This window comes from Drosophila erecta, unplaced genomic scaffold (genome assembly GCF_003286155.1).
Source record: "Drosophila erecta strain 14021-0224.00,06,07 unplaced genomic scaffold, DereRS2 tig00000021-arrow-pilon, whole genome shotgun sequence".
Taxonomy (NCBI): domain Eukaryota; kingdom Metazoa; phylum Arthropoda; class Insecta; order Diptera; family Drosophilidae; genus Drosophila; species Drosophila erecta.
The window spans coordinates 24,440,159-24,584,337 of NW_020825198.1; the positions used below are offsets into that span (position 1 = coordinate 24,440,159).

The 144,179-nt window shown below is 38.6% G+C and overlaps 2 protein-coding genes and 5 long non-coding RNA genes across 8 annotated transcripts; 3 read left to right on the top strand and 4 right to left on the bottom strand.

Moving 5' to 3' along the window:
* Nucleotides 1-44,260: 44,260 nt before the first annotated feature.
* On the bottom strand, nt 44,261-84,803 carry LOC26526708 (poly [ADP-ribose] polymerase). Of its 2 annotated transcripts, XM_026976387.1 has the most exons (6): nt 84,448-84,803; nt 71,314-71,455; nt 70,925-71,258; nt 58,736-59,272; nt 54,094-54,663; nt 44,261-45,590 (listed from the first exon to the last, which is right to left on the bottom strand). In XM_026976387.1, exons 1-6 carry the CDS (start codon nt 84,559-84,561, stop codon nt 44,300-44,302), a joined length of 2,988 nt encoding a protein of 995 aa, XP_026832188.1. In that variant the 5' UTR covers nt 84,562-84,803; the 3' UTR covers nt 44,261-44,299. The 2 variants fall into 2 exon arrangements, with proteins under 2 accessions (XP_026832188.1, XP_026832189.1); XM_026976388.1 differs by lacking the exons at nt 70,925-71,258; nt 84,448-84,803 and having other exon boundaries at nt 44,300-45,590; nt 71,314-71,389.
* Nucleotides 83,493-83,724, bottom strand: LOC113563859. The gene is made up of 2 exons (XR_003407635.1): nt 83,654-83,724; nt 83,493-83,599 (listed from the first exon to the last, which is right to left on the bottom strand). It is a non-coding gene; the product is annotated as an uncharacterized LOC113563859 (long non-coding RNA).
* Nucleotides 84,804-88,142: 3,339 nt separating the features above from the next.
* LOC113563860 lies at nt 88,143-89,604 on the top strand. The gene is made up of 2 exons (XR_003407636.1): nt 88,143-88,404; nt 89,522-89,604. It is a non-coding gene; the product is annotated as an uncharacterized LOC113563860 (long non-coding RNA).
* Nucleotides 89,605-90,541: 937 nt separating this feature from the next.
* On the bottom strand, nt 90,542-90,773 carry LOC113563857. Its single transcript, XR_003407632.1, has 2 exons — nt 90,703-90,773; nt 90,542-90,648 (listed from the first exon to the last, which is right to left on the bottom strand). It is a non-coding gene; the product is annotated as an uncharacterized LOC113563857 (long non-coding RNA).
* Nucleotides 90,774-90,945: 172 nt separating this feature from the next.
* On the bottom strand, nt 90,946-91,782 carry LOC113563858. Its single transcript, XR_003407634.1, has 2 exons — nt 91,497-91,782; nt 90,946-91,314 (listed from the first exon to the last, which is right to left on the bottom strand). It is a non-coding gene; the product is annotated as an uncharacterized LOC113563858 (long non-coding RNA).
* A 3,110-nt stretch (nt 91,783-94,892) lies between these two features.
* On the top strand, nt 94,893-100,641 carry LOC113563861. Its single transcript, XR_003407637.1, has 2 exons — nt 94,893-95,161; nt 100,091-100,641. It is a non-coding gene; the product is annotated as an uncharacterized LOC113563861 (long non-coding RNA).
* Nucleotides 100,642-118,220: 17,579 nt separating this feature from the next.
* On the top strand, nt 118,221-120,063 carry LOC26527068 (MICOS complex subunit Mic10). Its single transcript, XM_015158904.2, has 2 exons — nt 118,221-118,441; nt 119,871-120,063. The coding sequence occupies exons 1-2, from the start codon at nt 118,360-118,362 to the stop codon at nt 120,005-120,007; spliced, it is 219 nt and encodes a 72-aa protein (XP_015014390.1). The 5' UTR covers nt 118,221-118,359; the 3' UTR covers nt 120,008-120,063.
* Nucleotides 120,064-144,179: the final 24,116 nt, after the last annotated feature.

The window sequence follows — 144,179 nt, forward strand, 5'->3', positions numbered from 1 at the left end:
CCACCCCAACAACGAGTTCCAGAGGCAATAATACGCGGAAAACTGACGGACCCTAAAAAGACTCATCAAGCTGTCAAAAAGGAGATGCTTCCTGAAACTATGCGATTCAGCCGAGCAGGACTCATATAAAATAATCATAAAAAAGATTAGTCAAGCGAAACCCCTGAAAGCCGGAGACGCCACCCACATGACGGCGATCGTGGAACAACTGTTCCCAGTAGTGCCCTTGGCTCCGCAAGCTGCAGTCGCGGCTCCAGCAGACGCATCCGAATTGATATTCACACAGGATGAAATTCGCAAGGTAGCCAGTGATATGCCATCGGGAAAAGCACCAGGGCCAGATTGAATCCCAGACATCGTCATTAAGCTAGGCATGAACGAGTACCCGGAAGCATTCGCAAATGTTTTTAACCAGTGCCTCACAGAAGGCCTTTTCCAAAAGCGCTGGAAAAGGCAGAAGCTGGTACTGCTTCCCAAGCCAAACAAGCCTCCCGAGAGTCCATCTTCATATAGGCCGATATGCCTGATTGACCACTTGGGCAAAGCTTTCGAGCGATGCCTTAGCAATAGACTGCACGTTGCCATCTCCGCTGCAGGGGATCTTTCGCCAATGCAGTTTGGCTTCAGGAAGGCGAGATCTACCGTGGAAGGCGAGATCTACGGTGAAAGAGATCGCCTCGAAGGCGGTGCAAGGGACTAGGTGGCAAGGAGGCAGTAAGGAGTACTGTCTAGTGGTAACACTAGACATCTGAAATGCATTCAACTCGGCAAAATGGGACGTCACCATAGGAGCTTTACGGATCCCAGGCGTACCGGATGCATTGGTGGACATTCTTAAGTCCTACTTCAGCGACCGAGTACTAGTCTACGACACAGACGGGGGGACACGTGAGCACAGGGTAACCTGCGGAATCCCACAAGGCTGAGTACTCGGGCCACTGCTGTGGAATGCAATGTACGACGGGGTGCTGAGGTTACCACTGCCAGGAAGAACCAAGGTGATCGGCTTCGCGGACGATATTGTAGTAGTAGTGACAAAAACAGTTCGAGAAGCCGAGGGCCATGGTAATGCATCTATTTGCACCATAGTGAAGTGGCTTTCATCGGTCGGTCTAAATATTGCAGACCACAAAACGGAGGCCGTGCTGATATCCAGCCGTAAGGAGGTTGAGACAGCCACTATCCAAATCGGTGGCGCCACCATCACGTCGGCAAGAGCCGACCAACTTACCCACCTAATTACCCGCCTTAATTTCCCAATTAAAACTACTAATTTACAAGTTCACACCATTAACGGTGCAATAACCCTAAAAGAAATCATAATTTTCAAACCAAGTATGCTTTGCCCCATTAAACAAGTTTTTTATATTCATAATTTTTCTGAAAATTATGATATGATATTAGGTACAGGCTTCCTAAAAGACGCCAACGCCCAAATAAATTTTGGCGAAACAAGCGTAGATTTAAGCGACAACAATTTCTTAATGGACATACCAGAACGAGGTAGCCTAGAAGACAACCTCGACTGTTTGAGTGGTTTACAGCCATCACAATCCACTGATTATGTAGCCACAAATTATGCAACAGGAAACGAAATGAGGGAATCAAATGAATTCAGGCTTGACCATCTAAATAGAGAAGAGTCAAATGCCCTTACAAAAATTCTTCACGAATTTAGGGACATACAATACAAAGAAGGTGAAAATTTTACCTTCACAAGTACTGTAAAACATGTCATCATAGCTAAACATGAAGACCCCATCTATAGGAAACCTTATAAATACCCCAAGGCTACGACAATGAAGTCGAGGTACAAATCGAGGAAATGATTCAACAAAGCATTGTTCGGAGACTCACCCTACTCTTCACCTATCTGGATAGTACCGAAAAAAGCGATGCTTCCGGTGAAACAAAGTTTAGGTTAGTAATCGACTATCGCAAACTAATCGAAATTACTATTGATGATTCCTGTCATTGGATGAAATACTAGATAAGCTAGGTAGGTCTCAATATTTCACTACCATAGATTTAGCAAAAGGTTTTCATCAAATCCAAATGGACATTACGAGTACACTCGAATGCCATTTGGACTGAAGAATGCACCTGCAACATTTCAACGTTGTATTAACAATCTATTAGATGACCTAATTTACAAAGATTGTTTAGTTTACATAGACGATATAATAGTTTTTTTCCACTTCATTGGAAGAACACTTGTTATCTCTACGTAAAGTATTTGCTAAATTACAAGAAGCCAATCTAAAGTTAAAAACTTGACAAATGTGAATTTATGAAAAGAGAAACAGAGTTCTTAGGTCACATTGTAACTACTGAAGGCATAAAGCCCAACCCAAATAAAATAGAAGCCATACAAAAATTCCATTACCTAAAACTAATAAAGAAATAAAATCATTTTTAGGACTTTGCGGTTTCTACCGTAAATTTATCCCTAACTTTGCAAAAATTGCTAAACCCATAACACAAAAACTAAAAAAAGGTTCCGTTATAAATTCTAAAGATACCAATTATATATCAGCCTTCGAAATATTAAAATTTTTAATTGTGTCCGAACCAATATTAATTTACCCAAATTTCGAAAAAACATTCTCATTAACCACAGATGCAAGCAATGCCGCTCTAGGTGCTGTATTATCGCATGATCATAAAGCTGTTTATTTCGCTAGCCGTACTCTCAATGAACATGAACTTAATTATTCAGCAATAGAAAAAGAACTTTTAGCTATTGTCTGGGCCACTAAATACTTCAGGTCCTAACTTTTTGGTCGTAAATTTCAGATCCTTAGTGATCAGCAACCTTTAGTTTGGCTCGATAATATCAAGGAACCAAACATGAAACTTCAAAGATGGAAAATCAGACTAAATGACTTTTATTACCATATAAAATATGTACCAGGCAAAGAAAACCATGTCGCCTATGCACTTTCTCGTGTAAAAGTAGAAAACTTCTACGGCGAATCTCCCAATTCAGCTGCTACCGTACATAGTAGCCATGACGATAACCAAAATTACATTTCCTTTACGGAAAGACCAATAATAGGCAAATAGAATTTGTCAAAGACGACAATAACAATACAGAAAAAAGAAAATATTTTCATAAAACAAAACTAAAAATCCATTATAAAGAAATTAATAAAAGAATAATAAGAAAATAAAAATAAGAAAGGAAAAATATTACTACCCAGACTATCAAAAGTTAATACAGAACATTATCATCGAATGTGAAGTATGTAACATGTGCAAAACAGAACATAGACATTAAATTAAATTACGAGTTGACACCAGAAATTTTCAATTCTAGAGAAAAATATGTTATCGATTTTTATTTAATCGATAATAAAACATTCCAGTCATGTATTGACGTTTATTCCAAATATGCCGCCTTAATTGAAGTCAGCTCTAGGGATTAGCTCGAAGCAAAAAGAGCTCTACTTAAAACTTTTAATGAAATGGGAAAACCATCCGAAATAAAAGCCTATAAAGATTTAGCATTTTTGTGTGCTGCATTACATTTATGGCTAAAGTCCGAAAATGTGAACATTAACGTCACAACAAGTAAAAATGGAATTTCTGACATTGAGAGATTTCATAAAACTGTCAACGAAAAGTTAAGAATTATAATTACTAAGTCAAACCCAGAGAATAAAATAACAAAATTTGAAACCCTACTTTATGTTTATAACCATAAACTTAATTATAATACAACAGGTAAATCACCAAAAGATATTTTTATACATGCAGGAGAAAACTAATAAAATTAAATGAAAATAGACATAGTTATGAAGTAGACACTAGATATAGACAAGCACCATTAGTAAAATCTAAGACAACAAACCCATATAAAAAGACAGGAGGAATTACCCAGATAAATGACAAACATTACGAAGAGAAAACCAGGGGCAGGAAAATAACCCATTATAAATCAAAATATAAAAAGAAAAAGAATATGAATGAAACTAAATATAATGATAATTCCAGCACAACCCAAAACGACCAAGGCAATCCAACAAAATTACACATTTTTGATGATCCTTTACTATTTTCTATTATGGTTTATCCAACATATCCAAGGACAAGTCTTGAGTTAACCTAATTCAAGCCTAAAATGGCTACCTTATATTTAATACTGGATCAATACATTTTCCAATCAATTATGAGTACTACTGCTTATCTGTAAATATTACAAAAATAGAACAAACGTATGATAACTTAATAAAACAATCAGAAGCATATGAATCATTATCCCAAGTTCGATATTTAGTATAGAAATTAAAAGGAGAAATGAATGGCATGAGAATAGCAAAGCGCAGGAAACGCGGCTTAGCTAATTTTATGGGCACAATTTATAAATACCTTTTTGGAAACTTAGATCAAGCAGATAAAGAAGAGCTAGAATATAAAATTCAAAATTTGTCCGAAAACAGCGTCCAAGCTAATGAACTCAACGAAGTTATAAAAACAGTAAATTTTTTTGTGTAATGTTTTTATTTAGTGATTTAAAATCTGTCCTAGTGAACAATATTTAAATGTTTTGGGGGGGGGACATTAACATAAGGGGAGTACCTAGGATGTACTTGTGTAGGGGTTAATGTTGGGTTAGGTCAAGAGGGTGCGTTTTCAGCAGACGTCTACGGGATTGGCTGTTGTCCAGAACTTTGTTAGCCAGGTGGTTGGGGTAGTTGTCCAGTCTTCTTGCGTATCTCTCGCTGTGGCGATAGGTCTCGTCTTTCACCCATGGAATCCCGAGCTCTTCATGGATGATGGAGTTCTCATGGTCTCAAGCATCTGTTAGTTTATCAAGCTTGTTCTGGTTATCTAATAAAATCTTCATGTTTTCTTCTAATTTTTCTCTGTTATCTTCATCCATTATACCAAATAAAATATGGTACAATGAACCCATAAATTCTAACGGAGCACGTTTGCTTCTGGATCTAGACTGCATCATAAACAATTTATTGTTTTCTTCAAGTTCCACTAACTGACCGTGCATATTATCTAAAACCAAACTACATTGCTCTTCAAAGCTATGTAGCCTTTCGCAGACCTTTCCTTTTGTAATCATTTTAAAATGTGGATCCATTTTATAATAGATCACCAAATCCCAAGAAGTACTCACAATCTCCACATCTCCTATAGAATCTAAATAATTATATATGGCTGAAGTCTTATTTATCCTGTCTATGGAATATCTTGGTGTTATATAATTAGGTAACGCGCTGGAAAATTGGCAGCTCAATACAAACAACAACATTGCCATGATAATTCCGATTTTGGACATTCCCCGTGTTTTCGGCTCAGGCCTCATTATTTTAAACAGATTTTCTTCCTTGCAAGGGACACATTTTAGCAATGGGTCTTGTGATAAATCCTTCATGCTTTAGCCACACTGACCTTATCATCATTCCCTTTATGGACTTTTTCTACTTTTCCTAAAGGCCATCTTGCTGGATGACAATTCTCATCTTTTTATAAAACTATTTGCCCCTCTTCTATATTAGGAAATTCTCTTCTCCTTTTATTCCTCGCTGGAGTGTATGCAAATATTCATTTTTCCATTTTACCCAGAAACCTTTCCTCATTTTTTGGATAAGTCTCCACCTATCCAAATTTCCGATTCTTTGATCCTCCATTCGACTATTTCTAAGGGCGGTCTTCCAAACATAAAATGACATGGCTAAATGTATGGCTTTGGTGGCTATACAAACAAATACGGCAACGTATCCCTTAAATGTTTTTTGTCCGCGATTTTCCGAACACTTAACAAAATAAGGACCTGCAGAATCTAATCCCGTATCCCGTAATCCCGTAACTCGATATTTTGGTAAATTTCCCATTATTTGCTTAGCTGTATTTTGTCTATATCTTGCACACTTGACGCATTCTCTTAAATACTTCTTCAACGAATTTCTTAACCCAAACATCCAATACTTTCTTTGAATACAATTACGCATAAGGTTTATTATCAAGTAAGATATATGACATTTATCTAAAATAATTGGATGTTTATGTTCGAATTCTGCATCGGAGTCTTGTAGTCTTCCTCCTACTCTGAGGAGTCCATCCTTATCCAGAAACGGATTCAGTGACAATATTCTGTTAGTTGTACTGATTTCTTTGTTGTTTTGCAAATACTTCATCTCTTGACTGAATTGAAGTTTTTGTTGCTTTTTTATGACTATTCTTTCAGCTAACTTTAATTCTTTTACCTGAAGGTAGGAAGGATACGATTTATTTTGTGTTTTTATTTTAATAAATCTGATTGTGTAGGCTATAATACGTATTAATTTTTGAAAGCAGGAATACCTCTCGCTAGCCATTTTGGACCTTTCCTCCAAAGATCACAGTGTTTCAATTGTTTTGAATCAATTCCCCTAGATGCTAAATCAGCTCGGTTTTCTTCAGATCTTACATGATTCCATTCAGTGTTGGCTAGTTTTCGAATGTCATCTGTTCGTCTGATAAATTTAACCTTACTTTTGCCACTCTTGATCCATGCTAAAGTGATAGTGTAATCACTTCAAGCATAAATTTCTACCTTACTGGTTGGATCAGTAGGGCTAACTAATGAGCGGCACACAGTTCTAGTTTAGGGATAGTTTTTCTATTTTTTATAGGATTGAATCTACTTTTGCTATCTATTATAGTTAAAGCATCTACTTTAGCATACACTACTGCAGCATATGCTTTTTCTGAGGCATCAGCAAATCCATGTAGCTGAATACTTATGCCATTTCTAGAATTATTCCATCTTTGGATTCGAATATTTTCTAATTATAATACATTTTCTTTATATGCTTTCCAGTATTTCAAATCTTCTGCTGCTAATTCCTGATCCCATTCACTTTTGCTTATCCAAAGTTTTTGAATGAAAAGCTTTCCTAAAATAGTCACGGTAGCCAACCATCCTAAGGGATCATATATTTTAGATAATATCGATAGTACCATCCTTTTGTTTGTCAATTTGGATGACCCGCAACTTACTTTAAACTTAAATAATTCCTTTTGTGGTTCCCATTGAAGTCCAAGAGTTTTAACACTCTCATTTTCAATAAGAATAGGTTGGCAAATATCTCCCTTCCGCTTTTTTTGCTCTTTATTCAATGCTTTATAAAAAGTGTTACAGTGATCGGATTTAGTTCAAATATGCGCCGTTTTGTTCGATAATCTGTTTCCATCTAGACGGCAACTTCATAATACCGCCCTCGTAGAAACCCCCCTCCTTATTTGCGAAGAACTCGGACAGCCACTTTTCACAAGCCTCTTTTGAGTTCAACTTTACACCACCAAGGGCATTCGCCATGGACAGAAACAGGTGGTAATCACTTGGCGCTATGTCCGGGCTATATGGTGGATGCGATAAAACCACCCATCCGAGCTCCCGTAGCTTCTGACGACTCATCAACGAAGTGTGTGGTCTGGCGTTGTCCTGGTGGAACACTACACCCTTCCTGTTGGCTAATTTTGGACGCTTCTGGTCGATCGCCTGCTTCAAGCGGTCCAGTTGTTCGCAGTAGATGGTAGAACCAAGCGTCTGGCCATATGGGAGCAGCTCATAGTGGATGATTCCCTTCCAATCCCACCAAACACACAGCAAATCCTTCCTGGCCGTCAATCCCGGCTTGGACACTGTTTGGGACGATTCACCGGCCTTCGACCACGACCGTTTTCGCTTGATATTGTCGTATGTGATCCATTTTTCGTCGCCAGTCACCATGCGCTTCAAGAATGGGTCGAGTTCGTTCCGTTTCAGCAGCATATCGCAGGCGTTGATTCGGTCCAGAAGGTTTTTTTGCGTCAAATCATGCGGCACCCAAACATCAAGCTTTTTTTTGTATCCAGCCTTCTGCAGATGGTTTAAAATGATTTGGTGACTAACTCCCATCTCCTGGGCGATGTCACGAGATGCCACATGCCGGTCTAACTCGATGTATTCCATAATTTGATCGGTATTTGTCGTCACAGGTCTTCCGCCGGCTGGCTTATCCATGGCGTCTTTTTCGAAGTGATAGAGTACCATACCCAAAACACCATTAATCTCACGGAAAGTTTCTCTGGCGGATTTGCCTTTAACGAAGGAAAACTTTAAAATAGCGCGAATTTCGGCGTTAGTGAACTCCATGTTTACACGTCTATAACTGTTGAACGCAATATTCAAACTAATCATGCATAGCATCGTTTTGTAGGTTATGTCAAGACCTTTCAAATTATGTATAGTATTGCCAGATCTGTAGCGCTTTGTACATAGCCGCGAAATTCAAAAGACAAAAAGGCGGAAGGGAGATATTTGCCAACCTATTCTTATTGAAAATGAGAGTGTTAAAACTCTTGGACTTCAATGGGAACCACAAAAGGAATTATTTAAGTTTAAAGTAAGTTGCGGGTCATCCAAATTGACAAACAAAAGGATGGTACTATCGATATTATCTAAAATAAAAAATATAACTAATACTAAGAACCTTGTTATCCCCAGTATCCTCTACTGTTGATATTATTTCTGAATTATTAGATATCCATTTTCTTAAATGTTGTCCTACTTTTTGTAATTCGTTTGAAATTAGTTGGACAACATTTTTGCCGTCTTCTACAGAATCGGCTCCAGTAATTAGGTCGCCCATGTAAAAATCGTTCCTTATTATTTCACTTATATTTTTATTTTGACATTTATCTGCTATGTCCACCAGAACCCTAGTAGCTAAGTATGGTGCAGATGCCGTACCATAAGTGACTGTTGTTAGTTTATAATTTTTTCTTCTGGAGAATTTCTCCATAAAATATATTGATATTTTTGCTGAAGCATCAAAAACTACTCTCAGCTTGATCGTCAGGCTTGAACCTCTGATAACATCCTGGCGTGGTAAAAAATACTTACCATCATTAGTTACTTTGACCATGTGTCCTAACTCGATATATTCTTTCATAAATTTAAAATAATCAGCATTAAGTTTTTTATTATTTTTTAATTTCTTCTCCAAATTTAAAAAATGAGCCATAGCTTGCCTCTTTGAATTTGCTAAGGTGATATCTTGTTTAAATGGGATAGATACAACGTATCGCCCATCTGCGTCTTTTGTTGTTGTTTTAATGAAATTATCTTCGCATAATTCCGATTCCGTTATTTTTTTCGTTTTCCTCAACTTCCCAATAGCGATCTAAATCTTTTAATTCTATAGTTGTAGCTACAATAGTTTCCTTTCCTTTGGATTTTTTACATGCAGAAACTATCCACCCTAAATCAGTTTTTTGACCAAGGAGACCGTCTATTTTTATAACTCCATTCTGCAGAATGTGAGTATATAAATTATTAAGATCCTGGTGGCCGCCGGAGGATCCCTCGCTGCGGTCTCCAATGATTTGCCGGTTGGCTGATGGTGTCCCTCGTGTAGGGAAGGGGGTGATAAATCCACTCGGCGATTTACGACGATTACGTTGGGAAGGTGACTGCCTTCCGTAATGCAACTGGCCTAGGGACTCAGATTGCTATGATCAAATATAAAATTAACGACAGAATGCCGGAGTTGTTGGTTCTTGAGCGATGGCTCTTTATTTTAAGAGTGTCCAAAACGAACTACTTAAAGCTAACAAAGGAAAAAGCTTCATAGCGGCCTCTGCCAAAGTGCAGAGCTTTGCCGGCTATGCTCGAGCTTCCGGCCAAATGCTTGGTCAGCAATTTGACCGGTGCTGGTCAGCGGACGATCAGTCCGGTTAACTTAGTTAACTACTCTCCCCTCAAGATTGAGGCCGTCCTCGGCCGACCCTATTTTGGCGAGTACTTCCTTAAGTTGGGCTGTGGATTTCTTGACCCTAATGGCTCGTTGGCAGGTTAGGCCGTTGCAGATGAGAGCGCAGAAAATTGCTCCTGCAATTAGCGCTATCTGACTTAGTCGGTATCCGTCGACGTCTTGTTCGAATTTCCTGATTTGCTCCAAATTCTTTTCACTCAAGCGGTGAAGGTATGGGAGGCTCAGGATCTCGTGTTTCATCGAGATATTAAGGACAGGAGAGTTAGCTACTCCCGGTGCCCTCTTCTGGACCATGTCGTGGTTTGTGAAGACGGTCTCATTGACCATGGCACTCACAATGAATGTTATTAGGTGCGTACCTTTAACGTGGATGGTTGTTCCATTATCCACACGCACGAGTGCTGGTCTATCATTGATGATAATAATTCCTTCATCGACGTAGGTGATAGGATGTAGGTCGCTCTGCTGCGTGTCGCAATGTGCCATGCCTCCAGCGTGGAGTTCTTGGGCACACGAGCTCACCGAAGATAACTGGCAAAACGTCGCCCCGGGTGATCTGGAGCAGTTCTTCACGGTACGGATTTCTCCATTGCATTCTGCCACCATATTGTTATCTAACCTCAACATTGTATCATGGTGGGCCTCTGGGAAGACGGTGATCTTGTTACAGGCCATGACAATCTTGGGGAATTTTATAATGAAATGCAAAACGTTAAGGGATTGTAAAACTTTTACGGACGCAACGGACAGAATTTCCCTTATGGGGGTGTTGGTGGGCTCCTCGCCCCAAACATTCGCCAAATCTGCATGGTCCAGGAAGACTGGACTAACTACGTTTATTTTTGCGAGTGTGCAAAAGGTTCTGAAGTTCCATGACAATGATTCTATTGCGTGTTAATAGCATTTCGTAAAGATGGCCTGTATCAATTTGCTTATTTTTGGAAATCTTTAAGAGTTGATTGACAGTGTCGGTAAGTTCGTTAATTCGAACTTGTGTTTTAGTATTAATTTCAATTTGCCTATTGTGTGCATCAATTAGTCTTGCTTCGGTGAACTTTATATTCTCAAAGTCTTCGGCGTCAGGTGTCCCTGCGACAACCTTCAACGCAGTTCCCAAGAAGTCTAGGCTCCTGGCCACTCTGTGATGGACGCTCAACGAGTCGAGCATGTCACGAAGGTGAGCAATGTCAATGCTCAGGAGCTTCTTCATATGGGATTCGGGGAACATATCAACCATCGTCAATCACTCGCCTATACTCGGAGAGGTTAGCAGAGTGTCTAACGTAGGCATATTCCTCCCATACTAAGACTTGGCCGTCGATGACGGGAATATAATTTGCGTGGGTGTAATCTGTGACGTGGGCCGATGCCACCGCCAAGAGACAAGGTAGAAGCGTTGGAAACGACCTGTAATATGTGTGGTTGATTAATAAATATACAGAATGGAGTTGCCCACCACCAATAGACGAATAAGCGGAAGTAAAGTAAACGTTAAAAAATTAGGCCGAGTGGCTATGAGAAACGAAAAATATTGAAAACCTATGCCAAGTGGCTATGAATGACAAATAAAAAACTTATGCCAAGTGGCTATAGGTGAAAAACAAAAGAAATAAAAAACCTATGCCAAGTGGCTATAAATGAAAAGAATGAAAATAAAAAGAAACTCCGGGGGAAACCGCAACTGGGCTCTGTTCGGGTTACTTGAGGTTGTCTTTGTGGACCACCCTCCCTTTAATTAGGACTGTGGTCCCCAAGTCTGCCTCGATAGTTCTCTCCTCGCATAAGGGAGTGAGTTTGTTGCCTAGTCGTCTGTTTGACTTTACTAGGACTTTATCGCCGATCTGAAAGACTCTGTTCCGCCGAGAGGCGTTTTCTCGGTTTCTAGTCAAATTTTGGGCGTTTTTGATTTTTTTCCTGGAATCACTTTGTGGATCGTCCGGATCTGCCCGCATGACCTCGGCCGGTTTCTTGTTAATGACAGAGTGGATGGACTTGTTATATCTGGCTGTGGCTAGCAAGATCAACACCACCGTGTCATTTATGCCTTTATCGATTTTTAGGCATCTAGCGAGCTCGACCAACGTGCTGTGGAAGCGTTCCATCCGTCCGTTGGAGACGCTATGGAGGGGCGGTGCATTCGAGATGCTGACGCCGAAATGGTTTTCCAGCATGGCCACTATTGTGTGCGATTTCAATGATGGTTCATTGTCGCAGTATATGGCTTTGGCTTTGGGGAAAACATTCATAAGTTGTAGCAGGGGTGGTTTTAGATCCTCTATGGTTCTAGACTGGATCGGCTGCACCATGGCGAATTTCGAAAACTTGTCTACACAGGTGAGGAAGTATTTCCTATCCGTTGAGAAAATATCGATGTGCAATATTTCTCCTACGTGGCCCGGGATTGGTGTTTCACCGAGCTCCTGTTTCTTTGGATGCCTATCATATTTCGCCTTGGAGCAGGTTTTGAAATTGGCAGCTATCTCGCTCGCCAATTTAGTCATCTTGGGGAAGTAGTACTCGGAGAGTACCTGCTTCACATTCTCTTGGGCCGACCTGTGAGCTCTGTTGTGCTCTGCGGTGAGGATTTCTTTCCTCTCTTCAACCGCGAAAATGTCGGTGACCCTTTTTTTGCAATACCAGAATTTTGTGGCCGGAAATTGTCGGACCACCTCATCCTGGATTTGTGCCAACGTGTGAAGATCACAGTGGAAGGCATTCACACCATTAGGGATAATGGTGTTGGCAAGTTCCTCTGGCAAAGTCTGTTTGCACGAGAAGTTAATTGAGTGACGCCTCTTATTTCCAAATAGTATAAAAGTGCGTTTCCAAGGGGAGCGCGCCTCTTCTAAAATTATTTGGTTCTGGAAGCAATTTACGGGTTTGTCCGTAGACTCAATCGTGTATGTGAGCGAGAGCTCACTGTGCGCTGTGGCCGCGCACGACTCAGGTTCCTGGTTTTCAACAACGTTGAGTTGTTGCCTCGAGAGGGCATCTGCAACGAGATTATTTTTTCCGGGCTTGTAAAACATTCTTGCGCCAGACTCATCGATGCGTGCTTTCCACCTCTTAATCTTGGCGTTCGGATTGGATTCCGATACCGCAAACGTCAAAGATTGGTGGTCGGTAAAGATGTTTATTTCTTTGACCGCATACAGGTAGTGTCGCAATTTGGCTAGCGCCCAGACTATGGCTAATAGCTCCCTTTCATTGGTAGCGTAGTTAAGCTCTCTGTCACACAATGTCCTAGAGATCATTGTAATGGGGCGTCCCTCTTGGGACAGCACTGCGCCAATGCCGTAGGCCGAAGCGTCTGTCGTTAGATCAAACGCTTTTTTGTAATCAGGGTATCTAAGGATGACGTCCTCAGACGCCAGAATGTTGCGAAGTTTCTCGAAGGCACGTTGCTGCGCTTCGGAAAATTATACTTTGATACCCCTGGACCTGTGTCGGCTAACACTCCCGTTCTCGCCCTTCAGTATGTCTGAAATGGGCCTTGCTATTGATGCGAAATCTTTGATGAAGCATCGATAATAGCTGGCTAAGCCCAAGAATGACCTCACCTCAAATACATTTTTGGGTTCTGGAAATTCCTTTATGGCCTTAACCTTTTCTGAATCAGTCGCCGCGCCATTGTTGGTGACGATGAAGCTCACGCTTTTCTTAAAGAAGCGTGACTTTTCCGCAGATACTCTCATGTTAGCATCGTACAGGCCCTTCAGAACCCAATCTACGTGCTTGACATGGGCATTTTCATCTTCTGAGAAGATGATGACATCATCAACGTAAACGTAGCAGAACTTGCCAATCTGCTCTCGCAAAATATCGTCAATTGTCCTCTGGAAGATGCTTGCAGCATTTCTGAGTCCGAATGGTAATCTTCGGAACTCATACTTCCCTCCGTTTACTGAGAATGATGTTTTCTCACGGTCGCGTTCGCCGAGCGTGATTTGGTGATAGCCAGACTTCAGATCGAGTGTCGTGAAGTACTTGGCCTTGCCGAGATTCCCCAATATCATTGAGATATTTGGCATGGGGTATCTGTCTGGTACAGTCCTCTCGTTCAGTTTGCGGAAGTCCAGTACCAAACGCATTTTTTTGTTGCCAGCTTCGTCGGTGCCCTTTTTGTCTACGACCCATATTGGGTTATTGTAGGGGGACTTCGACTTTTGGATTATGCCATTTTTCAGCAGCTCTTGAATCTCGCCGTTGACGAAGTCAGCTGCTCCCATGGGATATGGGTATAATTTGGCATAAATGGGCTCCTTGTCAACCGTCCGGATGGTTGCTACCACCGACGTATTGTAAGGAAGAGCCTCATTAGGATTAGCAAAAGCTTTTTTCCTATTCCCGAACATTTTCAAAAATGCATTCTTGATTAAGGGCGGTGCATCCGAGCAATCTACGTTGGTAAAATTGACATCGGGGCAAGTGTGAAAGTCAATCTGCTCTGTTTCGGAGCCCCATTTGAGGTGGCCGGAATCTAGGCAAAGCGACGCGCCGGCCTGTTTTAATAGGTCTAGGCCAATGATCGCGTCGAAGGAGGTCAAATCTGGTAGTAAGAAAAAGGTAGCTTTAATGTTAAAAATAGACACAAAACATTTTTGTGATTGTAGTCACACCATGAATCGAATGGATTGCAAATGGGGACTCTACCGGGCGGACGCCTTTCAACCCCTTAAATGGTCGGATGAAATTTTTTGACGCACCCGTGTCAACTAGCAGTTTCATGTCAATCCCCGCTACTCTTCGTCTGATGACGGGTAGCAAGGACTTTCCCCTAAAAAATTGATGACATCTGAGTCATACTCTAAGATGGCATCATCGTCGACTTTAACCGCTGCACCGGAGGCTGCGGTGACATAAGCCTTGTCGGGATCATTCGAGGCCTGGGCCACATGGTTGATCCTTTGCCTTTTAGGTGGGACCGAGCGGCCAGATGTGGCCGGCTTCGATTTTGGGAAAGCCAAAGCCGGCGTGTTCCCTCGAGCCATTCGGTCGCTACGTGGAGCGGAGTGCACCTGTGTTCTATGTTGTTGCGGGTTCCTCCCGGCACTTCCCTGCGGCCCGGTTTGTGTGGGGGCCTGCTGGCGCTCCTGCACTTTGGGATACTGCCTGCGATCCCTATTTTCTTGGCTCTGTGCAAACGAAGTTGCGAAGGTATACCGCTCGTGGTTGGATTCCACTTCTTGCGCCAAGGCGAGGGCTGACGGCATGTCTTTTGGCTTTGCCGCGAACAGCACATCTGTGAGGTTGCGCCTGAGTCCCGAGACGAAAACTCTCAAAGCATCATCCCGGAACTTCTCACATAGAATCGCCGCTGCCGACGCTTCATAGGACATGGTTACCTTGTTGGTCAGCAAGGTGAGTTTTTTCTCAACCTCGTCATAATACTGAAGGAGTGTTAGGCTTCCCTGTCTGAGGGTGCCTAGTTCCTGTTCGATCACATGTATTGGGCGTTTGTCGCTGTATGTGAAATCGAGACGACTTATGATCGCATCGAAATTCAGTACGGTCCCAAAGGACGAAAGAACTGCATCGGCAGGGCCTTTAATTTTGCTCCTGATGATGACCACAGCCTGATAGTGTCGCGAACTATCCTCGTATTGTTTAAACATATGGTAAGCGGCATTTGCCGCTTGCCGCCAGGAGACGTATGTCTCCTGTGTCCCCATAAAGTCTGGAAGACATTTAACGGCATCCAATGTTTCGCTACAATTGACCTGTCCAGTGATAACTACTGGTTTGTAAACTTTAATCTTGGGAGTTTCAGTCTGCACCGGGGCAGTCCGTATGGCCGCGACCTGGCCGGCAAGCTCCTGAATTATATTACGCAATTCAGTCTCCCTGCGTTGACTGTCATTGACCTGATCTTGTAACGCTTTTATGAGGGTCTTAATTTGTTCCGTTTCGAGCGACATTTTATATGCAACAAATGCGTTAACTGGGGTATTTTTACGTACACATTTTTCTTTAGAATCGTCGCCTTCTGACTCTGAGTCGCTACCGAATGGTTTAGAATTCCTATACCGTAGGAATGAATTGCTCATGAGAAGCTGAGTATATAAACATTCAAGTCGTCTTGCCCATAGGGAGCACTAGTAAGGCGAGGGGACGCGGGGGCTGAGTCGGCGTTTAATAACATTGGCCGAGGGCTCGTTGAGCGGAGCCGTAGGTTCGTCCAGCAACGATAAGGTGAGGGGCTTGCGGGGAGCTTGCATCCGCGAAGCCAAACAAATACATAAATGACAAACAAATCGTAACAGCAAAGACAAAGAGATATATAAAAGGCAAAAAATTTCCACAGCAATGCATGCGCTGCTGTATCGGGTGTCGGGGCAACGATAGGAGGGCCCGAGACGGCTGTGGGGAGGGAACTCAAGTTCAAGTGGAACGACAGTGTCCAGACATATGCGGAAGTGGAACGAAATAATGCACACAATGTAAATTGTAAGTCAATAAATATCTGCGACAGTGTCAAAGAATAATTTAATCCGCACAGTCAATCAAAATTTAAAATTCCGTGTTTAAATTTCGTTACATTAATATAATTTAAATTCACAACACATACAAAGGTTAGGATTGTCATGGAAATACAGATTATTGTTTAGTGCACAAATATTTTTTTAAAACTTTATTTAAATGCAGCTGGGGTTTGGAGATAGGCGCTCACTTACATAATCTGTGTTTTGTGTGTGTTTAGTGGGTTTCCGTGGTTAGGCGCCAATTATTAAGATCCTGGTGGCCGCCGGAAGATCCCTCGCTGCGGTCTCCAATGATTTGCCTGTTGGCTGATGGTGTCCCTCGTGCAGGGAAGGGGGTGATAAATCCACTTGGAGATTTACGACGATTACGTTGGGAAGGTGACTGCCTTCCGTAATGCAACTGGCCTAGGGACTCAGATTGCTATGATCAAATATAAAATTAACGACAGAATGCCGGAGTTGTTGGTTCTTGAGCGATGGCTCTTTATTTTAAGAGTGTCCAAAACGAACTGCTTAAAGCTAACAAAGGAAAAAGCTTCATAGCGGCCTCTGCCAAAGTGCAGAGCTTTGCCGGCTATGCTCGAGCTTCCGGCCAAATGCTTGGTCATCAATTTGACCGGTGCTGGTCAGCGGACGATCAGTCCGGTTAACTTAGTTAACTTATACGTCTGCTCCAACGATTAGATCAATACGACCAGGTTTATTAAAATCGGGGTCGGCTAATTTAAAACTTTTCTATTTTTTCTGATCAACTGGAAAGTGCTTCCAGTCAGCACAATTAATGAGTTTTGGAAAAATGAGGGCTTCAATTTCCAAATTTTTTGGAGGATTTTTTATTGAAATTATAGTTTTGTGGTTGGAGATGCACGTTCCTGTGGAAGATACTCCACTTATTTCCGTATGTGAACGAAATTTTTTTTAATTTTAGAATCTGTGTAGACTCTTTTGAAATGATGGTGCTTTGAGAACCGTTATCAATCAAAGCTCTTAATTTTTGAAAACCTCCATTTCCTGACTTTACTTGAATCAAAGCCCTGGCTAACAAGGCTTACCCTGTTGTTCTACACGTATTCACTTTTTCTGGATTATTACCTGTAAGGTGAAGTAACGTGTGGTGAGGTTTCCGACAAATCGAACAGAGTTGCTCGCTTGTACATTTTTTATTAAACGGTTGCTTCAGACGTCTTAGGCAAATCCGATTTTTTCTTACCCAGTCAGACCGTTCTGCCGGATTCATTATTTTAAATTTATGGCATTGAATTAAATAATGCCCCGGTAGTTTACAATATACACAATTATCACTATAATTTTTGTGAATGTTCGTGTTAATAATTTTCTTTACAGGGTTAACTTCATGTGAAAATGAAGATATTGAATTTAGCCTTTGCTCTAAAAAGTCAATAACATCTCTTTTCTTCTTTGACATGGCTTTCAAAGAAGTAGAGCGACTCTTTATTAAATTTTCGAAGTATTATGTGAGCAAAAATTGTATCCACATCTTCCGATAATTGTGTCTTTAATTTTATGATATATTTAGACTCATTAATTGTGTCAATAAATGTTTTTATTTGTTTATTTGACTCCAAATTTAAACTTGGCATATCCATAAACCTATTCATATGTTCAGAGAAAATGTGTCTTTTATTTTCATACCGCTTGGTTAAAAATTCCCAGGTGGCTTCATAATTTTCCCCAGAGCCAAGCAATAAATAAGTTACCACATTCCTGGCTTCTCCTTTTAATGCTGATTTGAGGTAATTAAAATTGAGAGAAGGACTGAGATCCTCTCTCGTATGAATGAGTTCTGTGAAGAGCTAAATATTTAAAATATAGTTAAAATATTTTGCTTGTCAAACTCAAGTTCACTAATTTCATCCTCAAATATCGAACTTTCAAAATAGATATGGTTAAATATTTTATTCTATTCTATTTTGTTTTTTCTTATTTGAAGGAAATCTAGACTATTATCTATTAGTTTTGACGTCTCTTCTAGATATATTCTAAATTGCCCAACATTTCTACAGAATGCCTGCTCTACTTTCGACGGGTTGTCACTCGACTTACCCTGCGGCATACCCTGTGTCTCCTGAATACCCATTTTCTTAGGATTTGCTTTAGGGACTGGGTTATCTACGGAACTACCTTTTTTCTTTTCATATTTTATCTTTATCTGTGTCAACGCCATCATTATTACATCATACTGCTTGTTGTTAAAATATTCATGATCGACAATGCCGATCTTTAGTAAATTGCTATGATTAGCAACGAATAATTTTTGCAGTTCTTCTAATTTAAAAAATTCTTCCTCACTTAAAGTTGGTTTTATTTCCAACTTTCTTATTTCCAAAATAATTTCGCACTGCTTTTTTAGACACTCTATCGTTTTTTCTGACATCATAATGATCTTTTTTTTTTATAATATTAAAGTAAAATTAAAAAAAATGTTTAGCTTATCTTTTGGCGATGGTGACTTGCTACCGTCAGCTGCAAGATTAACTCTTAAAGGAGCTGGCCTTTCTTTGAGTCCCTTACCATTGAGGGGGAAACTGCAAAGTCGAAGTTTATATTTTTTCGAAGGCTCGATTGACCAAAATGTAAAGAGGCTGCAACATAAGCAAACGTCTACATTTGTTGAGTTGATATTTCAAACTGAATTTTATTTCTCTAAATCCTGCTTAGGTAGCTAATATAAAATTTACATGTTTTAATCTTATCTCTAACTAGACCAACGCAGTGCCCATTTGTTCCCCAAACATGGGAACGGATTGTAAGTGCGGGAATTTTCCACTGCACGCATTCCTTATCTACATGAAAATGCGATACGACCGCTTGCATCGTTGTTTAAACGATGAACCCACGCAGGAGTTCGTGTTATTTTTATTATATCTCTAATGCTCAAGAGTTGTTTATTTTTAAATATAGGCAGACCCATGTTTGACAATACATGTGCTGCAGCGGTCCAATCGTTTCACGTACACTATATATATACATAAAATATCATATGTATATCCGTGTTCATGTGTGAACAGTGCATCTCCTTGGTGAGTGTCTTGATGCCGCATCAATGTTGCTTGGAGTGGAAAGAGGGCGATTTGGGTTCAGGGAGGACAGCATCCAGAATGTGAACTTGGGGGCATCTGTATGTTTCCCAGTGAGTCATCTGGGCTTCTCCTTTCTGAGGACGGTTATGTTAAGGATAATTTTTATTGCGCTGAGGTCAGATAGCAGCTTGTTGAAGGTGGAGCATGCTAATCTGGCGTACCCTATGCCTTTGGAGATGGCGAAGTCCAGCAGGTCGACCACCAGTGGAGTAGCAATCTAGTCTTTTGTTCTGCATAAATTTGTGGAGCGTTCTGCTTTTGGGGTTGATGGAGCGGGACCCCCACCCCAAACACTCCTGGTGGTGCTTCGCGAGGACTTCCTGGAGGAAGTCTTCCTACCCACCAGCGGAGGCGAAGTATCCCGTCATACATGGCGTTCCATAGAAGCGGTCCAAGAACAGATCCTTGTGGGACTCCGCCAGTGACCTGATGCGTGAATACTCCTGCAGTCGTCTCGCAGAGTAGGACCCGACCCGAGAAATAGCAGCGCACTATTCGAGTTAGGTAGGCTGGTACCCCGAAGCCGATTAGTGCGTCTAAGATCCGGTCCCATCGCGCTGTGTTGAAGGCGTTCCTGATGTCCAGGGTGACCATAAGGCAGTATTCTTTGGTACCCCCTTTCCATCTGGGCCCTTCAATTGCCTGTGCTGCAACTTCGACCACTCTGTTGACAGCATCAAACGTGGACCGCGCTTTCCTAAATCCAAACTGGGACTGTGAGAGGTCACCCGCGTCTGAGGTGGCCCTCTCTAGTCGAACGCACATAATTTTTTCCAAGACTTTGCCAGTTCCGTCGATGAGGCATATCGGCCGGCACGATGACGGCTCCTCGGGTGGCTTTCCTGGTTTTGGGAGGAGCAGCAGCTTTTGGATCTTCCACCGGTAAACACCTTCGCAAAAGCGGCTGGCTGGAGGGAGAGAGCTAGCCGAAGCGCCCTGTTAGGAATGCCGTCGGACCCGGGGGCCTTGCCGTCCTTAAGTAGCTTCACCAACTCCAAGATCTCCTCGCTGCTGACCGTGGCGTCTGCTTCTCCGTGTCCGTCTGCGGCCGTGTCGGCGGGGGATAGCCTGTCCATCCTTGGAAACAGATGTTCCACTACGCTGCGGAGCTTCCCTGGGTCCAGGGGCGTGGGAGTCGTCGTGTATATCCTCTTGACCACCACTTTGTAGGCACTTTTTCATGGGTCCCTATCGGCTGAGTCGCATAGGTTGAGGAAGCATATCCGCTTGCTCTCCCGTATGGCTTTCTTAAGTGTTTTTCTACGGATTCTATACTCAGCTTGGCGATCGGCAAATGTCTCCAAGCCTCTGGAGCGTTGGTAGCATTGTCTGGCGAGGAGGCAGCCACGCCGAGAGTTCCCTATCTCCTGGTTCCACCAGTAGACCAGGGTCCTGTTATGGGACCGGCTTGATTTCATGCTGGCGTCGCACGCGTCTGCCGTTAGCTCTTCGAAATCTCCACTCACCAGCGGAACAAACAGGTTTCGGAATGTCTGCATTGCCAGGGAAACGCTTTGTACATATTCCTGGCTTCAGTTGCTGGCTGTGTTTGGGGCCTGGCACACGTTGGGACCGGCATACTTATAAGGAACCGTATGAAGCACCACTTTTATAAAGAGTTTGCTGAAAATCATCAGGCCACATCTATCAACATACAACTGGACGGCAACACTTATCTCACACTAGCGGCCGTATAAGGGAAGTCCTACATACTGGTCATCAGACCTCAATAAGCTGCCTGACTTCATCGATTTCGCAGTTACGAAAATGATTTCTCGCAGCTTGGTTAGAACTGAATGTCTGCCAGATCTGTCCCTCGCGTGTACTAATTCACCTTCGCCGGTACGGATGAAACATAAAACCCCCTTACAGATTAATTTCACACAAAACAAATTGGCTCAGATATAAAAGAAATATATAAGTTCACACATCTGATATAGAGAGCTGCACAGGTATACTGGAATCCATTCTTACGACAGCAGCTCGTACAGCAACACCTAAAATCACAAACGTAACATTTAATCCAAATAAGACTATAAAGTACAAATCGAGCATCGTCCACTAAAAACGACGCTTGCGTAGAGAATGGCAACGTTCCAGATCTCCATCTGCAAAACAAAAGCTAAAAATAGCCACACGGAATCTGGCCAACGCTCTGAAACAAGAGGAGGAACACGCAACAAGCACAAAAGAGCCAACTCTTCACACATCGACTGAAACCGTTTTGCCGATAAAGAATTCTTCAGGCGGCTGGGCGCATAGTGATGCAGACAGAGCCTCCACTAGTACATTCGTGTTAACGCCCTCATCCATAAACTGTCACCAGCAACATACTCCTCACAGTATGTTGTCTTATAACTCCCTTCAAATCGAGGTGCCGGAGAGTTGCCTAGCAACTTCGAAGAAGGCTGGAATATAGGAGTCAAGGGCAACCAGGTCGAACGGGAAATAATGGACCTTGGAGCCGAGCAAAGCGGAGAGAATTTGGAGAGAATTTGCGGAATTTGGACAAGCAGAAAGAACTAACCGTGAACTAACGGGACCTGGGTTGGACCTTCTACCCAAGCGGGCCGTGCGCAAAAGGGGGAAATAACGGGATCCCCGCGGCCTATAAAAGGAACTGCGCGGGCGCAGCTGGAGACAGTCAGATAAACACGCGTAATTCATACGTGCAAGAGGATAATCGGGCAGAGTACGGGCGCAGTCCCAGCGCGACCGCGCGACAGACTGAGGACACCGCAGGACAACGAAGGGCGCCGGCAGCGCACAGGAACCTAGCACGGTCAGAACGGTCAGTGGAGTCATTGGTCGGTCAAGGTGGTCCGGACTCACGGACGATTATTTTATTACGAAATGTTACACATCACTTTTCGAACTTTAACTTGACTCTTTTTTTTTCTTTTTACAAACCCACGTTTTTCTTGAAGATAATAAAAACTTTTTTTCGCAGACTCCACTGCTGATCATTGCGACGGCCAAAAGAGAAAAGAACTCCATGCGGGAGTAAGTGCCTCTCGAGCAGTGAAAAGCTACCATGCAACTTAAAACTCTAATTGGAGCTTTGCCGTGATTAGAGTTGCATAGATCGGCTGACAATGACTCCGAATTATCGATATAGTAACCGTTTTCAAATTGTGTTATCTTTTCTCGAAAATTCAAATTCATCGTTTATTTTGGAGTTAAAAGTCTTTCAACAAAATTGTTTTTTTTTTTTTTCTTTTTTTATGCGATTGGAAGGGCTGTACTCGGCTGTACTCCACAAGCTATTTATAAGTTGTTCAGGTCGGGAAATGGCAATGGAAAAAAAGAAGCCCTGATATTTCGCTAAAATGTAACAGGTTATCATTGTTTGATTTCTTTGGCATGATAAGTACCAAGTTCTTGTCCCTGTAGGTCTTCTAAAACATAAAAAGAACTCCCAAGCTTCGCTTTTACGCGTGACTTTAACCATTGTGGACTTAACTTGGCATTTATTTGTTTAGAAAAATTACTGTGAGAGAATTTGATTTGATTTGATTGAGATGAAGTCAATCAATGAAGTCAACCGAGCATTGAAAACAGACGATTTAAATTGAACTACATTGTCACTTATAATACAGCGCGGTACTCCATATGTAAAAAATATATTATATGATTTTGCAGACATTCTTTTATAGGGGTCGTCTTAAATTTTTTCAATAGGCACAGCAATGAAATTTTGAAAGGTGATCAACCACTATGAGCAAACCAATATATCCTCGTTTTCTTCTCGGATAGGGACCTAAAATATCTACATATAAACGTTCCAATGGCCTGTCAGATATGGCTGGCTTACCCATAGGAGGCTTTAAGGATTGATTTGGGGCCTTAGTGGATTTACACACATCACAAGCGCGAACATACGAGCGCACCTGTGACACCATGCCTGGCCAATAAAAGTTACGCCGTATAAGCTCCAAAGTCTTAGTCCTGCCACCATGGGCGGTCACTACTGACTCGTGAGCCCGACGAATGGCACTTTCTGTTAATCCTTTGGTTATCCATAACTTCTATGCCTGCTGCATACCTAAATCTGTGCCATCTTCATGTTTAGTTCGAATATATAAATATTTACCCAATACGTTTATAACTGGATAATTTTCTTCCGAAGTTTCTGATTCATTTCGCATTCGTACATAATTTTCTGCATCAAAACATGCAGAGTCTAGATCAATTTCTGGATCAATCAGCTCAATGGTTGACACCTTTTCTAAGTGCATTCTTGAAAGGGCTTCTGGCACTATATTTTCGCTCTCCTACGGCTTATAGAGAACCTATAGCCCTGCAAACGCATAGACCATCTAGCCAACCTGCCTTTAAGATTCGGCTGTCGCATAAGCCATAGTAAACTAGCATGGTCTGTTATGAGCTCAAATTCTTGGAGCTCCAAATAACACCTAAACTTTTCAATTGCCAACACAGCCGCCAAGCACTCACGTTCGGTAACGCTATAATTGCGTTGTACCGTGTTTAATTTTTTGGACATAAATGTCACTGGGCGTTCAACATTATCATGAGAAAGCTGCACTAACACAGCACTCACCCCACAATCGCTTGCATCGCAATGTACGAAGAATTAGGATACCATCCAACCAGGCCTAAAAAGCTTCTCACTTGTTTGATCGTCTTAGTGGATGGCCATGTTTTTATAGCCTCGACTCGTCGTGCATCTAAACAAAGGCGTACCTTGCCTGGCTTAATAACGAGCCTCATCGGAGAGCTCCAAGAACTCTTCGATGGCTCAATGACGCCTTCTGAATCTAAATGCACCTCTAAGTAGATAAGTTTCTCTACAGCGGGAGAAACGGGATAAAAACGCTGTTTTTATTGGCTTAGCGTCACCGACGTCAATATCATGGCTTAAAAGGGATGTTTTTCACAATCCCTGTTCTTTATAGTTAGGAAATAAATTAGTTACGCTCTCTAATCGCTTCTCTTGAGATGAAGGAAGTGGAATTTTTTTTAGATTAGTATCAGTACTATCTACCATTGGATTATCAGTACTATTTAGAAGTATCAATGCTGGATATTACACCAGGTGCCAACTGAAAAATTCTCCAAAAATCTATCCCTAAGATGACGCGCTTGTTTATTGATGGAATAACATAAAAATCGGGACGTTTTGTTAGCTACATCCGTGCTAATAAAACCAGTTATTTGGTGGCTGCTTACATTGCTGTTTTTACACGTGATGAGATTTTTTTAAAACTTGGACAGGATGACCAATCTTGGGCAGCCAAGTCTGCTCCCAAACAACTTATATTGGCTCCTTTGTCTAATAAGCCAATTTCTTCTAGACCTAAAAAGGTAATAGAAGCATAAAGACGACCATCTGTCTGGGTGTCTAGAACCGAAGATACAAGCAGTTTACGCGCGCATTTAATCCTATGCCAGAAATTTCGCATACGAAGAATTTTCCGTTTTGTAACACAATCAAGGGTAGTTACTTTGCTCTGATCTGGTTATAATGAGCTAATCTCTCATGATATGGTTTTATTTGACGTAGTAAACGAATGTCCGAGTGTGAATATGGAGATGCCTGTTTTAAAAGTACAGGCATCTGCCGTGGGCAATCTGATTCTTCAGATTGATATTCATTTGCAGATTCTACTTTTGGGCCATTAGCCTGCCGTCTACGAATGAGCTTGGAGTTTCTTGAGTTCTTGGAGTTTCCGCTCTCTTAAGGCATGTTGCGGTTTATAGAAATCATTTGCTCCGCAACTATAGCAAAAGATTCTTCGTTCTACGAGGCACATGTCCCATGCGTGTCGTGGCTGATCGCAGTTCCGGCAGACCATAGGTCTTTTGGATAGTTGCAAAGCCTCTACAGATACAGACTCCGACTCTGAGGCCGACTGTAAGGACTCTTCAGTCTCCACAGGAGAAACGGCTCTTTTAATGACCCTCGGTGGAAAATTGACCTTGCTGGATTGCTTTAACCCCGCATCTTCTAGCAGCATTTCACGTTTCTGGACCAGTTGTCGCAGATGAGCCACAGAATGAATGGAGATGTATAGTAATACTTGTCTTAGCTCTGGAATTAAATTTCTTTGTAGGTGCTGAACAAGTCTGTACTCGTCTGAAGGAATAGTTAGTCGAGAAACGATTGTCATAATGTCCTCATAAAACGAGTCAAAGGGCTCTCCCTCTTTCTGCTTTCGTGCACGAATTTCTTCCATAAGGACATAATCGTCTTTATGGTCCTGATACTGATTTTTTAGTGCTGCACAAAAATCTTCCCATAATACGTCAGGGATCTCTTTACGGTATCTCCAAAACCATTCTCTTGCTTTACTTGTCAAGGGAACATGTAATTTTTTGCATACAATAGCAAAATCCCCTTTTAGGCTATCTATGGTCAATGCTCTTACTCTGTATAAAAACTCCTGAACTGTAGGACCATTAACTCTTCCGTCATATTTTATATGGATTGTACCAAATAAAAATGGATGCATCAGGACAAAGAAAGCACAGAATGGTAATCGATTATAGAAAATTGAACATGGTTGCCATTCCAGACAGATACCCCATACAGGAAATAAACAACGTACTTGCACAACTAGGACAGAATAAGTTTTTCTCCGTCATTGACCTCAAAAGCGGCTTTCATCAAATTCCACTAAGGAAATCCTATATCGAAAAAACGGCTCTCAGTTAACCAGGGAAAGTATGAGTTTACCAGACTACCGTTTGCCCTCAAAAATGCCCCATCAATTTTTCAACGGACGTTGGACGATATCCTTAGAGAACATTTAGAGATTAGGTGTTCCGTATACATAGATGACATCATCATCTTTAGCAAAAATTAGGAAAACCATCTAAAAGACATCAAGTTAATATTTAACATTTTTTATTTAAAAAGGAAATATGCGAGTTCAGCTTGACAAATGCGAATTCTTTAAATAAGAAGTTGAATTCTTAGGGTTTTTAGTGGTCGATACTGGAAAAAAAAATAATCCCGAAAAAGTCAGGGCCATCGTAGAATTTCCCGAGCCAAAGACCCTCAGGGATCTTTTTAGGACTGTCAGGGTTTTACCGTCTCTTCATCAAAGATTTTGCGAAAATCGCAAAGCCCCTTACAGGCCTTTTAAGAGGGGAAGAGGGCCGAGGACGTATTTCAAAAAAATCCTCAAGCAGAACGCTAATCTACCTCGACGAAAACGCTAGGGAAGCATCCAATAAGCTTAAACAAAATCTCGCTTCCAAAGAAGTCATTCTTGTTTATCTAGATTATAGTAAAGAATTCCATGGGTGGTCATGCTTCAGATTATGCCATAGGAACCGTATTAGCTCAGGAGGACAAACCAATAATGTTTATTTCTAGAACCTTAAATAAGGCAGAAGAAAGTAACGAACCAAACAAGAAAGAAATGCTGGCCATAATTTGGTCAATACAAGCTCCTCCGAATTTTTTGTATGGTCCAACCAATGTAAAGATATTCACAGATCATGAGTCTCTTATCCAAAAAGCAGTAACGACCAAATGAAAAGATGGAAAGCAATTTTAAAAGAATACACCCACGAACTTTTGCACAAAACTGGCGAGGCAAACGTGGTTGCCGATGCATTGAGTAGACCTCCCTTGCAAACGCATGGACAACTAAATACAATGACAGATACCGTGCACAGTAGTTTCAGCTCTCCCGAAAGACTTATACCTATGGCAAAAGAAACAATACATTTTTTTAAAAATCAAATACGGCTATCTTTGGGATAAAAAATCCCACATCCGCTTCTAAGAGGAAGGCTAAATCCGTCTGTACCGACGAGAAAACATCAAGAAATTTATCCACTTTTTAATAATTACAAAACCAGATTCTCTAATAAAATAGTTAAAGACCTGACAGACGAAAATGACCAAGAAAACGCAATTACATCGGAACATAGGAGCAACCGCAACAGCAGCGAAAACATACAGCAGCTGTTAGAAAAAGTATATTTTCTACAAATGAGGGCTATAATCATGAAAATAACGAAGGAATGTCAGACCTGCAAAGAATAAAAATACGAAAGACACCCAATTAAGCTAGACCTACAAAGCACACCAATGCCACAATACCCAGGGCAAATTATTTACGTCGACTTTTACCTCACATGTAAACAAGTGGTCCTCACAGCAATATATAAATTTTCTAAATTCGCACATTGTCAATTCCCGAGCAACCCAAGACATTAAGCAACCCTGGAAAGAAACATTATTAAACTTCGGTATTCCAGAAATAGTGATAATAGATAACGAAAAATCCCTTATATCAGGTCCCATTATGCGGATGCTGCAAGACCAGTTCAATATAAAGGTCTATAAAGCACTACCCTACAACAGTTCAGACAACGGTGAGATAGAACGCTTTCTCTTCATTCAACTCTTACAGAAATTATTAGATGCCAAAAGTCCGAGAAATTGGATAGTTCATTAGAGAAGGTTCAAGGGGTCGTTCTTTAGAAAGATCAGTCGTCAAGTATAATTATTCAATACACTCAACCACATACAGGAAACCGGTCTATTTATTCTTTGGCAGAAAAGTATCACTTGACTCCAGACGGAAAGACAGAATATTTCGGAGAAAATCCAATTCACGCAGGATAAAGATTTTTTTACCATAATAAAAGTAGAGATCAGATAAAAAAATATTATCCTGGACAAGAGATATTCGTACAAAACAATAAAAGAGTAGGCACCAAGTTGTCAGTCAGATACAAAAAAGACATTGTCAAGGAAAACATAAACACTACAGTACTAGCAGAAAGCGGGAAATTATGTATATTAAATAAAATAGAAATATAAATTATTAAATATAAATTATTTATAAAAAACTCATTTGAAATTAAACTCCCTCATTTACAGAGCCCTTCTCACTGTGTGTGCTGTGGACGTACACATAGCGTAGTACACTAATTCGGACATTGTGACACTGACTACAGGACTAGCCAAGGCTCAAACAGGGATCTTTAGATTGATCCATATTATTGACATAGGGGAATAAGAAAATACCATTGATAAAATTAATCACAGAGTCTTAGTAAAATTAAAAACTTACGACCCAATTCTACCCTTCATAACAGAGGATATCAGGATTGCTTAAAACCTAATCAACAGCTTGAAAGTCAGGAGTATAAGGAAAAGAAAATATCTAATAGGTAGTGCTTGGAAATGGCTGTCTGGATCCCCAGATAGCAGAGATTTGGAAATAATTCAAGAAAAAATAAATGTAGCTCTAACTAACAACAATAACCAGGTTGTTCTTAATACTGACAAAATAAATAAAACCACTCTGCCCAATAAGCGTAAAATATGGAGACACTCAAAAGGGATACTAGCCTACATTAATGTTTCAAATTAAAATGCTTAAAGAGGAAATTCTTAATCTCGATCAGGCCATACAATTGGCAAAAGCAGACATTAGCAATCCTCAAATCCTAGGAGACCAGGAGATCAATTAAGTTTAAAGAATATTAGATACAAGAAGTAAGATCAACTTGCATAGCAAGTAACAGACCAATGTTACTCTTTATTGTAAAAACCCCTGTAACCGATATCAAGCTATGCGAAGAAATTCTAATTAAACCAATAAAAATTGGGCTATATGTCAATAAAATAGAAAACAAAAATGTAATTAGATTTTACCACAATAGAAAGTCTTCACCAACAAGTACACCGTACACCATCAACCTATGCCGGCAATCCTCCAAACCGAGATGACAATTAAAAATCTAGAAGAGAAACTATCACTAGAATTGGTCAAGGAACTTAATGTCAATAATACTTAAACCGTAGAGCTGCTAGAGACGACCTCCCACGCAGCCGATATTCTGATGAGCTGCGTCATAATCACAGGAATCGTCGTAATATTGTCGTATTTTGATTAAGAAGGTTACAAACTTCCATATCAACCGAACCACCAAAATGACAAAGAGATCAACGACCACAACGAGTGGGGACACTCGATTTTAAAGGTGGAGGAGTTAACACCAAAAGAATTTGGAACCACAAACAGCGAAAGCTTGTACACGCATCCGGCCTTGCAGTTGCAATAACCAAAAGATGTAAGATCAGCGTCTGGAGGGCTTCCCGTGGGAGTGCTGACGGCAGCCAACAGCACCGACGCAGGCAGAGGTAGCGACGGAGTTGACACCGACGCAGGCAGAGCCAGTCCGTCGCTGGGGCAGAAATATCACCCAAACTTGTAATTCAGATTTAGTTCCAATTTTTGTGCAAATAAATCCGGACCTCTGGTCCCAATAACATTCTTTTAAAATAAATAAATAATCTTTTATTTAACTTGTACAACGAATTTCCTAACAAGGAAATCAGTCTTGGGTAATTCTTCGCATCGACCATCGCTACCAAGTGACACTTTTTTGGTGGCGGCAAGAATTGTTCTCTTTCCGCTCGTGTAAAATTGAGAGCATATAAATCTAAAAATATAATTAACTTGCTTGTGTGAGTGAAAACAGTAAGGAATAAAGTGTGCATGTGTGCGTAGTTCTGTTAGAAGACGATTTTCAGTCCGAAATCAATTTTGATCTAAGAAACGAATTTGTTAATTGTTTTGGTCAATTTCGTTGTAATATGATCTAATAAAAAATTATTTAAAAATTGATGCCGTAACTATTATTTTTTTTAAGAATTTTTTTTTATATTCGTTAGGTAAAATCGCTCGAATTAGCTACCGTTTACAACTGAACTTATATATTAACTTTTATTGAATATAAATACGGATATATTATAAAACTTTGGAAAAATATAAGCAAACGATGAGATCGATGAGAAGATTTTTCAGCTTTAAGCAAACGGATTAAGAGAAACTAAAAGAATAAGCAATACATTTGGCGCGCCTTTTTATCCATCCAAAATTACGAGGTTTTAAAAAATATCAAATTAGAATATAACAAAAACATTCGACAAAATAATATTTTTATTTCAAATACTGAAATTGGTCATTTACATAAGTATGCATATTTTTTTACTTGTATACTAGAAATTTGTACTAATAAATATACTAAATAGTTAAAAAACTACTACTTTTATTTATAGTAAAAAAAAAGAAGAAAAACCTGTCTATTGCAAAATTGAATTCTCGAGGCAGGACCAGCGCACAAGTCGGCTGTCGCTTATGCGTACAAGAGAGCTGCTGGCTCTAGAGCGCTCTCTCTCTGACTCTGAACAAAAATTCGAGAGAGCCTGGAGCCAGCTCTAGAGACAGCGAGAAAATATCGTGTGCAAAAAAATCGTATGGCGTTATTCTTCTATTCTATTCTTATTATTCTAGCGTCTTTGCCTTTACTCTACGAGTAACGGGTATAAAAATATAACCAATTAGCATAGCCACCAGCGAATATTGTGTGCTCAAGAGGGGGCAGCGACGGTCCTCAATTACACGGATAAGTGCCGTCAGCAAAGGTTGATGGTTCTTTGGGCACGTTGAGAATTTCGTTAAATGTTTCCTGAAGATTATCGATCAGCTTTAACCTCACATGAAGAACGGACTCGTAACACAAAATTTATGGTGAGCTCGACGAACTAAACGATTCACTCTATATGCAGTCGCTTTGTGCCTTATAAATGTCATCCTGTTTGCATCAGCGGTAATGTTTCCAGACTTCAGCAGCCATTACAGCAAATTTATTTTTGGTATTGGTTTTATCGGGAAGCTGAGCGCAAAGAAAAAAAGCGGCAGCCGTTCGTTACTTGGCTTCGTACCCGCCCAAAATGACTACTAACTTATCTATTGCAATTTTCTTAATTACCGGGAACTACTTTTAATTTGGCCTGCATTTCACTTTTTTTGTATGTTGCAGATAAATATTTTAATTATATTCGAAGTTTAAAAAGTTTTGAATGATTTGGTAATTCTTATGCACAAATCAAAAAATGTAAGGATAATAGGCCTTTTATTATTTATTATTTTTAAGAACAAGTCGACGATTTATCACGTAGCGATTTTCAAATTAATGCATTTTATTTTAATTGGTTACATCGATAATTGGCATCGATGCGCGTATCTTAATTGCAGAGCGAAGTCAAATGTGCAAACGCTAGTACAAGAGAGAGAGAGAGAGAAAGAGAGAGAGAAAGAGAGAGAGAGCATAGATGACAAAAGATATTATTCCACAGACAAGGTTAGTTCCTTTTTTTCAAATAGCCAAAAAAATATCATACAATAGATTAATTTTGAAAAAAAAAAATTAAATCACAAGAATGCCGCTTTCTATAGAGACCCTAAAAATGCTAAAAAGAAATGCGAATTCTATCCCTTTAAATGAAATTAATTATACCCGTTACAAGAGTAAAAGGGTATACTAGATTCGTTGAAAATATTGTAACAGGTATTGTAACAAGTATATAAAAAGTTGATAAGGTTTTTTTTCCATTTTTTATCAGCCTTGTAAGTTTTGATTTGCCAACTACATGTTAAAAAATTATTTAATATTTAAAATTTTTTTTTTTTTTGTTTTCTACCAATATTCCGAAAATCATTATTTTCCAGAAATACAATATTTCGTTCGCACTAGCTGAATAATTGGTATCTGATAGTCGGTGAACTCGACTTTAGTTTCAATTTAATGATCAGCAAAAGGGCTGAGACATTCGCATACCCTATTTTCTAAGCTTTACCTAATGGGCGTAACGGATTTTGCCAACGCAAAAGTTAAGAAGTTTCTAGCATATTGCACCTTACAATTCTAGCATCAGAAGACGTAGACTCTAGCATACCCCGATTTAAACAATCCTTATTTATCTAACAACGGATGCTTCCGCTCATGACTTAGGGCTGTGTTCTCACAAGCAAATCGTCCGGGACCAAGAAGTACATTTCGCCACCATTGAGCGGGATCTTCCAGCCTTTTTATTGATACTTAAGAATTAGGGAAATTAATTGTACAGGGTTATTAAATATTTATACTGACCATCAGCCTATAACATACGCAGTATCCGATAAAAATATGAATGCCCTAATAAAGCGTTGGGAATTTTTTATTGATTAAGAAAACATTTTCTAAAAACTAGACAAACAAAAGACATATGAAATATACACCTAATACAAGACCAAGCAAATTCAATAAACGGCAGTATATACGATTAATAAAAGTTATATTTGTCCAAAAGGATTTTAATGTTATAATTATCCAAAGAAATTACAAATTAGTATTTCATCAATTAAGTGGAAAATACTAAAGTTGATGAATATCAACGGGAAAATAGTTGTTTATTTACATATTCTTAATATACTAACTATACTAATATTCATTAATTAGTGAAAAATAGTTATATAAGTTAACTAAAATTAACGTCGCTATGTCGAGCGCATGAAATACGACGTCGACGGCATTCTGCGATGTAAGCATTATGCCGGACGTCGTTACGTAGCTGGCAAACTTTGTTTATTTGCATGGCCGCTACGAATATGAAACCGCAACAATGTGTTTCGTTTTCATCTTAGCTCCTAATTTGAATTTCTGTATTCGTAGTTTTAGTTTGATTTCGTCCTCCAACGCCACAGCTCCGCTTGGCTTGTGAAATAAAGAATTAATATAAAGTCCTTGTCTTTTATTGTCGCGGCCCCGCCCGACACCCAGACTCGAATAGCCGCGCGCGATTACGCCGGCCTAAAATACTTAATTGGCGCCTAACCAGTGGTAATTACACCACGACTCGAAAATAAAAAAGAACAGATCTAAAACAAAGTGATCAAGTGAGCAGTCTACGGCCACACAGTGACAATACTAAAAGCTTAAAGTACTTGCGAGAAAAAGTGTGCCGTGTTCTCAGTGGTTGCGCAAAGCAACAAGAACCGTTCAACGATTGCTGACCTAAGCCACTATAGGCAGCGACAGTGACACCAACCTCTTCAATTGTCATAATTGACTGAGGTGCGCAATAGCGCTACTCAAAGTACATCGTTCACCGAAGCCGCTGGAGCTCTTAGGGCAGCGACCTATCGCCAGATCAGCGCGCAAGCTATCTGGACAGCAGAGACGGCGGCGCGGGAGGCAGTGACAGCACAACAACAGAACACCACACTACACCATACAACCCAAAAAATGTAAGTGTGCACCTTTTAAGCTTTTCTTTTAAGCTGTTTTTAAATCTGCAAACTATATATGAAAGTAGTCTTTTGCCCAAAAGTTTTAACACGCGCAACGATTCATGAGAGTAATGGTGAATTAACTTGACGAGAGGCAGTTGGCCTTTGGCTGCAATGATAATTTAAATAAAAACACATTTATTGAAAGCAGCGTATCAAATGCACGCGCGCAAATATTTATTTTCCGTCTGGCATTGTCTCGTTCGTTTTGTTTTGTCGTTCAACGTAATACGATTCGTGGAACTTTGCAACTTCGTTGCCTCTGTCTTCAAGCGTTGTGTTCGAGGTTTCGTTGTTTATATTCGAAGCATATGACTTCACAATTCCGTCGCTATAGAACCCCCCGCCGTCGGTCTAGTGATTCGGACTCTGATTGCGATAATCTTATTCGTCTTCCAGCGCCAAGACATTCAGTTTTAGCGCCCCCCACTCCAGAAAATATGGATCCAGACCAATTGAAAAGCGTAATACAGGCAGCTGTCACCGCTGCCTTAGCTCAGCAAGCCGCTGCAAATAAGGCCCTACTTGATAGAGTCAACGCAATGTCTCCGCAGTTGTCGGCAGCTCATGTTACGCTGCCAGAGGTGCAAGCCTTTGCACCCATAGAAATAAGCAATGATATGCGCTGCGAGAAGACATTGGATGCGGTCAAATGCTTGCCCGAGTTTTCGGGCGCACATGAATCGTACGTTTCATGGAGACAGGCGGCCCTCGCAGCCTACCATATTTTTAGGCCATACAACGGCACCTCACGCCACTACCAGGCAGTTATAATTATAAGAAATAAAATCAGGGGGGCCGCGGATGTTGTTCTGGTCTCTTTTGGCACAATACTTAATACGACTTCACATACAGCGACAAACGTCCAGTTCATGTAATCGAGCAGGAGTTGGGCACGCTGAGACAAGGCAGCATGTCTCTACTGCAGTATTACGACGAAGTCGGCAAAAAACTGACATTGTTGACCAATAAAGTCAACATGTCATACGAGCCGGCCCTAGCAAAGGGCCTCGAAGATGCCCGCGAAGTTCCGCGAAGATGCACTACGCGTGTTTGTTTCGGGACTCAAGCGTAGTCGCTTTCTCGGCAAAGCCAAGGGACTTGCCGACGGCTCTGGCGCTCGCGCAAGAGGTAGAATCGAACCATGAAAGATATGCGTTCGCTGCTAGCTTCGCGAGGAGCGTAGAGGAAAAGGAACACAAGGCAAGTGCCCAGCAGCGAGCCAAGCCACCCCAGCAGGCGGAAGCGTAAACAAGTGGGTCAAAAAACCCACATTTTAGTAGGCAGCACAAGCAGCAAGGCCAATCCGGCCAGCGAAATGCCGAGCAGCAAAATCGCGCCAGTGCTTCAGAACCAATGGAGGTGGACCCTTCGCTGTCAAGGTTTAGACGGCCAACCCAGGCCTCCGCTGGCATCAGCAAGCGGTCGGCCATGTCCGATCGCACTAACGATAGGAACAAGCAGCAAAGGGTCAATCATGTAACCCAAGACGCTGGTCAGGGGCAGAACTCGTACGCCGAAGCCGCCAGCGGCGCTGTGGCACAAATCGAGGACGATGCTGGAAGCGATTCGGACGCCCTCAATTTTTTAGGGGAAGATCCCTGCTACCCGTCATCAGACGAAGAGTAGCAGGGCTAGATATGAGCTTCTTAATCGATACCGGAACGTCCAAGAATTACATTAGACCGCATAAGTGCTTGCGTGGCGTTCGTCCGGTTAACTGGCAATTCAGCATGCGTCACACAAAAATGCTTTGTTGCGTTGTTCAACGTGAAAGCAACGTTCTTCATTCTACCAGACTTGTCAACCTTTGGTCTAGATTTGTTAGCTCAGGCTGGGGCGTCACTCTGTTTGGCCTCCAGTCAGCTCAAATGGGCTGATGTCAACTTCACCGATATGGATTGCTCAGACGCGCCCGCTTCAGTGCGGGAGTCTTTTCGGAAATTGTTAAACACCAGAAAAAAAGCCTTTGCAGACCCAAACGAATCACTGCCATACAATACTTCGGTCGTTGCTACCATCAGAACAGTGAGCGAAGAGCCCATATATGCCAAGCTGTACCCATATCTCATGGGCGTAGCAGACTTCGTCAATAAGGAGATCCAAGATCTTCTAAGAAACGACTTAATTCAAAAATCGGCATCCCCCTACAACAACCCCATATGGGTAGTAGATAAGAAGGGCACCGATGAGGCAGGCAACCGCAACATCGAACTATCCCCGACAAATGCCCCATGCCGAATATATCGATGATACTAAGCAACTTGGGCAAAGCCCACTATTTTTCGACCCTGGATCTCAAATCCGGATATCATCAGGTTGTGCTAGCGGAACGTGATCGCGAAAAAACTTCTTTCTCCGTGAAAATATGAGCTCAAGAGACTATCGTTCGGCCTCAGGAACGCAGCCAGCATCTTCCAGCGAACAATCGATGATATCTTACGGGAACAAATAGGCAAATTTTGCTATGTTTATGTAGATGACGTGATCATCTTCTCGCAAGACGAGGAGACTCACATTAAACATGTAGAGTGGGTGTTAAAGAGCCTACAAGAAGTGAATATGAAGGTATCGGTCGAGAAATCGCGTTTTCTTGGGTTCATAGTCACCAGTAACGGTGCAACAACGGACCCAGAAAAAGTCAAGGCCATAAAAGAATTCCCGGAGCCCAAGACAATATTTGAAGTCAGGTCGTTTCTGGGACTCGCGAGCTACTATAGATGTTTCATTAAGAACTTCGCTGCTATAGCAAGGCCCATTTCGAACATATTAAAGGGCGAAAATGGAACGGTTAGTAGGCACAGATCAAGGAACATTCAGGTGCGTTTCTCTGAGTCCCAGCGAGAGGCGTTTCAAAAGCTGCGCAATATATTGGCATCAGAAGATGTCATGCTCAGCTACCCTGACTATAAGAAGCCATTTGATCTAACGACAGATGCTTCAGCCTACGGTATAGGTGCGGTTTTGTCCCAAGAGGGCCGCCCTATAACAATGATTTCAAGAACGCTTAAAGACAGTGAAGCCAACTACGCGACTAACGAGCGGGAGTTATTGGCCATCATTTGGGCCCTGGCTAAACTGCGGCATTACTTGTATGGAGTGAAAGATATAAACATCTGCACTGACCATCAGCCTTTAACATTTTCTGTGTCGAAATCAAACCCGAACGCCAAAATTAAGAGGTGGAAGGCCCGCATAGACGAGTTCAATGCTCGACTGTTCTACAAGCCCGGTAAAGAGAACCTGGTAGCGGACGCCTTGTCCAGGCAGCAGCTTAATGTGCTGGAACAAGAAGAGCCCGAATCTTGTGCAGCAACGACTCACAGCGAGATATCTCTCACCCACACAATCGAGTCGACAGACAAGCCGTTGAACTGCTTCCAGAACCAGATAATACTGGAGGAAGAACGTTGCCCGTCTAAGAATACCTTTATTCTGTTCGGGAATAAAAGGCGCCACATAGTCAACTTCGTCTGCAGGGAGTCTTTATTAGACGAACTGGTAGACATAATCGTCCCAAGGGGCGTAAACGCTTTCTATTGCGATTTATACACGCTCGCAATGATACAGGATGAGATAGTGCGGAGGTTCCCAGCCATGAAGTTCTGGCATTGCAGGAACCGCGTCGTGGACGTACTCAGAGTTGAAGAAAGAAGGAAAATCTTAACTGCTGAACACAATAGGGCGCACAGAGCAGCGCAGGAAAATGTAAAGCAGGTATTGTCGGAACATTATTTTCCCAAAATGGCTAAGCTGGCCAACGAGATCGTGCAGAATTGCAGAACTTGTGCGAGGGCCAGGTGTGACAGGCACCCAAAGAAACAGGAACTCGGTCAAACGCCGATACCGTCACACACAGGGGAGATGTTGCATATAGACATTTTCTTTACTGACAAAAAGTTTTTCCTCACTTGCGTCGACAAGTTTTCTAAATTTGCCGTCGTACAACCCATCGCCTCGAGAACGATTGAGGACCTGAAGACAGCGCTGCTTCAGCTCATGAACTTTTTCCCAAGGGCAAAGACCATTTATTGCGACAACGAACCATCGTTGAAATCACAAACGATCGTGTCCATGCTTTGTAACAACTTTGGTGTTAACATTACAAACGCACCACCACTGCACAGTACCTCGAACGGGCAGGTGGAGCGTTTCCACAGCACGTTGCTGGAGCTATCCAGATGCATAAAGATAGACAAGGGCATGAGTGATACGGTCGAAATAGTAATTTTGGCCACTACCCAATATAATAAGTCGATTCACTCGGTCGTCAACAGGAGACCGGCTGGCATCACCCTAACACACCCTGATGAGCCACAGGTAGAGATCCACAATAGGATCCAGAAAGCTCAAACCGCGCTAATGGCCAGAGAAAACGCTTCGCGGCAGAATAGGGTATTCGACGTTGGCGAAAAGGTGTTGGTAAAATCCAACCGAAGACTCGGCAACAAGCTCACACCATTGTGCGAGGAGAAAGCTGTAGATGCGGACATGGGGACAACGGTCCTTATTGGGGGGAGGGTGGTCCATAAGGACAATCTAAAATGATGCGCTCGGTAGCGAGGTCCACGTACCGCTTAATTTTAAATTTTTTAGCCACTCGGCGCAGTTTTAGTAGTTCTAAGCCTAGCGCCATCCACGCGCATTATATTCTTAAGCATTTTACGTTATTGGTGTTGGGTTCCCCCTTGCCTAAAAAACAGAAAAATCAATCATTTAAACTTTCACCCACAGGACCAATCTTATCCGTCTCGTATATCTGTCATTGGCATCGGCACACATCACCAATTATTCGCGCGCCAAGTACATTCCCTTAGTCGACGGCCAGATCTTGGTGTGGGAATATTCTGCCTATGTGAGGCACTCCGCGAATCTTTCGGAGTACGCACGTGTGGTAGAAGAGACGTTCGGCTTGCTCGGCCAATTTCCGCAATCACTCAGCACAGACTCAAAAATCCAGAGGCAAATCAATAGACTAAATGCCACCGTCAACTTAACAGCAAAAGAGTCGCAAATTGACACCGGTCATTTGTATGAAACATTGCTCGCGAGAAATAGAATGCTCATGATGGAGCTTCAAAATTTAATGTTGGCCGTGACACTTGCAAAAATGAACATTGTTAGACCAAATATTCTCGATCACGCTGATTTAAAATCAGTTTGGCTGAAGGAGCCCACCAACACCCCCATAGGGGATCTCATGTCCGTATCGCCCGTAAAGGTTCTGCAATCCAGTAACGCATTACACTTTATAATTAAATTTCCGGTAATTAAGTTCGCCTGTAAGAAAATTACTATTTTCCCTGTCAGTCACGAAGGAGCCATGCTACGATTAGACGATGGCGTTATCGCAGAGTGCAACAACGAGATTTGCACCGTTAAAGCTTGCACTGCATCAACCAGCACCACCTTCTGCCAGCTATCATCAGGCAGCTCATGCGCAGAGAACTTCATGCCGGAGGCGCGGCGCACTGCGAAATCCAACCCAGCAGCCTGGACCCCATCACCTATGTAGATGAGGGAATCGTCATCATCAATGACAGGGCCGCCAGGGTGCAAGTGGACAACGGCACTGAAATCTGGGTGCATGGTACGCACCTTTTTACCTTCGCCCGACGTGCCGTCATTAACGGAACCCTGTACGTTAACCAGAACGGAGTCCAGAAAGGAGTCCAGAACGGCGTCCAGAACAGAGTACCCGGGGTAGCAAAATTCCCTCTGCTGAATGTCACCTCCCACCAAAGCGTGCTCAGTCTTCCGTACCTTCATCGCCTAAATGAACGTAACTTAGAGACAATCCGGAGGTTCAGAGAAGAGGTCGACGCCGAACGCCCCAGCGAGGGGCACTAATCGTGGCAGCATTATGTTGCCTCCTATTATGCGTTGCCATTGTGGGCTGGCGTGCCCAGAAGGCCAGGAGATCCGCCAGACGATTGAACGTGGCGATCACCGAGTTAAGGTCGGCCGAGGGCGGCCTCCATCTTGAGGGGGGAGTAGTTAACTAAAGTTAACGTCGCTCTGTCGAGCGCATGAAATACGACGACGACGGCATTCTGCAATGTAAGCATTATGCCGGACGTCGTTACGTAGCTGGCAAACTTTGTTTATTTGCATGGCCGCTACGAATATGAAACCGCAACAATGTGTTTCGTTTTCATCTTAGCTCCTAATTTGAATGTCTGTATTCGTAGTCATAAGTCTCGACATACTGTAGCAGTCTGTGAACAAGAACAGAAACTAACTTATAAATAATACTAAAATGGCGTTAACTGCGGAAAATCTTTCTCAATTGCTTCGGCAAATACGCCAAGTACCAAAAATCCGATAGTCAGCCATGACTTAATTTAAATTCACCTATAAACCTACAAACATTAATCAAATCAAAAACACTCACCCCAACCAACGATTCATTCGCCCCTTTTTTCCATTAACAAATCCCACACACAGAACCAAAACACTAACATAAGCAATCAAACCCCTTTTAAACAAACTCCTCCGACCAGACAACAGCAATTTGATCAGAACGGAAATTTATACAACGAATTCAGAACAGACTTACTTCAGGATCGTCAAAACGACACCCGAAACTACTATCAGTCCCTTCAACAACCAAGAGTGCCGAGTAAGCGTTTTAAAGAAGGCAGCGGACAATCACGTATGCAGACAGATGAAATTCATCACCAGTACGAATTAGATTACGATAACGAAACTAAACACTACATTAATAACGACGAACGGTTCCACGAAGATCAATTACAAAAAACTCAAACAGAAATGTTTACAGATCAGCAATATCAAGCTGAAAATTTTCCATTACCAGCCTGGGATCCCACCAATACATAGAGATCATGAGCTCAAAGCATATAACTGTCCGAAGTATGACAGGCTATTCTAAATTTAATAAAAATGTAGACCTTCCAGCCAACGGTCTTTTTCAACAAATACATAAATTTTATTCATTCATTTTCACCTTATGACATTCTATAAGGCAGAAAAATACTAATTGAAAATAACAGTCTAATTGACTACTTTAGGAAGGAAACAATAATTAACGAAAAATGATTCATTCACAAAGAACTAGATCCATGTGATGGGAACTCTTCAAAAAATTGTAATGCACTTTTACAAGAAAACAACTTTACATCAGAAATAAACTATGCTATGGACAACAACATAGACTCAGAACACACATACAGACTAGAACATTTAAATAGTGAGGAAAAGCACAGACTTATAAATTTATTAAAAGAGTTCAGTGACATTCAATATTGCAAAAATGAAAACCTTACATTCACAAATTATACTTGTTTTCATTATATAAGGTTGTCAAATATTCCGCCTTTTTGTCTTTTGAATTTTGCGGCTATGTACAAAGCGCTACAGAGCTCGTATCTGTCAATACTATACATAATTTGAAAGGTCTTGACATAACCTACAAAACTACACTATGCATGATTAGTTTGGATATTGCGTTCAACAGTTATAGACGTGTAAACATGGAGTTCACTAACGCTGAAATTCGCGCTATTTTAAAGTTTTCCTTCGTTAAAGGCAAATCCGCTAGAGAAACGTTCCGTGAGATTAATGGTGTTTTGGGGGATACTCTATCACTTCGAACCGCGGAGGAATGGTTTCGACGATTCAGAGCCGGTGAAAACGACACCATGGATAAGCCAGCCGGCGGAAGATCTGTGACGACAAATACCGATCAAATCATGGAATACATCGAGTTAGACCGGCATGTGGCATCTCGTGACATCGCCCAGGATATGGGAGTTAGTCACCAAACCATTTTAAACCATCTGCAGAAGGCTGGATACAAAAAAAAGCTTGATGTTTGGGTGCCGCATGATTTGACGCAAAAAAACCTTCTGGACCGAATCAACGCCTGCAATATCAAGCGAAAACGGTCGTGGTCGAAGGCCGGTGAATCGTCCCAAGCAGTGGCCAAGCCGGGATTGACGGCCAGGAAGGTTTTGCTGTGTGTTTGGTGGGATTGGAAGGGAATCATCCACTATGAGCTGCTCCCATATGGCCAGACGCTTAATTCTACCATCTACTGCGAACAACTGGACCGCTTGAAGCAGGCGATCGACCAGAAGCGTCCAGAATTGGCCAACAGGAAGGGTGTAGTGTTCCACCAGGACAACGCCAGACAACACACTTCGTTGATGACTCGTCAGAAGCTACGGGAGCTCAGATGGGAGGTTTTATCGCATCCACCATATAGCCCGGACATAGCGCCAAGTGATTACCACCTGTTCCTGTCCATGGTGTAAAGTTGAACTCAAAAGAGCCTTGTGAAAAGTGGCTGTCCGAGTACTTCGCAAATAAGGAGGGGGGCTTCTACGAGGGAGGTATTATGAAGTTGCCGTCTAGATGGAAACAGATTATCGAACAAAACGGCGCATATTTGAACTAAATCCGATCACTGTAACACTTTTTATAAAGCATTGAAAAAAGAGCAAAAAAAGCGAAAGGGAGGTATTTGACATGATATGATATAAAAACCGTTCACGAAAACCCAGTTTTCAAAAGACCATACTCGTATACGTTTGCCTACGAAGCAGAAGTAAATAAGCAAATTGAGGAAATTTTAAAACAAGGTATTATACGCGAAAGTGACTCCCCTTACTGCAGTCCATTATGGATTGTACCCAAAAAGATAGATGCCTCTGGCAAACCGAAATTCAGGTTGGTCGTGGACTATCGAAATCTCAAAGAAATAACAAAAAATGATCAATTTCCGATTCCTAATATGGACGAAATACTAGGCAAATTAGAAATATGCCAGTATTTTACTACGATTGACTTAGCAAAGGGCTTTCACCAAATCGAAATGGACCCTAAGTCTTTACCAAAAACGGCGTTTTCGACCAAACATGGTCACTATGAGTACACTCGCATGCCATTTGGCTTAAAAAATGCTCCGGCAACCTTCCAACGATGCATGAATTACCTCCTAAACGACCTCATTAACAAGCATTGCCTTGTTTATTTAGATTATGTGATCATCTATTCAATATCTCTGAACGAACACCTAGACGCACTAAGAAAGGGTTTTGAGAAACTTAAAGAGGCCGATCTTAAACTCCAATTGGACAAATGCGAATTTTTAAAAAAGCAAACAAATTTCTTAGGTCATATTATAAGTTCAGAAGGCATACGACCTAATAAAGAGAAAGTTAAAGCAATCGAAAAATTTTCTCTCCCAAAGATACCAAAAGAAATTAAATCTTTCTTAGGCTTATGCGGATATTACCGTAAGTTCATTCCAGATTTTGCAAAGATTGCAAAACCTCTGACAATATTTCTAAGAAAAGGAGCAAAAATAGACATAAGAAGCGAAGAATACAATAAATCATTTGAAAAATTGAAAACACTCATAATGAACGACCCAATTTTGATTTTAAGTCACTACTGACGCTAGCAATTTCGCCATAGGAGCCGTGTTATCGCAAGACAATAAACCAGTAAGCTTTGCAAGCAGAACATTAAATGATCATGAACAAAATTATACCACTATTGAAAAAGAACTACTAGCAATCGTTTGGGCAACCAAATATTTACGCCCATATCTATATGCAGTCCCCTTTGAGATTTTGAGCGATCACAAACCACTTGTTTGGCTAAATAATAGTAAAGAACCTAACATGAAACTACAACGTTGACGAATTAGACTTAGTGAATATAATTTCAAAATCAAATATTTAGAAGGTAAACTTAACCATGTAGCAGACGCTTTATCTCTCGTCAAAATTAAAGAAAACACGGTAGACGAAGAAGAAAATATTTCAACAGCAGCAACAATACACAGTTCATCAGAAAGCAACGAAACCTACATTGAAATTATAGAAAAACTAATAAACTATTTTGCAAGACAAATAGAATTTATTAAAGATACCGTAGAGCAAGTAGAGACAACGAAATACTTTTCCAAAACAAAACTGGCCATCAAATACACTAACATGACCCTGACAAAGGCAACAGATATCCTCATTAAATACTTCTTAAATAATAACAGTGTTATTTACCTGGAAAACGATAAAGACTTTTTAGTTTTTCAAAAGCATATCGAGAAACCATTAAAAAAATAACGTGAAAATTCTGAAAAGTATCATAATGTTAAAAGACATAAAATCTTATCCTGAATTTAAAGAATTCATTATTACTCAACATTCTAAATTTTTACACCCTGGTACTGAGAAAATGATACGATTATTTAAAGAAACTCACTATTTTCCCGATTATAATAAACTAATTCAAGACATTATCAATGATTACGAAAATCTGTAACCTTGCAAACACAGAACATGGACCAACAAAACTTGCTTTCGAAATAACTCCAGACAAATAACCCACGAGAAATTTATGTTATTGATTTTTATGCCATTGACAACGAACAGTATTTATCTTGTATATACGTATATTCAAAATTCACTTCACTTATTAAAACAAACAGTAGAGATTGGTTAGAGGCAAAACGAGCCCTTACTAGAATTTGTAACGACATGGGAAAACCAAAGGAAATTAAAGCAGACAAAGACTCCGCGTTTATAAGCACAACATTTAATAGTATAATCAAACAATGTCAAGAATTTTAAAACGTTACACAAATTAAATATTTAACCGAGAAAATGGAAAGAGAAATGAATGGCATATGCATCTGTAATCGAAACAAACGAGGTTAACTTTGTAGGTTCCACATTAAAATATAAAGCTAAGTAGAACTTAAAAGGCTTATGTTAATCCTTTGTAAAAGGTTTGCTGGGCCGAAAGAATACATTTGAAAGTTAGTTCATCATAATAAAAATTTTATTAAAATTATTCTCACTTAAACTATTTTAAGCCAATTAATATATATACTTGAATTCCATACGAAACAAATATTGAATATTGACCTGCGCAACGTCATATACTATATACTCGTTATATAATAACGAAGACTTAAAATGGTCGTCGGTAATGGTTTCTCCATAAGGAATTTCAACCCCATCACTTCTTATATAGCTCTTAGTAGGATCTGGCATTGTGCGACCACGACCGAAACAACTATGTTTATTATTTGATAGTTTATTAATATATTTTGCTGAGGTGCATTCTATCATATCTCCTAAGGCAACTTCAGATAGAAGCATTAATCCAGTAGAGTTTTGTTGACTTGTGCAACAATAATTTGCAGATTTTGAAACCATATCAGCAAAATAAATTCCTTTTCCGAACATATAACCTGTTGGGGGCGCTTCTGGGGGAGCAATTTTTAAACCATGGGATAATATACCAACAAAATTAGTTAAACGAGATCCATGCCATAACAATTTTCGGTTATGTAGCTTCTTGAATGGTTTAAAACGCCTTGCTTCTCCTTGGCGAGATACTTTAAATACATCAACAATTTCTAGATCATAAGATTTGTGGGTTGGTGCGTGAGTATTTTTTACGTACTTGTTAAGAATTGAAAATTCTTCACTATTTTTGTCTAGGGGCACCAACTGAGTTTTTATTTGTGCGTAATGTTTATCTAACTGATTACAAGTATCAGATCCATCTTCGCTTTCGATTAAACTGTACGCAACCTCTATCTCAGCTAATGAATCAAGCATTTGTCGCAAATCTTCAATTTGTTGATGTGTTTCAATTAATGTTGGTGATTGAACACCAAAATTATGGGGAATTAACGTATAAAACCTATTTGTTGCATCAATAAGTTTTGCAGTATTGGAACCGCATTCTAATACATTAAAAATTTCGGTCACTACTCTGTAAGCAGATTGAATTTGATGGGCACTTAGCTTCCCCAGCGGCATTTTATCCATGTCAATATGGAATTCCATCAATGTTTTCTTCATTGAGTCAACATCAAAAATCAGCTTCATTAAATTTTGCACAGAAATCTCTAAATTGGAGTTTATAAAATGGCAATTGGGATTTACCAACTTTTGGTCGTCACCATACTGAATTTCGATTGGGTACATTCGACCAGTAATTTTTACGAAGTTATCTCGTTGCTCGTATTGGTTTCCAGTTTTATCTGTATATACTTCTTTGAATTTTCTTATCGCAGATTCGCTTGTATCGAATTCTTCAAGTTTTGAGCTTCCAATATTTGTTCCGATTCGGCCCCATGAACGAAAAATCCAATATCTGTAATAAAGATAAATAAGTTAATTTATTAGTAAAAAAAATAATTTTAAGAATTTTTTTAAGCTTTTAAAAGTAAACTGGATAATACAAAAAATATTTAGTTTAGTTAAAAATACTAAAGAACCGATTAAAATTCTTGCATTCCTTTACTTATGCTGTATTGCTGTTATATTTTCAAAGTTTTTATTCCCCAGCTAGGAAGCACTAAGAAGCCGAATAGGGATCGGATCCATAGTACATTTGTAGGTAGAAAAACTACACCGATTGATAGGAAATGGTTTTAAATTATTAATGTCTGAAAGCTGTTGTCGAATAAGCTGTTATATTGCCATTTAGAATATGACGACGATTTATGTAGTGATTTTTGAATGAATGTAGTCTATTACAGTATTATAGTATTATATTAGGATCGAAAAACTTGCACAGCTGAGGTGCCGTTAAGCATAATTGTTTTTTTGAAGTTGGCATGTTTATAATAAATAAATTGAAGATCTGCTAAGCCAACTGAATTTAAAAGTTTATCAGAGTTAGATATCACTGTATCAGAGTAAGATACTTTATTTTACAATTAAAATTTAATATAAATAAATGTACCTTTCCGTTTAACGTAAATAAATATACCTTATTTGTAGGGACATAAAGAAAGATTATTTTCCCACTCTCTAAACCGGAAAACGCCTTACGCCCAGCATTTGAAATACTTTTAAAAGCATCTGCTTCTGTAGTGATGGCACCTGATACATCGTCGGAATGCTATCGTTGTTTACAAAAACCGGACTTTTGTAACATAAATATTTATTTTCCTGCCGTTGACTGGTTCTTTTTAGGCTCAAAGAAGCAGCCAGCTGCTATCCTTAAACTGTTTTATGAAATATTAAACTCTTTCTTCGAAATTTTGTGTCATCAACTTCTGCATCAAGCCTGAAAAACCCCTGAAACACTAAAAACAGGCTAGTCGAGTACTCAAAATACTTAAATTCACGTTCCATATTTCTGAAACAAAACTCTGAATATTATTAAATTTATCTTAATCGTTGTAGAAGTGCCTTTTTATGAAAATCCCAATTAATTAATGCCTTTTTTTAATTTAAAGGGATCGTCCGAATTTCCTCCCTGCCTTCATTTCGACAATACATCTGCCTCAAATGAATATGGTACATATCTACATGGTATATTTGTTCAGTCACTTACACATCCTTTAGCTAAACTCAGTGCAATTCCACAGTTCTTCGAACTTTTAATTACCTCTCAGGTACAATAACCGAAAGATGCAAGATCAGCATCTGGAGGGCTTCCCGTGGGAGCGCTGACGGCAGCCAACAGCACCGGCGCAGGAAGAGGTAGCGACGGAGTTGGCACCGACGAAGGCAGAGTCAGCGACTGAGCTGGGGCAAAAATACCAACCAAACTTGTAATTAAGATTTAGTTCCAATTTTTGTGCAAATAAATCCGGATTTCTGGTCCGAATAACATTCTTTTAAAAAAAATAAATTATCTTTAATTTAACTGGCGCCCAACAAAAAAAAGCCGTAAGTGCAACCCTTAGGCTGCTCTGGTTACGGTACGCGAAATCGCAAAAGCAAAATACCTATAAGAGCACCCCAAAAGCTGCCCTGGCCCGCGAACTTGGAAAAAAAAACAACAAATCTGTAAGAGCACCCAATTGGCTGCCAATATCACCGTGGGACGGATCCTGCAAAGAAAGCACTCACTTACATCGGCCTGAAGGCTGTCGCCGCAGACGACTGGACGGGAGTGTTACGAAAGTACCCTAGTAGCCCCCAGGAGCAAAAAGGAAGAATACCAAAAACCGGCCCAGGATGTATTTTATACTGTAAGTTAATTAAGGGAAAAAATTAAAAGGAAAAAATAAGAATACACGAGAAATACCTCGAAATTATAAAACATACAATTGTTTTAACAAAAATTACATTAAAAAAAATATATATATATTTGAAAAACATACGAAATCTATAAGAAAAATACTTCGAAAATATAAAATAATACTTAATACTAACACAAGCCCCGAAGTACACCAAGCCCTTAACGTAGCCAATATGCAAGATCAAATTCATGAAATAGTGGAGGCAATTTTGACCCAAAAATTAATCTCAGACACTGCACCACTACTTGATCAGGCAGTCAATATCAAGAATGGTAATATGAGTGAATTAGACCGAATCCCAAATATAGTTAATTGTTTAAGGGAATTTTCTGGGCAAGCAGGAGAATTTAATTCATGGAGAAAAAGCGCAGAGAGAATATTGCAGGTATTACGGAATTCTTAACGTTATCAGGAACAAAATTGTAGGCAACGCAGACTCACTCCTGGAGTCTTACAACACCCCACTAAATTGGACAGCTATCACAAAATGTTTGACAGCACACTACGCAGATAAGCGGGAAGTGACAACACTAGAATACCTAATGAAATCGCTGGTGCAAGGAAATCAAACCACAGCAGATTTCCACCAGCAAGTTTATACCACCTATCCCTTATTTTGAATAAAATTACTTGCATGGAAATGGGAAAAGAATCAAGAGATCTCTTTGTCCCTACAGGGACAAGGCACTTGACACCTTCATTAGGGGCCTGAACGGCAACTTACCGTTTGGCCTCAAAAATGCCCCATCAATTTTTCAACGGACGCTGGACGATATCCTTAGAGAACATTTAGAGATTAGGTGTTCCGTATACATAGATGACATCATCATCTTTAGCAAAAATTAGGAAAACCATCTAAAAGACATCAAGTTAATATTTAACATTTTTTATTTAAAAAGGAAATATGCGAGTTCAGCTTGACAAATGCGAATTCTTTAAATAAGAAGTTGAATTCTTAGGGTTTTTAGTGGTCGATACTGGAAAAAAAAATAATCCCGAAAAAGTCAGGGCCATCGTAGAATTTCCCGAGCCAAAGACCCTCAGGGATCTTTTTAGGACTGTCAGGGTTTTACCGTCTCTTCATCAAAGATTTTGCGAAAATCGCAAAGCCCCTTACAGGCCTTTTAAGAGGGGAAGAGGGCCGAGGACGTATTTCAAAAAAATCCTCAAGCAGAACGCTAATCTACCTCGACGAAAACGCTAGGGAAGCATCCAATAAGCTTAAACAAAATCTCGCTTCCAAAGAAGTCATTCTTGTTTATCTAGATTATAGTAAAGAATTCCATGGGTGGTCATGCTTCAGATTATGCCATAGGAACCGTATTAGCTCAGGAGGACAAACCAATAATGTTTATTTCTAGAACCTTAAATAAGGCAGAAGAAAGTAACGAACCAAACAAGAAAGAAATGCTGGCCATAATTTGGTCAATACAAGCTCCTCCGAATTTTTTGTATGGTCCAACCAATGTAAAGATATTCACAGATCATGAGTCTCTTATCCAAAAAGCAGTAACGACCAAATGAAAAGATGGAAAGCAATTTTAAAAGAATACACCCACGAACTTTTGCACAAAACTGGCGAGGCAAACGTGGTTGCCGATGCATTGAGTAGACCTCCCTTGCAAACGCATGGACAACTAAATACAATGACAGATACCGTGCACAGTAGTTTCAGCTCTCCCGAAAGACTTATACCTATGGCAAAAGAAACAATACATTTTTTTAAAAATCAAATACGGCTATCTTTGGGATAAAAAATCCCACATCCGCTTCTAAGAGGAAGGCTAAATCCGTCTGTACCGACGAGAAAACATCAAGAAATTTATCCACTTTTTAATAATTACAAAACCAGATTCTCTAATAAAATAGTTAAAGACCTGACAGACGAAAATGACCAAGAAAACGCAATTACATCGGAACATAGGAGCAACCGCAACAGCAGCGAAAACATACAGCAGCTGTTAGAAAAAGTATATTTTCTACAAATGAGGGCTATAATCATGAAAATAACGAAGGAATGTCAGACCTGCAAAGAATAAAAATACGAAAGACACCCAATTAAGCTAGACCTACAAAGCACACCAATGCCACAATACCCAGGGCAAATTATTTACGTCGACTTTTACCTCACATGTAAACAAGTGGTCCTCACAGCAATATATAAATTTTCTAAATTCGCACATTGTCAATTCCCGAGCAACCCAAGACATTAAGCAACCCTGGAAAGAAACATTATTAAACTTCGGTATTCCAGAAATAGTGATAATAGATAACGAAAAATCCCTTATATCAGGTCCCATTATGCGGATGCTGCAAGACCAGTTCAATATAAAGGTCTATAAAGCACTACCCTACAACAGTTCAGACAACGGTGAGATAGAACGCTTTCTATTCATTCAACTCTTACAGAAATTATTAGATGCCAAAAGGCCGAGAAATTGGATAGTTCATTAGAGAAGGTTCAAGGGGTCGTTCTTTAGAAAGATCAGTCGTCAAGTATAATTATTCAATACACTCAACCACATACAGGAAACCGGTCTATTTATTCTTTGGCAGAAAAGTATCACTTGACTCCAGACGGAAAGACAGAATATTTCGGAGAAAATCCAATTCACGCAGGATAAAGATTTTTTTACCATAATAAAAGTAGAGATCAGATAAAAAAATATTATCCTGGACAAGAGATATTCGTACAAAACAATAAAAGAGTAGGCACCAAGTTGTCAGTCAGATACAAAAAAGACATTGTCAAGGAAAACATAAACACTACAGTACTAGCAGAAAGCGGGAAATTATGTATATTAAATAAAATAGAAATATAAATTATTAAATATAAATTATTTATAAAAAACTCATTTGAAATTAAACTCCCTCATTTACAGAGCCCTTCTCACTGTGTGTGCTGTGGACGTACACATAGCGTAGTACACTAATTCGGACATTGTGACACTGACTACAGGACTAGCCAAGGCTCAAACAGGGATCTTTAGATTGATCCATATTATTGACATAGGGGAATAAGAAAATACCATTGATAAAATTAATCACAGAGTCTTAGTAAAATTAAAAACTTACGACCCAATTCTACCCTTCATAACAGAGGATATCAGGATTGCTTAAAACCTAATCAACAGCTTGAAAGTCAGGAGTATAAGGAAAAGAAAATATCTAATAGGTAGTGCTTGGAAATGGCTGTCTGGATCCCCAGATAGCAGAGATTTGGAAATAATTCAAGAAAAAATAAATGTAGCTCTAACTAACAACAATAACCAGGTTGTTCTTAATACTGACAAAATAAATAAAACCACTCTGCCCAATAAGCGTAAAATATGGAGACACTCAAAAGGGATACTAGCCTACATTAATGTTTCAAATTAAAATGCTTAAAGAGGAAATTCTTAATCTCGATCAGGCCATACAATTGGCAAAAGCAGACATTAGCAATCCTCAAATCCTAGGAGACCAGGAGATCAATTAAGTTTAAAGAATATTAGATACAAGAAGTAAGATCAACTTGCATAGCAAGTAACAGACCAATGTTACTCTTTATTGTAAAAACCCCTGTAACCGATATCAAGCTATGCGAAGAAATTCTAATTAAACCAATAAAAATTGGGCTATATGTCAATAAAATAGAAAACAAAAATGTAATTAGATTTTACCACAATAGAAAGTCTTCACCAACAAGTACACCGTACACCATCAACCTATGCCGGCAATCCTCCAAACCGAGATGACAATTAAAAATCTAGAAGAGAAACTATCACTAGAATTGGTCAAGGAACTTAATGTCAATAATACTTAAACCGTAGAGCTGCTAGAGACGACCTCCCACGCAGCCGATATTCTGATGAGCTGCGTCATAATCACAGGAATCGTCGTAATATTGTCGTATTTTGATTAAGAAGGTTACAAACTTCCATATCAACCGAACCACCAAAATGACAAAGAGATCAACGACCACAACGAGTGGGGACACTCGATTTTAAAGGTGGAGGAGTTAACACCAAAAGAATTTGGAACCACAAACAGCGAAAGCTTGTACACGCATCCGGCCTTGCAGTTGCAATAACCAAAAGATGTAAGATCAGCGTCTGGAGGGCTTCCCGTGGGAGTGCTGACGGCAGCCAACAGCACCGACGCAGGCAGAGGTAGCGACGGAGTTGACACCGACGCAGGCAGAGCCAGTCCGTCGCTGGGGCAGAAATATCACCCAAACTTGTAATTCAGATTTAGTTCCAATTTTTGTGCAAATAAATCCGGACCTCTGGTCCCAATAACATTCTTTTAAAATAAATAAATAATCTTTTATTTAACTTGTACAACGAATTTCCTAACAAGGAAATCAGTCTTGGGTAATTCTTCGCATCGACCATCGCTACCAAGTGACACTTTTTTGGTGGCGGCAAGAATTGTTCTCTTTCCGCTCGTGTAAAATTGAGAGCATATAAATCTAAAAATATAATTAACTTGCTTGTGTGAGTGAAAACAGTAAGGAATAAAGTGTGCATGTGTGCGTAGTTCTGTTAGAAGACGATTTTCAGTCCGAAATCAATTTTGATCTAAGAAACGAATTTGTTAATTGTTTTGGTCAATTTCGTTGTAATATGATCTAATAAAAAATTATTTAAAAATTGATGCCGTAACTATTATTTTTTTTAAGAATTTTTTTTTATATTCGTTAGGTAAAATCGCTCGAATTAGCTACCGTTTACAACTGAACTTATATATTAACTTTTATTGAATATAAATACGGATATATTATAAAACTTTGGAAAAATATAAGCAAACGATGAGATCGATGAGAAGATTTGTCAGCTTTAAGCAAACGGATTAAGAGAAACTAAAAGAATAAGCAATACATTTGGCGCGCCTTTTTATCCATCCAAAATTACGAGGTTTTTAAAAATATCAAATTAGAATATAACAAAAACATTCAACAAAATAATATTTTTATTTTAAATACTGAAATTGGTCATTTACATAAGTATGCATATTTTTTTACTTGTATACTAGAAATTTGTACTAATAAATATACTAAATAGTTAAAAAACTACTACTTTTATTTATAGTAAAAAAAAAGAAGAAAAACCTGTCTATTGCAAAATTGAATTCTCGAGGCAGGACCAGCGCACAAGTCGGCTGTCGCTTATGCGTACAAGAGAGCTGCTGGCTCTAGAGCGCTCTCTCTCTGACTCTGAACAAAAATTCGAGAGAGCCTGGAGCCAGCTCTAGAGACAGCACGAAAATATCGTGTGCAAAAAAATCGTATGGCGTTATTCTTCTATTCTATTCTTATTATTCTAGCGTCTTTGCCTTTACTCTACGAGTATCGAGTATATAACCAATTAGCATAGCCACCAGCGAATATTGTGTGCTCAAGAGGGGGCAGCGACGGTCCTCAATTACACGGATAAGTGCCGTCAGCAAAGGTTGATGGTTCTTTCGGCACGTTGAGAATTTCGTTAAATGTTTCCTGAAGATTATCGATCAGCTTTAACCTCACATGAAGAACGGACTCGTAACACAAAATGTATGGTGAGCTCGACGAACTAAACGATTCACTCTATATGCAGTCGCTTTGTGCCTTATAAATGTCATCCTGTTTGCATCAGCGGTAATGTTTCCAGACTTCAGCAGCCATTACAGCAAACCGGTATTTGGTTTTATCGGGAAGCTGAGCGCAAAGAAAAAAAGCGGCAGCCGTTCGTTACTTGGCTTCGTACCCGCCCAAAATGACTACTAACTTATCTATTGCAATTTTCTTAATTACCGGGAACTACTTTTAATTTGGCCTGCATTTAACTTCTTTTGTATGTTGCAGATAAATATTTTAATTATATTCGAAGTTTAAACAGTTTTGAATGATTTGGTAATTTTTATGCACAAATCAAAAAATGTAAAGATAATAGGCCTTTTATTACTTAATATTTTTAAGAACAAGTAGACGTTTTATCACGTAGCGATTTTCAAATTAATTTTATTTTAATTGGTTACATCGATAATTAGCATCGATGCGCATATCTTTATTGCAGAGCGAACAGCAGAACGCGAAGCCAAATGTGCAAACGCTAGTACAAGAGAGAGAGAGAGAGGTATTATTGCACAGACGAGTTTACGTTGTTGCAAATTGTGTGTTTACAATAAATAAATCTAAGAACTTCAACACCCGACAATCCATTTTACTTCCTTTTTTCAAATTACCTAAAAACTTTTATAGAATTGAAAAATTTTGAAAAAATTAAAGCGCAAGAAAGCGGCACAGAACCATACAATATGCTACAAAAATGCAAATTCTTTCCCTTTAAACCTTAATTATTACCGTTACAAGACTAAAAGGGTATACCAGATTCGTTGAAAATTATGTAACTGGTAGAAGGAAGTGTTTCCGACCATATATAAAGTATATAAATTGTTGATCAGGATTTTTTTTTCCATTTTCTTATTAGTCTTGTAAATTTCTATATATCACACATTCATTTTTTTAAGCCAATTAATATTACTTGAGAGCTTGCTTATGTAACCTGTACGACGAAAGCGAACTTAATTTAATCATAGTGAAACTTCTAGGTTTTTTTTGGAAAAATACACAAGTGATTTTGAAATGAAAATACTTACTTTTCCGTTTTATCCGCTTTTAAAATTTGCAATTTGTAGTACGAGTTTTTATTTCGCTGAATGTCAGTCAAGCCAAGCACAATATTGTATTTATTTTTTTCCTCCACGTACACATGGGCGATGTCCTCGAGCCCACTGTCCGGATCAACAGCTAGGCCATCTTTTACTTTAAATGTCCGTGATTCTGGCATGGATTTTGTATATATACTTTTTGACTTTAAACTTTTTGTTCTTTCCTTTGGAATTCTAGATTTTGGATCTGTTCCCCAACTACAAATACTTGTGCTATTTATATAATTAATGGCTCCTTCTTTATCAGCTTCAACAAAATCTAAAAATTCAATGGGTACAACATGTATTCCGAGCTCCTCTGCTGACTTCATACGTATAGATTTTTTTTGTATTTCTAATTCTGTTGATATTATTGCTATCGTGTTTTCCGATATTTTAAGTTCAAATATTCCGCCCAATTTTTCTATTCGCCTTCTTAGCTCTTTGTGCTTGTCCTTCAAGCCTATAATCGAAAACTTTAAATTGCTTAATGGGGGACTTATACGATGTATTTTTGGCCTGAAATGAAAAGGAAGAAAAATATTAATTATACAAAACAATATACAACAAAATAAAACAATATAAATAAATGGTTAAATTAGTAAAAGAATAAATGAAAAGGGTGAATCTCTTAAAGCTATTGTACTATAAGTAAAAGACCGCTCAGAAGTAAAATTTAAAAAAAAAACCTTATAATTTGCCGCCTTCAAAACCGAAAAATAATAAGATTTGAATGCGAAAGTAATACAATTATGTTGTTATGTGTATCTAAGCAGTCATAACTTTCATCCATAATTGCCAAACTATTTTTTTTTCTTAGAACATGGGACATTCAGTGTTACAATGTTTTTTTCTTTCAACCTTAAATTGACCGAGGTTTTAATCATTATTGACTGAGCCTGGTTTGTGGGGCTTAAAATGTATAACTTGGAAATACTAATATTAGATACCTCGGAAGAATAATAAAGAAAATACCGAAATTTTTTGAAAAAGTTATAGGTTCCTTGAAGTATGTGAACAAGCCAGTATAAAAGGAATAAGCAGTATCCTGCCTTGGAAGCTGTAACTACCAAACATCGTTTTTTTTTTTGGGAACATAAGCACATATTCATCGTTGAATGCGAGTGTAGCTAGTGTACTAAAAATGTATTAGAATGGGTTTAGAAAAGAGTAGAAACTGAAATCTATAAAACAAAAGCGATCATAAAAGAACCAATACCAAAAACCTTAAAATAACTACGTTGTTTTTAAGCATGACAGGCTATGCTGTTCATGAAGGACTATGTAAACATTCAAAAACCTTTAACCATTCTCTTAAGACTTCAAATAAAACAAGAGAGAATGCTATAGCCGAGTTCCCCGACTATCAGATACCCGTTATTCGGCTAGTGGAAGTATAAACGAGAAATTTCAACATTATTTTTGAACATGGGCACAACTTAGCGATTAAAATAATAGGAAATAAAAGATAATATTTTGTTAAGTGTGGGCGTGACAGTCATGGGCGGTTTGTGGGCCTAAGAGTGGGCGTGGAAAAAACTTTTGTGGCAAATCGAAAGAAATTAAAAAAAAGAAAGAAATATCAAAACAATTTTAAAATTTTGCGGTTTGTGGTCGTTACAGTGGGCGTGGCAACATAATTTAAAAAACTTGAGCTGCGTCTATGTCTCTGGAATCTGCATGCTTTATCTCAACTTTCTAGCTCTTATAGTTCCCGATCTCGACGTTCAGACGGACGGACAGACAGACGGACACACGGACCAGTTTGACTCGGCTATTGATCCTGATTAAGAATATATATACTTTTCAACAAATCTAGTATACCATTTTACGATATATTTAATTTAAGAACATAACAAAAAACCAGTGGCAGTTTTGGGCGGTTTGTGTGCATGGCGACATTTCGATATAAACTTGCGCTGCAAATTTTCTCAATTTTCGAGCCACTTTCGCATCGAGGCGCCGTGCACACTAGTGTAACGGCTGAGATTCGTACGAGCACCGCAGACCCGGAGTACACCAAAAATTATCTCTACCCTAGCAACATGAGAGGGGAAGAGGATAAACCAATTTAAGGACTTTTGCGGGATAGAATAATGAGCCCATCAAAAAGCCCGTAAATTTCCCCGGATTTGGCTTGTTCAGAAAAAACCTTCATCGAACGGAGAAAACCAATACAACATGGTAATTGACTTTAAGCTTTTAATCGCCATCACTAGAGCACACACCCTATTACCACCCTTGACCGGACATAATCATTTTATCCGATTTTCATGTCAGAAGTAAACATTTCTATCACCTCATTTTCTACGCTAAACGGAAAAATACGAGTTTCTTCATTTTCCATGTGGTTCATATGTTTCAGCGATTATGAAAGCCACTGTCCAACCCGTATTGTCTTCGACAAAGAAAAAACCAAACTCCACTCGTCATCTGAGCTATTGATTTTTTAAAACCTTTCGATCTAAATACTGATGCGTCAAACTTCGCCATCGGAGAAGTTCTCGCTCAAGTAGAAACTAATAAGGACCGACCAATCGCGTGCTTCTCTAGTTCGTTAAATCGAACAGAAGAAAGTTACGCCACAAATGATAAGGAAATGCCAGTGATAGTTTGGGTTTCGGACAATCTCCGATCATATCTAGATACATATATGGTCCGGCATCTACCAAAACTTACACCGATCATCAGCCCTTAACGGTTGCTTTAGGGCATAGAACTTTAACGCCAATTAACGTTGGAAATCTCATATCAAAGAGTACAATTGCGTGTTGATTTATAAGCCGGAAAGTTCAATACAGTGGGTCTCAACGTATCTCAACCACCTATCCACAATACATTTCGGCCTTCAGGAATCTACAAACTTAATAACCTATGTTGAAACTCCAATTATCAGTATACGTGTGAAAACCCACATGTTGGGTATGTATGATACACAATCCAATTTATCGCTCGTTCTCGCCCCATATTATCGCTTCGCTTCTCGCGCGTACTCTGCCGTCAGCCTTACCTGTAAATTTCATAAGTTCGATAGACACCAGCGTTACAGCCGACCCCAAATTCCATTTACCCCTGTGCGATATTACACATTAATATGTTTTCAGATAGGAAACAAATACATATATATTATATCTATTATAAGTTGCAATGATACATTTTCAAAATTTGACTAGGGGGTTATTATGTCCCACAGTCCTGAATTATTTTCGAACTCGAATTGTACTTTAGCCACTCAGAAAAGCGAGGTCAACGGTCAGGTTGAAAAATTCCATTGCAACATCATGGAAGTATACCGCTGTATAAGAAGCACTATCCAACATTCAAAAATACGGAACTTTTCCCAAAAATTGCGAATATAATTTAAAAATTAAATACAATTTTTCCAAAAGTGTGGCCGTGACCGTTTTGGCCGGCTTGTAGCGTTAGCTTGGACGTTCGCTGCGTCTATGTATGTCTCTGGAAGCTGCATGCTTAATTTCAACATTCTAGCTTTTGTAGTTCCTGACAAGACGGACAGACGGACATGGCCAGTTGGCTTTATATAATCGGAAACGCTTCCTTCTGCCTGTTACCTACTTTTCAACGAACTTAGTATACCCTTTTACTCTATGAGTAACGGGAGAGAGAATGCTATCTTTGATATATATTTGGGTATATTTAACCATTGTTCCACCACTGCATAGCACTGTCTGGAGGACCAATAGCGTGTTCAAACTGGGCATCCTCATCGACCTAGGAAGAATACACCAAGCCATCGACCAGATAGCCAGCGAGGAATGACAACTACGCTACAGAATGGATATAGCGTATAACGGTCCATCGATTGGCTAGGATCAGCCTGGAAACTGGGATGTCATCTTTCGGAAAGCAACTTGGCAAAGAATAGCCACCAGCAAGTACAAATCAACACCAAACTGACTCAGAACACGAATCTCTTCAAAAACTCAATGATGTCGTCAGCAAAGTTAACGCAATAGATGGGGACTTCCACGTAACAACGACCGTACTCCAAAAGGCAATAATTATATTATTATAGAAATATATAATTATATTATATAATATTATTATTATAGAATAATAATCATATTCATTTGGAACAAAATGTCAAGCAAAAGCCTTTCGAAACCCCTTGCGAATCTGGAAACGCAGGACATCGTCGAAACAATATTTAAGGCCTAATGATCTGTGGGGAACAGATCTCGCCAACATAAGTTCAAGTAGCTAAAACAATGTAGCTGCTAAATCACCAGCAACAGCGTCGAGCCAAAATAACAACCAACGTCGAGTCGATACCAACGGCAGCAATGGCAGCTACTAAACGTCGGCGAATGAAATATCAGCGGCTGCAGTGTGCCGACAGTCAATATATCTTAGCTTAATCAAAGATGAGAAATTCTATCATCAGGTAATCTGTCACGCCAATCTGTGATCTCTCACGCCATAAGCGTAAAAGGTTATATTACGTACTTTTAAACAAATCTACTTATGAGAATTTTACTCTACGAGAAACGGGTATAAAAATATAAACTTTTGTCAGTTTTCTTTATTCACACACGTAAATTATTTCTTAGAGAATATTTTCAATACGTACCTATCCGAATCATCATCGTTTTTTTTAGTTTTCAAAAGATTTCTAGAAAAAGTGGTTTTACTGGGAGAAAAATTATTAAAAATCCGTGTAGATGGAATTTTGGACACCGTCTTCAAAAAATTATATGCTGCTTTAAGTTCTTTTGGCACTTTGCATGCCGATCTTGTTGGCTTTGCTAACAGTTTATTACATTTGGTCCACTCGGAAAGATTTCCGTTACATATATAACCAGATTTATTAAAAATGAACTGAGAGCTGTTGCATTGAGAACATGATTCAATAGCACCAAATGTCAGTAAATCTGCAGTTTGATCCATTAACTTTTCTGAGTCGCCAGAGATAGGTTGTTGATTATTAAACTTTAAAAGTATATCAATGTCTTTTTTCTTCATTAAATTTTTTATGTCATCGCGATACTTAAAGTAAGCATCATTTTGATCTTTTAAATGTTGATCCTTTTCCCGTTCTTCATTTGTCTCATATGATAATTCCATTTTAGCTCTTTTTGTTTCTGGTAGTTTTTCAGATTTTATTGGTCTGTAAAGCAAGAAAAAATATATTATTTAAAATAAATAGATTAAGTAAGTCGTCGAGTGTCTCCCCGGTCAGCAGTATGTGATTGACTCTACTTATACATATTTTATTTGCACTAATATGGTACTGCATTTCCGGGTAAGAAATATATTTAATCTATTTTTTTGAATACTATTTGTAATGGTAGTAAACATACAAGCCGATTGCTCTGGTAACTTTGACATGAAAAAGATTTAAGTGCGACAGTTGGTTATACAATGAATTGCAGCACCTTAGAGCTGCATCTTAAAGCCCGTTATTTTTTCTAAATAAAATGAATTTTCAAAATTCTGTTAGCATAGGAGTATACAGAAATAGAAAATCAATAGAAATATACTTTTGGCATATTAATACAAGTTTTCATATTTCAAAAGTGTGGGCTTGACAGTTTTGGCCAATTTGTGAGCGTCACAAGTTTTATAATATTTTTTGTAAGTCTTTAATTGCAAGAAAGTAAATTCTCAGGCTACTTTTAGAAACCAATTCTGTTAAATTCTGTTTAACAAGGATTATGGTCTTGTGACTATGAACCTGGGCGATGCTCTAACAATTTTAGTACGCCGAATAATAAATTTTATTTACTCTCATATAATTGAAGAGTTTCTACATAACATTTTTATACCCGTTACTCGTAGAGTAATAGGGTATACTAGATTCGTTGAAAAGTATGTAACAGTAGGTAGTAGTAGTAATAGACAGACATAAAAAGCATATATAAATTATCGTTAGAAGTTTTTGTATATTTTTATTTGTATACAATTATAATAGAATTTGTGCGGTCTGCACTTAATGAGACGAATTTGTATGTTTGTGCGTGGCGATGACCGACGCTTTTGATCTCCAAATATCGACTGCCTATTACAGAATAGATCTATTATCTTTACCCTACGTTCCTCAGCAAAGCTTAGCTCTTCTCTCAAAAGCTCCGATGCGCTTGCATTAAACTAAGGGCATAAGCAATATGTAAATGACTCCAGTTAACTCCTCACCTACTAGGATGAAGGCTGTCCTCAGTCTTCTCAAATTATACGGTTGATGATGAACGGGAATCCTGGCGATCCGTGCTTTGTTTGACGTTTGCCTTGGTGGTCTTGTAGTGTCGTTACAATGCGCACGTTGGATAGAGTAGTTGGTGGCGGAGAGCTCAATGTATTTTGGTGATTGAGTTGTCGATTTGTTCTCTCAGGTTGCCGCAATCGGATATGTCGTTTATGCCAGTAGGATTTAAGAGCTTTCTTTAACGCTTTGTTTAAATTATTATAGAATACAAAAGATATGCACTGCAAGTACGTTGATAGTTAACAATAGTGATAATATAAAATAATGTACAACGCTCGTTGATTAAATTTGTTTTTTATTATGATATAGAAATGGGGTGAAGAAAGCCATTAATAACACTAATGGGTTTTTGTTTTTTATTCTCAGATATTCTTCTGTAAGCTGTGCTTTTTATTTGTAATGTCTATTGCTGTTTTGCTGCTTAATTTTTGAGTCGAAAGGTTCCTGTTACTTGAATTTAAAGTTTTTGAAATCATAAGAGACGGTCGTTCAACATTTACTTTTAGGCTGTACCTAAGGAGTTGACGATTCTTTATATTGTACTGAAAGTTTGTGGTAGTTGTCTAACCTTAACAAATGTTTAGGTGGGTAAACTCTTGGCAAATTGACACTACTAAAGTATAAATTACGGAATTAGACAAAGAAAATAATAATCCTAACGTAAATTATCTTTATGTACTACCTTCCCCTTTATTAAGACACTTGTCCCAATGTCTGCTTCAATTTTTTCTTCTTTGTAGCGTGGGGTGTTCACTGTAAATTTAGCTATGCGCTCATTAATCGCTTGTAACTCTTTGTCAAATAATTCTTTTTGACTTGCAAGCGCGCCAGCAACGGCACTTTCTACTATTGCTTTCAGTTGATTCGCTGATAACTCCATTTCGCTTTTTTTCTTTTCTGTTTTCGCGTTTCTTTTGCTTGCGGTATCTAATTGGCTAGTCTCTTTTAATATTCTATTCCAACTTGATATTAAGTCGTCTATCTCTTTATCACTGACACTCATCAATGTGTTATTTATAACCTTTAATAACCTTCACGTGTGTATGAAAATTTTTATTTTATTTTTTAATAATTAATCAAGGGGCGTTGTACTCACAACTTGAGTGATGATTTAAAATAGTGCTTTTTGTATTTTTATCGCTGTTTGAGTAGGTATGCTCCAGCTGTTGTGTTTCTCCTTTTGATATCGTGCGTTTGAGATTTAGTTGTCTCCCTTTGACATCGTAGGTTTTAGATTTAGTTAGATTTAGTGCGGTCTGCACTTAATGAGACGAATTTGACCAACGCTTTTGATCTCCAAATATCGACTGCCTATTACAGAATAGATCTATTATCTTTACCCTACGTTCCTCAGCAAAGCTTAGCTCTTCTCTCAAAAGTTCCGATGCGCTTGCATTAAACTAAGGGCATAAGCAATATGTAAATGACTCCAGTTAACTTATATTCTTGATCAGGATCAATAGTCAAATCGAACTGGTCCTGTCCGTCTATCCGTATAACAATACAAGATAATATATCTTTAGTCTACGATGTTATCTACATGGAAGGAGAGCGCAAAATGCTGACACGGCACTTGTTGCAGTGCGTAGCTCTAGTAATTTTTACCTGTTCATAATTCGGTTTCAGTTTATACATATAATCTTTGCAACAAAGTTTTGAATAAAAATTAAATAAAAATTACTTTAGTTATTTAAGGATCATCAAATTCCTTTGGCCCCCTTTACATGAAACCAAGCACACTACTGGCTATCGTCAATATGAACGACATATTATAAGAAAATGTAAGTATTGGGACAATCAGAGAACCTAGTTATTCAGCACAAGTAATTCTGTCCAAAGTGCACCGCACTTGACACGACAAACAGTCATTAGTTTACATTTAGAGCCATTTAAGTTGAATAAGTTAAGACTGTCTAAATCGGATTGTAAGTCCGAATGTCAGGCAATGCCCATATTTAACATCATCTGTGTACATAAGTACACGAGGGTTCGCTAATTTTCCGCAACAATTAGTTTATTTGGCTAAGTCCAGTTTTAGAGATACAAAATTTCGAAAATTTTTGAAAATAAAAACTTTTGTTTTTAATTTAGAAAACATACGACATTAAAGATAGTATGGGTCCTATCAGAGAATTAAGCGTTTGCCTGTATTCTAAAACGAATTATTAAATGTAAAAAACGTTTTGCCACCCATTAAATTTGGTTTTTAATTTTTCACCCCCCTAAAAACATTTAATTTTTGTTTTCGCACGTCTTAAAAATATATAATTTTAATAAAAAAACGTTTGCCACCCTTTAAAAACAATTAATTTTGTTCGCACACCTCCTAAAGGCATGGGTCTGGCAGTATTGGTCGGTTTGTGGGCGTTGCAGCATCAGGAAACAGGCATGCGCTGCGTATATATCTCTACAACTAATCTTTACGTTCTAGCTTGTATAGTTCCTGAGATCTCGACGTTCATACGGACATGGCTAGATCAACTCGGCTAGTGAGCCTGACTTTTTATTGAATTGAAAACGCTTCCTTCTGCCTGTTACATACTTTTCAACGAATCTAGTATACCTTTGTACTGCACAAGTAAAGGATTTAATATATAAGATCTAATATTGTGCTAAAAAAGTTAGTAATGATCACTTTAAGAGTGGAGAAGAGTCACAATTATAAAGTATAAGATAAAGTCCATAGTCAGTCATAGTTTCTACACCGTAGAAATCATGCAACTCATAGATAGATCACAGTGATTTAAAATTAGGAGTACGTAATTACTAGTGAATCTACTTAAATCAAAAAGGTCAGAACTATCATAATAATAATAAGAATAAAAGGGAAGATACATTAATTTACATTAATCTACTAGAATAATATACTACTACTTGTCTACTAATAGTCTACTTCTATAAGGTTTGCATCCCAATAAGGCAAATAGTAAAAAGTTTTTTTTAACTGATTCAATGCGATCGAGTGATCTCCGTATTGTGGACTCTTCATGATCCATACTCAAGATTCGGACGGCGAAATGAATAAGGTTTTGGTCATGCAAAAATCATCAAATTCAATCACCAATTCCATCAAAGCACACCCCTGGCTTTGATGACAATAGACGAAATATAATATAATGTAATACATATTATATTAGTTTGGCAAATATCTCCCTTTCCGCAAATATCTCCCTTCCAAAGCGCTACAGAGCTGGCAATACTATACATAATTTGAAAGGTCTTGACATAACCTACAAAACGACGCTATGCATGATTAGTTTGGTTATTGCGTTCAACAGTTATAGACGTGTAAACATGGAGTTCACTAACGCCGAAACTCGCGCTATTTTAAAGTTTTCCTTCGTTAGAGGCAAATCCGCTAGAGAAACGTTCCATGAGATTAATGGTGTTTTGGGGGATGGTACTCTATCACTTCGAACCGCGGAGGAATGGTTTCGACGATTCAGAGCCGGTGAAAACGACACCATGGATAAGCCAGCCGGCGGAAGACCTGTGACGACAGATACCGATCAAATCATGGAATACATCGAGTTAGACCGGCATGTGGCATCTCGTGACATCGCCCAGGAGATGGGAGTTAGTCACCAAATCATTTTAAACCATCTGCAGAAGGCTGGATACAAAAAAAAGCTTGATGTTTGGGTGCCGCATGATTTGACGCAAAAAAACCTTCTGGACCGAATCAACGCCTGCGATATGCTGCTGAAACGGAACGAACTCGACCCATTCTTGAAGCGGATGGTGACTGGCGACGAAAAATGGATCACATACGACAATATCAAGCGAAAACGGTCGTGGTCGAAGGCCGGTGAATCGTCCCAAACAGTGGCCAAGCCGGGATTGACGGCCAGGAAGGTTTTGCTGTGTGTTTGGTGGGATTGGAAGGGAATCATCCACTATGAGCTGCTCCCATATGGCCAGACGCTTAATTCTACCATCTACTGCGAACAACTGGACCGCTTGAAGCAGGCGATCGACCAGAAGCGTCCAGAATAGGCCAACAGGAAGGGTGTAGTGTTCCACCAGGACAACGACAGACCACACACTTCGTTGATGACTCGTCAGAAGCTACGGGAGCTCAGATGGGAGGTTTTATCGCATCCACCATATAGCCCGGACATAGCGCCAAGTGATTACCACCTGTTCCTGTCCATGGCGAATGCCCTTGGTGGTGTAAAGTTGAACTCAAAAGAGGCTTGTGAAAAGTGGCTGTCCGAGTTCTTCGCAAATAAGGAGGGGGGCTTCTACGAGGGAGGTATTATGAAGTTGCCGTCTAGATGGAAACAGATTATCGAACAAAACGGCGCATATTTGAACTAAATCCGATCACTGTAACACTTTTTATAAAGCATTGAATAAAGAGCAAAAAAGCCAATTTGCCAACCTATTATTACATGTGCCTGTCTAGCATCTTGGGTGGGGTATAGGTTAAGTAATTGTTCGACCTGGTTGACGAATCCAGATAATTTGCCAGGTGTGCCATCGTAGTAGTGTAGTTCTTTGATCTGGCCCAATAGTTGATTCAGGTGGTTTTCGGAGAGTTGTGGAACTGCCATATTGTAATTTGTTTGTTGATTTTTTTGATGCACAGAATTTTTGTGATTTGGTTTATTTAAACCCACAGAACAATTTTTATAGAATTTTGATTCTGACAGCACGGGATTTTTGATTAGTTTGCAGAGTTTATCTGACCACACGGGATTTTTTTATTATGAAATCTACACGCACGTAGATTCTTTTGCGGATCCATTTAATTTTGAAATCACTGTTTTAATTCGCTGGTCAGGTTAGCAAGTTGTATAGCATATCCTGTAAATGACCGGTACCGTACTAAAGGACTTCGTATTTAATGATGATCCTACCGACTGCGCCAATTATATGTTGGTAATTTCCATAAGTCAAAAAAATATAATTTTTATTTAACTGAATAATTACAACACTTTATTTTTGGAGAACACCGACCTTCTTAATTTAAGTCTCAAACTGAACTCTCTTATTTCATCTAGATTGATTAACGTTCAGCCTCGGGTTCGAGCTTTTCATATATGGACTTTGGATTTTTAGGATTAGGGAGAGAGCTTTGGAGTTATCTGCATTTCTCTTGGATTCAAGTGCGTTCGCTCTTGGATACAAGTACTCTTAGATTCTTAAGATTTTGTTTATTTGAAATTTAAAACTTTTGTTTTCGAGTTTGCGAGTCCGAACTTTGAACGTGGGAACTTGACAATTAGGCAAAGAATGTTTAGTCTACCAATGGGTGATTTGTTTAAATAACATCCTGTATTCGTATTACTTGGGGTTTTTCCGCTTGGCTTTGGTTCTGGGATTCTGCTGACGAGTTCATTCTCATCTAGGGCTGAGTGCATAAAGGGTAATATGGGGTATGCTGATTTACAATTTTGAGGTATAGGGTAGTAAATAAGTAGGCATGTGCTCATGTCTAAGGGACTTATGGATATGTCACTATATAATAGGTTGGCAAATATCTCCCTTCCGCTTTTTTGTTCTTTATTCAATGCTTTATAAAAAGTGTTACAGTGATCGGATTTAGTTCAAATATGCGCCGTTTTGTTCGATAATCTGTTTCCATCTAGACGGCAACTTCATAATACCTCCCTCGTAGAAGCCCCCCTCCTTATTTGCGAAGAACTCGGACAAATCATGCGGCACCCAAACATCAAGCTTTTTTTTGTATCCAGCCTTCTGCAGATGGTTTAAAATGGTTTGGTGACTAACTCTCATCTCCTGGGCGATGTCACGAGATGCCACATGCCGGTCTAACTCGATGTATTCCATGATTTGATCGGTATTTGTCGTCACAGGTCTTCCGCCGGCTGGCTTATCCATGGTGTCGTTTTCACTGGCTCTGAATCGTCGAAACCATTCCTCCGCGGTTCGAAGTGATAGAGTACCATCCCCCAAAACACCATTAATCTCACGGAACGTTTCTCTAGCGGATTTGTCTTTAACGAAGGAAAACTTTAAAATAGCGCGAATTTCGGCGTTAGTGAACTCCATGTTTACACGTCTATAACTGTTGAACGCAATATCCAAACTAATCATACAAACTAATAATAGCGTCGTTTTGTAGGTTATGTCAAGACCTTTCAAATTATGTATAGTATTGTCAGATACGAGCTCTGTAGCGCTTTGTACATAGCCGCGAAATTCAAAAGACAAAAAGATATTTGCCAAACTAATATATGGAGCGGTAAAACGCCTGATCACGGATTCAGCACTGGAAGTTGTAATACAAGCAAGAGCAACGACATGGATGGAAATTAAAGCAACACTGGCAACATCATTCAAGAACCATAGACCATACGTAACCCTAGTGAGAAAACTGGAAGAAATAACACCCCGGTCCAATAAGTAAGTTTATAGAAAAATTATAATTACAATACTGGAATATTTTTGACAAACTAGAATTAGAAAATAGCCCTATCGATAAGTTAAACTACACTGAAATGTTAAAAAGACCGATTAAAACTACAATAGATCGAAAATTGCCAGATATAATGTACCTGTCACTAGCGCGTAAGGACATTGATACTATTGCTAAATTAAAACAAGTCTCGATGGAGTTAGGTCTATATGACGGTAACCCCGAAAATCAATACTTTAATAAATAAGACAGGCATAAGCAAAAGGACAGAGGAAATATGAATCAAAACAATAATCAAAGATACTTTAACAGCAGATATAATAGTTGTGGCACTCACTACGCTGTAACGAATCAAAATATAAACATGCAAACCCCAAATCAATTTATGACCAATCAAAATTAATACATGACTCGTCCTATACCTCCCGATCGGAGGGGAAATTATTACACTTTTAGAAGGGATTTAACTCAAGGCAGACAAAACAATCCTCTCAATTTTCAACCTTCAACTTCAAATGTGAACAATAATAGGCCGATAAAAAGACAACGGGAAAGTCAGAGTGGTCAAATGAAGATGGATGTAAATTTTCATCAGACTGCCTCGGAAACTCAAGAAACGCGGGAAAACGAATCAGCAAAACGAAAGCAAAAATTGACTACGAAAAGGAAACCGTAACCCTAGGCTGAAGAACCTACAAATTGAGGTACGAAGAAGAAAAAGTCGAAACCGCACCCGCAAAATGCCTTAAGCCCAAGCTTAAGCAAAAGGAGGAGACCGCATCAGCAAAATGCCTCGCTCCAAAGATAAACATTAACACAATGGACATTGATGAAAGACTCTTTGATCCAAAGTCAGTTGACAAAGATATAGTCAACTTCGCGATAAATAACGAATTACGCGAATGTAAAGAATACAGACTCGAACATTTAAATGTAGAGGAAGTCGAACGTTTAAAGAAGGTCCTATACGAATATAGAGACATTCAGTACAAAGAAGGAGAAAATTTGACCTTCACAAGTACCATTAAACATGTTATCCAAACTCAACACGAAGATCCAGTTTACCGAAATCCTCATAAATACCCCCAAAGCGTTACCCAAGAAGTCAACAAACAAATTACTGAAATGATAGAACAATCGCCAATCGAAGTCACCTTATTGTTCTCGCATTTGGGTGGTCCCTAAGAAGGCAGACGCCTCTGGGAAACAGAAATTAAGGTTAGTAGTGGACTATAAGTTTAGGTTAGGTTATATGAAATAACTGTCAACGACAAATTCCCCGTTCCTAGAATTGATAAAATATTGGATAAATCAGACGATGCCAATATTTTACAACGATTGATCTAGCCAAGGGTTTTCATCAAATCCAAATGGATAAAAATTCCATTGCGTAAACAGCTTTTTCAACCAACTACGGGCAATACGAATATGCACGCATGCCTTTTGGTTTGAAAAATGCCCCTGCAACATTTCAGAGATGTATGAACAATCTTGTGGAAGATTTGATCTACAAGGACTGCTTAGTATACCTGGATGATATAATATCATATATATCATTTATAATAATAATTATAAAATTTACTCCACTTCATTGGAGGAACACATTCTATCTCTAAGGAAAGTCTTTGGGAAACTCGGGGATGCTAACTTAAAATTAAAAAGGTGAGTTCATGAAGAAGGAAACCGAATTCCTGGGACATATTGTAACCACAAACGGCATCAAACCCAATCCAAATAAAACTAATGCAATCACAAATTTTCCATGGCTTAATAATATTAAAGAGCCAAACATGAACGAATTCGATTATAAAATTAAATATTTTCCGGGCAAAGAAAACCATGTAGCCGACGCCCTTTCCCGCACAAAAATCGAAGAAGCCATGCTAGGTGAAGTCGCAGATAGCGCAAACGCAACAGTCCACAGCGCGAGTGAAGATAATTTAAATTACATATCAATAACCGAAAGACCACTTAATTATTTTTCTAGACAGCTAGAACTAGAAAAAGGTAACAACGACACTACCAATGTGAGCCATTATTTTCAAAACTTAAAAATCAAGATAATCTGTAAAGAAATGACAGTTGAAGTCGCCAAAAAAATCATTAAGGAATATTTGTGCACTAAGAACAGCGCTTTTTACTTCCCTAACAACGAAGATTTTCTGATTTTCCAGAGGGAATACACTGAAATCGTAAGCCCTAATAGTTTTACTAAATTACTAAAATGTACCAAAAAACTAATAGATATCTTAACCTACGCCGAATTTAAAGACTTAATATTGAAAAGGCATAAAAAAGTTCTCCACCCAGGAATAGAAAAAACCACTAACTGGTTTAAAGAAGAATACTATTTCCCAGAAAGCCAAAAATTAATCCAGAATATCATTAATGAATGCGAAATCTGTAATATAGCAAAAACAGAACACAGAAATACGAAATTGACATTTGAAACAACTCCAGAAATATTCAACGTAAGAGAAAAATACCAGATACCAGAAAAAGCTATCAATCAAGATTGCACTAACAACAAATTGTAATATCAGGAAATAACATTGTAAAAATTAAAAATTGTACAATCCAAATTGATGAATTCATAATTTCAAACAATCTAGCAGATTTTACACAAGCAATTTACATTACAAATAATGTTACAAGATTAGAACCAATATCCCATTTACTAATAAAGGAATTAATAAACGATTATGTAAAACACTACAATATATTCCAAATTATATGCTTTATAACTTTCGGTGTTATGATAATAAGTTTAATCTTGTACCTAGTATGTAAGTCCAAGAGTATCCCTAAGAAACTTATTGTAAAATATTCTAAACAAAACGAAGAAAATTCGACACCAGAACCCAATGTAAATCAAAATGTAAAATGTAAAAATGTAAAAACGAAAACAATATAATGACGTATCCAATTTTAACGACCTGAGGACAGGCCAAAGTCAATGGTTGGGGGTTCAAAGTTCGGACTCGCAAACTCGAAAACAAAAGTTTTAAATTCAAATAAACAAAATCTTAAGAATCTAAGAGCACTTGTATCCAAGAGCGAATGCACTTGAATCCAAGAGAAATGCAGATCACTCCAAAGCTCTCTCTCTAATCCTAAAAACCAAAGCCCATATTTGATAAGCTCGAACCCGAGGCTTGAAGGTTAATCAATCTAGATCAATAAGATGAGTTCAGTTTGAGACTTAAATTAAGAAGGTCGGTGGTTTCCAAAAATAAAGTGTTGTAATTATTCAGTTAATAAAAATTATATTTTTTTTGACTTATGGAATTTACCAACATATAATTATATATATTATATATAATAAATATTTATATTTTTATTGACCTTTTTTAGTTATTCAGTTTCTCAGTAAAATAGCATTCAGAGTTGGGGGCATAAGATGAAATAACATCATGGTAATCACATTCGCTGGCAACGGTTAAGATGAGAGGTTATTGTATGTACAATAGGTGATGGTCCGTCGATGGTTTTACGTCGCTTGAGGACATTGATGAGACCATAGCGTCATTATCGGCGCTAATTACATATATGTTTAGACACGTTGCCAAAATGAATGCACATTTGTTAACGTTACTGTTCTCGTCTCCTAAAGGTTCTATTAACCAGATATAGGCGTTGTTTGGATGTGGGGGAATGCGTTGGCAGGCAGATTTAATATGTATGAATCTTTCCAGTTCGAATTCGAACTCAGCTAGCTGTCGAAGAGCTAGCTGCCGATGCTAAGTCGATTTCCTCTATAATCAGCTTACTTTTACACAGCTATTGGGAGTAACGGAAAAATATTTTAAAATGGTGGCAGGAAAATCAAAAATGAATCTTTTTTTTAAATGGTTTGTGTGACAGAACTTCGGCAATCTTCTGAAAAAAAAACTTGCGATTTTTCCTCTTCAATAGAATCTACACGATTAATTGCAATTTTCCAGCTTTTATAGTTCTTTTACGGCTGGAAACGGTTTTTTCTACCTGTTACATACTTTTTAAGGAATTATACCATATACTATTATACACATGGTTAAGAAAAGATCACAATACTTTGTGGATCAAATTAGTTACCAGTTCAGTATACGAACTTGAGTATAATCAAGCTATTTTTTTTTCAAAATATATATTATAAGCGAACAATTAATAGATAAAATGTGATATTAACTTACGGTAAGGCGTTTTTAACTTCCGCTTGATCATCATCTGCTAAGCTGTTAAATCCTGGCATATTGGCACCTGAATCAAACCAGCCAAGCTCGGAACGCAATTGGGCGAAACAGTCCAAATGATGCCACAAAGGCTGGCCTCCGTACTTTATACCAACTTCAGTGTCATAAACAGTTTTACGTAAGCGAACTAGATCCTTATTTATTCTTTGTTCACATCCACGACACGTCGATCGACCAGATTTTGCATATTCAATCCCAAAGTCTTTTAGTGCTAAGTTAGAAGCCTTCGATCGCTTTTTTCCTAACTGTGAGCTTATAACTCCTTGCATATTTTCTAAGTACATTTTAAAATGTTTTTACATTTATATAGAAAACTTTTATATACTTACCCACAAGATCCGTTAATTCTTTTTGATCAGCAAATCGAAGATTTCCAAAATTATCTATGTCACCTACTGAGCAGGGACGCTGGTGCTTAAAAAAGCAGGTCTTATGAAACCAATTCGGAACTTTGGCGTCATGAAATGCAGACTAAAGAATAAGAATAAAAATTAAATAGTTTCGTTATTTTTTTTCATTAATTAAGGAAGAAATAAACTCTAAATTCTCTTTTTCTAAGTAGTGTTATTTAGCGTCCCAATTTAAAAGCTATTCCCATTTTTTTTAATAATATGTCGACCTATCTACGTAAGTATTCATCTATTGACAATGATGACCATTTTTATTGGTCGGTGCGTAGACTTTACAGAAATCTGCATATCGAATCCTATCGATTCTGTCTTATACGTTCTTCACAACATTCCCTTTAAATTACAATCCTAAAATCGAACAGCCGACTTTCATTAGTAATCATAGAGCAAGAGTATTTGTTTTTAAAAGTGTTAAGGTCCCAAGGATGCCCAGTGCTGCCTATTTTTCGGCCGGACTTGCCCAACCTTTTTTAAACAATTTTGGTGGCATATCCATGATCTTTCACCCAAACTTAGGAAGGATAAAGTCTTAGTCTGTATTTTTTTCCTGCGACAAATTTATTCTACACCGTTGTTGTTAAAAATAAAATAAAAATATTTCCTGGAGTAGTGTGAAGTCTTACTTATATTCATTGCACTTCTTGCCAACTTTGTAAACACAATTAAACACAATCTTTGCCAGCTCAGTTTTGCAATTGCATGTAGGCTCTTTGCTCTCTCTTCTCTCTCTCTTTTTCTTGTGCGTTTGCCTTAGCGTTTTGCAATAAAATTAGCTCTTCGCCATACATACGCATATATGCATTGCTGTACCTCAAAAAAACTGCCAAACAAAAAATTAAATATAAATCGTCGTCGTATTTAATAATGAAAACGAGTTATCTTTTGTATTTAAAAAGTATGCAAATCTGGATGTGGTTAATACAAAAGTGTGATTAATTTTGTATAAAAAAGATTTAAAACTTTACCTATTAAACTAATTGCCCAACAACCTATCCAATATAATTTTATCTATTTAACTATAAATTAAGAATACATTAAGAAATGGTGCGATATTGTTTTGATGCTGTGCTTTAATTTCGAAGGAGACTTTTTTTGAAGTCGCGCGAAACTTGATAACGTTGCTTAAGTTGATAATCTGGTATGCTAGATAAGTACGCTGTGGATGCTTTTTGCAGAATGCTTTTAATTTTATTTGTGGCCGCTAGCTCAGCTTTTCCCAGGGCGGAGTTTTCCCCTTGCTACACAGCTCGTAAACAGGTAAGCAGTTGCATTAATTTTAAGTAAACGACGAAAACTTTAAATTCTGGTGGCCGTACATGTTGTGACCATGCGCATCCACCCAACCTAGGATGCCCGGAGGATTTAACGGACATCACCCATTACCAATACGTCGAAGTCGGTCCAGACGACTACGACGGCTCCATCTCCCACTCAGTGAACACTCACTCAAACAGTCTGGTAAGTTCACTTGCATTAATAACCATCAACATTATTATGGACTAATTCTAACATTATTTACATTTTCTTGTCAATCCCTCATCAGGCAGCAATCACCCTTGTTCGTCGACTGCTTTTGGAACGGTCAAAGCGAGAAGTCTAGGAAGCCTTGGAGACCTACAAAACGCCGCGGAAACTTGCCCCGTAATTGGCGGTGCTTTCGAAGACGGCACTACAATGGACGTATTAACATATTATAATATGTATAGGGTCACCTAATCTTGAGAAGCTCTAAGGGATGAGACTGGACGCGCGAACCAATCGTGAGTATGTGTTGTATTATTGTATGTCTTGTACGTGTTGACTAACTAAATTCTCGCTACCCAAATTTAGCGGCATTGAAAACGGCACGACGACGACAATTCGGACTCGCGTTTGACTCCGGTTTGATTAAGAAAGATCGAGGTAACAAAGTGCTAATAAGAAAAATGAATCGAATTGAGTTCTTAGCTTCAGCGCCAGGACTAGCAGTAGCAGTAGACGACTGTTGAAGGCAAATGTGGCGGTCGACGCCTCACGGAATAGCTAAGGATTGGAGCCAAAGGAGGTTGCCCCGGAAAATTCCCAATCCAACGAACGTGGTTCTCCCTGCGCCCAGTTACTAGTATGCTTGGAACGGACTCACCGGCGGTATCGGGATCGCCTCGGGGAGGATGTTGGATTGCAAACCTGACTCCAGAATGCCTGATGGACGGGTAAATCTCCCAAATATGGCCCAATTCCTAAGCGACTAGGTTACTCCAAGAAATTTTCCCGGTGATCCTTTATGTTGGGACCCCGGTTATTCTAGGGACAAATGTTGAAATAAATAACTGCACACGACACTAAATTATCTAACTCACTGTTTCTTAATTTCCGGCACAGATTTATAAATTTATGTTGCTCTATCTGCAACTTAATAGCTCGTCGGTATGGATACGATTGACTATGATTTGCTTTTTATCATGCTCCCCGCCATATTCCTAATCTTCTCCTTGGGTAATTGGACATAATCCAGGCCGTTTAAGAGTAATCCCGGAGCGTACCGGGATTATTCAAACGGCCAGATTGCCTACCAGGATTCCCGAAGAGGGGCGCCAACAAAACCATCGCCCTATCGTGATACCTATCGATAAGGGCCTATTATCTTCGACTGCAACTGCGGCAACCCCCACAAGCTGACAACAATTTCTACGCCACCACTTATTTATTTGTTTGTTTTGTATTTTTTGCCAAGCTCATTCTAACCGTTCCATGCTGTCCCGTCCCAACTTTAAAATATAATTTGTTTTTTATTATTTTACTATTTGTCTTGCCATTCACTATCGGTATGCCATTTCAACGCCCACAAGCCGCAATAAGCTGTCATGCCCACAATTTAAACTCTTTTCTGGGAGTAGAGTGTAGTATATGCCAATGGATAATTTTTTTTTCTCAAGTGAATGTGGATATGGAAAAAAAATAATTTAACAAAGAAAATGAATAAGCTGATGAAACACCAAAATAGATTTTTTTCTGAAACCGTCTTTGTTAATCTGAAGTGAAGCAAGTTGATATAAGCCGAATTCAATCAAGTTGACAACCAAAAAGTGATCTTCTGGTGTGAGTTGGCAGGCTACGTGTTGCGTTGCGTTTTTTGTTTCATGGGGGCTCAAGCCTCTCAAAGTTGATGTGTGCCTAATGCAAGTGTGTTATGTGTCAAATGATCTTCGAAGTGTCGTGTACCGCAACTGCTCGAGTGTGAGTTTGTTTCATGGCGACTCAAACACGTTGAAGTCTGTGAGGTCATTATCATATGTGAAATCAGATCACATCAATAGTTCGAAGTGAGTGGATGGGAAAAGTTGGTCTGTTTATGGACACGTGAAATTGTTTCATGGCGACTAAACACGTTCGTTCGTCTCAAACATACGACCAATGCACTGTATGAACCATTTAAAACTATTTATTTAATGACGGATATTTAGTGCGACACACACGTTTGATCATACAATTTAGTTCCGCGACTATCAGACACCCGTTACTCAGCTAGTGGAAGTGCAAACGGGAAATTTTAAAATTTTCTGGAAAATCGATACAATTGGAGAAAAAATTATAAAAGGAAAAAAAAAACTTAAAAATTGTTTTAAAGTGTGGGCGTGAAAGTTTTGGGCGGTTTGTGGGCGTGGCAAAAAAGTGTTTGCCAAATTTATAGAAATTTACAAGATATATACAAAATTGAAAAAATATCACATTTCTCAAAAGTGTGGGCGTGAGAGTTTTGTGGGCGTGGCAAAAAGATTTTTTGGCAAATCTATAGGAATTTACAAGATATAATATTAGTTTGGCAAATATCTCCCTTCCGCCTTTTTGTCTTTTGAATTTCGCGGCTATGTACAAAGCGCTACAGAGCTCGTATCTGGCAATACTATACATAATTTGAAAGGTCTTGACATAACCTATATGATTGGATATTGCGTTCAACAGTTATAGACGTGTAAACATGGAGTTCACTAACGCCGAAATTCGCGCTATTTTAAAGTTTTCCTTCGTTAAAGACAAATCCGCTAGAGAAACGTTCCGTGAGATTAATGGTGTTTGGATGGGAGTTAGTCACCAAACCATTTTAAACCATCTGCAGAAGGCTGGATACAAAAAAAAGCTTGATGTTTGGGTGCCGCATGATTTGACGCAAAAAAACCTTCTGGACCGAATCAACGCCTGCGATATGCTGCTGAAACGGAACGAACTCGACCCATTCTTGAAGCGGATGGTGACTGGCGACGAAAAATGGATCACATACGACAATATCAAGCGAAAACGGTCGTGGTCGAAGGCCGGTGAATCGTCCCAAACAGTGGCCAAGCCGGGATTGACGGCCAGGAAGGTTTTGCTGTGTGTTTGGTGGGATTGGAAGGGAATCATCCACTATGAGCTGCTCCCATATGGCCAGACGCTTAATTCTACCATCTACTACGAACAACTGGACCGCTTGAAGCAGGCGATCGACCAGAAGCGTCCAGAATTGGCCAACAGGAAGGGTGTAGTGTTCCACCAGGACAACGCCAGACCACACACTTCGTTAATGACTCGTCAGAAGCTACGGGAGCTCGGATGGGAGGTTTTATCGCATCCACCATATAGCCCGGACATAGCGCCAAGTGATTACCACCTGTTCCTGTCCATGGCGAATGCCCTTGGTGGTGTAAAGTTGAACTCAAAAGAGGCTTGTGAAAAGTGGCTGTCCGAGTTCTTCGCAAATAAGGAGGGGGGCTTCTACGAGGGAGGTATTATGAAGTTGCCGTCTAGATGGAAGCAGATTATCGAACAAAACGGCGCATATTTGAACTAAATCCGATCACTGTAACACTTTTTATAAAGCATTATTTGACAACATATTATTAAAGAATAATTGCTAATTAAACCTCCATCTACAAAAAGCATAACAAAATGACCATACGTCTTTCCGGAAGACTGACAAGGACCGCTCTTCAGCACGGGGTGCTAATCAACGTATATAATCCCGAAGACCTTTGCGATGAGCGGAACTGGTACCGGCCTCGGACACCAGCTGCAGAAGGAATAAGCGCGAGAGGCACACCGCTCCCTGCGTTACCGAAGGAGCATCAGCGTGCCACGAATCGGCGACGCCCAGCTGATGCAGGGTCAAACAAACGAAATAAAGAATTAATTGGTCTGGTTACGACAGAAGATGTGCTCAAGCAAGCTATCCTACATAGTTACTCGTCAGTTTTCAGAGGAAATCAGAGGATACCCTTCATTTGGTCCGACTCTCTCTTTCTGTTTATTGGAAGCAATAAAGAAAACTAATAACTTTTCGTTCTACATATCTGCCATCCGGGATTCTCTGATCAAATACACCCCAAAAATAAGAATGCTTGGGTACCCGGTTACGTTGGGATCATAGGCAATCCATGCGTGAATGCTGCCATTGCGGTTGATTGTCAATCGTAACGAGTAGTATAAAGTAGTATATCTATAGCCGTAACAATAACCTAGCTTTAAAATATTTTATTTATTTATTTTATTTATTTTTTTTTTTAAAAAAAAAGTTTGTTTCGGCCAAATTTCTCTATTGTGCCGAGGAGCCCGTTGTCCATTGTCCATCCAACACCTTCGTGGATATTTCCGTTTAAGGACACTAGTCAAGTTCTTATATTTATTACTCATAGAGTAAATGAATGTACCATCTTTCTTGACAAGTATAAAACAGGCAGAATAATTTCATATTTACTACAAATGATATAAATGTCGAGAAATTAAAGTAAATGTAATATTAATATCAAATATCTTTATCAAATATAAATTTAACAATAAAAAATATACTTGGCTTTTGATTAGGCTTTTTGAACTGCTCTTCACTTATTTAGCCCAGCTTTGAATTATCCGATATTACATATGGGATCAGATTAAGCGAATAGGTGATAAAAATAAGTAATAATTGAGGAATAATTAATTCTAACCTATATTGCGCTGCACTAGAATCTGCATAAGTAGATGGAATATACGGGTACGCCCATTTTAAACGGTTTTATGTATTAGATTTCTCATCATATATTCCGACCACCCGATATCTATCGAGAAAGTTTAGAACAGAGTGAAGGTACACCGGAATTGAAATCTGACCTCAACGCTTACGTCTATTTTACTATATTATTACTGCTTGTGCGCGAGTTAACATGCCCTCTTACTTCGGCCACAGGGAAACAACACCGACCCAGCAACACAAAACTGAGAGCCGAGTAAATTCAACGAAGATCGCCAATACGAACTCGGACGAAGTCGCATTTGTGTGAAGCATACAATTTTTCTAATAAAGAGGTTCATTCTCATTTCATACCCCAAGCTGCTCAGTTGTTTTTTTGAAAGCTTTGCTCCGTCGGCCACAGGATTGTAACTCGCGCACGTACACCCCGGAAAGGTAATATCATATGCTATACCTAACTGCAAAAATGTGGTTTCATTGGAAATAATTTTTTAAGCATATGGGCGTGGCAATACGTTGACGTGGTGGACGCTGCGCTGTGTCCACGTCTCTGGAAGCTCATGCTGAATCTCAACAGTCTATCTTTTGTAGTTCCTGAGATCGAGACGTTCACACGAACAGACAAACATGGGCAGTTCGACTCGGCCATTGATCCTGATCAACAATATATGTAATATATATACTTTATACGGTCGGAAACGCTTCCTTCTGCCTGATACAACCTTTAAGCTATCTAGTATACTCTTTTAGTGTAGGAGTAACTATTAAGTATAACTATAACTATAATAGTATAACTATTAAGAAAAAGCAGACCAAACAGAAGATCTGAATGTTTATTGGGGCTTAGAGTTACAAAAGAAAAAACGCCACAATGACAGACAGTTCAGCCGCCATCAGGGCTTATATTAAAGAAATTTCTAGCTCAGTGCTCGAATTTGAGGGACCTTGCGAAGGGACCTCAGAAAAATCAAGGGTTGCCTTTTATATTTCGGGAATAGAGAACAATAACAAATATTAAATAAATATTAATCATTTCCCATTAAGATTGTAATGAACTGTTTCTCTTGGTTCTGCTCGCTACGAATTGCAACGGCTAGCTCAGAAAGTTTGTTTGTTCGCCCCACCAAATTTCTGATTTGGGTGATTGCCCGACCAAAGAGAAGACAGTTTTAGGTTCGAACAGCTTTGTTTGCAGACTTCTTCAATGATAGAGTAGGACTCTATCGCCGTCGCTCCTTCGTCGTCCTTCCCCTGTTTTCGACCGCTTACCCGTGTCGGCTTGAATGGGGATTAGGATGTTATGGTGCGGAGGTGTATCGCCCGTTAGGTCAAGCTGACGCTCTTCCCCGGACCACCTTTGCCGACCACTGACTCTTCTGACCGTGCCCAGTTCACTTGCAGGGACCTTCCTCCTGCGTCTCTCGCGTTCCCACTGACTGTTCACTTGTCCCGTGGTATAGCTCTTCGCGTACTCTCACTGACTGTCTTTCCCGGGGTACAACTCCTCGCGTATTCTCACTGACTGTCGCGCGGCCGCGTCGGGACTGTGGCCGTACTCTGCCCAATTATCATCTTGCACGTATGACTTTTGAGTGTTTAGCTGCCTGCATTCCAACCTTCTTCGCTGTTCCTAGGCAGCTCTTTTCCACCTTGATTTTTGGTGAGTTTTAAGAGTCCTCACAAGATCTATACACTTTTGCATGATTTTGAACCACGAGTCGAAGCACTTTTGCCAAAACATGCATTCTGAACATATCTACCGCGTCTTCAGGTGTCGGAAAACATTACCCTCTCATTCTTTTTTGCGTACGGGAATAAAAAGAAGTCATTGGGTGCCATGTCAGGACTATACGGCGGATGACTCATCAAATCGATATTTTGAGTGCTAAAAAATTCAGTTCTTTGAGCCGATGTGTGAGAGCTTGCATTGTCACGATGAGGAATGATTCGGCTTCGGCGGTTGCTTTTCCTGATTTCCTGGAAGACAACTAGCAAGCAAATGGTTGTGTACCACTGAGAGTTGATTATTTTGCGTTGTTCAAATGGTACGATTGCGACATGTCCCGCTTTTCCGAAAAAATGGGATTATTAGCTTGGAAGTGATTCGTGCGCGTTCGATTTCGCTCATCTTGAAACACCGATACAGTCGATTGCTGTTTACTTTCGGGCTCATACGCGTAAATCCACGGTTCATCACCTGTCACGATGTTTTGAACGTGCTTGGAGCATTTCTTTCAACTAATTAACACGAGTTTTTTTTTTGAGCGATTGACAAATTGTGTGGTATCCAACGCGTACAAATTTTGTTGACGGTCAAATGTTCATGAAGTATTGAATGTCGGTTGCCCATGGTTGTCTCAATCTCTCGACATGACCACCTTCCAATATCAGTTCCAATATCCAATAACAATACTTACGCTTCTTTTCTATTTTTTTGGTGATATGAATCTTTTAAGTCACTGTAAACCACACAATTAGGGCTCGTATTTCAAAAAGTTTTGTACGTATTATATACTATGTCAAGCTTTACGATAGAGTAATCCTAGGGTTGTCCATTCCCAAAATATAAAAAGCAACCCTCGTATAGCTGTACAAGTTAATAAATCAAAAATAATATGTATAACACAATAATTGGTACAGAACGAAACCATTATCAAGAAATTACAAACTGTAATTCTTGGGGAGACATCCCAAAACATCAAGGCAAAACTGTCCACAGCAGAACAGAGAAAACTCCTTGAATCCTCGCTTGTAGACGAATGCATTCCTGCTGAACACTCTAATACTCTAATTACTATAGAGGCTATAACAGGATTAAGCGTGCTGAGCACAAAAGCATTAAGACCGTAATAAAATCAGGAACTTGTACCACTATGGAAGCAGCAAAAAGCGCATACATAAGAATTACTACAGGAATCACAGGAAAATACAGTAATTTTTACAAGGAGAGGTAATTCTAGCCACGGCTATGGTTACAGAGGAGCAGCCGTGGTAGAGGAAGTCATTTCAATAGCCGCAATAAAGGTAGCAGATACAATAACAGCAATAATCATATTCATAACAATGACTATAGTTATAGAGGTCGTGGTACATCATACAGAGGCAACCACCACAACAATCAGAACGGAAACGCTACCCAGAATACTTTGGGAAACTCACTCAACCCTTTAAATACAGAGCAGTAAATCACAGAGTGGTTCCACTATCAATTTCAACAAAAGCAAAAGTATCCCTTACAAATGTTTTATATGTAGACACAGGTGCTGATATATCAAAATTAAAAGAATGTCTTGCGATTTGTTCAAATTATATATTATAATAGATATTTAGGGAATAAGTGGAACAGTCAAATCAAAGTGGTTAATTTTTGTGGAAATAAAAAATGATAAATGCATAATCCCACATAATTTTTATATTGTATATTTGGAATTCACTGTTCAGTGTGACGGAATACTAGAAATCGATTTCATTATAAAATATTCAACTATTAATTAGATTTAGAATCAAGCACTAAATATAGCGATCTATTTGGTCTAGAAACCAAATCATTAACTACAAATAATTTGTATAAGCAAAAGTTGAGATTGAAGGATGATGAAGTATATATTATATATATTATATATTATATAGTATAGTATATAGTATATATTATAACAAATTATAGAAATCCTCAAAGCCAAAAAGATAAGATGGAAGCTCACGTACAGAAATTAATTAACAATAAAATAGGTGATCGCTCCGTATCACCTTAAAATAGCCCACTTCACTCCAGAATCAAAAAAGAAAAAATGCCATTTAGTAATATCGTCAAATTAATAAACCCAAATATTTTTCGTGTCTTTATTTAATGTCAGCATTTCACCATTTATAATTTAAAAAAAGGTCAAGAGATATAACGTATATCTTTGGAAGTATTTCAATAGATTCAGTTAAAACAACTACGTATTCTAAAACTCCAATGACCGTTACTGATACCCCAGAACACGCTTTTGATAGAATAGTGGTATATACAATTGGTTCTCTACCAAAATCAAAAAATGGCAATGAAATGCAGTCACTCTCTTTTGTGACTTTAACAAATACTCAACAAATGCACAAAAACTGTCTCTAAAGTGATATATTTTTTTATTCTGAAGTACTGTCCAATATAGACGTTTATTACAGACATGGAACAGAATAAAAATTCAGTAATAACTGACTTGTGCAAATACTTAAAAATTAAAAATATAACATCCACTGCACACAACAGCCTTATATTTGAAGTAGTCGAAAGAAGTCATAGGACTTTAAATAAGTACATACGATTCTGCATATCGGTTTATAAAATTAATTGGGACGTATGACTCCAATATTTTGTATACTGCTACAACACGTTCCGACAACACATAACTATTGTTTATATCATCATTAAATTTACCGAAGCAGTTTAATAGTGTAGGTAATATAGAAGTTATCTACAGTATAGAGGATTACGCTAATAAAAATAAATATTGAATGTAGCAAACAAAAGAGCAAGAAATACGCTTGCAGAGCACCAAAAAAGAAAAAAATAAACGACTTTATTATTTAAATAGAGAAAATATAAAATAAAATATAATAGGGAAATTGCAAAAAACTTTTTGTTAAAATATGATTGTGTGTCTGTGTAATATAGCTGAAAGCCGGTGGAGTCTGGGTAAGGGAATATTTTAATTGTGTTTATTAGTGAGCAGTTAATGGGTATGTGAGATATGAATAATATTTGGTTTTTTGGTATCATTGTATCAATACCATTAATCCCAGTGACTGTTTAAAATATTATGGCTTATAATAAGTTTATTGCAGTAGTTTGGAATTAAACAGTCCCAGTCGGGAAAGTTGGATTGTCATTTCCAAATCTTCTATGTATTCTGTACTCTGCATGAGTTCAAATAAAAGAGTGTTAATGATGCTGTTGTCCTTTTCAAATTTCCGTATCTTTTGCATTCCGTCATTTATTATTCGTATAGCGTCGTTGAGTTCAAGTTTCTCTTGTATGTCTACTCGATCGTTTTCATCATTTTATCTTGTTTTTATCTGAAACTGATCTGCTGATTTCCTTTTTAATTTGACCTTCCTTTTTTAAATTCGGCGGCAGTGGAGCAAATACGACAGCGATGATGATCATCTTAGGATGCAGGATGCAGGGTAACATCCCAGGCATCGCAAAACAGGCGCACTCTTAAAAAAAACTTGATAGAATTCGATTTGATTTGTAGAACTAACATTTGATATTGACTCAGAGTTTGTCAAAGCCTTGATATAGCACCAATAGTATACGATAACTTTCTTTAAAAAGTAGGAGAACAAGCCATCACCGACCAGAGAAAGGTTAAAGAATCAAACTTGTTCTTGTATTGCGGTTTGCGCAAGTCCGTGACTAGTTCCTTTTTTGTCAGTGCATAAGCAACTCAGAACCCGACGATGGTGCTGCTGCTGTGGATGCTGCTGTCCCTGCTGGTGTTTGGAAACGTCCCTGTTCATATGCAAAACATTTGCGTTGACGCAAAATCAAAACATCACACAGGATCAATTACAACTAATGATATAGAGACGAGGATGCCAAGAGAGATCGGGATCACTGGACGGCGATGGAGTTGCAGATGGTGATGGGTTGGGCAGGGAGGTGGAAATGGAGCTCGAGTTGGTAATGGAGATGACAGCTTGACTTGGCTGACAGCTGAGATGACGTCGCCACATCTGGGACCCGTGTGCTAACAAGTTGCACCCCGTCTGAAATTGCCCAATTGATGATGAGTTCCGCGAGCGCATAATACTCCAGCCATCTCACTGTGGCGGCTGAGATAATAGCGCCCCACTTATCAATTAGAGAAATTTCATTACCAAGAGCTATGTCTATTTACAGTGGAATTTGGTATCAGGCTATTAAGCCGTCTAACATCCATTACGCCCTATGAGGGCAAATGTAATATGCTTTATGCTAAATTCATAAGAAGTAAAGTTGTAGTATGCATATGTATGTATATCGCTATAGCGCGTAACCTCTATGGCAATGGCAATCACATGTACATATGTATGTGAAGTGCAAGTGTCAGCATACTCCCCTGCAGTTCCATACACTCTTAAACAGAGCAATATCATCGCTATTAATCACCGCTGTTTGTGTGCACTTTAACATTTTATTATTACTAAAAATGGTCCCACGGAGTTTGGGCCAGCTTCGTTTCAGTTGTTAGAAAATGGGACTACATGTTCAATTAACCTCTAAAAAAAAATATTAGTGTATTAATATATACAATATGTATGAATAAAATTTACCTTAAATGAGCCCTTATGTGGGTTGTATTTGTTGTTCCTCATAAATTGAATTCATTACGTTAATTATTTAATAAATTAAATTCGAAAATAATTCAAAACATAAATTCATTTAATTTAAAATAATTTACCATTTTCTTAGAAAATTGGCACTCAACAAAAATCAAATCACAAGTGACCCCGCGATAAAGAGTGCTTGCCTTTTAAAAAAGGAATCCGTTAATCTATTTCGATCTCTTTTTGTCATTTCCCTTTAGCGCGTTCCCGTCCATTTTACTTCCATACCTTTGCCTTTGTATGCCACAAATTTCTTACGATGCCTATGCGCTTATTGGGAGCGCTTAGCAGTCGGATAGAATAAATGAAAAGGCGATAATTGTGCTTGAAAAATCATCACAATTTCATCGATTGATTAAGCACATTATCATTCCATTTTCATCGCCTTAAATTATTAGGAGACAGATCGCGCGCGAGAGTGCAGTCGAAGCAGTTGGCTCAGTAGCGATGAACTGTGGAACTGCAGGATATATATGAAATATACATATGTATAAGAACCCCGCTCCTCTGCTGACGACACCGACAGCACGGCTCTGCGGCATAGGAAAAGAGAACTTTCTGTAAGAACATTTTGACATTGAACATTTATCATCAATGGGAGCACGATAATGCCCAATCAATTAAGTGAATAAATCAAAACAAATATAAATTTAAGGGCTTTTAATTCCACAAAAGTAAATCAGTCCCATTTTTAGTCACTTATCTTCAGAAGACTTCCGACTGTATTTATAGTAACTTACTTGAACCATAACAGCAATCCGAAGGTTATCCTTAGGAATGGAACTTTTACATCCTTTACAAGCGGCTCGTCCAGTTCTAGCATATTCGGCAAGATAAGGTAATTCAATATCCATATTCTAGTTTGAACGTATTGTGGCCAATTTCGAAATAATATAAACATGGACAATATACATATATCGAATTATGTATTTTCGAAAACAATAAATTTGTATATCGAAGATAAAGACCAAAAAATATTGTTATACTCGATCTCCAATGATTCTAAAAACTCATGCCGTTAGAAAGGTGTATACAGTTAAAATATAAATGTAAAAGTGCTAAATTAGATACATAGTTATAGAATTTGAAAACAGTCTAATTCTGTTTTGATTATACATTTTCTATTTTAAGAAGGAAGTGTAGTCATCTCGGCGATTAAGATTAACATTTGTGTCTGTTAAGTCTCTTCGTTTCTCTAGTTTTATTTTTCTTTCAAAACCCAATTAATAAATGACACCTTCCCAAAAATGCTGGTTTGCGGCGAAAATTTTACATTCATTAACCAAAGACAGTAGAATAATAAGATGCGTAACGGCCATACATTGGTTTTGCAGTATGCAGCCACATTTTTGGTGGCGGCAGTAATTGCTCTCTTCCTGCTCGCATAAAATTGAGAGCATAAAAATCTAAAAATAGAATTCACTTGCTTGTATGAGTGAAAATAGTAAACAAAAAAGTGTGCATGTGATCCGAAATCAATTTTGATCTAAGAAACGAATTTGATTAATGTTTTGGTCAATTTAGTTGTAATATGACCTAAATATTATTTAAAAATTGATGCCGTGACTATTATTTTTTTTAAGAAGTTTTAATATTCTTTAGTTAAAATCGCCGCTCGAATTAGCTAACGTTTACATATAAATATTTTTATTATTATCTGTAATATATGTATTTTTTGGTATCCACCACGGGGAGGACATTACAATTGTAATGGGGTCGTGTATTTATATGACCTTCGAGTCGACTTGAAATAATAAATGTTAAACAATAAAATATTTCCATGTTCCCCAACTAAGCTAGTTTTTTAACTTTTGCTTTTCGATATAAATTGCTCCTTTTTTTTAATGCATTTTAATAAATTTTTGTACTATATATATATACATATATGTATATATTTATATTTAGTCGTCACTAATTTTTCATTTATGAGATAGAATGCTGAGTTTTGCTAGCTTTTTTTGTTTATCAGCTGTCACAGTCCACTTGCAATGCTTAAAAAGTAAAACTTTTATAAGTTTGTTTAAAATATCAATTTTATGCACATAACAGTCATTATTTGAGTGAAACCATAATGAGTGAAACCATACGCTGTATGCGTACAAGAGAGCTGCTGGCTCTAGAGCGCTCTCTCTCTGGCCCTTGAACAAAAATTCGAGAGAGCCTGGAGCCAGCCCGAAAAAATCGCGTGCATAAAAATCATATGGCGTTACGCGTCTTATTATTGTAGAGTCTGCATTAACTCTATGAGTAGTAAATATACATAAGTACTTTACTAGTATCCTTAAACGGAAATATCCACGAAGGTGGATTGAAGGACAATGGACATCGGGCTCGTCGACACAATTGAGAAACTCGACCATGCATTACGCACTTTTTTTTATACACTGCACTATGGGGAATTAAACCATATTTTGTTGGCATACATAAATATCTCGTAAACTAGTCTTATACACGCCTTAATAATTATTTTGGCAAAGTGGGTGTGTCGCCACCGACCACCACGCCACCCCCTCCCCCATGAAAAAAAAATATTTTTTTTACTCAATATATTACATTCGTTTGCATGTTCAAATTCGCACGACAACAATTCAGTGACTTCTCGCGGAAGAGGAAGTCGCTTATGTTTTTGAATGCGACTATGAAACTGTGAAATCCTCTGTGAAACATCAGTAAAGTGGAATTCAACTTTGCTTGAATTTCCAAGTATGTTCAAGACTGCCTTCCGACCATACCGGGACGGAATCCAACCTTATCCAGCTTTCTATTGCATATTTTCCATTTATGCAATAATTTAAGATAAAGTGCGCGCGCTTTCTCCCATAAGTAACTCTAATTAATTTCAAAAGTGATGCACTCGGTATGCCCACAAATTAATTTGAATATTGCATTCAGTATGCACCACATGCGCCAGTATGCGCCACACACTTCTACTAGGGCCGCATTGCTAATCGAGAGGTTGCTATATAAAAACTATAAAAGGCCGGACTATAGGTATAATTACAAAATGACTTAATCAAACTCATTTAATCGTTGACTATCAACCGAATTTGCTGGATTGCCTCTGATCCCAACGTAACCGGGTACCCAAGCAGTCTTATAATGGGCTGTATTTGATCAGAGATTTCCGGATGCAAAACGAACAGGTATTAGTTTTCTTTATTGCTTCGAAGGTTGAGAGAGAATCGGAGCAAATAAATTAGTTCCTCTGATTTTCTCTGCTATCTTTACAGCTTCTAGAATAGTAATTGCCTTTGCTGTGAAAACTGACGAGTTGCTAACTATAGTTTGTTTGAGCACATCTTCTTCCGTCGTAAGTGCAAGACCAATAAATTATTTGATCTCTGACGACCTATCATTGTTAAGAAGTGAAATATTATTATCTTTATCTCCTCTTTATCTTATTATCTGTATGCCTTATTCCAATTAACTATTGAGTTGTGATGTTGATTTCGTGATATAATATTGCTTAATTGGGTGTTTATTAGCATGTTATCCATGTTGTATGGGCGCCTCGAAGGCTCAAGTTTGTGTGGAGGTAGAAATCGGTAGGATTTCAAACTAAACATTTAAGGCAATAATCGTTTCTTTGAAAATCTATTGTCTATAAATTTACGACATTTCGCATCGCCTTTTATAAGATTTTTTATTGGTTTTAAAATAACAGGTAGGGTATTTAGAAACTTAAGCCAACTTAAGGCAACAAGGGGCAATTTAAAAAATTTCTGAGGTTCTGAGTAAAATATTGTATATATGTACATACATATATCCGGACCCATAGAAACCTTTTCAAAATATTAGAACCAAATGTGAAGTTTGTAAGACCTTTTTTTTTGCAAAACAGAACACGAAAAAAACTCCTTTTGAAAAAAACTCCAAAAACCAAAAAAAAATATTGAGGCAAATATGCTTGTAACATGCATCGACATTCATTCAAAATTAACTTCCATCATTGAAACAAAAGCCACAGATTGGATTGAAAGTAAAAACTTTTGACTGGAAATGGTTAATATCATAAGTGTGTTAGGATAGATACTCGTAAGGCTCACAGTACCATGTATGCTCCATGTATTAACTTAGGTTGAGGTATGAAACCCATGGTGGCAAACAGAAGCGCAAGATCAAATCCCCGTTATGAGAAAGAACCATATGGTCATCTCGCTCTCACTCATAAGTTTGCACTAAGAGATAAAAATGTACACCTAGCTATCAGGCATACATAGAGATATAGGAGAGCATAAGCAAAAGGCGAATAATCGGCATTAGGTGGCGAGTTCTTGGTTAGATGAGTCGAATAAAGAAGCGACGCATCGGAGTGTTGTTAAGTGTTCACATCAAAAGTGGTTATTACTCAAAAATAAGCATTTGCAAAAATAAGCAGTATACCCAATGAAGTTAAGTTAGAATCTGCTACGAAAAACTATTTCGGGCTGAATAAAAGCCAACTGATAATATTTGGAAAAATCTTGTGTTATATTAATATTAAAAGAAAGAACAAAATGTTATTTTTATTTAAACGTGGTCCCAAACGGTTTTATGAGAAATAATGATGTCCTCGGACGAAATTTTATGAAAGCGTGCCAGTTGAAACTGGATCCAGATGCTTTGGGAAGGGTTACGGTTAACCCATTAGATAGCAAAAGATATAGAAAAACAATTAACAGTTATTAACAGTAATTAGCGAAACAGATATTGGAACGGTTAGTACAACAGTTAATCCTACAATTAGTAAAACGGTTAATCCTTCAGTTAGTAAAACAGTAATCCTTCAGTTAGTAAAAAAGTTATTTTTTAGTTAGTAAAACGGTCAAAAAAACAGTTATTCCTCTAGACAGCGTAACGACGGATCCCACACTTAGTCAGAAATTTCATGCTACAGTTATGCCCAGCTATGAGGAAGCATTTAGAGAAATCTTTAGCATTGATTACATAGAAGATGAGCAAATGAATTACAAGCCTTAGAATGTCAAAAAAAGAGATTATTAAATTCAATTAATTAAGTGTTAGGAGACCTGCCAAACCTTTAGTTAATTGTGAAATAAAACTATGTTTAGAAACGTCAAAACCATTTAGCTGGACCCCAAGAAGACTCGCCTTACTTGGAGAAAGAAAAGGTACAAAAATTGTTAGATGAATATATAAAAGAGGGAATTATACAACCTAGCGAGTCAGAATATGCTTCACCAATAGTTTTAGTAAAGAAGAAAACAGGAGACATACGACTATGCATAGACTTTAGGAAGCTAAACAAAAAGTTAATTAAAGATAATTATCCGATACCGCTCATTGATGACCTCTTAGACAAACTATATAACAAGAAAGTATTTTCAAAACTTGTTTTAAAAAATGGTTATTTTCATGTATTTGTTAATAAGGAATCGGTTAAATACACCTCATTTGTTACACCTTTATGGCAATTCGAATTTCTCGAAATGCCAATGGCATTCGAGGATCTTATAAGGGACAACAAAGTAATTATATACATGGACGACATCATGACCGCCAGCAAGGACACGGTTGAGCATTTAAAAACCTTAAAGAAGGTTTTTCCTAGATTAACTCGAAACAAATTAAAATTAAGAATGGATAAATTTGAGTTTCTTCAGACAAATATTAAGTATTTAGGATTCATTATAAATGGCAAAGGCATTCCGTATCTTTTGCATTCCGTCATTTATTATTCGTATAGCGTCGTTGAGTTCAAGTTTCTCTTGTATGTCTACTCGATCGTTTTCATCATTTTATCTTGTTTTTATCTGAAACTGATCTGCTGATTTCCTTTTTAATTTGACCTTCCTTTTTTAAATTCGCCGGCAGTGGAGCAAATACGACAGCGATGATGATCATCTTAGGATGCAGGATGCAGGGTAACATCCCAGGCATCGCAAAACAGGCGCACTCTTAAAAAAAACTTGATAGAATTCGATTTGATTTGTAGAACTAACATTTGATATTGACTCAGAGTTTGTCAAAGCCTTGATATAGCACCAATAGTATACGATAACTTTCTTTAAAAAGTAGGAGAACAAGCCATCACCGACCAGAGAAAGGTTAAAGAATCAAACTTGTTCTTGTATTGCGGTTTGCGCAAGTCCGTGACTAGTTCCTTTTTTGTCAGTGCATAAGCAACTCAGAACCCGACGATGGTGCTGCTGCTGTGGATGCTGCTGTCCCTGCTGGTGTTTGGAAACGTCCCTGTTCATATGCAAAACATTTGCGTTGACGCAAAATCAAAACATCACACAGGATCAATTACAACTAATGATATAGAGACGAGGATGCCAAGAGAGATCGGGATCACTGGACGGCGATGGAGTTGCAGATGGTGATGGGTTGGGCAGGGAGGTGGAAATGGAGCTCGAGTTGGTAATGGAGATGACAGCTTGACTTGGCTGACGGCTGAGATGACGTCGCCACATCTGGGACCCGTGTGCTAACAAGTTGCACCCCGTCTGAAATTGCCCAATTGATGATGAGTTCCGCGAGCGCATAATACTCCAGCCATCTCACTGTGGCGGCTGAGATAATAGCGCCCCACTTATCAATTAGAGAAATTTCATTACCAAGAGCTATGTCTATTTACAGTGGAATGTGGTATCAGGCTATTAAGCCGTCTAACATCCATTACGCCCTATGAGGGCAAATGTAATATGCTTTATGCTAAATTCATAAGAAGTAAAGTTGTAGTATGCATATGTATGTATATCGCTATAGCGCGTAACCTCTATGGCAATGGCAATCACATGTACATATGTATGTGAAGTGCAAGTGTCAGCATACTCCCCTGCAGTTCCATACACTCTTAAACAGAGCAATATCATCGCTATTAATCACCGCTGTTTGTGTGCACTTTAACATTTTATTATTACTAAAAATGGTCCCACGGAGTTTGGGCCAGCTTCGTTTCAGTTGTTAGAAAATGGGACTACATGTTCAATTAACCTCTAAAAAAAAATATTAGTGTATTAATATATACAATATGTATGAATAAAATTTACCTTAAATGAGCCCTTATGTGGGTTGTATTTGTTGTTCCTCATAAATTGAATTCATTACGTTAATTATTTAATAAATTAAATTCGAAAATAATTCAAAACATAAATTCATTTAATTTAAAATAATTTACCATTTTCTTAGAAAATTGGCACTCAACAAAAATCAAATCACAAGTGACCCCGCGATAAAGAGTGCGTGCCTTTTAAAAAAGGAATCCGTTAATCTATTTCGATCTCTTTTTGTCATTTCCCTTTAGCGCGTTCCCGTCCATTTTACTTCCATACCTTTGCCTTTGTATGCCACAAATTTCTTACGATGCCTATGCGCTTATTGGGAGCGCTTAGCAGTCGGATAGAATAAATGAAAAGGCGATAATTGTGCTTGAAAAATCATCACAATTTCATCGATTGATTAAGCACATTATCATTCCATTTTCATCGCCTTAAATTATTAGGAGACAGATCGCGCGCGAGAGTGCAGTCGAAGCAGTTGGCTCAGTAGCGATGAACAGTGGAACTGCAGGATATATATGAAATATACATATGTATAAGAACCCCGCTCCTCTGCTGACGACACCGACAGCACGGCTCTGCGGCATAGGAAAAGAGAACTTTCTGTAAGAACATTTTGACATTGAACATTTATCATCAATGGGAGCACGATAATTCCCAATCAATTAAGTGAATAAATCAAAACAAATATAAATTTAAGGGCTTTTAATTCCACAAAAGTAAATCAGTCCCATTTTTAGTCACTTATCTTCAGAAGACTTCCGACTGTATTTATAGTAACTTACTTGAACCATAACAGCAATCCGAAGGTTATCCTTAGGAATGGAACTTTTACATCCTTTACAAGCGGCTCGTCCAGTTCTAGCATATTCGGCAAGATAAGGTAATTCAATATCCATATTCTAGTTTGAACGTATTGTGGCCAATTTCGAAATAATATAAACATGGACAATATACATATATCGAATTATGTATTTTCGAAAACAATAAATTTGTATATCGAAGATAAAGACCAAAAAATATTGTTATACTCGATCTCCAATGATTCTAAAAACTCATGCCGTTAGAAAGGTGTATACAGTTAAAATATAAATGTAAAAGTGCTAAATTAGATACATAGTTATAGAATTTGAAAACAGTCTAATTCTGTTTTGATTATACATTTTCTATTTTAAGAAGGAAGTGTAGTCATCTCGGCGATTAAGATTAACATTTGTATCTGTTAAGTCTCTTCGTTTCTCTAGTTTTATTTTTCTTTCAAAACCCAATTAATAAATGACACCTTCCCAAAAATGCTGGTTTGCGGCGAAAATTTTACATTCATTAACCAAAGACAGTAGAATAATAAGATGCGTAACGGCCATACATTGGTTTTGCACTATGCAGCCACATTTTTGGTGAAAATTGAGAAGCATAAAAATCTAAAAATAGAATTCACTTGCTTGTATGAGTGAAAATAGTAAACAAAAAAGTGTGCATGTGATCCGAAATCAATTTTGATCTAAGAAACGAATTTGATTAATGTTTTGGTCAATTTAGTTGTAATATGACCTAAATATTATTTAAAAATTGATGCCGTGACTATTATTTTTTTTAAGAAGTTTTAATATTCTTTAGTTAAAATCGCCGCTCGAATTAGCTAACGTTTACATATAAATATTTTTATTATTATCTGTAATATATGTATTTTTTGGTATCCACCACGGGGAGGACATTACAATTGTAATGGGGTCGTGTATTTAATAATAATAAATGTTAAACAATAAAATATTTCCATGTTCCCCAACTAAGCTAGTTTTTTAACTTTTGCTTTTCGATATAAATTGCTTCTTTTTTTTAATGCATTTTAATAAATTTTTGTACTATATATATATACATATATGTATATATTTATATTTAGTCGTCACTAATTTTTCATTTATGAGATAGAATGCTGAGTTTTGCTAGCTTTTTTTGTTTATCAGCTGTCACAGTCCACTTGCAATGCTTAAAAAGTAAAACTTTTATAAGTTTGTTTAAAATATCATTTTTATGCACATAACAGTCATTATTTGAGTGAAACCATAATGAGTGAAACCATACGCTGTATGCGTACAAGAGAGCTGCTGGCTCTAGAGCGCTCTCTCTCTGGCCCTTGAACAAAAATTCGAGAGAGCCTGGAGCCAGCCCGAAAAAATCGCGTGCATAAAAATCATATGGCGTTACGCGTCTTATTATTGTAGAGTCTGCATTAACTCTATGAGTAGTAAATATACATAAGTACTTTACTAGTATCCTTAAACGGAAATATCCACGAAGGTGGATTGAAGGACAATGGACATCGGGCTCGTCGACACAATTGAGAAACTCGACCATGCATTACGCACTTTTTTTTATACACTGCACTATGGGGAATTAAACCATATTTTGTTGGCATACATAAATATCTCGTAAACTAGTCTTATACACGCCTTAATAATTATTTTGGCAAAGTGGGTGTGTCGCCACCGACCACCACGCCACCCCCTCCCCCATGAAAAAAAAATATTTTTTTTACTCAATATATTACATTCGTTTGCATGTTCAAATTCGCACGACAACAATTCAGTGACTTCTCGCGGAAGAGGAAGTCGCTTATGTTTTTGAATGCGACTATGAAACTGTGAAATCCTCTGTGAAACATCAGTAAAGTGGAATTCAACTTTGCTTGAATTTCCAAGTATGTTCAAGACTGCCTTCCGACCATACCGGGACGGAATCCAACCTTATCCAGCTTTCTATTGCATATTTTCCATTTATGCAATAATTTAAGATAAAGTGCGCGCGCTTTCTCCCATAAGTAACTCTAATTAATTTCAAAAGTGATGCACTCGGTATGCCCACAAATTAATTTGAATATTGCATTCAGTATGCACCACATGCGCCAGTATGCGCCACACACTTCTACTAGGGCCGCATTGCTAATCGAGAGGTTGCTATATAAAAACTATAAAAGGCCGGACTATAGGTATAATTACAAAATGACTTAATCAAACTCATTTAATCGTTGACTATCAACCGAATTTGCTGGATTGCCTCTGATCCCAACGTAACCGGGTACCCAAGCAGTCTTATAATGGGCTGTATTTGATCAGAGATTTCCGGATGCAAAACGAACAGGTATTAGTTTTCTTTATTGCTTCGAAGGTTGAGAGAGAATCGGAGCAAATAAATTAGTTCCTCTGATTTTCTCTGCTATCTTTACAGCTTCTAGAATAGTAATTGCCTTTGCTGTGAAAACTGACGAGTTGCTAACTATAGTTTGTTTGAGCACATCTTCTTCCGTCGTAAGTGCAAGACCAATAAATTATTTGATCTCTGACGACCTATCATTGTTAAGAAGTGAAATATTATTATCTTTATCTCCTCTTTATCTTATTATCTGTATGCCTTATTCCAATTAACTATTGAGTTGTGATGTTGATTTCGTGATATAATATTGCTTAATTGGGTGTTTATTAGCATGTTATCCATGTTGTATGGGCGCCTCGAAGGCTCAAGTTTGTGTGGAGGTAGAAATCGGTAGGATTTCGAACTAAACATTTAAGGCAATAATCGTTTCTTTGAAAATCTATTGTCTATAAATTTACGACATTTCGCATCGCCTTTTATAAGATTTTTTATTGGTTTTAAAATAACAGGTAGGGTATTTAGAAACTTAAGCCAACTTAAGGCAACAAGGGGCAATTTAAAAAATTTCTGAGGTTCTGAGTAAAATATTGTATATATGTACATACATATATCCGGACCCATAGAAACCTTTTCAAAATATTAGAACCAAATGTGAAGTTTGTAAGACCTTTTTTTTTGCAAAACAGAACACGAAAAAAACTCCTTTTGAAAAAAACTCCAAAAACCAAAAAAAAATATTGAGGCAAATATGCTTGTAACATGCATCGACATTCATTCAAAATTAACTTCCATCATTGAAACAAAAGCCACAGATTGGATTGAAAGTAAAAACTTTTGACTGGAAATGGTTAATATCATAAGTGTGTTAGGATAGATACTCGTAAGGCTCACAGTACCATGTATGCTCCATGTATTAACTTAGGTTGAGGTATGAAACCCATGGTGGCAAACAGAAGCGCAAGATCAAATCCCCGTTATGAGAAAGAACCATATGGTCATCTCGCTCTCACTCATAAGTTTGCACTAAGAGATAAAAATATACACCTAGCTATCAGGCATACATAGAGATATAGGAGAGCATAAGCAAAAGGCGAATAATCGGCATTAGGTGGCGAGTTCTTGGTTAGATGAGTCGAATAAAGAAGCGACGCATCGGAGTGTTGTTAAGTGTTCACATCAAAAGTGGTTATTACTCACTATGCCTGACACCATATTAAACCAATACTCGGTGCACTAACTAACATTTGGACACTTCGTGGGACAGTGCCCGGAGCGCAAGAGCGCCAATATCAACAATTATGTAAGACAGATTTTTTTTTCAACCCCATTAATTACAGAATGCCTTATAGACACCGGGAGTCCAATATCATTTGCAAAAATAAGCAGTATACCCAATGAAGTTAATTTAGAATCTGCTACGAAAAACTATTTCGGGCTGAATAAAAGCCAACTGATAATATTTGGAAAAATCTTGTGTTATATTAATATTAAAAGAAAGAACAAAATGTTATTTTTATTTAAACGTGGTCCCAAACGGTTTTATGAGAAATAATGATGTCCTCGGACGAAATTTTATGAAAGCGTGCCAGTTGAAACTGGATCCAGATGCTTTGGGAAGGGTTACGGTTAACCCATTAGATAGCAAAAGATATAGAAAAACAATTAACAGTTATTAACAGTAATTAGCGAAACAGATATTGGAACGGTTAGTACAACAGTTAATCCTACAATTAGTAAAACGGTTAATCCTTCAGTTAGTAAAACAGTAATCCTTCAGTTAGTAAAAAAGTTATTTTTTAGTTAGTAAAACGGTCAAAAAAACAGTTATTCCTCTAGACAGCGTAACGACGGATCCCACACTTAGTCAGAAATTTCATGCTACAGTTATGCCCAGCTATGAGGAAGCATTTAGAGAAATCTTTAGCATTGATTACATAGAAGATGAGCAAATGAATTACAAGCCTTAGAATGTCAAAAAAAGAGATTATTAAATTCAATTAATTAAGTGTTAGGAGACCTGCCAAACCTTTAGTTAATTGTGAAATAAAACTATGTTTAGAAACGTCAAAACCATTTAGCTGGACCCCAAGAAGACTCGCCTTACTCGGAGAAAGAAAAGGTACAAAAATTGTTAGATGAATATGTAAAAGAGGGAATTATACAACCTAGCGAGTCAGAATATGCTTCACCAATAGTTTTAGTAAAGAAGAAAACAGGAGACATACGACTATGCATAGACTTTAGGAAACTAAACAAAAAGTTAATTAAAGATAATTATCCGATACCGCTCATTGATGACCTCTTAGACAAACTATATAACAAGAAAGTATTTTCAAAACTTGTTTTAAAAAATGGTTATTTTCATGTATTTGTTAATAAGGAATCGGTTAAATACACCTCATTTGTTACACCTTTATGGCAATTCGAATTTCTCGAAATGCCAATGGCATTCGAGGATCTTATAAGGGACAACAAAGTAATTATATACATGGACGACATCATGACCGCCAGCAAGGACACGGTTGAGCATTTAAAAACCTTAAAGAAGGTTTTTCCTAGATTAACTCGAAACAAATTAAAATTAAGAATGGATAAATTTGAGTTTCTTCAGACAAATATTAAGTATTTAGGATTCATTATAAATGGCAAAGGCATTAGGGCTGATGATGATATAAACGATTTTTCAACATTGGCAAAACCATTATATAATCTTTTGAGAAAAGATGAACAATTTAAATTTGGAGAAAAGGAAATGAACTATTTTTCGACACTTAAAAAAAGTTAGTGCAGGCACCGGTTTTAGCCATTTATAATTTCAAAGACGAAATAGAGCTGCACTGGGGCGCTCTTGGTTTCGGTTCTGTGTTATGCCAAAAGAAAGAGGATGGGAAATTGCACTCCATATTTTATTTTTCGAAACGAACAACCGTCGCCGAAGCAAAATATCATAGTTTCGAACTGGAAACAATGGCAATTATTCACGCGCTGCGAAGATTTAGAATATATTTGTATGGAAAACGCTTTAAGATAGAAATTTTCTTTCTTTAACGCTTAATAAGATTGAACTTAATCCACGAATAGCTGGGCGGTAGATGGGCGCTAAAGCTCCAGAACTACGACTATGAACTCATACACAGAGAAGGTAAAAGGATGCAGCACGTAGATGCTCTTAGTAGATGCACGAATTTTCTGATAGTAGAATCGAATACGTTGGAAAATAATTTAGTAATATCAAACACCAAGGATCAAAAAATTCATGAAATTAACAAACTGTTAGAGAAAAATGAACATAAGTCATTCGAAATGAGAAGCGGAATAATTTATAGAAAATGTAACGATGGCAGACTTATTATTTTATTTTGCCGCAGACATGGAAGATCATATTCTATATAATGAGGTCGAAAACATAGGTAGAGACAAAATGTTAGATATATTCCTTAAATCTTATTGGTTTCCCAATGCCAAAGACAAACGTGTAAGCCATATAAGAAATTGCTTAAAATGCGTTGCGTTCTCCCCTAATACGGGTAAGGAAGGATTTCTGCATTGCAATCCAAAAGGTAGCAAACCGTTTGAACTAATACATATCGATCATAACGGCCCAGTCGGCTCAGGTAGATCCAAAAAACATATTTTTGTTGTCATCGACGGTTTTACAAAGTTCGTACGTTTATATACTACAATACACTAATACCACTATCCCACTAAACCCAATGCCACTAATACAAGGGAAGTATTACAGCCCTGAAAGACTATATTAGAGCATACAGCAAGCCAAAGTGCATCATTTCTGATAGGGGAAGTTGTTTTACATCGAAAGAGTTTGATGATTTTGTGTTGGAGTTATGCTTAACATTAGCATATAAAGATTGCGACTGGATCACCCCCAGGCGAACGTACAGGTTGAAGAGTCAATACAAGTTTAGGTCCAATGATAGCAAAACTGGTAGAACCAGAGAAGGGTATATATTGGGACACACAGTAATAGATAAAGTTGCTAAATAATACACAACACCGCAGTATCAAGCAAAGCAAAAGTTGATTTGGTTTAGAACAAAGAGGAAAAATAGTAGGCGAATTAAAAGAAAAGCTAGACGAATTATATGGTCGAGTTGTGTGTATCTCTCGTGTCTAAACATGTGTTTAGACATGATAAGTAGACAAACTATAAATAATATATTAATTTATGTAGATCACTCTAAAGGATTGACGCATCGGAGCACATTTATTATATATAATAAATTATATTATATATAATATATAATATAATAAATATATATAATAAATATATAATATATAATAAATTATATTATATATAATAGGTTGGCAAATATCTCCCCTCCGCTTTTTTTGCTCATTTTTCAATGCTTTATAAAGTGATCGGATTTAGTTCAAATATGCGCCGTTTTGTTCGATAATCTGTTTCCATCTAGACGGCAACTTCATAATACCTCCCTCGTAGAAGCCCCCTCCTTATTTGCGAAGAACTCGGACAGCCACTTTTCACAAGCCTCTTTTGAGTTCAACTTTACACCACCAAGGGCATTCGCCATGGACAGGAACAGGTGGTAATCACATCCGAGCTCCCGTAGCTTCTGACGAGTCATTAACGAAGTGTGTGGTCTGGCGTTGTCCTGGTGGAACACTACACCCTTCCTGTTGGCCAATTCTGGACGCTTCTGGTCGATCGCCTGCTTCAAGCGGTCCAGTTGTTCGCAGTAGATGGTAGAATTAAGCGTCTGGCCATATGGGAGCAGCTCATAGTGGATGATTCCCTTCCAATCCCAATCCCCAAACACACAACAAAACCTTCCTGGCCGTCAATCCCGGCTTGGCCACTGTTTGGGACGATTCACCGGCCTTCGACCACGACCGTTTTCGCTTGATATTGTCGTATGTGATCCATTTTTCGTCGCCAGTCACCATCCGCTTCAAGAATGGGTCGAGATCGTTCCGTTTCAGCAGCATATCGCAGGCGTTGATTCGGTCCAGAAGGTTTTATTGCGTCAAATCATGCGGCACCCAAACATCAAGCTTTTTTTTGTATCCAGCCTTCTGCACATGGTTTAAAATGGTTTGGTGACTAACTCCCATCTCCTGGGCGATGTCACGAGATGCCACATGCCGGTCTAACTCGATGTATTCCATGATTTGATCGGTATTGTCGTCACAGGTCTTCCGCCGGCTGGCTTATCCATGGTGTCGTTTTCACCGGCTCTGAATCGTCGAAACCATTTCTCCGCGGTTCGAAGTGATAGAGTACCATCCCCCAAAACACCATTAATCTCACGGAAAGTTTCTCTAGCGGATTTGCCTTTAACGAAGGAAAACTTTAAAATAGCGCGAATTTCGGGGTTAGTGAACTCCATGTTTACACGTCTATAACTGTTGAATATCCGAACTAATCATGCATAGCGTCGTTTTGTAGGTTATGTCAAGACCTTTCAAATTATGTATAGTATTGCCAGATACGAGCTTAGCGAGATGTAGCGCTTTGTACATAGCCGCGAAATTCAAAAGACAAAAAGGCGGAAGGGAGATATTTGCCAAACTAATGTATAGATAGATATACATATATATATATATACTGTGACATATCCATAAGTCCCTTAGACTAAAGCGTATGCCTACTTAGCATATATACAATTATAACCAACACACACAACACTACCCTTTATGAGCCAATCAATACCAGATAAGAGCCAGACTGTCATATGAATACAGGATAGAACTGAGACAAATCACTCACTGGTAGACTTAACATCTATTGCCTAATCTATACATTTCTTGCCTAAGCCCTCTCACAATTGTCACGTTCCCACGCTCAAAGTTCGGACTCGCAAACTCGGATACAGAAGTTATAAATTTCAATAAAAAAAATCGTAAGAATCTAAGAGCACTTGTCTCGAAGAGCGAACGCACTTGATCCAAGAGAAATGCAAAGATAATTAGAATCACTAATTCCAAAGCTCTCTCTAAACCCTAAAATCCGAAGTCCATATTTGAAAAGCTCGTGACCGAGGCTTAAACGTCAATTAATCCAGATCCATAAGTTAAGTTCAGTTTCAGACCTAAATTAAGAAGGTCGGTGTTCTTCAAAACATAAAAATTGTAATTATTCAGTTCTTTAAAATTATATTTTTATAATTAATAATAATTTAACTTATGAATATGGCATACTTATAATTATATAAATTATTTATTTCCTTATGGTCCAAATGTCCTCCAGTTAAGTGGCTCCGGCAGAAAGAAAATACAGAGAAACGGGAGAATTTACCCTAGCTCCAATGCATCACGCCATGAACTCATGGTAGGCAAGTCGACTCAGCATTTGTGCAGCGCAATGCGGTTCCCCGGATAAAGGAAATTTCCGATTTCTGTCGCTTAGCGCGGAGCGCTGAACTTGATTTGGGGGCATCAGAATTTTATACAAATCTACTTAGTTGCTAGGGCAAACATACATGTATGCGTATTACTAGTTGTTAACTTATATACGTGTATGGTATGGTATGTATGCTTATCCAATTACTTGATGTTTTTGATTTTATTGTTGTTTCTTTATTTTTTTCTGGCATTTAAAAATTGCATAGTTACACTATTTTCTGTTGTTTGTCTTGTCAGCTGTAATTATTAAAAATTTAATTAGTTGTTTATCATTGTCAGTGCACTGCTCATTTAAGCGGACACCGTCTTTTATATGTTACCGATATGGAATACACTATTACAATTTATTATTACAATAAAACATGAAACCGGGAGATTTATATTGAGACAGAGAAAAAAAGGGTATTAATTAACTTGGTAGGAACATCTTACAATTTTCTATTTTGAACATTAAGGGGAGATGAAAAAAGTTAGTTAAACTTAAAAACGTAGGTCATATAATTGAATTGAAATCAGAAGATTTAAAAGAGTTGTTAATATAATAAATAAACAATCCGAAGATATAAATCGATTTGTAAAAAATAAAAAAAAGAAAAGACGATTAAAATATTTGTAGGTATTCTTTATACATCTTTCTTGAATATATCGAAGATCAATAAATGAGTTTAACAAGGTTAAACTCGAGGAGTTAGAGAACAAAAACGAAATTATTATCAATCAAACCTTTAGCTTGGTTAGGGAGCCAGCATTTTATTAAAGACTTAATTTAGAGAAACACAATATAAATGATAACTATAAACATTTTATGAATATGAAAAAAATTACTTTTTATTTTGGACCAAAAATTTATTTATTTATCATAGATCAATGTTTCTCTCAAGTCCTTACTAATCAATACGCATGTCAACAGACATGGTGATCACACTAACATGATTATCACATATAATTTAAGTGAAACTTACATTTAACAGGGTTGTGAAATCTACAAAACAATACTGGGCAACATATTATAATAATAAACTTTAAAATTTGCAAATAAGCTTTTTTTAAATTTAAGACGGATGATAAATCATGTAAAGGTGGGACGATTTGGTTCGACGGCACCGTAGTGGAAATCATTTTACACGCCAAACAACTTTTTGTTACACTAACGACCACGTTACACTTTTGAAAAGTATTTACATTTTTATTTATTCATAGAGTTAGAGTCGGCGTGACAGTTGTGACAATTAGAATGGGCGTGGCACTAAAATGCAAAAATATATTTGAAATTAGTGTTTCTTAGGTGCTTTTGTCCACTGGTCCTGCCTCAAGAAGTAAACTTTTCAATAAACAGATTTCATATTTGTATTTATTTTATAAATATCAATTTTTATATATGAATTATTTCTATAACATTTATTTTAATTTTTTGAAAAATGTATATAAAATTACCATAATAATTTGATTTTACCTATGAAGTTTTTTGAATTATTTACTATATTTACAAGTACAAATTCCAGTATACAAGTTACTAGTAAAAGTAAGCAGGAATACCTAAGGAACGTTAAATATTACGGGAATAGTATCAATATATCTTGATGGCTTAATTCAAACTACTGAAGCTATAGTTGAAGACCGCTTTTTCTTTTTAGGACTCTCTTACAAATAATTTTGCGTACGTTCGAGGAAAAGAAGGAAACTGTAGAAACCCTTCAGTTAACGATTTTAATATGATAATTGCCAAACTACACATTTTTAAATTTTCACAAAAGTCGAATTGCGAATCAGATGATGATGGTAATGTTGCCAATGGAGTTCGATTCAATAATATATCAGCCTTGCCTTGAAAAAAATGAAAAAAAGAAGCAAGAGTATTCTGTATCATATTCAGAAATTGTACAAGGCACTAAGAGCTACTTTGGCAAAAATTTTGATGATTTTTTGTGCAATTACATTGCACATTATGTACCCATTGATTTTACTTGATTTTACAGCTTCATCAGAGCTTATCATACATGAGAAAAACTACACGATAAAATCTTTAAATTGATTTTAAAGATTTAAAATTGATCTTTAAACAAACTTATTAAAGCTATATTTTTTAAGCATTGAAAGTTGGCTGTGATTGCTGATAGAAAAAAAACTAAAGTGAGCATTCTATCTCATAAATGAAAAAGTTAGTGATAATTCCTACATGTTAAAAATAATGAAGTATAATATAATTAATAAAAAAAGGAGCTTATTAGCATGTTAAGGATATTACAACGAAACTTTTTTAATAATAGTTTATTAGACCATATTCGTTTCTAAGATCTAAGTTGATTTCGGACCGAAAATCGTCTTCTAGCACACGCGCACATATACATTTTCTTGCTTACTGTTATGAATCATACAAGCAAGTGAATTCAAATTTTAGATTTCTAGCTTATGCTCTGAATTTTACGCAAGTAAACCAAAAAAGTTGTACAAAACCAATGTATGCCTTTTAAGCACCTTGTTATTCTAATGTCTTTTCTTTTACTCTACGAGTGACGCTTATAAAAATCGAATGGCGTTACCCATTTTAATACTCTAAGGCTTGCATGACTGTTATTGTTTTCATTTTAGCCAAAAAACTATTCAAGCAAAGCAGTTTCTACGTGCTCTACAAAATCGAACAATTTAGAGTTTTATGCGATTTCAGGAACCATGGTTGATATGGGCCATATTAGCGGATGAACTCACGTAAGCATTTTACTTCTTTTTTTTTTTGGATATTTATTCTTTAAATAGTTTAATTAAACTTATTTTGTTATTTTTTGATAATTGTGTGTTTTTGATAGTTTTATTACTGAATAATATTTGAATGTAAGCTTGAGAACAAATAAAAGAATACAATGTGGTGCCGCTTTCTTTGGGTTCTTAGATTCAAACAATATGACACCTTAGAACACTTAGCTGTTTTTAAAGCTAAACAAGATAAAATGCTATAGTCGAGTTCCCCGACTATTAGATATCCGTTACTCAGCTAGTGGAATTGCAAAGATAAAATTTCAAAATTTTCTGGAATATCAGTAAAAACTGGAAAAAAAATAATAAAATGAAAAAATATTAAAAGTGAAGACCTAGGAGTTTTGAGCGGTTTGTGGGCGTTGGAGTGGGCGTGGCAAAAAGTTGTTTGGAAAATCTATAGAAATTTACAAGATATATAAAAAAGGGAAAAAAATCACTTTTTTCAAAAGTGTGGGCGTGACAGTTTTGAACGATTTGTGGGCGGTAATGTCAATATTCTAGCTTTTGTAGTCCCTGAGATTGAGACGTTCATACGTACAGACAGACGGACATGGACTCGGTTATTGATCCTGATCAAGAATATACATATATACTTTAATGGTCGGTTCCTTCACCTGTTAAATACTTTTCAATGAATCTAGTATACCCTTTAACTCTACGAGTAATAGGTATAAAAATCAAAACATTTTTCAAATATGTAAAATTTATATGACTAATTTCCAAAAAGTGGGGGCGTGTCAGTTTTGGGCGGCTTAGGGGCGAGTAACGGGCTACATCATCTATATCAGCTACAGCTACTCAGCTATATATGTAGAACACCTCTAAATGGATTTTCCTAGTTTTTGAGGCTGGATCAATTTACAGAGCAGCTCCAATAGATTATAATATATTTACGTTCGATTAAAAAAAAAATGGTCTGCCTATAATTTACAAGGAAATTTTAAAGATTTTTTTGAGTCCAAATTTTTCTCCAAATTCTCTCCGCTTTGCTCGGGTCCAAGGTCCATCATTTCCCGTTTGACCTGGTTTCCCTTGACTCCTACTCCATTCCAGCCTTCTTTGCTGTTGCTATGCCGCTCTCCTGCACATCAATTTGTGGGGAGTTTTAAGACTCCTCACATGGTGCACGTATATACATATATAAATGTATAATTCTAACTTCATGAATAGTAACACCCTGGATACAACACGTCGAGATCTTATCCGCCAGGATTAGAGTGGGGTAAGTTTGACGGAACAAAGATTTACATTATATCTCTTGAACTTTTTTAAATTCTAAATGGTGAAATGCTGACATTAAATAAAGACATGAAAAATATTTGGGTTTATTAATTTGACTATAGTACTAAATGCCATTTTTTCTTTTTTGATTCTGGAGTGATTTTTTCGGTATTTTATTTTTAATTAATTTCTGTACGTGAGCTTCAATCTTATCTGTTTGGCTTTCAGGATTTCTATAATTTGTTATATATCCTTCATTCATCATTCCTTCAATCTCAACTTTTGCTTATACAAATTATTTGTAGTTAATGATTTGGTTTCTAGTCCGAATACATCGCTATATTTAGTGCTTGATTCTAAATCTAATTGATAGTTGAATATTTTATAATGAAGTCGATTTCTAGTATTCCGTCACACTGAACAGCGAGTTCCAAATGTACAATATAAAAATTATGTGGGATTATTATATTTATCATTTTTTATTTCGACAAAAAGAAACAACTCCGATTTGGAAACTGTTCCACCAAAACTGTTCCGTCCAAAATAAGTAGTTGTTCCGAAAACCATTGATGGTGTACGCCAACTGATATTGGAAGGTCGTCATGTCGAAAGATTGAGACAACCATAGGCATTAGCGGGACCAACCTACATTCAATACTTCATGAACACTTGACCGTCAACAAAATTTGTACGCGTTGGATCCCACACAATTTGTCAATCGCTCAAAAAAAAAAAACTCGTGTTAATTACTTGAAAGAAATGCTCCAAGCACGTTCAAAACATCGTGACAGGTGATGAACCATCGAATTACGCGTATGAGCCCGAAACTAAACAGCAGTCGACTGTATCGGTGTTTCAAGATGGGCAAAATCGAACGCGCACGAATCACTTCCAAGCTAATAATCCCATTTTTTCGGAAAAGCGGGACATGTCGCAATCGTACCATTTGAACAACACAGAATAGTCAACTCTCAGTGGTACACAACCATTTGCTTGCCAGTTGTCTTCCAGGAAATCAGGAAAAGCAACCGTCGAAGCCGAATCATTCCTCATCGCGACACTGCGAGCTCTCACACATCGGCTCAAAGAACTGAATTTTTTAGCACTCAAAACACTCGATTTGTTGAGTCATCCGCCGTATAGTCCTGACATGGTACCCAATGACTTCTTTTTATTCCCGTACGTAAAAAAGAATGAGAGGGTAATGTTTTCCGACACCTGAAGACGCGGTAGATACGTTCAGAATGCATGTTTTGGAGATACCTCACGTGGAATCCATTTTATTAGTTTTTGGCTTATGTGAACGCTTAACAACACTCCGATGCGTCGCTTACACTTCTTATTTTTCTTTATTCGACTCGTCTAACCAAGAACTCGCCACCTAATGCCGCGCTTTGCTTATTCGCCTTTTGCTTATGCTCCCCCATATCTCTCTGTATGCGTGATAGCTAGGTGTACATTTGTATCTACAGGGAGCGTTATGAAAGTAATGCGCATGGTTTCATTGTCACGTAACTACCTGTCGTAGCACGTTTGGACCTGTCTGAATTTGGGGCGGAGTCTCTCCTTTCCAACGCGCTCGGTCTCAGTTCGCTCTGAGCAATAGAAGTGGTAGGACGTGTCGTAGAGCGAAGTCATTCCACACTGAGATCTCGAAATGCACTCCTCCTTAAAGGCCTCTCGAAGCATTTGATAAGTTTCCGATGCATTTTTGCCAAGTCGCACACAAAACTTTATGGCGTACCGCTGTTCCAGCGAACGCTCCATCGCACCGTGACACAACAGAAAAAATGTATGCTCTCATATAGTCTTTCAGGGCTGTAATAACTTCCCTTGTATTAGTGGCATTGGGTTTAGTGGGATAGTGGTATTAGTGTATTGTAGTATATAAACGTACCAACTTTGTAAAACCGTCGATGACAACAAAAATATGTTTTTTGGATCTACCTGAGCCGACTGGGCCGTTATGATCGATATGTGTTAGTTCAAACGGTTTGCTACCTTTTGGATTGCAATGCAGAAATCCTTCCTTACCCGTATTAGGGGAGAACGCAACGCATTTTAAGCAATTTCTTATATGGCTTACACGTTTGTCTTTGGCATTGGGAAACCAATAAGATTTAAGGAATATATCTAACATTTTGTCTCTACCTATGTTTTCGACCTCATTATATAGAATATGATCTTCCATGTCTGCGGCAAAATAAAATAATAAGTCTGCCATCGTTACATTTTCTATAAATTATTCCGCTTCTCATTTCGAATGACTTATGTTCATTTTTCTCTAACAGTTTGTTAATTTCATGAATTTTTTGATCCTTTGTGTTTGATATTACTAAATTATTTTCCAACGTATTCGATTCTACTATCAGAAAATTCGTGCATCTACTAAGAGCATCTACGTGCTGCATCCTTTTACCTTCTCTGTGTATGAGTTCATAGTCGTAGTTCTGGAGCTTTAGCGCCCATCTACCGCCCAGCTATTCGTGGATTAAGTTCAATCTTATTAAGCGTTAAAGAAAGAAAATTTCTATCTTAAAGCGTTTTCCATACAAATATATTCTAAATCTTCGCAGCGCGTGAATAATTGCCATTGTTTCCAGTTCGAAACTATGATATTTTGCTTCGGCGACGGTTGTTCGTTTCGAAAAATAAAATATGGAGTGCAATTTCCCATCCTCTTTCTTTTGGCATAACACAGAACCGAAACCAAGAGCGCCACAGTGCAGCTCTATTTCGTCTTTAATATTATAAATGGCTAAAACCGGTGCCTGCACTAACTTTTCCTTAAGTGTTGAAAAACAGTTCATTTCCTTTTCTCAAAATTTAAATTTTTCATCTTTTCTCAAAAGATTATATAATGGTTTTGCCAATGTTGAAAAATCGTTCATATCATCATCAGCCCTAATGCCTTTGCCATTTATAATGAATCCTAAATACTTAATATTTGTCTGAAGAAACTCACATTTATCTATTCTTAATTTTAATTTGTTTCGAGTTAATCTAAGAAAAACCTCCTTTAAGGTTTTTAAATGCTCAACCGTGTCCTTGCTGGCGGTCATGATGTCGTCCATGTATATAATTACTTTGTTGTCCCTTATAAGATCCTCGAATGCCATTGGCATTTCGAGAAATTCGAATTGCCATAAAGGTGTAACAAATGAGGTGTATTTAACCGATTCCTTATTAACAAATACATGAAAATAACCATTTTTTAAAACAAGTTTTGAAAATACTTTCTTGTTATATAGTTTGTCTAAGAGGTCATCAATGAGCGGTATCGGATAATTATCTTTAATTAACTTTTTGTTTAGTTTCCTAAAGTCTATGCATAGTCGTATGTCTCCTGTTTTCTTCTTTACTAAAACTATTGGTGAAGCATATTCTGACTCGCTAGGTTGTATAATTCCCTCTTTTACATATTCATCTAACAATTTTTGTACCTTTTCTTTCTCCGAGTAAGGCGAGTCTTCTTGGGGTCCAGCTAAATGGTTTTGACGTTTCTAAACATAGTTTTATTTCACAATTAACTAAAGGTTTGGCAGGTCTCCTAACACTTAATTAATTGAATTTAATAATCTCTTTCTTTGACATTCTAAGGCTTGTAATTCATTTGCTCATCTTCTATTTAATCAATGCTAAAGATTTCTCTAACTGCTTCCTCATAGCTGGGCATAACTGTAGCATGAAATTTCTGACTAAGTGTGGGATCCGTCGTTACGCTGTCTAGAGGAATAACTGTTTTTTTGACCGTTTTACTAACTGAAAAATTAACTTTTTTACTAACTGAAGGATTAATTGTTTTACTAACTGAAGGATTAACTGTTTTACTAATTTGCCAACACACAGGGCATGTGAGATTGCAGAATCTGTTTGCAGTCTGCGTTTTGTAAGGGGCTACACACATGGTTCTAAATGTTTCTTTGCGAATGGGAATTGCGATTAATGCCGAAATTAAAAATCAAGGCCGGATCACAAAAGTCACCTTTTCGGCCAACTAAATTTTGTCAGAAGAATTATTTTAGAAAGCGAGGTTTTCGTTATTTCCGTTTTTATATAATAAGTGTTTATTAAGAGTTTAATAAGTGTTGCAAATTAAACATCATGCACTTTACAAGGTCCTTTACAGGTGTTCTTTCACAAAGGCGAATATAACATAATTATTAGGCATTCTGGGAAAACCCTAGGCAGGGTTTTAACTAATGTGTTCGCAAGTGATAGGACGGCGACCATAGTTATTGCTTTTCTGGCGAGACTTTGCGGGGCTAATGACAGCCACTCGATATGAGGGGGGATGCGTTTGGCTCTTTTATTAGTACCGTGGTGATAGTTTGGAGGTTTTGACTGGCTAACCGCCACCGCTCTTGTAGCGAGGACAAAAAAAAATGTGCTCCACCTCCTCCAGACTGCTGATATATACTTGTTGCCAAGGGTTGAGGGGACCATTATTTAGGTACGTTACGGAAGGATCGTCGATCGACAGTATCTGAAATAGTGTTGAGTGGCCGTTAATGAGAGATTGCCAACTAATTAGAGTTGCCAACTGCGTGGGGAAAATTCTACTTATCTAACTTAACGGCCGCGTCCCAGAATTCACCGAAGTGGGGCGATCAAGGTTGAATGAACTAACAATTGGTGCCCGAGTTCAGAATGTTGTTGGCGATCTGCATGTCAGATAAGAACAAGTTGCGTAGCTAAATCAGCTTATTACCAGTGCTCACAACATTGGTAGCGTTTTCCATACATTATTTATTCACCCGATGGCCCGATTATTCACCCGGGCCAATAAAGTTTGCAAATCGCTGCTTAGAGAGATTGCGGGCCAGCATGAAGAAATGTTTTGGTAATGTGGCCCTTCTGAAGTAACCGTGGGTGCCTTAGGAAGCAAGGATTTATTTTCTGATGGCGTTCTCCGATACGCAAGAGCCCATTGTCATCCCACATTGTGCATAGGATCTCAGCTTGCTTCAAGGAGGGAACAGGCTATTTGTGAATACAGGGGTACATTCATCCCTGAAGTGCACAATTTGAATATTTTTCAGCAGTAGCTGGGTTCCGCACTTCAGGTCATCTAGACTAAGTTCCTTGCGTCCAGCAGATGCCTGATGAACTTGTACAAGGAGAGGGCTGCAACACTTAATAGATGCTTTACCTGTCTCGTTCAGAGTCATTGGGGAGTGTCCCCAACCAGTGGATTAGGGTTTACTTAAGAGCACGCTGTCTACAATGCGCTCCGCCGCAGTCTGAGCCAGTAGACTCTGATCAGCTGCGCAATGGTTAACATTGAGATGGAGTTGGGTTTATTATGATGGCTACTAGGTTTTTTTAGGCACGCTCTGCAGCTTGCCAACTGCGCTTTGTGTAAAGCCTTTTTGATAGTCTTTTGGGTCACTTTCTGTGTAACAATGCTAATGTGCTTCCATTGGGATACCTTCGTGCAGCTTGATCGCCTTGTTGTTGAGCGCCGAGAAAGTGCAGTTAGCACCTTTGGTCTCTCTGGTCGCTGGGTCTCGAACGCGGACAGCAGGATGCTGATTTTACCTTCCATCCTAGCAAGATGTCTTCAGGTCCCCGTTCTGAAGTGCTGCGGCCAGGTCCAAAGACCGATGCGGCGATCCTGATGGGAACTTCGACCCGCCTTTCTGACGATATGCTAATAAGGTCCACTGTCTTCTGACGTGTCAAAGACGCAACACTGCAGTCGCTAGTTACCGGCGTTAGGGGGCTTGCTCACCCCTCGCCACCGCTCCTCCTGAAAGTTTAGTTTGAATCGGGAGGACTGCCTCCCGCTGTGCTATCCATCAATTATATTATATATACGATTGGATTGGCTAGAATAGAGGCAATCATCGAGAGCATCAATAGCCTGGGAAGTCAGCAATACGGCTTCCGGAACGGGAGGAGCACTCCAAACGCTCTCATGGCTGTGAGAAACATTGCCAAGAACGCAATGGATGGTAACAGATGGTTAGGAGGCAGGAAGGAATATTGTGAAACTGGACACCTCTAAATGGCCCGTAATCCTCGAGATGGTCGGACTCACCATCGTGGCGCACAAGACCGAGGCGGTCTTATCAAGCAGCAGTAAAAAGGTGGAGAGTATGCTGGTCTCCGTCAACGGGACACAGTTGGCCTCAAAAGATTCCTTAAAAGTACTTAGGCGTGACAATAGACCATAGAATATCATGCATGGACAATGCTAGATATGTTTGCAATCACAGCCGCTGCCTTGACTAGACTCATGCCTAACGTTGGAGGTCCCAAAAATTCGGCCAGGAAACTACTGGTGGCGGTAGAAAAGGCAACGCTCCTATATGCTGCACAAATTTGGACCAATGCCACCACCAAAAGGATCATACCTGAATGGAGCGTACTTGGTGTTACGGTCTATGGCCCTTAGGCTTATAAGAAGATTCAGGACTGTAATCGAACTAGCTTGGCAGGCTTGCCAATTGCCTGGAGATCATTTTCGTCGCCCAACTCGGGATGGAGCTACCCGGATAGAGGCTCGCGCGTGGCTGCTGTGGTAGTGACAAAGCAGATTGCAAACGTCGCAATGGCGAAGGTGGTTATCATTATCACTAATATGATAAAACGAGTCCGAGCCGACGAGCTCGAGGCTAAATAGAGCTGGAGGCTAAATCAGAGTAGGTGTCTTGTGTGCTGGCGTAAGAAAAATACTACCTCAGCGTACCCGGCTTGTCGTAAAAGGACAAAAGAGGAGCGCCTCCTGGCATGTTTTCAGGTTTTTCATACCTTGACTGGTAGTCCCGGTGAGCGTGTAAAGGGATGAAGGGCACACAGAGGTTTCTGTTTTAGTACGTAGGCATAATCCCACTAGGGATAGTTATAGTGCATGCCACCTACGGACGGTAGGTGTCTGTTTAGAAGATTTTAATTTTCCCACCGTAAGGCGAAGAAAAAAAAAATTAATATAAATGTCTGATAATTATTGTGTCTCCGTTGCATGAACTGCAGTCTCTGCTTATAGCTTATAATTGACTCAACGAGATTACCAAAAACGTATCTCATTTAACAGATTTAAATTAACTATTGTATTCAACTAGTATCTTTCAATTTTTAAACGTATTGTAAATGTAAAATGTTCACTGAGATGTTTGTGTTAGTGTTAATTATAAGGGAGAAGGAGTTGTTATAATCGCCAGGAGTGATTCCGGCTTACCAAAAACGGCTTACCAGTGTTCGGGCATCCTAGGTTGGGGTAGGGTAGTCCGTGAGCTAGTGGCACTGCCAAAAGGGAAAAAACAATTTCCAACATAGAGCAATAGTTTAATGAGCACCACACTAGGGCTTTTTTCGCTTGTGTGCTTCATGTCGTGCATCTTAAAAGCGAGGTCGTGACCGCACGCACCCCACGCGGAATGAGAGAGAAAATGCAGAAGTAAAGAAAAAACCAACAGAAAATCCAGTTTAGCAGATGTCCTTAACTGGCAGCTATCGCCAAGCATGATAGCTATTCTAGTTGACGAACGGCTATAGAGCGACGGAAAAATTGGAGTTAGTCCGCCAACGATGATTAGATTCATCTGCCCAGTGTCAATTTAAAGAGGACAGACAAAAACAGGAAAACTTAAATTGGTCGTTCGCTGTACTCCACCTTACTAGGTTTAGGAAGTTTTTGTTTAATAATTCTTATTGATTGCATTAATTTTTTATTTGTTTATTTCTATTATTTTATTTGTAATAATTCATTCATTCACATTCACTTACATTGCTCACAGCAGAACACCAAATTATAATGTTCATGTTCATCTTTTTAAACAAAGCAATATGCACACCTCTCCTCTTAACAATACAGCAGAAGAGTTTATGTAACACTCATGTTAGTTGCATTGCGCATTCCCTAAGTTTGACATTCGCAATTTGCCAAAGGCAAACATCACATTGGTTCTTCTCTTAAAATGCCTTAATGCGGCAATAAGTTTCTAACAGCTGGAAATTATGTTATTTTGGCAGCGCACGTTGATTACTACAAAGCCAAGCGGGTATATCTTCAACGGCAAATGGGACCGATAAATGACCATTTTAGTACTGCTAATAAAAGCAGATATGACGAAAACGACTTAACAGAGAGTTATATTCACTCTTCCTGGAGAGAACACCTTAAACGTTCTATGGCACATTAAGACAATTCACGTAAGCCACGTTTGCCCGAATTACATTTACCCAGGTTCAGTAGTTGGTACGTGGAGTGGTCTGATTTCATAGCTATGTAAAGCTACTGCCAGAGAAAACAGCGAGTAGTGAATAATATGGATTAATAATATGGAATACGAAATTCCACATTTATGTGCTTGTTTAAATGGACCATAGCACCATAAAGTCCGTGGAAGCTACCAAAGATAACTACGACAAAGTGTTGGTATAATATGTTGTTTAACTTTCAGGGTCATGAGCGCGCGTTCTTTACGATAGCAGTTGTCAATAAAAGTTCGTCAACTGCTCTTATATGGTTTAGTGATAAAAGCAATTCGCACCTTCCAGCACTTAACACTATTTCAACTATGACGGAATTGGCTAACGGATTACTAAAATATAATTTCGAAAAAGCTCGACCACAGCACGCAGAAAAGATGCGTATAAGCCCAGGGAAGAACAAGCTCCCTAGATGGAACGAAATGTATGCCGCCTTGTTTTTGATATGCAAGAACAAGAGCCCTCAGAGCGACGTTTGTAGTCGTGAATAGACAACAATTTTTGTTGACGTGTGCACCATGGTCCCGTGATGAATTCGATACTCTCCGCTAAGACAATTGTTGTAAACTTCGTAGAGTATTTGTATACTAGCCGTTATTTTATATTAACCAATAAAGAAATGATATTAATTTAACTAGAAATTAATTTAACTGAGAAGTGGAGTGGTTCAGAAATGATGTCATAACGTTTGACGAACAACCTTGACAAAAGGGGATCGTATTGCGCGGCCAGCGACGATCCATTTGGCATACGGACGTGTGAAGGGGAGGCAATGTGGTCGAAACACTGCCCGATCTTTTTTACGATCAAGCTAACTGCTAAGCTTGTGGGGACTGCCAGTGATAGTGAGGGCTGACTGTCGAACGGTCCGAATGTTATTTTTTTTTACATGCACTTTAAATATTTTCGTTATGTTGGAGAGGTAAGAGGCTTACCAAGATCCCACGACTAAATACGACGAGCTTACGCTGGCAACCTGGTGCCTGAACATCGGATGCCTCTCCCTCGGCCCTAGTCCTTCTGCAGGACCCGGGCACTAAAACGCTGGCGTAACAGCTGTTTCTGACCCCTAGTGCAACTCACGCGCCTATTCTATATGCATCTAGCTCGCAACTTTCTATAACATCCCAGCAAAGCGAAAGTCCGCCGTTAAATTCTTCGGCGTCAGTTCTAGTCACCAATACGCCTGAACAAAACTGACACCCAAAATTCATGCCCCAAAAGACATCATTCTTCCTATCGCTATGATATACGCCAAAACTAGCACAGGCCTATCTAGGCAAATTCAGATTTAAGTTCGTGATTCAGCTGTCTCAAAATCTTGGATTGGGAAATCAAGGATCATTATTCATATTCACCATATTCACTGATGTTACCGCCTAGTCACTTAACAAAATCTTCTCAGCACTCATAACACGATCAATCATTAATTACCAGCTTAATTTCATTTTCGACATCGCCAACAGGAACATCCTTAAAAATATATCACTCGCAGACTCCACGTTTTTCAAATATCAGATAATGTATTGCTTGGAGCTGGTTTGTTCATCGACTTGGTTTGCGTCGGTCACATCCGTATAGAAGATAACTGAGGAACCTTTCGATAACTGGGTTGAGTTAGTTAAGCAGTTCTTGATAACGGGCCAACCACAAAGAGTAGGATTCGTTGTCAGATATAGTCAAACGATTTTGGGATTTTGACAAATCGGCATTGCATTTGCCTCCTTCGCCTCCAGCGTGCGATGAAGATACAGAATGCGAGCAGATATTACTAAAAAGCTACACAAAATCAACCAAATTCACACTATTCACTTATCAGCTCTCAACGGCTGGTTAAAAATGTCATCACTTTGTCTCTGAGCCTAAATTAACAAGTCATGAGTCGCTCCGCTGACGCTAAAAAGTTCCAAGGCCGGTACTTTCAGAAGAACTTCCCATTACATGTGTATAGCACCGTTGGAGTGATTCAACAGCGGCTCTTTCATGGATTCATGAATCTCTTTAATGTATTCGTTTTCAACAGGGTCTCACAATACCATTAGCTGACCAGAAACATAAAATGGCATCATTTACAATAAATATGAAATCCGATGTTGCTAGTTATATAATATAAAATTTAATGATGATCTTGGTTTTTCTCCTCACTTCCAACAAACAAACTTTACAAACAAACGTTACAAACTTTAATACAATTTTTACCTATCTGATAGGATATATCAGCTTTTCTATCTCTCCTACTCCTTCGTTCGTACGAGTTTGCATCATTATAACATTATAAGATCATTTTAACAGGTATTAAGTTAACTAACATTCAAAAGGCACGGAATTTAAATATAACCAAAATTGTACTAATCATTTTTTGTATCGGCATTTAATAGGATTTTGACAAACAAAGCAATAAATTTAAATTTAGCTATAGCTAAGGAGTATTGAAAAAATCAATACACTGTATATCCTTCTTTGGCATTCATAACTTTTTTGAGTCGGTTCTTTACTGAATCCACCAAATTGTGAAGGATCTCTGGAGGTCTCTCTTTCCAAAGGGAAGTGATCTCAGAAATCAAGTCCTCTCGAGTTTTGTGTAGCGATACTGTTCTTTTGCTTGGACTTTGAGGTGCACAATTAAGACAGTAACGTAAACATCCTTTAGAAACTTGGTAATCATTCGGGCTTTGGATCATGAACCATTTTCTTGCAGAACGATAAATGATTCCCAAATCAGCCTATCTGTGCTACTATTGATTATCTAATAAATGTACTTAACTTAGCCTTTTACCCATGGATATTATTATTTTTTTAGTTTTTATAAACGTTTAATATCCAAATATTAAATTTAAATAATTGTTGATTTACACGTGCTTAAAAACAGAACACCATTTACTAAATGAGCTTGCCGAAATACATGTACCAAACAAAAATTGGTTGTCTGCATGCATTCTTATCAGAAGAAAGAGAATTCAATGGGTACACCGTATAAAATTTGGTATATTTGTCATCATCAGGACCAATAGGTAATGGTATCAAGCGCAAGCTAGTTTCAAAAGGAGGATACACTTCCCGGGAACTATTGAACACTGCACTTTGGACGCACGAACCTACTTTCTTGCGAGCGAACTGTGTTGATGAGTCCCAACCCAAGAGACATTCAATCGATCTTACGGAACGTCCCCTAAGGTCGATGATATCCTCGCAAAGCACAGATTTAGCTGTAACAGCGAATTCTAAATCTCATTCGTTGCTGGACGCAAGGAACTTAGTATAGATGACCTGAAGTGTGGAACCCAACTACTGCTGAAAAATATTCAAATTGTGCACTTCAGGGATGAATGTACCCGTGTATGCACAAATAGCCTGTTGCCTCCTAGAAGCAAGCTGAGATCCTATGCACAATGTGGGACAATGGGCTCTTGCGTATCGGAGAACGCCATCTGTCGTAGGAAGCAAGGCACCCACGGTTACTTCAGAAGAACATTTGTCCACATTACCGCTATCTCTCTTAGCAGCGATTTGCAAACTTTATTGGCCCGGGTGAATAATCGGGCCATCGGGTGAATAAATAATGTATGGAAAACGCTACCAATGTTGTGAGCACTGGTAATGAGGTGATTTAGCTACGTAACTTGTTCTTATCTGACATGCAGATCGCCAACAACACTCTGAGCTCGGGGACCAATTGTTAGTTCATTCAACCTTGATCGCCCCACTTCGGTGAATTCTGGGACGCGTCCGTTAAGTTAGATAAGTAGAATTTTCCCCACGCAGTTGGCAACCCTAATTAGTTGGCAATCTCTCATTAACGGCCACTCAACACTATTTCAGATACTGACGATCGACGATCCTGCCGTAACGTACCTAAATAATGGTCCCCTCAACCGTTGGCAACAAGTATACCAGATCAGCAGTCTGGAGGAGGTGGAGCACATATTTTTTGTCCTCGCTGCAAGACCGGTGGCGGTTAGCCAGTCAAAACCTCCAAACTATCACCACGGTACTAATAAAATAGCCAAACGCATCCCCTCTCATATCGATTGGCTGTCATTAGCCCCGCAAAGTCTCGCCAGAAAAGCAATAACTATGATCGCCGTCCTATCACTTGCGAGCACATCAGTTAAAACCCTGCCTAGGGTTTTCTTAGAATGCCTAATTATTATGTTATATTCGCCTTAGTAAAAGAACACCTGTAAAGGACCTTGTAAAGCTGATGATATTTAATTTGCAACACTTATTAAACTCTTAATAAACACTTATTAAATAAAAACGGAAATAACGAAAACCTCGCTTTCTAAAATGATTCTCCTAACAAAATTTAGTTGGTCGAAATGGTGACTTGTGATCCCATTCGCAAAGAAACATTTAGAACCATGTGTGTAGCCCCTTACAAAACGCAGACTGCAAACAGATTTTGCAATCCCACATGCCCTGTGCGTTGGCAAATCGAATTGTCGAAGAAGCAAGGGACCCCTTGGACAGCAGCTTAAAGCGGTAGTTGCATTCTGCATTCCCTAAGTTAGACCTTTACAATTTGCCAAGGAAAAACATCTCGTGTTTTTGTGCTTTTATCTCTAACGCTAGTGGATCTACGCTAAAAATCCGGCGATGAGCTATCAACAGGTGAATTTATGTTTTTTTGGCAGCTATGAGAAAAACGACTTAACAGAGCGCATTAAAACCGATGGATACATGAAGAAAGAACTTTGATCGGATACACGCAGTGTGTTTGAACGCAAGCACTGGAACGCAAATAATCATTTGCTCGACATTGTGGTCCATAGGAAATAGCAAGGACCTGCATAATGTGAAGAAATTTCAAAATTTACATCCTTGTATAGATGGAGCTGTGCCTAGCATAATAAAATCCTGCTACTAGATAAGTAACATGTTTCCAATAGTCATGGATATCGAGTATTGTTGAAGTTCGCTTCTGTAGAGCCTGTTGTAAGTGTAAAAACACGGGAAATATTGCCTTTTTGAAAACGGTGGATCATAACTTCATACAACTTTTCATAGATAGATACTAAAATTTAAAAAAGTTTAAGATACCGTGTTTTTTATAAGGAGTAATGTATAGCATCGTTATTTTTAATACGGGGCATGACATGTATTACCCTACCATAAATACTACTAGAGTTGCGGTATTATGAAATCCATTTAACCATTGCAAAACTGTATAGTTTATGAAGTATTTTCCGACGATCGTTAGTCCTCCCGAAGTCTAAAGAAACGTGTGAACCACGACAATGTCAAAGTAATTTTGTCTTTTAAGTCGTTTTAATTTAAGTCTTTTTATGACTTTATAACGGTCTTATCTTTAATACATATGTACGTTAATAATTACATCTTACATCTCCAAACATTTTTGGACTTTAAATTTTGTAAATAGATCTCAAAAAAACTAATAAATAATTAGTCGAAACAAGATGGATGCCATATACGGCAATAGGAAGCTTATAAGGTATAAATAACTTCGAAACTGGTTTGCTGTGTTATTATTATCTATTAAAATTCTGACTGTTCGTAGGCTAACCAAAATTTAATATTGACAAATTTGTTTTCTGACTTACTATAGCAGCTATATCATATAGCCTTCCTTGTTTGATTAAATTATATATAGCCCAAAAATTGTTTCCCGAATTATAAAAGCGAATAATTAATGAATTGTAAAAAAAAAATTAAGGTATATATTTTCCACTTATATTTCGATTAATCAACATGGTAAATTTCAACTTCCCATAATTCCCTCTGCAAGGGTAGAAAATGAACCAGTGTTCATTTCTCCTCAGTTCCTCAATTGAGATATCATCACCGGTGCTAGCTTAACGCTAAGTGGTGGTTACATACTACTGTTATTTTGGATTGACCAATCCATGTTTGACTAAATATTTTCGGTGTTAATTGTTATTTGTAACAATTTTTCAGCAAAAAATGACTTCTCAGAATAATTTTAGCGAGGAACAAATAGGTAAAAGGTTGGATCGCTGCGTTTCTGATATATTAATAAAAGGATGTGAGTATAAACATTTACGTAACATATTTTGCATACAATTTGTACATACAAGATTTCAAATGTCATTTTTTTAATACCCCAGCAGAGGATATAAAATTATAATTTGGCTTGTTAGGACTTAAAATTTAGTATCGCATAATAAGACATGTATATTTTTCGGATACATGTGCTAAAGAACATGTAAAGTAAATGGTCAAATTTACAATATATGATCTTACATGTGTACACATACAGGGATCGACTGTCTCTGTATGCGTACAAGAGTGCGTTCTTTATCTGGGTTTTAAACAAAAATGCCCTGGCCTGGAGCCAGTTCTAAGGCCAGCATAACAAAATCGTGTGCAAAAATATCATATGGCGTTACGCATCTTGTTATTTGAATGTCTTTGATTTAAGACGTGTATTATATGTATGTCGTTAGATAGGCATTTTCAAATGCTATGTATATTTGCTATTGTAAATGTGTTATCTTAATACCACACAAGGAGGTAAAATTAGTTTAATGATTTTTTTGTTACTTAGGTCTCAAGAGTCACCAACTTCTTCCCTAGTTTTATAAAAATACATCTACATACATATGTATGTATTCTTTTTCTTCCTGCCCATTAGGAAGATTCTTGTGCTTTTATCACCGTTATTTCTGATCTAACGGTTTAAAAAACTGCATAAGTTTTTACAAGTACCATTTTCAGTTTGTACGCGTACTTTTTTTTGTGCCATATCCCATGAATTTGTACCTTTTTAATTTCTATAAAATAAGTTAAGTAGTTAAAGCTAAGAAAGCCCTCTGGTAATATTAATAATAAATGTGTTTATAACATAAAAAAGAAATGAAGTCGGCCATCAAAGTTATGCATTGAGTGTGTCCGCATACTTTTTCTGGCTACACTTGCCACTTATAACGGTACTAAAGTGAAGCGAACTACTTTTGGTCGTAGTATTGTTGAAAAATTAATCAAGTAGTGGGAAATGAAAAAACTCCAAAAACTTCTGATATAAAAAAAAAACAATCTATTGACGAGGGAAAAAAATAGTGACAGTCGCACAAGAACAGTCGCACCCTCAACTTATAAAAGGTCTGAGTGTCAACTTTTATGGCAAAAAACTTTTGCACCTAACTATATGAAAACACTAAAATTCACTCATTCGGTACGCTTACATAGAACGTTTTCGGGTGAACAAGTAAATATTTTTAGAAAGAGTGACGAGCGAATTATCGCTTTTGTTAAAAATATAATTTTTGTATAGAAGTCCTAAAGAGAAATTTAATCTTTGCGTACAATGACAAGAATGGGCTTTTTTTTAGTTAAATCCGAGCAACATTCAAAAAATGGGTGAATAGTCAACAACAAAAATAATTATGGAGCTCTGATACACAAATATTCAAATCCTTGAATTGAGATCGGATAAAGAAAATATTACTTTTCAGGTGGAGGCGTTATTGTTGGATCTGCTGTATCTTTGATAATTTTAAGGAGACGAGCATGGCCTGTATGGCTCGGAGCTGGATTTGGAATCGGCGCCGCTTATAGAACGTGTGAAAAGGATATAAACTCCTTGAAATAAATGTTGTTTCTTTTTAATTTAAATAAAAGATTTCATTGAGTAATGATAATAATATACTTTTTTGGTGTCAGCCTCAAAATCTCATTCTTCTAGGTGTCATCATTCTAGGTGTTTTAATTTAAATTAATTTCTGGATAAATCGAATATAATGATTATTATTCATAAGCATGTCGAGTTCCCCGACTATCAGATATCCGTTACTCAGCTAGTGGAAGTGCGAACGAGATATTTAAACATTTTCTGGAATATCGATAGAAATTTAAAAAAAAGGGAAAGAAAAACATTTTAGAAAACACTGGCGTATCTGCTGTGTAAAGGGTGTACAGGAAGGGTCAAAGTACACTTCCTTGTAGAACAGGCAGGCTGGAACGATAGTCTCTCACTGCCAACTCAAAGGTGCCGAAAAGCGAGAGCTTTAATTTTGTACAAAAGTCCCTCGTGCCATACTTTATCGAAGGCTTCCTTAACGTCGAGAAAGACTGCCACCGTGTAGAGCTTGGACTCAAAGCCGTTTATTACGTGATTGACGATGGGGTAAACTTGTTCCGGGCAACTATGTGATTTCCTGAAACCAAATTGATATTGAGGTATATAGCCTGATACCTGCGGCAGTTCCATCAATCGCATTAGCAGAATACGTTTAGGGTTTGCGTTGGAGGTTTGCCGACTTTGGGTATTATGACAATCCGTTCACGTTTTCATTTCTTAGAAAGTGCCCTAGTCCCAGCATGGCGTAATAAATTGTTACTAGGCCCAGGAAAGGAGTTGCGTTGAAGGTATTTGGCTGCATGATTGTCAATGTCGTCCGGTCCGGGTGTCTTCTTGAGTTGCGTTCTTTTGTTGCGTGAGGTATATATGCGAACAACGTGGTGGCCTTCTTTCTGCAGGCATTCGTTGATGTCTGCCGATGGAACACCGTGGTGAATATTACGCAAACCAATGCGGAAGGGCCGACCCTCTGGTAGCTGGTAGTGGTGAAAAAGTATACAGTGGGAGGAGTTACACTGTATAGTGCAGTCACCTGATATGACTCAAGTCATAGCCAGTTACCGTGCCTACTCTTAGGCCAAAATCGATGATCGGTCAACGATAAGCTACCATACAACATAAAGGATCGTATATAGCTACCATAAACCATGAAATAATAACTAAATGGGGTTGTGTGAACTTAGTTAAAAAGGCTAGTACCTCGCAGTCCCATAATTTGGGTCCTTACCGAGAAAAAAAAACTAAACGAGATGAACAGATGGAAGGTGTAAGTGCTGAAAATAATAATTAAAATTATAATTAAATACGTGTTTATTAGCGTGTAGAACATAAAGCCAAAAGAAAGTATCATCAGAGTTGGCATTTCTTCGTCTGGATAAATTGGTATACAAATTATTAAGATCCTGGTGGCCGCCGGAGGATCCCTCGCTGCGGTCTCCAATGATTTGCCTGTTGGCTGATGGTGTCCCTCGTGCAGGGAAGGGGGTGATAAATCCACTTGGAGATTTACGACGATTACGTTGGGAAGGTGACTGCCTTCCGTAATGCAACTGGCCCAGGGACTCAGATTGCTATGATCAAATATAAAATTAACGACAGAACGCCGGAGTTGTTGGTTCTTGAGCGATGGCTCTTTATTTTAAGAGTGTCCAAAACGAACTGCTTAAAGCTAACAAAGGAAAAAGCTTCATAGCGGCCTCTGCCAAAGTGCAGAGCTTTGCCGGCTATGCTCGAGCTTCCGGCCAAATGCTTGGTCAGCAATTTGACCGGTGCTGGTCAGCGGACGATCAGTCCGGTTAACTTAGTTAACTACTCTCCCCTCAAGATTGAGGCCGTCCTCGGCCGACCCTATTTTGGCGAGTACTTCCTTAAGTTGGGCTGTGGATTTCTTGACCCTAATGGCTCGTTGGCAGGTTAGGCCGATGCAGATGAGAGCGCAGAAAATTGCTCCTGCAATTAGCGCTATCTGACTTAGTCGGTATCCGTCGACGTCTTGTTCGAATTTCCTGATTTGCTCCAAATTCTTTTCACTCAAGCGGTGAAGGTATGGCAGGCTCAGGATCTCGTGTTTCATCGAGATATTAAGGACAGGAGAGTTAGCTACTCCCGGTGCCCTCTTCTGGACCATGTCGTGGTTTGTGAAGACGGTCTCATTGACCATGGCACTCACAATGAATGTTATTAGGTGCGTACCTTTAACGTGGATGGTTGTTCCATTATCCACACTCACGAGTGCTGGTCTATCATTGATGATAATAATTCCTTCATCGACGTAGGTGATAGGATGTAGGTCGCTCTGCTGCGTGTCGCAATGTGCCATGCCTCCAGCGTGGAGTTCTTGGGCACACGAGCTCACCGAAGATAACTGGCAAAACGTCGCCCCGGGTGATCTGGAGCAGTTCTTCACGGTACGGATTTCTCCATTGCATTCTGCCACCATATTGTTATCTAACCTCAACATTGTATCATGGTGGGCCACTGGGAAGACGGTGATCTTGTTACAGGCCATGACAATCTTGGAGAATTTTATAATGAAATGCAAAACGTTAAGGGATTGTAAAACTTTTACGGACGCAACGGACAGAATTTCCCTTATGGGGGTGTTGGTGGGCTCCTCGCCCCAAACATTCGCCAAATCTGCATGGTCCAGGAAAACTGGACTAACTACGTTTATTTTTGCGAGTGTGATTGTAAGCAAAAGGTTCTGAAGTTCCATGACAATGATTCTATTGCGTGTTAATAGCATTTCGTAAAGATGGCCTGTATCAATTTGCTTATTTTTGGAAATCTTTAAGAGTTGATTGACAGTGTCGGTAAGTTCGTTAATTCGAACTTGTGTTTTAGTATTAATTTCAATTTGGCTATTGTGTGCATCAATTAGTCTTGCTTCGGTGAACTTTATATTCTCAAAGTCTTCGGCGTCAGGTGTCCCTGCGACAACCTTCAACGCAGTTCCCAAGAAGTCTAGGCTCCTGGCCACTCTGTGATGGACGCTCAACGAGTCGAGCATGTCACGAAGGTGAGCGATGTCAATGCTCAGGAGCTTCTTCATATGGGATTCGGGGAACATATCAACCATCGTCAATCACTCGCCTATACTCGGAGAGGTTAGCAGAGTGTCTAACGTAGGCATATTCCTCCCATACTAAGACTTGGCCGTCGATGACGGGAATATAATTTGCGTGGGTGTAATCTGTGACGTGGGCCGATGCCACCGCCAAGAGACAAGGTAGAAGCGTTGGAAACGACCTGTAATATGTGTGGTTGATTAATAAATATACAGAATGGAGTTGCCCACCACCAATAGACGAATAAGCGGAAGTAAAGTAAACGTTAAAAAATTAGGCCGAGTGGCTATGGGAAGCGAAAAATATTGAAAACCTATGCCAAGTGGCTATGAATGACAAATAAAAAACTTATGCCAAGTGGCTATAGATGAAAAACAAAAGAAATAAAAAACATATGCCAAGTGGCTATAAATGAAAAGAATGAAAATAAAAAGAAACTCCGGGGGAAACCGCAACTGGGCTCTGTTCGGGTTACTTGAGGTTGTCTTTGTGGACCACCCTCCCTTTAATTAGGACTGTGGTCCCCAAGTCTGCCTCGATAGTTCTCTCCTCGCATAAGGGAGTGAGTTTGTTGCCTAGTCGTCTGTTTGACTTTACTAGGACTTTATCGCCGATCTGGAAGACTCTGTTCCGCCGAGAGGCGTTTTCTCGGTTTCTAGTCAAATTTTGGGCGTTTTTGATTTTTTTCCTGGAATCACTTTGTGGATCGTCCGGATCTGCCCGCATGACCTCGGCCGGTTTCTTGTTAATGACAGAGTGGATGGACTTGTTATATCTGGCTGTGGCTAGCAAGATCAACTCCACCGTGTCATTTATGCCTTTATCGATTTTTAGGCATCTAGCGAGCTCGACCAACGTGCTGTGGAAGCGTTCCATCCGTCCGTTGGAGACGCTATGGAGGGGCGGTGCATTCGAGATGCTGACGCCGAAATGGTTTTCCAGCATGGCCACTATTGTGTGCGATTTCAATGATGGTTCATTGTCGCAGTATATGGCTTTGGCTTTGGGGAAAACATTCATAAATTGTAGCAGGGGTGGTTTTAGATCCTCTATGGTTCTAGACTGGATCGGCTGCACCATGGCGAATTTCGAAAACTTGTCTACACAGGTGAGGAAGTATTTCCTATCCGTTGAGAAAATATCGATGTGCAATATTTCTCCTACGTGGCCCGGGATTGGTGTTTCACCGAGCTCCTGTTTCTTTGGATGCCTATCATATTTCGCCTTGGCGCAGGTTTTGCAATTGGCAGCTATCTCGCTCGCCAATTTAGTCATCTTGGGGAAGTAGTAGTCGGAGAGTGCCCGCTTCACATTCTCTTGGGCCGATCTGTGAGCTCTGTTGTGCTCTGCGGTGAGGATTTCTTTCCTCTCTTCAACCCACAGATCACAGTGGAAGGCATTCACACCATTAGGGATAATGGTGTTGGCAAGTTCCTCTGGCAAAGTCTGTTTGCACGAGAAGTTAATTGAGTGACGCCTCTTATTTCCAAATAGTATAAAAGTGCGTTTCCAAGGGGAGCGCGCCTCTTCTAAAATTATTTGGTTTTGGAAGCAATTTACGGGTTTGTCCGTAGACTCATCGTGTATGTGAGCGAGAGCTCACTGTGCGCTGTGGCCGCGCACGACTCAGGTTCCTGGTTTTCAACAACGTTGAGTTGTTGCCTCGAGAGGGCATCTGCAACGAGATTATTTTTTCCGGGCTTGTAAAACATTCTTGCGCCAGACTCATCGATGCGTGCTTTCCACCTCTTAATCTTGGCGTTCGGATTCGATTCCGATACCGCAAACGTCAAAGGTTGGTGGTCGGTAAAGATGTTTATTTCTTTGACCGCATACAGGTAGTGTCGCAATTTGGCTAGCGCCCAGACTATGGCTAATAGCTCCCTTTCATTGGTAGCGTAGTTAACCTGTCTGTCACACAATGTCCTAGAGATCATTGTAATGGGGCGTCCCTCTTGGGACAGCACTGCGCCAATGCCGTAGGCCGAAGCGTCTGTCGTTAGATCAAACGCTTTTTTGTAATCAGGGTATCTAAGGATGACGTCCTCAGACGCCAGAATGTTGCGAAGTTTCTCGAAGGCACGTTGCTGCGCTTCGGAAAATTCTACTTTGATACCCCTGGACCTGTGTCGGCTAACACTCCCGTTCTCGCCCTTCAGTATGTCTGAAATGGGCCTTGCTATTGATGCGAAATCTTTGATGAAGCATCGATAATAGCTGGCTAAGCCCAAGAATGGCCTCACCTCAAATACATTTTTGGGTTCTGGAAATTCCTTTATGGCCTTAACCTTTTCTGGATCAGTCGCCGCGCCATTGTTGGTGACGATGAAGCTCACGCTTTTCTTAAAGAAGCGTGACTTTTCCGCAGATACTCTCATGTTAGCATCGTACAGGCCCTTCAGAACCCAATCTACGTGCTTGACATGGGCATTTTCATCTTCTGAGAAGATGATGACATCATCAACGTAAACGTAGCAGAACTTGCCAATCTGCTCTCGCAAAATATCGTCAATTGTCCTCTGGAAGATGCTTGCAGCATTTCTGAGTCCGAATGGTAATCTTCGGAACTCATACTTCCCTCCGTTTACTGAGAATGATGTTTTCTCACGGTCGCGTTCGCCGAGCGTGATTTGGTGATAGCCAGACTTCAGATCGAGTGTCGTGAAGTACTTGGCCTTGCCGAGATTCCCCAATATCATTGAGATATTTGGCATGGGGTATCTGTCTGGTACAGTCCTCTCGTTCAGTTTGCGGAAGTCCAGTACCAAACGCATTTTTTTGTTGCCAGCTTCGTCGGTGCCCTTTTTGTCTACGACCCATATTGGGTTATTGTAGGGGGACTTCGACTTTTGGATTATGCCATTTTTCAGCAGCTCTTGAATCTCGCCGTTGACGAAGTCAGCTGCTCCCATGGGATATGGGTATAATTTGGCATAAATGGGCTCCTTGTCAACCGTCCGGATGGTTGCTACCACCGACGTATTGTAAGGAAGAGCCTCATTAGGATTAGCAAAAGCTTTTTTCCTATTCCCGAGCATTTTCAAAAATGCATCCTTGATTAAGGGCGGTGCATCCGAGCAATCTACGTTGGTAAAATTGACATCGGGGCAAGTGTGAAAGTCAATCTGCTCTGTTTCGGAGCCCCATTTGAGGTGGCCGGAATCTAGGCAAAGCGACGCGCCGGCCTGTTTTAATAGGTCTAGGCCAATGATCGCGTCGAAGGAGGTCAAATCTGGTAGTAAGAAAAAGGTAGCTTTAATGTTAAAAATAGACACAAAACATTTTTGTGATTGTAGTCACACCATGAATCGAATGGATTGCAAATGGGGACTCTACCGGGCGGACGCCTTTCAACCCCTTAAATGGTCGGATGAAATTTTTTGACGCACCCGTGTCAACTAGCAGTTTCATGTCAATCCCCGCTACTCTTCGTCTGATGACGGGTAGCAAGGACTTTCCCCTAAAAAATTGATGACATCTGAGTCATACTCTAAGATGGCATCATCGTCGACTTTAACCGCTGCACCGGAGGCTGCGGTGACATAAGCCTTGTCGGGATCATTCGAGGCCTGGGCCACATGGTTGATCCTTTGCCTTTTAGGTGGGACCGAGCGGCCAGATGTGGCCGGCTTCGATTTTGGGAAAGCCAAAGCCGGCGTGTTCCCTCGAGCCATTCGGTCGCTACGTGGAGCGGAGTGCACCTGTGTTCTATGTTGTTGCGGGTTCCTCCCGGCACTTCCCTGCGGCCCGGTTTGTGTGGGGGCCTGCTGGCGCTCCTGCACTTTGGGATACTGCCTGCGATCCCTATTTTCTTGGCTCTGTGCAAACGAAGTTGCGAAGGTATACCGCTCGTGGTTGGATTCCACTTCTTGCGCCAAGGCGAGGGCTGACGGCATGTCTTTTGGCTTTGCCGCGAACAGCACATCTGTGAGGTTGCGCCTGAGTCCCGAGACGAAAACTCTCAAAGCATCATCCCGGAACTTCTCACATAGAATCGCCGCTGCCGACGCTTCATAGGACATGGTTACCTTGTTGGTCAGCAAGGTGAGTTTTTTCTCAACCTCGTCATAATACTGAAGGAGTGTTAGGCTTCCCTGTCTGAGGGTGCCTAGTTCCTGTTCGATCACATGTATTGGGCGTTTGTCGCTGTATGTGAAATCGAGACGACTTATGATCGCATCGAAATTCAGTACGGTCCCAAAGGACGAAAGAACTGCATCGGCAGGGCCTTTAATTTTGCTCCTGATGATGACCACAGCCTGATAGTGTCGCGAACTATCCTCGTATTGTTTAAACATATGGTAAGCGGCATTTGCCGCTTGCCGCCAGGAGACGTATGTCTCCTGTGTCCCCATAAAGTCTGGAAGACATTTAACGGCATCCAATGTTTCGCTACAATTGACCTGTCCAGTGATAACTACTGGTTTGTAAACTTTAATCTTGGGAGTTTCAGTCTGCACCGGGGCAGTCCGTATGGCCGCGACCTGGCCGGCAAGCTCCTGAATTATATTACGCAATTCAGTCTCCCTGCGTTGACTGTCATTGACCTGATCTTGTAACGCTTTTATGAGGGTCTTAATTTGTTCCGTTTCGAGCGACATTTTATATGCAACAAATGCGTTAACTGGGGTATTTTTACGTACACATTTTTCTTTAGAATCGTCGCCTTCTGACTCTGAGTCGCTACCGAATGGTTTAGAATTCCTATACCGTAGGAATGAATTGCTCATGAGAAGCTGAGTATATAAACATTCAAGTCGTCTTGCCCATAGGGAGCACTAGTAAGGCGAGGGGACGCGGGGGCTGAGTCGGCGTTTAATAACATTGGCCGAGGGCTCGTTGAGCGGAGCCGTAGGTTCGTCCAGCAACGATAAGGTGAGGGGCTTGCGGGGAGCTTGCATCCGCGAAGCCAAACAAATACATAAATGACAAACAAATCGTAACAGCAAAGACAAAGAGATATATAAAAGGCAAAAAATTTCCACAGCAATGCATGCGCTGCTGTATCGGGTGTCGGGGCAACGATAGGAGGGCCCGAGACGGCTGTGGGGAGGGAACTCAAGTTCAAGTGGAACGACAGTGTCCAGACATATGCGGAAGTGGAACGAAATAATGCACACAATGTAAATTGTAAGTCAATAAATATCTGCGACAGTGTCAAAGAATAATTTAATCCGCACAGTCAATCAAAATTTAAAATTCCGTGTTTAAATTTCGTTACATTAATATAATTTAAATTCACAACACATACAAAGGTTAGGATTGTCATGGAAATACAGATTATTGTTTAGTGCACAAATATTTTTTTAAAACTTTATTTAAATGCAGCTGGGGTTTGGAGATAGGCGCTCACTTACATAATCTGTGTTTTGTGTGTGTTTAGTGGGTTTCCGTGGTTAGGCGCCAATTATTAAGATCCTGGTGGCCGCCGGAAGATCCCTCGCTGCGGTCTCCAATGATTTGCCTGTTGGCTGATGGTGTCCCTCGTGCAGGGAAGGGGGTGATAAATCCACTTGGAGATTTACGACGATTACGTTGGGAAGGTGACTGCCTTCCGTAATGCAACTGGCCTAGGGACTCAGATTGCTATGATCAAATATAAAATTAACGACAGAACGCCGGAGTTGTTGGTTCTTGAGCGATGGCTCTTTATTTTAAGAGTGTCCGAAACGAACTGCTTAAAGCTAACAAAGGAAAAAGCTTCATAGCGGCCTCTGCCAAAGTGCAGAGCTTTGCCGGCTATGCTCGAGCTTCCGGCCAAATGCTTGGTCAGCAATTTGACCGGTGCTGGTCAGCGGACGATCAGTCCGGTTTACTTAGTTAACTTACACACAGGGGCTCGTAAATATACATATTTATGTACATTATGTACATAATCGGATATGAATGTGAAGCAGACAATGACATGCCGCAGCTAAGTGACCTTGGTGTATTAGTAAGATGTAAGGAGTGCAACTGAAATAACAGAAAAATATGGGCGACCTTAAAAGATATATATTTTGCATTTTAAAAAAAGGACCATTGCTATACAAAGCTGATTTCGGCGAGGACAATGTCGACGACGAAAGCGATGGGGATAAAACGGGCAATGAAATCAGCAAAGACGAGACAGACAAAATCAGTTTAATTTTTGCAAAGCGATCGCTGCAAGGCTTTGCAAAGATGCTTGCCAACAGTAATTGGATAACGCTGAAAACTGTCCGTTAGCTATATAATTTTAAACCGCAACCAACAGTGAACATTCGAAGAGAAAGATTAAGAAGGGCACAAGTTTACAGGAATACGTTTTGCACATGAACAACTAATCTTTTAGATAAAACAATGAAAATAGTTCTCTGAATCAATACATCATCGGCATAATCGAATTGAGGATAGGTGTGGTAATAAAACAGTACTCCTCAATGCAAAAAAAAACTTATCGAACTTATGGAAATACTTAAGTGCCACGAGGTTATTTGCGTAAAATAGGAAGCCAACGATACCCGATAAAAAAGTGACGCCAAGAGTCTAGCAGTGCAGAAATGTTGCAACTGTTGTGCTAAATGCCAGACATCGTAAAATTGTAATAAGGTAGCAATGGCTTAAAGACGGTGTTTGTGGGGAGGACATCAATATGCCACACTTAGGGTTATAATAAGAACTCACAAATAGGTATATTAATGTATATGTATGCTCTGTTTTATTCCGGGATGCAGACTGCATAAGCGGAAGTTCGGCTTCAAAATCCAAGTCAAAATACAGCAGTATATTAGTTCGACGATCAACACGACAGATTACCAAATGCACTGGTTTTCAGCTCCATGCACTTAAAGAACAGATTCTTTAATGAAGACATTGAGGAGGACGGTTGTAAATTTACATCGTTCCACAATCACAACGGACAATTGCAGTTTCTGCGAGTACCTTTTGGTCTTTCCAATTCGCCAAGAGTATTCCCACATCATTTAAATGCTACCTTTAGTGTTATAACCAGTAAAACTATACCATACATTCATGATAAAATAATCTCTGCAGAAAATGAAGAAAAAGCTTTATGACACATCAAAGAACTTCCTAAGAGGTGTGTTTAAAAACTTAATTTCTTTAAAACTTGAATGAAGTATTTAGGCCACATAATCGAGAATCATTTGAAGCTGTAAAGTTTCCTTGTCTTAGTAGGATACTTCCGAATATATATTCTCAACTTTTAACAAAAAGCTAAACCTTTAACAGGCATGACAAAACTAGATGCGAATCACTCAAAACTGAGCTGCATATGGCGTTTATTTTTTTTTGTTTAGAAATCCCCAGACGATGATCATTGGCGATGATACTATATGAGTATCATCCTAAAAAAATATAAAGTTTTGTATCATTGGAAATCATTTCTAATGTGCTTTGCAATGGTATACCTTTCACTATTTTAAAAGTACGCTTTTTGATAAAACTGTGGAATCTTTAATTTCACACACTCGCTCACAAGCAATCTTGGAAGGGGGAGCGCATTAGCAGTCCTGAGAAAGGACGTGAAGGTAGGGGTGAGATTTCAGTTCGCGGGAGAGTTCCCTCTCTTATTTTCTCTGAAGATAACGTGAGGTCCGAACATTTGATGATAAATATTTTGAAATATCTTACAAACTGATTATCGGCCATGAATATGGATCAGTTCTTTAAATGCCTCAGTACTGCATTCTATAATTTCGTTCGAACTTGTTCGGGATACACACAATGTTTGTGTGGACTCAAACCATTTACTGTGAAATATTTTAATAACGAATTAAAAACATATATAACTACAACTAAAACATATATATATATATATATATAATATATATAAAAAAAAGGAAAAATGGAGTCATAAGTGGATTGTGATCTGTGCAGTTTGATTCTCATTACGCGAAGTGTTCAAAACCTAGTAAAGCCTGCGAGGTTTTGATGTTAAATTCTAAAATTGGGTGTGACCTATGCTCTAATCTAGTAAAAAATTATAAATTTGACGCTTGATTTCACTATCAACGCTGTGAAGGTCCCGAAATTCATAACACATTTTAATGGGTGGACGAAAACTGAATGATCTACCAAACCTATCAAAACATCAGGAGACCACCCTATGACATCAGATAAGTCTTTAAAAGGATTGAGGATGGAAGAGGATACAAAAGTATCTAAAACCCCAAAAAAAATCAAATCGACTTAAGAAGGGAACTTAAATGTCCTACATGCGGTGAAAAGTTCCAAGCATCCAGAGAACGTCAACATATGTTAACCGATATTCATAAAAATGCAGCGGGCCGAGAAGTTAAAAACAACGCTAATATCATATTGATACATCTAAAATTATAAATTGTATGATAGATTACAGAGCCATTGAATTTAACCTAAGTGTATATGGTACATACATAAAGCAAACAGATGAAGGAGTTACAGTGGAAACAATGAAGCACTTTGAAACTGCCTACAAATCTGAATACATAAATTAAGACATTATTGATGAGCTAAATTCGGACATAGATTGCTTACATACATTGAGCAGTGAATTCCAAAAAAAAAAGGCTCAGGCTGGGCTATTAAAAATTTCAATTATTTTGAAACTACAATAATAAAACTGTGGTGGGCTATGAGTGAGCCCTTACCCCTCTCAGGGTTTCCGTTTTTGGACAAAGAAGAAGTTGATTCATCTGATGGTAGTATAGGGTATATGCTAGAAGTTGATATAGATTACCCTGTCGATTGACACGATCTATATAATTATTTACCATTCTGTCATGAAAATAAAATTCTACCCTGAGGCAAGCAAATAAAGCTTTTTGCTGATTTAACCACTAAAAATGAATACATAATTCATTTAAAACAGCTTCAACTTTGCTTAGAAAATTATCTAATTGTTAGAAAAGTATAATTAGATTTTTGTCTTTTACGCAATCATGCTGGCTAAATATAAGGATATACAAATCAGAAAAAATTGGCTGCAAATGATTTGAAAAAAAATTCTTTTAAGCTAATGAACAATGCTGTTTACGGGAAAACAATGAAGAATGTAGCAAAGCGTCGTCAAGTAGCTACAGTTAAACATTATCAATCTGGACACAAATTTTCAGGTTTTAGACAGCGAATACCAAGAAATGATTTTCATTGCGTAGAAATATTTGGCTCAGATTTAGCAGCAATTGAGTCAATACCCTCCAAAATTATGTTTGATAAACCCACATAACGCAGTAAACCCAGTAACGTTTTTACATCTATCAAAATTGTTAATATGTGAATTTTATTATAACTTCCTTTTAAATAAAAGTCCAACGAAAATAATAGAATATACAGAATAATTTATATTATCTTCAGAAGAAGATCAAACAATAAGACACTTTGATACTTCTAACTATAAGCAAGAAAACCAATTTAATATAATACAGGCTTTTTTTAATTAACTTTAAACATATGTATCACCATTACTGTATATTTCATGATTCGAGTTTATAAATTATAGTAAATGTATAGTATACAAATAACTTAAACATATTATTTAATGAACAGCGAAGTGGAAGCTTGTTTTTTCGTATGTATTCTACAAATGGTATACAAATTGGGTAGTTGAGTTAAACTTTTTCCATTATCTATATCAATTATGTTTGTTGATAAATACTTGTTTAAAAAGTTTTTCTTAATTTCACCACGAACGAAAGTATTTCTTCAAGACATTTATACGAAATAGCTCCAGCTGACCATTCCAATCCGTTTATTTTCTGATGATTGAGATGTTGTTGCTAAAGAGTTTCATTATTCAATTCTTCAATGTTAATTGGCGGTTTGAAATGAAAGAAATTAGGTATGACTTTCATTAAGTAAAATAATGAAAGCTTCTCGAAAGACACAGGATCATAAAGACATTTTTCGTTTCGAATATTATGTTGGTCATAACTTAAAGTTGAAATGTGATCTGTCAACTTCTTGTAATTTTTCGGCCATGATTTGGATGCAGGAAAGTAAAAACAATTACGTTGGATTTAATAAAGAGGAATGGGTGCAACTGCTTACATATAAGAAATATATAAAGCTAAAGCTTGACCAGTATGACTTCCTGATGCCAAATACTATTATTAATCATCCTTGCATGCCTTCAATAAAGTGTAATTTTAGATTTAGGAAATCAGTTAAGCAGAATGTTTTTTTTAATTAATCAATATGGTAGCAAAATTGAGTTTGACTGTGAGTCCTGGAGATAATCATTTTTGTGCTGGAATTCCATATTACGACAACAGTTATTTATCTTTATCAAAAACATATAATTCCTAAGTGTGCATTCTTACAAGAGTTAGAATGGGCTGCACCAAGTACCAGGAGTATCTACAACGCTCCAGGCCCAAGAGTCGACTTGGAAGTAAAACCGAAGCACTGAGAGAAGCAGGCCGACTGCTACCCATCAAGGCGGCGTCTACTATGCAGCCGTAGCAAAGCAGCACCAGCAGCAGACCCAACAGCACTTTAACGACTGGAGCCGACTAAGGGCGACGAGAGAGCTTCTACAGCATCCGATGGACACCAATAACAACATCGAAGCCATCCTCAAGTCGCTGAGCGATAGCATCAACTCCCTCCGGGCGTTCCAAGCAAAACAGATGAAGATCATGATGATCTTGCTAAGGCAGCAGCAACAACAGACACAGAAGCAGGGGCAGGTTCTTAATCTGCTCACTGCCGTCCATGCACAGCAAGCCCCATAATGATGCCGCTGCGCATCCTAGTGTGGAACGTCGACGGCGTATCCACGAAGTTGCCTGAAGTGGAGTGCTTCGTACGACGTCATGAAATCGATGTTTTACTGCTCAGCGACACACTGCAAGGGGGCAGAGACACCCAAGTTATTCGGCTATGTAGCATACACTGCCAATGATCCAAGTGCTGGCAAATCTAGCCTAGCCCACTTCCCGCTAACACCAATAGCGGCCATCGAAACAGCACTTGGCCCTATAAGATTTGGAGCGGTATAATGCCCCGCGAGATTTGCATGGACTACTGACGAGTTCAAGGACATTCTGGAAGAGTTTCGGACTAGATTCATCGTTGCGGGCGATTGGAATGCGTCCCACTGGCTCTGCGGTGCAGGAAAGAGCAACCAAAGAGGCCTTGCACTAGCGAATCTTGTCCTAAACTCGGAGGTGAACTCGCTAGCAAAACAGAGGGACCAACAAGATAACCGTACGGCAGTAGAGGCTCTCCAGGCTACATTGATATTGCGCTGACAAGGAGTGTGCTAGGCATGCACGCTAGCATAAGTGCGGTTGTTGAGCTAAGCTCCGGCCACCTGCCTCTTCACTATCAAATGGCGTTGCACGAGGAAGGTGCCATTAGCCTACAGTAACGGGACATGGTGTGGGACCGACTTGGAACAAGCGGATGTATTCGCTGCGCACCTTGCCGAGCGATTTCAACCATTCAATCTTGCCAGCCTGCAACAAGTTGAAGAAACTCAGGACCAGTTGACCCAAGCGCTTCAAATAGATCCACCAATCACGCCGTTTGAACATTGCGAGATAGCCGATGTCATTGCGAACCAGAGTAACAACAGAGCATCAGGACAGGACGTGCGTCACCTACCTGGTATCCAGAACTTTGCAGATCGGTTCTCGGTATGGGCAAAGCGTTTGAACATCGGCATCAATAGCAGTAAATCCAACAACGTCTGCTATACTCTAAAGCGGAGAACGCCACCATCACCGGCTGCGAGTGGTTTTTGCGAAACACCACCCTGCACAGAGACCTCAAACTCGCGACGGTATTTGACGAGATAAACCGGCACTCAAGTCGATACCATGACAGGCTGGAGCGCCACAAAAATCGACTTGCCGGCGCTCTGAACAGATCTCGCCCACCAAGGAGGCTCAATAGAAGGCAACCGAGCGATAAGACAAAGTCTGCCCCAGATATAGTACAGGCAATGGAAACTGTTTTTAGAAATTGTAAATGTAGGCCCAAAAACATTCAGTCAGATCAAGGAACAATACATTTAATGCCAGTTTTAGAGAATTAATGAAAAAATGAATTAAACTGTTTTTAGAAATTGTAAATGTAGGCCCAAGATTTTTAATTAGGGAATTAATTAATGAAAAAATTTATAATTATCATACTTATATCTAAAAGCTTGTGAACGCTTCAAACGAACTCTAAAAAATCGTATGTGGAAAATGTTTAGTATGAAGGGTGACTAAAAATAGATTCAAACAATCAAATTTCTTGCAGATCAATATAATAATTCTTCATCTTATCATTATAAAATGAACCTGTGGATGTGTGTGCTAAAAAGTTAATTTTAAAATCAGTATATAATATACCTAAAATATTCTCAAAACATAAATTTTCAGTAGGGGATTTCGCTATAATAAATAAATAAAAGGGAGTATTTATGAAGGGATATGTCCCTAATTGGACTACAGAAGTTTTAAAAGCTTTAAAAGTTAAGTCTACAGCGCCTGTAACGTAAGAAATAGAATATTATTTGAGTCATATTCAAAGATCGTTTTATGAATAATAATAAAAGACTATAAAATAATTTCAAATTTAAGTTGTTTTTGTTTATTTACATTTCCGTATTTTTTGTAATGTACAAATGTATACAATAATTTAATAATTTAATAATTAGTGACTTCACTGCTAATTATATTATCTATATTTTAATGACCGTGTGCTAAAGTGTTAAAACTATCTTATAAAATATGTATACCTGTTATCACCCTTATAGTTAAGACTAATTGTATTTACAATTTCTCTATAAAGAATGTGAGACCTACTACAAATTACTCTCTGTGAACCATAAAATGTGTTTTTATAGTTAATAAATTAGATATAATCTACATGATTCAGCTTCTTAATAACATATTTTTTTACACCATTAATTTTTTTAATACATTCGGGGTCATTTCCTTCTCCATCAACTAAAAAAGAGCATGCCTTTGTCTTAAGTACCGCAAAAGAATTCATTACATTACCGGCATGTTCAGCTTTCATTTTTCCTGGTTCATTATTATTAGCCTGTATTATATAAATAACTAATAAATAAATATTATGGGCAAGGCTAGATTTGCCAGCACTTGGATCATTGGCAGTGTATGCTACATAGCCGAATAACTTGGGTGTCTCTGCCCCCTTGCAGTGTGTCGCTGAGCAGTAAAACATCGATTTCATGACGTCGTACGAAGCACTCCACTTCAGGCAACTTCGTGGATACGCCGTCGACGTTCCACACTAGGATGCGCAGCGGCATCATTATGGGGCTTGCTGTGCATGGACGGCAGTGAGCAGATTAAGAACCTGCCCCTGCTTCTGTGTCTGTTGTTGCTGCTGCCTTAGCAAGATCATCATGATCTTCATCTGTTTTGCTTGGAACGCCCGGAGGGAGTTGATGCTATCGCTCAGCGACTTGAGGATGGCTTCGATGTTGTTATTGGTGTCCATCGGATGCTGTAGAAGCTCTCTGGTCGCCCTTAGTCGGCTCCAGTCGTTAAAGTGCTGTTGGGTCTGCTGCTGGTGCTGCTTTGCTACGGCTGCATAGTAGACGCCGCCTTGATGGGTAGCAGTCGGCCTGCTTCTCTCAGTGCTTCGGTTTTACTTCCAAGTCGACTCTTGGGCCTGGAGCGTTGTAGATACTCCTGGTACTTGGTGCAGCCCATTCTAACTCTTGTAAGAATGCACACTTAGGAATTATATGTTTTTGATAAAGATAAATAACTGTTGTCGTAATATGGAATTCCAGCACAAAAATGATTATCTCCAGGACTCACAGTCAAACTCAATTTTGCTACCATATTGATTAATTAAAAAAAACATTCGGCTTAACTGATTTCCTAAATCTAAAATTACACTTTATTGAAGGCATGCAAGGATGATTAATAATAGTATTTGGCATCAGGAAGTCATACTGGTCAAGCTTTAGCTTTATATATTTCTTATATGTAAGCAGTTGCACCCATTCCTCTTTATTAAATCCAACGTAATTGTTTTTACTTTCCTGCATCCAAATCATGGCCGAAAAATTACAAGAAGTTGACAGATCACATTTCAACTTTAAGTTATGACCAACATAATATTCGATACGAAAAATGTCTTTATGATCCTGTGTCTTTCGAGAAGCTTTCATTATTTTACTTAATGAAAGTCATACCTAATTTCTTTCATTTCAAACCGCCAATTAACATTGAAGAATTGAATAATGAAACTCTTTAGCAACAACATCTCAATCATCAGAAAATAAACGGATTGGAATGGTCAGCTGGAGCTATTTCGTATAAATGTCTTGAAGAAATACTTTCGTTCGTGGTGAAATTAAGAAAAACTTTTTAAACAAGTATTTATCAACAAACATAATTGATATAGATAATGGAAAAAGTTTAACTCAACTACCCAATTTGTATACCATTTGTAGAATACATACGAAAAAACAAGCTTCCACTTCGCTGTTCATTAAATAATATGTTTAAGTTATTTGTATACTATACATTTACTATAATTTATAAACTCGAATCATGAAATATACAGTAATGGTGATACATATGTTTAAAGTTAATTAAAAAAAGCCTGTATTATATTAAATTGGTTTTCTTGCTTATAGTTAGAAGTATCAAAGTGTCTTATTGTTTGAAAGAAATCTTCTTCTGAAGATAATATAAATTATTCCGTATATTCTATTATTTTCGTTGGACTTTTATTTAAAAGGAAGTTATAATAAAATTCACATATTAACCATTTTGATAGATGTAAAAACGTTACTGGGTTTACTGCGTTATATGGGTTTATCAAACATAATTTTGGAGGGTGTTGACTCAATTGCTGCTAAATCTGAGCCAAATATTTCTACGCAATGAAAATCATTTCTAGGTATAACTGTCTAAAACCTAGAAAATTCTGTCTAGATTGATAATGTTTAACGAAGCTACTTGACGACGCTTTGCTACATTCTTCATTGTTTTCCCGTAAACAGCATTGTTCATTAGCTTAAAAGAATTTTTTTTCAAATCATTTGCAGCCAATTTTTTCTGATTTGTATATTCTTATATTTAGCCAGCATGATTGCGTAAAAGACAAAAATCTAATTATACTTTTCTAACAATTAGATAATTTTCTAAGCAAAGTTGAAGCTGTTTTAAATGAAGTATGTATTTATTTTTATTGGTTAAATCAGCAAAAAGCTCTATTTGCTTGCCTTCGGGTGGAATTTTATTTTCAGGACATAATGGTAAATAATTATGTAGATCGTGTCAATCGACAGGGTAATCTAGATCAACTTCTAGCATATACCCTATACTACCATTAGATGCTATATTTTTATAGTCGAATGAATCAACTTCTCCTTTGTCCAAAAACGGAAGCCTTGAGAGGGGTAAGAGCTCACTCATAGCACACCCATGCAAATTATTGGCATCAATATAATTTAAAAAAATTTTTCGGTTTTTTTGGATCGAAATTTTTATTATTTGCGAACTTAGTGTACTTGAGCATGATATTGATGGCGCAGTTACATAATTGGTGGGATTTAACTTTTAAATTTTATGACAAATTCTCCTAAAAAGCATCTGCTAAAATTAAACGTCGCTTTCTAAATATAGTTTTAACCAGTTCTTAATAGTTTGACAGTTAAATGACTACCATACTTTCTGTGCGAAATTTTAGCCATACTAGCTATACTACACTTTTCTTCACTAAGAGAATTATAAAAACTATCAATGCTAGGAATTTGGGTGTCATTAAGCTTTCCAAAACTATATAAATAGTCGTACGGAAACACCCCCTTTCTTCTCATTTGCTTAAATTTGTCTCCTTGAAATTTCATACTTAGAATTTTAAAATCTTTATCCTTGACCATTTATTTTATATCTGCTTGTGGCATTGATTTTAATTGTCTGTGTACGTGCTATATAGAGTTCTTTATTGCAAGATATGGGGCTTCAGTCCCCCTCTAATTTAGTAATAAATAAATGGATATCATATTTAGATAAATTATGGAACACTACGGGAAAGAGAGGATCACTTAATCTATACTTACGCTTACAATTCTTAGGAATTGGACCTTGGTCGAAGATGGTCCATATGGCTCGCATTTATCTCTTTCTCACAGGCGCAACAATTACCATCTTGAAGCTGCTTATCAAATATTTATGGGCAACATAAAATGATACTGAACATGCCGTATACTTTTGTACTTGGGTTGTTTACGAAGTAGCAGAGGAATTTAAGCACGTTCTGCAATTTTCAAAAAAAGCCTCAATGTCTGCATAAATAACCACTGGAGGAGATAACTTTTTGTGATAGCCTTTAAAAGATGTTGTTGTATTAGGCTCAGGATAAAATGAGGACACTTTTCCACATTCAAGTTTGTTGTGAGTAGTGCTTTTTACGTGATAACTAGCATAGTTTTTAACCTTTCTGGCCGATGCATTTTAATATTGGTTAACATATGTTGAAGTTCTCTGGATGCCTGGTACTTGTCACCGCAAGTAGGAAATACGAGTTTCCTTCTTAAGTCGATTTGATTTTGGGTTTTTTTTGGGGTTTTAGATACTTCCTTATCCTCTTCCATCCTCAATCTTTTTAAAGACTTAGCTGATGTCATAGGGTGATTATTTTATAAGTTTGGTAGATCATCCAGTTTTCCTCCACCCATTAAAATGTTTAATGCATTTCGGCGTCCTTCACAGCGTTGATAGTTATCGTCAAATTTATAATTTTTTACTAGATTAGAGTATAGGTCACACCCAATTTTAGAATTTAACATCAATACCTCGCCGGCTTTACTAGGCTTTGAACACTTCGCGTAATGAGAATCAAACTCACTAATTTCGATACATTGGTTGCACATATCATAAGCCACTTATGATTCCATTTTATTTTATATTTATATATGTTTTAGTTGTAGTTATATATTATATGTATTTTATTCGTTATTAAAATATTTCACAGTAAATGGTTTGAGTCCACACAAATGCAGTACTGAGGCATTTGAAGAACTAATCCTGCGCAATTTTAGTGGTGTTCTTTTTATAGTCTAGAACGTTCACTTAACATTTTGAAATATACAGGGAGCGCATACAGAACCGATTGGTTCTGGACTTAAAATCGCGGTCCCGATTACAGTCAAATGATTATTTGGGCGGCAAAAGGAAGACAAGGATGGATAATAACTACCAGGTGTTGTACGTGCTGTGAGAGGTTCTGGATGCACGTAAATATAGATATTGATGTATAAACCTTGTGTAACCAATATAATTTTTCTTTAGCTATTAGCTGAGAGTACCTGGAATATACGGGATCGACTGTTTTTTTGGTTATAAGTTAAAACAATTTTTGAGTAAACTTAAGTCGGTATAAGTCTTGGGTGATTATTGGATCACCTTAGAGTTTTTATATGCAAATTCAGCATAAACGCCTGTAGGGGTTAGCCATAGAACAGTTGATAAGTTTTTCAGTTTAGTTTTGATCACCTTAATAAACAGGAGCACTAGCTCATGAAAAGCAACTCCGGCAACAGACATTAAATATCTTTTATTGAAAACTGACTGGGTCTCTAGGCCAGCAGTTAAGAAGGGTAGTTCCCCTTCCAACATAATCTTCCTATTCCAACATAGGAACTACAGCCGGCTAAACGCTCTTAGCGATCTCCAACTGGAGCAAGGAACCGCCCGCTACATGTGGGCAACGCACATCGGTCAACCGGACAAAATACAGTGACTACTGTGAGGGACCGTCCCCTGGCCCACTCCTAATAATATTTAATTGGCACCCAACCAAACAGAATCCACGACACAAAAAACATGTCACATGTCACAACACAAATGTCACATGGAGCAAATAAGCAACTTATGTATGTACCAAAAATCTTACATAAACAATTTTCAATAAAGTGCGACTGTCAATGTGACTCATAAACGAAAACAAATTATTATCAGCCGTCTCTAAATAAAAGCAGACGCCAAGTTATTTTACGCCGGTTATTTATATAAACATAATTTTCTGGCGAATTAAAATATTAAATATTCGGCCTCTCAATAACTTGTGCTTAGTGTTTATTAATTAATGACCTTATGAGTTACTCAGGCCCGGCCGTATAGGGAAGCCAAATCGCAAAATGATAGTGAAGAAGAGCTCGTCTCAGGGAACCTCAGACATCGACTAGCGCAGGCAGAAAAAACACATGCACAATGAAAGTGTCCCAAATTGAAATGTTGGTACCAGAGGGTAGCAGTAAAGCCGGGAGCAACACCGTGCGATACACCTTTACACATAGTAAAGTCAATTCCAAATTTCACTGGCATTCAGGATGAATATGGAGGCAATAGGCCACTGATGCTTTTGAATTGTTCAAAAATTATCCGGGCAGTAGCGGTCATTTTCAGGCCGTTACAATTATTAGAAACAAAATTAAAGGAGCAGCGCGTGCGCTGCTAGTTTCGCACAACACTGCTTAATATTAAAGCCATTTTGGCTAGATTAGTCTGATCCTATGCAGATAAAACATCCTTGCGCCTATTACGACAGGGACTTGAGTCGGTCCGTCAAGGCGACCAAATCCTAATATAGTACTAACCCTCGTTACAAACAAAATTGTCATGACTTATTATGATGAAAGAGTCACCTGGCTTAATACAGAGGCCGATGCACTACACGTATTTATTTCCTAAAGGAGTTGAAAAACATAACCCTTCCCAACAACAAAACCTAATTCCAAGAAGCCCTAAAAGAAAAGTGCTTAATGCTCTTAATTTGTCCTAACAGCCCCATTCTTTTTACTTGATACCATCAGTACGTTTGATGCCATAATAGGTTTCGACTTGCTAACGCAGGTCGCAGCGGCATTAGATCTACGCAACAACGCAATTAGGTATGGAAACGTATCGGAAAATCTAAAAGACCACGAATGCGACCACTGTGAACTTCACAAATATCGATGACTTAGAAGTCCCAAGTTCGGTGAAAGCTGAATTCAAAAAAATGATCCTTAAGAGGAAACAAGTGTTTTCGCACTCTAGCGAGGCGCTTCCATTTAACACCTCGATCATTGCCACAATCCGTACGGAGACTAACGAACCCTTATATTCCAAGCTATATCCTTACCCCATGGGAGCAGCGGATTTCGTTAACACAGAAATCAAACAGCTGTTAAAGGATGGCATTATCCGGCCTTCTAGGTCGCCTTTCAACAGCCCAACATGGTTGGTTGACAAAAAAGGAACTGATGCCGACGGAAACAGAACCACCCCCGATTATAGGGTAAAAAATTTTTTATATTTTTTTACTTTTTTCTATGATTGCATTCCTATGTATTCCTATGTATTCCCATTGATTGTATTCCTATGATTTTAGGAAACTAAAAATAAATTATGAACTTAGGAAAGGCAAAATTTTTTACTACCCTAGACCTAAAATCGGGGTACCACCACATTTATCTGGCCGAATAAGACAGCAAAAAAAGCTGCCTTCTCCATAAACGGAGGAAAGTACGAATTCTACCGTCTACCATTTGGACTAAAGAATGCAGGAAGCATCTTCCAAAGGGCGATTGACGATGTGTTACGCGAACAAATCGGGAAAATTTTGTTACGTTTATTTAATTTCCTCCGAAAATGCTGCTGAACACGTCATACATAGTGACACAGTACACAGTGTGCCAAGCCAACAGCACCTGAAAAAAGCAAATTCCTCAAAGAAAGTTTTGAATTTTTGGGTTTTATTGTTACATCAAACGGAGCCAAAACAGACCCGGAAAAGGTAAAAACCATTTAAGAGTATACCGAACCTAAAAATTTGTTCAGCCTCAGGTCCTTTCTTGGACTGGCTACTTATTGCAGAAGTTTTGTTAAAGGCTTCGCTTCCATAGCTAGACCACTTACCTCAATATTTAAGGGAGAGAATGGCACTGTTAATAAACACATGTCAAAAAAGGTCCCTATTGAATTTGATGAGACCAGACGCAGAGCGTTTGAGTGCCTGCGAGACATTCTATCATCGGAAGATATAATACTAACATATCCAGACTTTAAACACCCTTTCGACTTGACTACTGATGCTTCAACAAGCGGTATCGGTGCGGTACTGTCCCAAAATGGGCGACCAATCACTATGATATCTCGCACATTAAAAGACTACGAGGTTAACTACGCAACAAACGAAAGGGAGTTATTAGCAATCGTCTGGGCTATTGAGAAATTGCAAAATTACCTATACGGCACCAGAGAGATCCGGATTTTTTCGGACCATCAGCCTCTCACCTATGCTGTGTCCGAGAGGAATACAAATGCTAAAATAAAACGGTGGAAAGCATTCATCGAAAAACACAACGCCAAAGTGTTCAATAAGCCAGGAAAGGAACATTTTCTAGCCGACGAACCTTATTCTGACGCAGCCACTGTGCACAATGAACTGCCGTTGACCTACACGGTCGAAACTTCCGATAAACCCTTGAACTGCTACAGGAATCAAATAAGCCTGAAAGAAGCAAGCCAGCCCTCACGGCGACGTTTTAAAGTTTTCGGTACCCAAAACCGACACATCATCCAATTTGATAATAAAGACTCCCTGTTGGGACTGGTTAAAGAAGTTGTAAACATAGATGTTGTTAACGCTATTTATTGCAACATCATCACACTATCATGCATCCAGCATACCTTAGTGACGGAATTCCCAGCAAAGTGAATGATATCGCATATGCTAATGAACAGAGAGATTATCATTACGTGTGAGCCCACCGCGCCCACAGGGCTGCCCAGGAACATGTTAAACAAGTCCTCCAGGATTACTATTTTCCAAATATGTCTAAACTCGCCAACGAAGTAGTTATAAACTGCAAGACATGCACCAAGGCTAAGTACAACAGGCACCCCAAGAAGGGTGTCACACCAATCCCCTAATATGCGGGCGAAATGCTGAATACTCTAAATGTTACTCCACGGATAAGAAATTATTTGTAGTCTGTGTGGACAAGTTTTCAAAGTTCGCCGTGGTACAGCCATTAACTTCTAGGGCCATAGTTGATGTACGCAGCCCTATACTACAATTGGTAAATTATTTTCCAAATACCAAAACAATATACTGCGATAATGAGGCATCCTTCAATTCGGAGACCATAACTTCGTTATTGAAAAACCAATATAACATTG

Coding starts and splice junctions, on each gene's coding strand:
- LOC26526708 (XM_026976387.1), bottom strand. CDS start 84,561: ATGGATATTGAATTACCTTATCTTGCCGAATATGCTAGAACTGGACGA. Junction 71,456..84,447: donor GGATTGCTGTTATGGTTCAA/GTAAGTTACTAT, acceptor CTTATTCTTTAG/TCTGCATTTCATGACGCCAA. Junction 45,591..54,093: donor AAAGCGGATAAAACGGAAAA/GTAAGTATTTTC, acceptor TCTTTATTACAG/ATATTGGATTTTTCGTTCAT.
- LOC26527068 (XM_015158904.2), top strand. CDS start 118,360: ATGACTTCTCAGAATAATTTTAGCGAGGAACAAATAGGTAAAAGGTTG. Junction 118,442..119,870: donor TGATATATTAATAAAAGGAT/GTGAGTATAAAC, acceptor ATTACTTTTCAG/GTGGAGGCGTTATTGTTGGA.